At 56.5% G+C, this 112919-nt stretch overlaps 5 protein-coding genes, 1 long non-coding RNA gene, 1 other non-coding gene and 1 pseudogene across 18 annotated transcripts; 3 read left to right on the forward strand and 5 right to left on the reverse strand.

Moving 5' to 3' along the window:
- Nucleotides 1-817: 817 nt before the first annotated feature.
- Nucleotides 818-18130, reverse strand: LOC114670388 (uncharacterized). The gene is made up of 3 exons (XR_013399578.1): nt 18011-18130; nt 16597-16911; nt 818-4797 (listed from the first exon to the last, which is right to left on the reverse strand). It is a non-coding gene; the product is annotated as an uncharacterized LOC114670388 (long non-coding RNA).
- A 4827-nt stretch (nt 18131-22957) lies between these two features.
- CCDC188 (coiled-coil domain containing 188) lies at nt 22958-31526 on the forward strand. Of its 3 annotated transcripts, none has more exons than XM_077950911.1 (12): nt 22958-23096; nt 24711-25376; nt 26582-26681; nt 26795-27562; nt 27664-27771; nt 27855-27959; nt 28126-28182; nt 28265-28324; nt 28428-28492; nt 28660-28717; nt 28979-29028; nt 29103-31526. In XM_077950911.1, exons 4-12 carry the CDS (start codon nt 27071-27073, stop codon nt 29287-29289), a joined length of 1182 nt encoding a protein of 393 aa, XP_077807037.1. In that variant the 5' UTR covers nt 22958-23096; nt 24711-25376; nt 26582-26681; nt 26795-27070; the 3' UTR covers nt 29290-31526. The 3 variants fall into 3 exon arrangements, with proteins under 3 accessions (XP_077807037.1, XP_028683802.1, XP_028683801.2); XM_028827969.2 differs by having other exon boundaries at nt 28660-28705; XM_028827968.2 differs by lacking the exon at nt 28979-29028 and having other exon boundaries at nt 28660-28705.
- Nucleotides 29929-46783, reverse strand: ZDHHC8 (zinc finger DHHC-type palmitoyltransferase 8). Of its 4 annotated transcripts, none has more exon segments than NM_001261328.1 (11): nt 29929-30884; nt 34186-35186; nt 36435-36544; nt 36628-36748; nt 36953-37094; nt 37261-37352; nt 37751-37853; nt 38076-38248; nt 38333-38490; nt 38652-38773; nt 45929-46063. In NM_001261328.1, coding segments are annotated over 11 exon segments (2337 nt in total). In that variant the 5' UTR covers nt 46033-46063; the 3' UTR covers nt 29929-30673.
- A 2152-nt stretch (nt 46784-48935) lies between these two features.
- On the forward strand, nt 48936-49127 carry LOC114670717 (small nucleolar RNA U3; annotated as a pseudogene).
- Nucleotides 49128-50449: 1322 nt separating this feature from the next.
- Nucleotides 50450-60727, reverse strand: RANBP1 (RAN binding protein 1). Of its 5 annotated transcripts, none has more exons than XM_015149727.2 (6): nt 60579-60686; nt 59076-59212; nt 55732-55889; nt 52377-52505; nt 51438-51503; nt 50450-50855 (listed from the first exon to the last, which is right to left on the reverse strand). In XM_015149727.2, exons 1-6 carry the CDS (start codon nt 60591-60593, stop codon nt 50755-50757), a joined length of 606 nt encoding a protein of 201 aa, XP_015005213.1. In that variant the 5' UTR covers nt 60594-60686; the 3' UTR covers nt 50450-50754. The 5 variants fall into 5 exon arrangements, with proteins under 5 accessions (XP_015005213.1, XP_077805145.1, NP_001247793.1 ...); XM_077949019.1 differs by lacking the exon at nt 60579-60686 and adding an exon at nt 59922-60084 and having other exon boundaries at nt 50450-50852; NM_001260864.2 differs by having other exon boundaries at nt 50709-50852; nt 60579-60727.
- Nucleotides 51280-51404, reverse strand: LOC114670691 (small nucleolar RNA SNORA77). Its single transcript, XR_003720387.1, has one exon. It is a non-coding gene; the product is annotated as a small nucleolar RNA SNORA77 (small nucleolar RNA).
- Nucleotides 60728-61011: 284 nt separating the features above from the next.
- TRMT2A (tRNA methyltransferase 2 homolog A) lies at nt 61012-66325 on the forward strand. Of its 3 annotated transcripts, XM_077950841.1 has the most exons (13): nt 61012-61139; nt 61245-61334; nt 61609-62183; nt 62441-62549; nt 62767-62948; nt 63135-63249; nt 63338-63453; nt 63529-63640; nt 64410-64532; nt 64721-64796; nt 64993-65109; nt 65220-65316; nt 65433-66325. In XM_077950841.1, the coding sequence occupies exons 2-13, from the start codon at nt 61311-61313 to the stop codon at nt 65659-65661; spliced, it is 1875 nt and encodes a 624-aa protein (XP_077806967.1). In that variant the 5' UTR covers nt 61012-61139; nt 61245-61310; the 3' UTR covers nt 65662-66325. The 3 variants fall into 3 exon arrangements, with proteins under 3 accessions (XP_077806967.1, XP_077806966.1, XP_015005228.1); XM_077950840.1 differs by having other exon boundaries at nt 61012-61334; nt 64410-64544; nt 64685-64796; XM_015149742.3 differs by having other exon boundaries at nt 61012-61334.
- Nucleotides 66326-67557: 1232 nt separating this feature from the next.
- DGCR8 (DGCR8 microprocessor complex subunit) lies at nt 67558-99298 on the reverse strand. Its single transcript, NM_001194750.1, is given in 14 exon segments — nt 67558-68171; nt 69175-69288; nt 70662-70789; nt 71361-71467; nt 71781-71881; nt 84111-84193; nt 86645-86743; nt 87584-87685; nt 87922-88119; nt 89585-89867; nt 90032-90174; nt 92548-92707; nt 93173-94169; nt 99180-99298. Coding segments are annotated over 13 exon segments (2322 nt in total). The 5' UTR covers nt 93893-94169; nt 99180-99298; the 3' UTR covers nt 67558-68087.
- Between the last annotated feature and the right edge of the window lie 13621 nt (nt 99299-112919).

A 112919-nucleotide genomic window follows, 5' to 3' on the forward strand; every position in this document is an offset into this window, starting at 1 on the left:
GTGGAGGGCTGGCTTGGGGCCCCAATGCCTGGCCACAGACTGAACACCTCCTCTGACCGATGCGCAGCCCGCGTTAAGACTCAGTTCCTAAACAGCCGCTTTCCCGGCATTGGCACCGGTGGGCGGTTGCCTAACTCAATTGCCTCTTAGCTGTTTTGTGACTTGGTGATTGTGATTTTGTTTTCTTATTGTCATTGTTTTAAGCCTCCCCTGTGATGCTCTCTGGGTTCCTCAGACAGAGTGAGGCCTCAGGGTGCACAGCGGGGCTGGGGCTCCCAAAGGCATTCTCTAAAGAGGCGCATGGATCCCAGGAGAGATTGGCTCACCTAGACAGGCCACCCACCCACCGCACTTGCCCACTGCACTCGCCGAGGGGGTCCTGGAGGGCAGAGGTGCTCTGGGCAGGCAAGGCAGGGAGGGCTTAGCATGATGCTCAGGGGGTCTGGGAGGTGGGGCCCTCGGGGTCAGCGCTGTAGCTGGCAGCAGGGCATGACCTTGACCTTGGATGTGCCACAGATAATTTGAGGAGTGTCCAATGGTCCCAGCAGGAGGACTTCAGCCAAAGGGTGCCCGGGGGAATCTGGGGGGAACCTGACATGACCGGCGCATTCCTGACACAGCCCAGCCCACCACACAAAGCTGGAGGGCTGCCTTGGAGAAAGCAAACTTGGGGTGGCCACATGCAGCCCCCCAGGCTCCAGGCCCAGCTCCCTCTCCAGGTGCTCAGCGGGAGCCGCACCCACATTGGGAATTCGGGGCAGGTCCGGCCTGCATGCTGTGTCGAAGAAATGCAACACAATTAATTAGCCCCTAAAAAAAGCGTTTGAAGTGTTTATTGCGGGACGGCGCTCCTGGTTTTATAAGCAGATGGGGAAATAAAGTGGTGGGGATGACAAGCCGAGAACAGCTGCACAGGGACCCGGAACCTAATTCATAATTCAGCAGACTAATCAGAGAACATCTTCTGCGGGCGCCGTAATGAAGGGACGTGAGGCCGCAACTGATGAGCCAACCCCCATGCGCCCACCATGCCGGCCACACCCCTGCACTGCCTGACCCCAGGCAGCCCCTGCCTCCAGCCCTGGCCTGACAGAAACACCCCAGCCCCATCCCTGGTCACAATGACTTCCTGCCAAGCTTTCAGCAGCCATTTTCTCAGCAGCTCCCTGCAACATTTACAGTCGCAAGCCCACTTTTCAGGAGAGGAAACTGAGGCGCGGGGAGGCTGAGCCTGAGGGACCTGCCCTGGTGGGTGCATACCCCCAAAAGCCCTGCATCCTCGATCCACTGCCCAGGGTTTGGGTCCTCCTGGACCATCCTGGATCCTCTTGTGCAGGAGGGACTCCAAGTAGACCGAGGAGCTCTTCCCTTCCAGTAGTTGAGATGTGGAGGGAGAAGGAAGAAAGGGAGAGTATTTACCAGCCAAGAGGATGTGGGGTGGGTGTGGGGCTGGCCTTTGCTGAGCATGGGCTGGGCAGGGACCTAGGGGTGGGTTGCACATGGGAACCTGTATAGGTTGCCTGTAGCAGGGAACCTGGAATAATTGAACATAAAAATTCACATGCATTTGGCCAGGCGCGGTGACTAACGCCTGTAATCCCAACACTTTGGGAGGCCAAGGTAGGAGGATCACTTGAGGTCAGGAGTTTGAGACCCATCTGGCTAACATGGCGAAACCCCGTCTCTACTAAAAATACAAAAAAATTAGCCAGGTGTGGTGGCACACGTCTATAATCCCAGCTACTTGGGAGGCTGAGGCGGGAGAATTTCTTGAACCCAGGAGGTGGAGGTTACAGTGAGTGGAGATCACGCCACTGCACTCCAGCCTGGGTGACAGAGTGAGACTCCATCTCAAAACAATAAAATAAAATAAAATAATTCACATGCATTTTATGAATCTTCTAGCTCTGACAGGAGCCCAGCATTCACGGCAGTCGTGGACTGTAAAATGCACAAGATGAAATGCTTGTGACAGCCGTGAAGTCCTTGTTTTCTCCTAGGCTGCGGTGGAAACAGTGGGCAGCGGGGGCGTGGGTGCCAAGCCTCCCCATCCCCCGCTGGTCCCGGCCCCTGCCGCACATGCTCGTGTGTGCCCTATGCGTGCCCAGCAAGACATGGGGACCCAGGGAAGAACCCAGCTTACATCTGCCCTTAACAGCTCACGGCCTCCTCAGGCAGACATATGGGGTCAATTAAACTCAGCAACAAGCCTTTTACTTAAACACATCAAACCACAAATACCATCAGAGTGGCTGATGTCATAGCAGAGGAAGGCAAGGGGGCTGCGGTGCCCTAAAGGGATATTTCAGGGGCCTTGTGGAGTTGGGCTCTGAGGCCTAGGTAGGAGCTTGCTAGTGTGAGCAGCACCAGTCATCCTCCCCTGTGGCATTGGTGCTGGATGGGACTCAGACTTGGGTTAGACAGTCCCGAGTCAGACCCTCACTCCAACCTCCACTGAACCTCACTTGCTTTCTCCCTACAGGATTTGAGACGATGGCAGGGGAATGGGGAAACACGGGCCCGGTTACCTGCTGCTGCATGACAAAGCAGCCGGGTCTCTTGTGTGCTTGGTCTGTGGGTCTGGAGTCCAGGCAGGGCCCAGCAGGGCAGTGTGGGTGGCTCTTCTGCTGCGCATGGCATCGAGGGGGCACTCAGTGTACTCAGCCCCAGCTGTGTACCCAGGCCTGGCCTCGGCAGGCTGGTCACAGGGCGGAGCCCCACAGGTCCTTCCGCTCCATGGGCTCTCCCTGATGGTCAGATTCCTTCAAGGTAGCTCAGGGTCAAAAGCAGAAAGCGGAACAGCTGGGTTCTGAGGGCCTGGGGTGCAGCCCAGCACCATGTCCACCCAACACCAATGGTCAAAGCTGTCCAGCTCCTGCCTAGGTCCAGGGAGGGATGAAGACTGACAGACACACAGAGGGTCAAGGAATGTGTGGCCACCTTTAATGGCCCCCTGGAGTCTCTGTAGGATGGCTCAGTACACAGTGCTGGCAGGGCAGAGGAGCAGAGCCCACCTGCACCCCAGCCAGGAGCCCACAAATGCCAACAGCTCCCTGGGAAATAGGACCAGGGCCCCCAGCTCCTGGGTGGGCAAGGTGTGCAGTAACTGGACCCTCAGGGGGTGGAGCCAAACTTGGGGACCCCTGCCGAGGCAGGGTCTCAGTGCTGAAGCGGGATTTGGACCCACTTCTTCTGCACTCTGACCCCCTTCCCTAAGTCAACCTCTCTTGATGCCCTCTCCCCAAAACGCCTCCTGACCAGCACAGCCCTCCTCCGCATGCTCCAGGCAGACCCCTCCCTGTTCCTACACCACCTGCCCAAGGTCCCCCAGCTCTTGAATGGCAGAGTGAGGACATGAAGCCAGCATCCCTGACTCCAGGGCCGTGCGTGTTCTTGGCCCCAGCCCAGCCCCCTACATGCATCCACATCTGCTGTCTGCACTTGATACCTGCCACGCTTTCCCGGCCCCACTGTCTCAAAGCGAGACAGAACCCCACTCAGGCTCCCTGCACAGAGGGAAGGGGGCTGCCCCTCCAACCCTCCGCCCAGGTGGGGTGCTACCACAGGCTGCTCAGAGCCCCAGGAAGTTGACTGGAGGGCAGGACAGCACCTGGTGTGGTGGGGCCACCGTGCAGGTAGAAGCAACATGGGACCGGGGTGGACACAGCCCCACAGGCTGCAGGGCTTAAGCAGGGCAGCCAGGATCCTCCCTCAGCGCCCACCCCTGTTGTTTGTGTGGGCATGGTGTCCAGCTGGACTGCTCCAGCCCTCAGGCCTGCAGAGCCGTCACTTCCAGAGTGGTCCGGCTGTGGACAGAGCCACTCTCGGGGGGTGTTCAGTATGCACAGAGCCCCCACCCCTCTGTGCCTGGCCTGTCCCTTGGGCCAGGCCCCGGCAGAAGCAATCTTACTAAACAAACATGCCCCGGATTTGCTCTCTGTGCAAACAGCAGCAACGGCTGTTCTGCAGATGAGGGGCTCAGAGGCTCCACAGTGAGGGCTTCCAGGGCTGCATCCTTCTAAGCAGGAACATGGGAGGCAACACCTCGCTCCTGCTCCACAGACACTGAGCTGCGGGGAGTCCTTGGAGGATGCAACCAGGTGGTGCTGGGACCCGCTGTGATCTCCTGAGATACCCAGCCTCTCACAGGCACCAAGCTAATACCGCAGAGGTGCAGCACGGAGACAAGGTGCATGCAGCCCTGGCCCCAAAGAGGAGGACCCAGACAGCAAACAAGCTTGAGAGAGAGCCAGGCCCTGCAGCCCACGCAGCAGAGATCTACCCTCCGCTCCACAGCTCCAGGGCAGACTGGGTCTCTGCCACCTGAGCTGGCCTCCAGAGGGAGGCTGCTCCTGCCTCAGAACCACCGAGTCTAGCCTGGGAGCCCAGTGCAGAGGCCGCTCAGTACCATCAGGTAGGCAGACAGGGAGACCCGTCCAGGGTGGCCCCCTCGCTGCCCGCTTTGCCACCTCCTCGCCCCACTCAAGCCCTCTAGAAGATTGAACCGAGTCTGGGCTGGCCGGGCATGGTGGCCCAGGCCTGTGATCCCAGCACTTTGAGAAGCCAAGGTGGGAGGATCGCTTGAGGCCAGGAATTTGAGACCAGCCTAGGCAACATAGTGAAAGCCCCACTCTACAAAAAAATTTAAAAACTAGCCAGGTGTGGTGACCTGCACCTATAGTCCCAGCTACTTGGGAGGTTGATGCAGGAGGATCACTTGAGCCCAGGAGTTCAAGCTTGCAGTGAGCTGTGATCACACAATTGGACTCCAGCCCGGGTGACAGAGCAAGACCCCATCTAAAAACAAACAAACAAACAAATAAATAAATAAATAAGTTTTTAAATATTAGCCGGGTGTGGTGACACACACCTGCAGTCTCAGTTACTTTAAATATTAGCCAGGTGTGGTGGCGCACACCTGCAGTCCCAGTTACTTGGGAGGCTGAGGTGGGAGGATCACTTGAGCATGTGCGTTCAAGCCTGCAGTGAGCTGTGATGGTGCCACTGCTCTTCAGCCCAGGTGACAGATCGAGACCCTGTCTCTAAAATTAATTATAATTTAATTTAGTCTAATTTTAAAAGACTCTGGAGTGATGGACCAACCAAGCACAATGCCCTTGACCACTGGCAGAAGGCACCCTGAGGCTGTCCTGGACACAGGGCCATCAGGGTGAGAGGCTGGCACCAGAGATTGGTGGGTGCACCGTATCACCCCAGCATCCCCAGCCCGCCTCACCCCCATTGGCTCCCAGCCCTGCCCCCCCATCCTAGAACTTCCGGCTCCCGAGGAACCAATGGCACCTCACAACATGGCCTCCGCCCGACGACTTCCCAGAGCTCCTGCCCCGGCCCCTACTGCAGGCCCTGGAGAGCATCTTGTAGCCCCTATGGAGCCCGAAAGGCAGGCCCGTGGGAGGACGGCTCGTTTCTGGGGTGGGGGGTCCCTACTTTCCTTTCTCTGATTTTTCTGCATTTTCCAAATGTTGATACACCGGTTTGAGTTTCTCATGGAGTTGGAACAGCAAACTTCAGCAAGAAGCAACCAGGCTGCCCTCGGGCGTGCAGAGGAGATGGAGGCCAGGGGCCCACAAGGGGAGTCCTCCCCGAGGGGCCTGGAAAGGGCCTTGTGGAAGTACTGGGGCTGCTGAGGGCTGGCCAGTGCGGGCTCAGTGCAGCCCTGTGTGCAGCTGCCTGGTCGGGCCACACCGTCCTCCAAGATGCATTCTGCGTCCCTCCCTGGGGTCCGTGCCAGCCTCATTTCACGGCCACTGCGACAGTTGCATTAACTTGTATCTAATGGGACGCTCAGCTATTGGACATGCAGCAATTCCAGTTTAATTAAGCGTCAGGAAGCTGGGCATTAATTAAAGTAACAAAAGACTCAGCACAAAGCAAGCCGGGCCCTGCTCGGAGAGGCTGTGGTCTAGGCATGCAGGGTTGACGAAGCGCAGGACCCAGGCCCGGCACTGTGCACATGTCCACACCCCCTGGCTCATCGCCCACCTGAAGGTCACCAAGGCCTCGCACTCTGACCTCCCTGGCCACCATGGCCCAGGCCCCAGGCTGGGCTTTGCGTGCTGAGCCCCCAGGGGCAGGGGATGGGGACCCCTGGAACACCCAGGGCCCTTGTTAAGGCGAAAGGCATGTCCCAGGAATGGCCACAAGGTCCTGGCAACCATGGAGACCCATCACACCCCAGCACCTGGCTTTGGCCAAAGCCCCCTCCCCACTCCCCTCCAGCCCTCCCTCCACTAGAATTTGGACACCCCTCGATGGACACAGATCCTGGCCACCCTCAGCTTCCTCCTCCCACCCCACCGCAGCCAGGAGCCCACAGGAGGTACCTGGGGACACGCCAAAGGCAGAGGTCACAGGAGATGAAACAAGGACACCAAAGCCAGTATTGCCACCTGCAGTGGACTCAGACCACCATGTGGCCCCTCCCAGCCTCTACCCTTGGCCCTCACACCCCTCCCCTCCCTCCTCCTCTCACTCCTGTTGGGCCTTTGGCACCTCCAAGGCCATGAACAGAAATCACATGAGGTTTGCCTCTGTTGTATTTATGAAGACATTTTATGTGACTTTGGTTTGTTTGTTTGTTTTTTGCTTTGTTGTTGTTGTTGTTGTTGTTGTTTGAGACAGGGTTTCACACTGTCACCTGGGCTGGAGTGCAGTGGTGCAATCTCAGCTCACTGCAGCCTCCACCTCCAGAGCTCAAACGATCCTCCCATCTCAGGCCCCCAAGTAGCTGGGACTACAGGCATGCGCCACCACGCCCGGCTAATTTTTGTAGTATTTTGTAGGGAGGGGGTTTCCCTCCCTATGTTGCCCAGGCTGGTCTTCAACTTCTGGGCTCAATCAATCCACTTGCCTCAGCCTCCCAAACTGTGGGGATTCCAGGCATGAGCCAATGCACCCAGCCTGTCACTTTCTATTTTAAGGGCCGGTGAGTTGGGGGCTATGTCTCTCTTTTTCCAAGGAAAAACAGAAAACTAGATTACGATCCCCAGTCAACCCTCCCCGACATTAGCTGCCTCCGGGTCTCCTCTGCCTGGTCCTGCACTTGAGGCCTCACAGCTTGGATGCCTCTTGGCCCCAGACCAGGCTCCAGGCTGCCAGGCCAGAAGAGAACCTCAGGCGCTCTGGTCTAAGGCACTTCTCTCCAGCCCCCGAACAGCATCACCTCCTTCCGCCTTGCTATTCTACCTCTTGATGTTCTACCTGCTTTCCACCCTTGCTTCCCTGCTGAGGCTGGACGGAGAAGTCTGGCCTTAGCTGCCTCTTACAGAGGTGCTGACCTCTGCTGCCCAGTGGGCCTCGGGCTGGGTCCAGGCCTCAAAGCCCACGTAAAGCGAAGGGTGCAGCACTGACCAAAGGGCCCTTCCCTCTTGCACTGACTCACTGGGGCTGACTGGGCAGGAGCCCTGGATCCCCAGTTAGACTTAGTCCTGCCAGCCCAGGGCCCCTGGTGCAACACCGAGAGGACCCCAGCCACGTGACGAGAGTAGGTGGTCTCCATGGAGCACTGGCTGCTGCTGGCCCCAAGACATGCACCCTTGAGCCTCCCATCGGCCCAGCAGGATCCCGGTTCTGTGAGGCCCCTGGGTTCAGTCAGGGGTGAGAATTCAGGGACACCCAGGCAGCAAGTGGCAGACCCTTCTGGAAGGACCTGGACAAGGGTTCTGCATGAGAGCCCCGTGGCTGGGCCCAGAGCGGGGGCTCCGTTACTGTGTTGGGCCCAGACCGGCCCTGTGCCCAGGTACTTCCCATCGACGTTTCCCATGATGATGATCATATTTTCCCCATCAGTCAAGACCCAAATCAATGGCATCTGAGTCACTGGAGATTGATTTTAATTAAGTCTGAGAAGTTTTGTAACCATGCCTGATGGAGGACTCCTCCCTGGTCCACCAGATGAGGCATGGGTAGGGCTCCCCCGGGTGGCCTTGGGCTCTGGTCTGGGACTCCCCCGACCTGCCCCCAGGACAAACCATGTCCTCCACCCGGGCTAAGTCTGATGCTCTGCCCATGGGGCAGAAACCCACAGGCAGGGCTGACAGTGCGGGGCCCTGAGGAGTGGGCAGGGGCAAGGGAAAGACCCTGGCTGATGGGGGTGGGGGCAGTGCCTCTTCCAGGCCACAGTCCCCAGCTGGGTCTTCTGACCATGATTTCCAGGACGTTGCCACATTACTCCCTTCCGTCACCTCCAGGAGGGATCACCCCACACCTGCCTTCAAGCCTGTTTTTATGCAAACCTTGTTCTGTAACAATCCCTGGGCTGCTGCCCCCCAGGGCTGTGGGCCACTAGCACTGCCCTGCCCTTATTCCCATTCCCACAGCGCAACGACCATAGGACGAGGAGGGCAGCCCCCAGCCTGGCCCCTGTAGGCTGTTTTCTGCCCTGCCGCCCCCCAACCCCGCAAGCATCTCATGATGTCGCCCAGAGCTGGAGCCCCTCTACCTATTCCCAGGTGGTGCACCAGCCCTGTCCCCTCCTGCCCCCAGCCTCCCAGGGTCCCCTCTTTCCTGGGGGTCTGGGCCTCCCCAGCCACCACCAGCTGCTCCACTACCTACCAGCGAGAGGATGTGTTTAATGACACACAGTAGGGAAGGTTATTAGCAGAATGCATTATTAACGGGAGGCCCAGCGAGGCAGGCCACTGAATCACCCGAATCCTTGAGGACTCATGGTGGGTGCTGAGACCTGGGGAGGGATTGCCATGTGGCAGGTGCACTGGGGGAGCCTGGGTGCTGGGGCGGCACCAATCACAACTCATCCAAGCCCTGGACAGGAGCTCAGAGACTTCTGATGTTTTGTCCCTGAGGTCCCCGGTTCCACCCCAGCCACTGGCTGAGCCCAGTGCCTCTGAGAGCATAAACCACCCTCATCCCACAAAGCCTCTGCCACTGGCTTTGGGGCAGATGTAAGCAGTGCCCTCCGCAGTCCGCAGATCACTCATGGGGGAGGCACCTAGGGTCTGGGAACAGCTGCTCCCCAGGGCAAATGTCTCCAAGTAGAGAAGGCTCATGGCTTTGGCCTTCTGCCCTCATGGCCTTAGGGTGAGACTTGGTGTCCTCAGAATACATGAAATAGCAGCTGGGATCATCTCCTGAGACAGCCCAACCCCACCCAGGGGGTCACACGGGGACTTCACGCTGCACTGGCCCAGCTCCAAGGACCCTCAATAACAAATCTCGCCATGGCAGTGCATCACCTTTACCGCAAACCCACACTACACATGGGGAAACTGAGGCCAGCGTGGGGGGGGCAGCCCTCATGGCTGAGCAGGGACTGGGACCAGCCTCCCAGCCTCCCTGGAGGCCTGGACTTCCATCCCTGTCCCAGGCCCCGCAGTTGTGGCAGGATCCTCCCCCAAGATCATCAGCCCCTCCCAGGCTGATGCCAGGCACTAGGAGCGAGTTGGGGTATAGGGAGGTGATGGGCTCTGGGCAGCAGCTGAGCTGAGCTGGTGGGGAGCCATGACGGGGGAGGCAGGGCAGGGGGTCAGGGCCGTGGTGCTGGTGCTCTTATGGGAAGGACATTTGCAGGCACACAAGGTGGGTGGCAGGGCTCCTGGAGGAGCCTCAGTGAGCAGCCAGGCCCGGAGGACAACAGCCCCAGAGCTCTGACCCCAGAACACAGAGCTGGGACGCTGTTAATGAGGGAGTGCCAGTCGGGGCACACTCCCAGCACAGTGACCCCAGGCTGGAGGGCAAGAGGTTCTGGACCTGATGGCCTGGGCTGGGGGTAGCGGCGTGGGGGCCGCAGGGGCCAAGTACCTGGGGGCTCCCACACCGGCCTTCAGGACCTTGGACAAACCCAGCCACGGGGCCTCTGTTTGCCCATCCAGAAGTGACCTTGAAACAGAGGCCACAAGGGAGGCACAGCTCCCAGAAGTGGGAGACAAGAACCTGAGGCCGGGACCACACCTGCCGGGCCCATAGCCTATAGCACCCATCTGTGCCGAGCATCGGGAAGGCCCCCAACGGCCCTCCCCACGAGGCTGCCACCCGTGGCCTTCATGTCTCCAGGTGCCTCCTTTTTAAAATCTTGTGCCTTGAAGCATGTTACTCTCGAAGCAGCAAGAGTAGTTTAAGCACCCCATCTGCCGTGCCCTGGCCCTGCCAGGGATGGGAAGCTGAGGCTGGGCCTGCACCTGTCTGGCCCACAGCCCATTGGGCTCTCATCCACCCCGTGGTCACTGTCATCTTTGCCATCGCTGTGGGATGATGACCTCTGAACAAGGGAAGCAGTGCAGTGGCCGCGGACAGTGGTCTGCATTTCCTGGTGACTTGGGGAGCGGCAGCTGCAGCAGGGGCACCACGTGTCTCTCCTTCATGGGCTGAGCTCCGAGGGCTCTCCGCCGGGACGACACCTTCCCCTCTCTGGAATTAGGATCTTGTGGGGAAGCTGAGCTCAGCCACAGGCCCGTCTGCATCAGCCTTTCACCCAGTGATTTCTGGGCCATCGGTGGTCCTGCCCAAAGCCATCATTACCACTGTGGTTAGAATACAGTTGTGGCCTCTGGAGCCAGCCGATCCCCACGTGGCCCCAGGGTGATCCGGAAGCCCTTCTTCTTTTGTTTTGTTTTTTTTTCTTTTGAGACTGGCTCTCACTCTGTCACCTAGACTGGAGTGCAATGGCACGATTATGACTCACTGCAGCCTCCAACTCCTGGGCTCATCTCCTGAGTAGCTGGGATTACAGGCACTTGCCACCACACCCAGCTAATTACTTTATTTTTCGTACAGACAGGGTCTTCTATGTTGCCCAGGCTGGCTTTCAGCAGCCCTCCCATCTCAGCCTCCCAAACTGCTAGGATTACAGGTATGGCCACCTTGCCTGGCCCCACCAAGACCCCAAGGTGGTCACAAACCCTTCAGACGTTTTCTCCCTTTCTCCCCTCTGGGTCTTTGTGGGTGAGCACCCAGCATCCCTGAGATGCAAAGTGCCGAGGTCCCTCATCCTTGGTGTCCAGGCCAGCATGTCCACTCAGGGCTTCGTGGAAGGCCATGTCTGGACAGCATCAGCCTGATAGGGGACCCGGTGGCTTCGAGGGGTCTGGAAGCTGTGACAACTCAGGATGGTCCTGTTCAGAGGATGAGGTGAGGGAGCTGCACAGCGGTGTCAGTTGGGAGGCGTGCCAGACAGGGCAAGGAACCAGGATCAGAGAAACTGGCTTATGTGATGGGCAATAGGTCCCCAGGGCCTGCCCCGACCTGGGCTCCTGGCAGCTCCCAGCCACTGTCCAGGGCTGCAGAGTCAGCAGCCTAAGGGTAGAGGGAGCAGGCCTGCTTTGCCTGGGATCGCCCTCTTCATCCCCCTGCAGCTGAAACCTCCACACCAATAAACACATGAGGCTGCCAAGATTAGGGTAGCGCCAAGCAACCACTCACACTTTAGCGAGAATTGGCAGATGAAGTAGCCCTGGGCTAGATACCCGGAACATGGCAGGTCAAGTTGGATGGTGGAGAGGCTTCACCCAAGGCCTGGAGGGACTGGGGCAATCGAAGAACCAGAGACTGGCCCATGGGGCAGATGATGCCCCGCCCACTAGCCCAGATATCCAGGACACCTGCGGGCACAGGGCAGACTCCTGAGCCAACCCCATGGCCATCCACGATCCCAGTGAGGCAGGAAGAGAGACAGACTCTGCCCACCTGGCCCAGTACTAAGAGACACCCCTGCCTTTGCATGTGCGTGCAGGGTCCTCACCCCGTGTGTGATGCAGGGGGGTCCTCACACTCCAAGTATGGGTAACAACTCCCCATACGTGCCACCAGGATACAGCAGGCCGGGGGGGCCAGTCTCGGCCCAGTCGACGTGGCCACCCCCAGCACTAAGGTGCCCTCTGTACGGGGCCTCAGCAACTTTGATGAGTTTTCATTTAACGTTCTCTTTATCACAATTACTTTGAAAACTATTCAGTGCAGTTATTAATCATTGAGTAATTATTATCTGCTCTTATATTAATTATCTGGCCATCGGGAATGTCACCAAGATTTAACATTTTTAATTGTTAATAATATTTCCTGGACATGGGAGAGGTTTCCTGTACGTCCACACATTCCCTCCCTGCTCTGGGTGAGGCTGGCTGGGGCCCACCCTGTTGTGGGGAGCTCCCACTCTTGCTGGCATCGCCTGCAGGCTGCCCCCATCAGTTCATCCTGGGCCCTGAGCAGGGCTCTGGGCGGGCCTGGGTGACTGAACCCTCCCTCCAGCTGTTTCCACCGGGCCCTGGGGGGCCCTTGCTCGCAAGCCCTGTGGCCGATACAGGTCCCCAATGGCCCCCAGGATGGGCCTCACCTGGCCCCAAGTCCTGCCGGTTAGATTGCAGTGAGAGGCTGTGAAGCACCTGCCACATGAGAGGTGGCATCAGTGGCCTGCTGTGCTAGGTCAGCCCCAGCTGCAGATCCCAGGCTGCTGCAATCCCGCAGGCTCCTGGCCAGCCCCGCAGTGGCCTCCAGTGTCCTCATCAGCCCTGTGACCAGCAGCCTCGGGGAGCCATAGGAGAGAGGAGACACTCCACTGGGTGCACACAGACGGGCCCGGAGAGGACAGGATGGGCCACATGGACGGCTGGCTGGGGCTGCAGAGCCCAGGGGTGCTGCCGCAGGCACTGGGAGGTGGCATTATGTGACCATGGCAGCCTAAGACCACCACTGTGGGCCCAAGCTCGCAGCTCACTTCCCACTGTTCTCAGCGAAAGGACACAGGCTACCCCTCAAGGCCAGTCCACAGCTCTCTTACGAGGCAGCACCTTACGGCCCCTCACTCTGTCCTGTTGCTCTGCCCTTGTGGCCTGCTGTGCAGCAGGCACCACGTCACCCCTTTCACAGATAAGCAAGCCAAGGCTCGGGGCAAGAGATCTGTGCAGCAGGCTCTCACCACCTCATGGGAGCAGATCTGCACACGGCATGCTCTCGGGCCCCTTTGGCTGAGTGCCCAGCCCCAACCCCAAGCAGGCCTCCTTGGCTATCCAAGCACTGGGTGGGGTCTGGAGGCGAGAATGGCTAGGTGCTTCCTCTGGGTGGCCCCTCGCTTTATGGGAGACCGGGAAGCTGTTCTCCAGCCTAGGTAGAGGTGGCTGTGGCCGCCCCTGCCCCTTCTCCCACCTCTGCCTGCTTCTTCTGCTGCAGCTCAGTCAAGGAGAAGCGTGAGGTGCTGCTGAGACAGAAGGAGGCTGGGGAGATTGCCCACGACATGAAGTCCTCGAGGCCTGCCCTAGCCTCTCCCTTCCCACTCCACAATGCCCACCCCTTAAAGAGCCTTGTCAGGCATCCCCTCCATTGCAATCAGACCAGCATGGAGTCTCCTGTGCCTGAGAAATTAGTGCCAAGCAATGGCAGCCCTCAAATCCACTGTGGGCTTGACAGTGCCAATGACAGCAGTGATGATGGGCTCAGTCACAGTGACCATAGTGATGGTGGTGGTGGTGGTGGTAGTGATAGCCATGGTGATGGTGGTGGTGACAGAGGTAGTGATGGAGGTGGTGTTATTGCTGATGGTGGTGTGGAACCAGTGATGGTGGTAGTGGTGGTGATGGTTGTGGTGGTGATGATGGTGTTGGTCATGGTGGAGGTGATGGAGGTTGTGGTGGTGATGGTGGTGGTGGTGGTCATGGTAGATAGAGGTGATGGAGGTTCTGGTTGTGGTGGTGGTAGTGGTGGTGATGGTGGTGGTGGTGGTCATGGTGGAGGTGATGGAGTTTGTGGTGGTGATGGTGGTGGTGGTAGTGATGGTGATGGTGGTGGTGGTGGTGGTGGTCATGGTGGAGGTAATGTAGGTTCTGATTATGGTGGTGGTAGTGACGGTGATGGTGGTGGTGGTGGTCATGGTGGAGATAATGTAGGTTCTGGTGGTGGTGGTGGTGGTAGTGATGGTGGTGGTGGTAGTGCTGGTGATGGTGGTGGTAGTGATGGTGATGGTGGTGGTGGTGGTGGTCATGGTGGAGGTGATGGAGGTTCTGGTGGTGGTGGTGGTAGTGATGGTGGTGGTGGTGGTGGTCATGGTGGAGATGATGGAGGTTCTGGTGGTGGTGGTGGTAGTGACTGTGATAGTGGTGGTGGTGGTGGTGGTCATGGTGGAGGTGATGGAGGTTGTGGTGGTGGTGGTGGTGGTAGTGATGGTGATGGTGGTGGCGGTGGTCATGGTGGAGGTAATGGAGGTTGTGGTGGTGGTGGCGGTAGTGATGGTGATGGTGGTGGTGGTGGTGGTCATGGTGGAGGTGATGGAGGTTCTGGTGGTGGTGGTGGCAGTGATGGTGGTGGTGGTGGTGGTGGTGGTCATGGTGGAGGTGATGGATGTTGTGGTGGTGGTGGCGGTAGTGATGGTGATGGTGGTGGTAGTGGTCATGGTGGAGGTGATGGAGGTGGTGGTGGTAGTGATGGTGGTGGTGGTGGTGGTGGTGGTGGTCATGGTGGAGGTGATGGAGGTTGTAGTGGTGGTGGTAGTGATGGTGATGGTGGTGGTGGTGGTGGTCATGGTGGAGGTGACGGAGGTTGTGGTGGTGGTGGTAGTGATGGTGATGGTGGTGGTGGTGGTGGTCATGGTAGAGATGATGGAGGTTGTGGTGGTGGTGGTGGTGGTGGTAGTGATGGTGATGATGGTGGTGGTTGTGGTGGTGGTCATGGTGGAGGTAATGTAGGTTCTGATTGTGGTGGTGGTAGTGATGGTGATGGTGGTGGTGGTGGTGGTCATGGTGGAGGTGATGGAGGTTGTGGTGGTGGTGGTGGTGGTAGTGATGGTGATGGTGGTGGTGGTGGTGGTGGTCATGGTGGAGGTGATGGAGGTGGTGGTGGTGGTGGTAGTGATGGTGTTGGTGGTGGTGGTGGTGGTGGTCATGGTGGAGGTGATGGAGGTTGTGGTGGTGGTGGTAGTGATGGTGATGGTGGTGGTGGTGGTGGTGGTCATGGTGGAAGTGATGGAGGTTGTGGTAGTGGTGGTGGTGGTAGTGATGGTGATGGTGGTGGTGGTGGTCATGGTGGAGGTGATGGAGGTTGTGGTGGTGGTAGTGGTGGTAGTGATGGTGATGGTGGTGGTGGTGGTCATGGTGGAGGTGATGGAGGTTGTGGTGGTGGTAGTGGTGGTAGTGATGATGGTGGTGGTGGTGGTGGTAGTGGTCATGGTAGAGGTGATGGAGGTTGTGGTGGTGGTGGTGGTGGTGGTAGTGATGGTGGTGGTGGTGGTGGTGGTCATGGTGGAGGTGATGGAGGTTGTGATGGTGGTGGTGGTAGTGGTGGTGATGGTGGTGCTGGTGGTGGTGGTGGTGGTAGTAGTGATGGTGATGGTGGTGGTGGTGGTCATGGTGGAGGTGATGGAGGTTGTGGTGGTGGTAGTGGTGGTAGTGATGATGGTGGTGGTGGTGGTGGTAGTGGTCATGGGAGAGGTGATGGAGGTTGTGGTGGTGGTGGTGGTGGTAGTGATGGTGATGGTGGTGGTGGTGGTGGTCATGGTGGAGGTGATGGAGGTTTTGGTGGTGGTGGTGGTGGTAGTGATGGTGATGGAGGTTGTGGTGGTGGTCATGGTGGAGGTGATGGAGGTTGTCATGGAGGTGGTGGTGGTAGTGATGGTGATAGTGGTGGTGGTGGTGTTGGTAGTAGTGATGGTGATGGTGGTGGTCATGGTAGAGGTGATGGAGGTTATGGTGGTGGTGGTGGTGGTAGTGATGGTGATGGTGGTGGTGGTAGTGGTGGTGATGGAGGTTGTGGTGGTGGTGTTGGTAGTAGTGATGGTGATGGTGGTGGTGGTGGTGGTGGTCATGGTGGAGGTGATGGAGGTTGTGATGGTGGTGGTGGTGGTAGTGATGGTGATGGTGGTGGTGGTGGTGTTGGTAGTAGTGATGGTGATGGTGGTGGTGGTGGTGGTGGTGGTCATGGTAGAGGTGATGGAGGTTGTGGTGGTAGTGGTGGTGGTGGTAGTGATGGTGATGGTGGTGGTGGTAGTGGTGGTGATGCTGGTGGAGCTGGCCATGATGGTGGTTATGGCCATGCTCATGGTGACAGTGGTGATGATGTAAATGGATTCTCCACCTGGAGTTTCCTGGAGAAACAACTCTGCTCCCCCAGGGCTGCCTGGTCCCTCCCTGCCTGGGGGAGTCCCCGGAGGCAGGAAGAGTAGAGAGTGGACTGAGCCTGACAGGGCAGTCAGTATCTTGAGCTCACAGAGAACATTTAATCTTAGTTAAAAGTAAATAAGTTCAATTACTGGGAAGGGAAGAAGAGCCCAGTATTTACTGCGAGCATGTGGAGTGATTACTCCAGGAGGTTCCCTGGGGATGCCAGGCTCCATCCCCACTCCTGTCAGGTTCACCTGTGGCAGATTAGAGGGAACAGCATGGCCCACCTTGCCCATCGGGCCCCTGGGGATGCGTCTTCCCCCTATCCCCCAGGGCAGGGGCTACAGGGTTGGCAATGCTCCCTTCCCTCCCCCAGCCCCCAACTATTGGCAGGGCCCTGGCCCAAGGACCCCTGGATTCCTGCATGTGGGCACACCTCAGCCCCTGGCAGGACACCCCGAGGCCCTCACTGGCTCTGTTGCTCACCTGCTGTGTGACCTCAGAGGAACCCTGCCCCTCTTTGAGCCCCTGTCCTCACCTGGGAAATGTGTGATAAAGGCAGGTGTCCCCGGCAGGGAATGGAGGTTGGTGCTGGTGGTCAGTGTCCCCATGACAATGACCTATTGGCTGTGCAGAAGGTGGGCCTCATCTTCCAAACTCAAGGAGTCCTCCACGAGCACAACCCTCAGCCACCAAGGTCCCCCAAACTCCCATAGTTCCCGAATCTCTGGCCCGGTGCTGAGACAAGAGCCCTGGGGCTCGAGGCCTCTCAGGCAGGGTGCGGTGAGGGCCCCTCGGAGGAAGGGCTTCCTCCTGCCCATCCTGGCTGGGCGCTGTGCTGGGCTGCAGGAGCCTGAGTTGGGGTAAAAAGACTTGAGTCAGATCCAAGGTCAACTGCCCAGCTCAGCCCAGGACTCCAGCCCCTTGCGACAAGATGGGCCAGGCCCCTCCCCGGAGTCTGCTCATCGAGGCTCCTGTGGGTCCCTGGGCAGGCACTAGCTGGGTCCCACCTTCAGCCTGGGGCCTCCTTCCAGCCTCCTCCCCGGTGCAGCCCAGCTAGAGCTCGTTCATCCTCTGGGGGCTCCCGCCTCCCCCTTCCCTGGCCCCGCACTGGGTAAGGGCGCATCTCCTAGAAGCAGCCCCCCCAGGGTCTGCTGAGATTAGGGGGCCTGGAGGTGACTCCAGGGACATCCTGCCCCTGTGCCCCAGACCGGTGTCCCCCCCACTGCGGGTGATGAATGTCGAGGAGTTGCCATTATAATTAGCGTGGAATGTGCCGCCTCTGCCAGGGAGGAAAATCCCATCTTGGAAATACACCTCGGATGCAAGTTCAATTTTACCCACGGGGCCATAAAACCCTTTTTCCAATCACCTGGTGCTGTTGGCTGCCGGCACCATTAATCCTGCAAATGTTATTTAGAGCCAAGACATCACTTGGGGAAAAAATCAGGTCCCGCATTCCACGAGGAACCCCTCTGTATTCCCCGCAGAGGCCTCAGCAGATGGATGAGACTGCTCAGGCACCAGGCAGGGAGGCAAAGGGATGCAGCCACCCTCACAGCCACCCTCATGGCCCAGGAGTCACGCCTCACTTCATCAACCCTCATCCCAAAACACAGACCCTCCCTACCAGAGATGGGCCCATCAGCAGATGGGAAGACTGAGGCCAGAGGGCTGGAGGAGCTGGAGGGCTAGAGGAACTGGTGAGCCAGGCGGCTCAGCTCCACTTGCCCTGCCTGTCCCCAGCAGACACTGCCCTCCTTTTCATGCCCAAAGCCCCCACCCAACCCAGATCCTCTCCTGAGATCAGTGTCATCCCACGGTCTTTTATAAAAAATCGTTTCCTTGATTACCGAGGGTAACAATGAAAACACGTAATTGAATCTCCAAGAAATTACCATTTTTATAACTTACGTCCAGTTCCCGAGATAAATTAAACGTTTATCACTCACTGCACATCAGCGAGGGGTTGATACGGCCCTTTATCATTGATGCGGGACTTATTAAGAAGAATGCCTCACACCGCCTCCCGGAAGGCTCCTGGCACCTCCAGCTCACGGCCCTGAGTGGGCAGAGCTGTCTGGCTGGAGGTGCCGGGTGGGTGGCCGGGTGGGCCCCTCCTGATCACTCCTGGCCCGGTTGCTGGCTAGCTGGTTGGCGGTGTGGGTGGTGGGTGGGAGGGCTGGTCAGGGTCTTTTCTTTGGGAGCCCAGGCTCCCAAGAAAATCAGGCCTGCGAGCAGCCCGGCAGCGACAGCTTTCTGAACAGTGCAACCCTGGGAGCCAGAGTGGGGTAAAGACAGGGAAGCCGGGCAGGAGGAGGAAAGCGGAGACAGCATAGAGGGAGGAGGATTTACCCACCTGTCCCCAACCTGCTGGCCAAAGCTGATCCCACCCAACTGCGCCGGTGCCCAGAGGACCCATGACATTGCCAGGTCAGGCAGCAGAGCAGCTCTGAGAGAGGCAAGGCTCCGCTGAGTTGAAGCACCGCTTCGCACAGGGTCCGGGAGCAGGTGGGGGCAGCAGGGCGGCCACACCCACCCAAGGAGCTGCTGGGTTGGTCAGCAGAGGGGCGGGGAGGTGGGGTCAGCTGCTGGGATGGGCTGTCCATCTGTGAGCGGCTGGTAGTGGTTTTCCTGCTGGCAGGTGCTAGCGGCTGGGTTGTCGTGGCTCTCTGGCTGGCTGGGGGCCATTTGGGTTGGGGAGAAGCCCAAGCCTCCAGCTGTGGATTGAGTTTCCTGAAAATGTTTGCAGGCTGCACTCAGCAGAGCCAACTTCAAGCAAAGGACCCAAGTGTGACACTATTCACGTGCAAACCACCACCCAGAGTAGCCGGTTGCCTGAGGGCCCAGAGCCACCCCCTAGGGAACATCCACAGGTCAGAACCCTGGCAGTGGTGGTGGCACAGCGAGGAGGGGTGCTGTCAGGGGACAGAGGACCTGCTCCTTGAGGATGGGAGAACTGAGGCCCAAACAGCAGCCTCCCAATTGATCTAGGCGAGCTCAGGGTCAAGGGCAACAGGCTGAGGTCACCAGGAGCTTCAAAGACTGGCTCTGACGGTGAGACCTCTTTTTGGGGAGGGAGGTGGCCTCTGGCACCCGCTGGCAGCTGGCCCAGAGGACTGGAGTGGGGTGCACCGGGAGGAACAGTTCGGGAAGGGGCGGGTAACCACACCCACAACTGTGCTTCTGCCTTCTCTCCCTCCCCTGCCTGGTCCCTGATTTCCCAGGGTCCCCTCCTCCCGCCACAAGGTCCTGCTGCCCAAGGGCCCACCTGGAGGCCCCAGTGGGGCTTGAAACCCCTACAGTCGGGCAGCAGAGCATGACTTCTCAGCTGTGTGTCCTGGGCAGAGGCAAGGGAGGCCCCAGCACCTCTCACCGCAACTCCAACCAACATGGGAATCCAGAGCTGCAGGGGACGGCCTGCCTCGGGACAGGGCTGGGCTCAGACCCCAAAGCCCAGGATTGAGAGAGCCTCTCCTCCGCTCTCCAGCCATCCCAGGCCCGTTCCCCAGAGCCTGAGGCACCAACCTCGACCTGCTCCCAGCCTCACTCCCACCCCACGCCACCCCACCAGGATACAGCCCAGCCCTCAGCCTGGCTCCAAGAACCACGCTTGTTGGGCCTGAGGGCCTCCAAAAGGGCTCTGTCACCAGGCCCGGGGGAGGGCAGAGGCCCCAGTCCAGGTCAGAAAGGGGCAGAGCGGACACATGGCCCCAGAAGGCCAGTGCTGAGATCCCTCCCCAGCCCTGCCCCCAGTAAACCTCTGGTGTGTCCCCTTGAGGCCCTCATGAGAAGAATGAGGCAAGCAGGGTGGAAATGGTGTGGTCACTCCAGAGCAGTGGCCGTACCCAGCCTCCTGGCCAGCCCTCCGCCCCAGACCAAGGCCTGGCTGGCATCTCCCAGGCCAGAGCCAGGGCCAGCCTCCCGCCCTCGCCTGCTGTGGGGGCCGAGGCAGCAGTTGGAGGTGGGGGCTCCACCTCCCCCAGCCTCCATCATTCCCTCTCAGGTGACTCTCCATGTGGTTTGCCTCTTGCAGTCCCTGCCGGGGGGCCCCTACTGACCCTAAGCTGGCCTCCTGTGGGCTGGGAACCTCTGGTTCCTGGTTCTTCCTCCAGATGGGCTGTCTCTTAGCTGAGAGCAGCACCTACACCCGGGCCACTCTCTGGCCACAGCCTCACTGACCCAGGCCACAGCGGCTGCCACACCCTGGTCAGGGGCAGTCACGACCTTGGACAGGAGCTAGGACCCCTCCTCCAGACCCCGCTGCCCACTGACAAGTGGGACAACTTGGGGCCAGGCTGGGGCTGCCCGAAGGCTACTATGCTTGGGAAGGCCCCAGGACAGGAGCCCTGCCCCTTGGGAGGGGTAGCAAACAGCCCCGGGACAGTGCCCGCGTGTCTGGGATGATTCCTCACCGTGTGAAATGTGGGATAGACACCCTCGACCCAACAAGGGAACTTCTGACTTCCCGGCCAGCCCCTGTCCTAGGCCCCCATGGGAACTTCGGATCCAAGTGGGAAGGGGGCTCCCCCAGCACTGCCCCTGCCCTGCCAGAGCTTCGGCTGGGCGGATGCCTCCACTGCAGCTCCCGAGAACCGCCTGGCCTGCGCTGGGCACTGCTTCTGTAGGGCGTGGTGCCATCTGGTGGTGAGACTGGGAACTGCACCACAGCTCCAGCCTGTACGTGCACACAAGTCCTGGAGACCGAGGGGCGGGCATGGAGGGATTCCGGGAGCCCTGCCGCTCCTCACCTGCCCCTGGTCTCTCCCTCAACCCAGAAGCCTGGTCCTGGGGCACAGAGACAGGCCCCAGGGGCTCACAGCCCAGCACTGTGTTTCCTGCTCCAACAGGCAGCCTAGTCTCCAGGAGGTGCTGGGCGGGCACAGGGCAGCGACGGGGATGGGCAAGGAGTCCTGGCTCTTGGCCCCAACAAGGACCTGGGAAATGACCTTGGCACCAACCATCAGGCACTCTGCCACCCTGTCCCCCCCGAGCTCCACTGTTCGACTAGAAGGGGTAGGTGGGCAGGGAGTGCCAAGAAGGTGGACTGGCCACGCCGGGGGTCTCCTCAGGGGCAGAGTGTCCCTGGGCCTGGGCAGGGGTGGGTATGTTCAGTTCAGCCCGGGCAACTCTGGAGCCAGAGGCCTGGCAGCCCCAGCACAGCCACCTCCTGAGGCTTTGGAGCCCTGGTCATGCCGGCTAACAGTCATTTACTGGGGCTGCCTTGTCCATGAGAGGATTTTTCCTTGACATTCTTGTATCTCTCTGATTCTTAAATAAAAAATGTGAGAATCCGTGTCCAGAGACTCACTCAGGAGGGAGACAAATGACCTGCCATCGCCCGCACCCTGGGAGCGGCTTGGCCATACTGGGGACAGGGCAGACAAAGGGTGAGCCCTTACGTCTCTGAGCCTCGCCTCTGACATGGGGAAGCCCCAGGGACAGGGAGGTGTGGGCCCAGCATCCCCAGCACTCTGCCCTTCCCCCACACCCTGTTCCCAGGACCCAGCCCCCAACTGTTCTCTGTCCCCTCAGGGGTGCCCCACAGGGTGGGAAGGCAGAGGAGGCTGCCCGGCACTCAGGGCATGTGTCCAGTCGCCACCCTTGCCCTGGACAGGGCGGGGCACTCTGCAGGCCACCGCATCCCTCACACAGCCCCCCGCAGACCCATCCTCTTGGCTGTGAGTCTAGGGGAAGCTGGGAGGCCCAAGACCACTCTTGGAACCCCACGGGCCTGACTGAAGGCCACCACGCACCTCTTCCCCTCCTGAGGCAAAGGAGCGCTCACACCTCAGGCTACAGCCCAGGCCCTGGGAGGACATGAAGGATAGTGCCCACGCCAGGGCCCATGGCCATTTCTCCCAGGTTTTCTGGGACCCCCAACCCTCCACATAGGGCAGCTCCGAGGGCTGGAGAGGGAGCAGACCCTGCCAGGCAGCCTGGGTGGGTGTGGGCCAGGAGCCCATGTTAAGGGACACAGAGATGGGGTCCTCTAAGGGCTGGAGCTGGCCCAGTGACCCCAAGGTCCATCCACTCAGGGCCTATTTCTTGGCTTTTGAGATATACTTGGAAGCAGCCAAGCATGGGCGAGGTGGCTCACACCTGTAATCCTAGTATTTTGAGAGGCTGAGGCGGGCAGATCACTTGAGCCAGGAGTTCAAGACCAGTCTAGGCAACACAGCGAGACCCAGTCTCTACAAAAACAAAATAATAAAGAATTAGCGGCGGGGCGCGGTGGCTCAAGCCTGTAATCCCAGCACTTTGGGAGGCCGAGATGGGCGGATCATGAGGTCGGGAGATCGAGACCATCCTGGCTAACACGGTGAAACCCCGTCTCTACTAAAAAAATACAAAAAACTAGCCGGGCGAGGTGGCGAGCGCCTATAGTCCCAGCTACTCGGGAGGCTGAGGCAGGAGAATGGCATAAACCTGGGAAGCAGAGCTTGCAGTGAGCTGAGATCCGGCCACTGCACTCCAGCCTGGGCAACAGAGTGAGACCCTGTCTTAATAAAAATAGAAAATAAATAAAATGAGCTTGGGGTACGAACATCAAGTCCGCAGTGCGGACAGCAGAACAGCCACATCTGGCCCCTCCCCTGGGCCGCAGCCCAGCTCCAGCAGGAAGGACTTGGGTCTCCATGCTGGGCGTCGCAGCCTCTCCTCCTCTTTGCCCTCCCAGCCCATACCTGGGCATCGGAGGACGGGCAAGGGCACAGGGCGGCCCCTCTGAACCAGACTCCCCGAGGCCACCTGGACACCGTGGCAACATGGGCAGGAACCGGCTTCCATGGTAACTGGCGTCCAGGGAGGCGCTGCCTGGCAACGGGGCCATGGCCCCCCCAGCACGCCGTACTGGCCACACTTTCCGCCCTCAAGGCCGGGAGTTCCGGCTTCCAGCCAGTGCCCCTGCCACAGCCGCAGCCGCGCCCTGTCCTGCACGACATCCCGGAGCCTGGACCTGAGGCGAACCCCCATGCCCACCCCAATCCAGGACACCGCTTGGCAGGGTGCTTGGCCTTTGTTAGCGTATCTGACCCTGTGAGTAGGGGACCCCAGGGCTGGGGATCCAGGACCCCGTCTCTCCAAGAGTCCCCCACCTTTTCGGGCTCAGGGCGATTGGCAAGGACCACAGGGAGGGGTGAGAGGAGCTGGGGGAGGAGGGGCTCCAGGGCTGACAGAGAGCAGCAGCCTTCCCTGGCACAGGTAGGGAGAGGGGCGGGGGCGTCAGGGAGCTCAGGGTTTCCAGGCCAAGGAGGATGATGCCCAGGGGCAAGGGTGATGGGAGGACACTGGGCCACCCAGGGTGTCCCAGGCACCCCCTCGGGGCCACTGGGGAATCTCACCTGGGCCTGGGCACCTATGTTGGGACCTAAGGACCCTGCCCTGCTGTTCGCCCAGGAATCCAGTGTTGTCTTCCTTATTACAGGGGCCACCCGTCTCCATGAAGACCTTTCCCTCCTCAGCATCCTGGCCCCTGTGGGGCACCTAGCAGGCTGGGGACACACGGAGCAGGTGCAGCCCCCACCCCACTCAGGGATGCAGAGAGCAGGGGGCAGTCCCCACCCCACTCACTCAGGGACCTGGAGAGCAGGGGGCAGTCCCCGCCCCACTCACTCAGGGACACAGAGAGCAGGGGGCAGCCCCCGTCCCACTCACTCAGGGACACAGAGAGCAGGGGGCAGCCCCCGCCCCACTCACTCAGGGACACAGAGAGCAAGGGGCAGTCCCCGCCCCACTCACTCAGGGACACAGAGAGCAAGGGGCAGTCCCCGCCCCTGCTGCTCAGGACCTCCTCCACCCCACCCCAGGGCCACCTCGCCTCAGGGCTCCTCCAAGAGGCCTTCCTTAGCCCCCATCCCAAGTTGCCCCATGGGGTCTCTCAGCTCAGCACCTCCTGAGACCCATGACATTCCAGCAAAGAATGAAAAGGGCACAGGCTAGGAGAGGGTCCTAGAGGCTGCTGCCACCCTCTGGCAGCTAAACAGACAGCCTCTGGCAGCTAAGACCAGGTATCCAGCCGCCTCTGCTGGGGAGGCCCCGTGTGGCACCGAGAACAGGAGAGAGGTCATCTGCAGACAAGATATTTCGAGACACTTGAGGTGGAGAGTGGAGGCTGACGTAGCAGGACAGCCTGGCAGGAAGAAGGCAAGCGGCAGCCAAGCAGTGGCCTCGTCACTGGTGTGAGGAGACACATGCTGCGAACAAGCATGGCAGGACAGCAGTGGGAGCTGGTACTGTCCCCACTCCAGACGGCAGCCCTGCAGCCCGAGATGCCGCCTGGAGGCAGGAGGACTCCCTCCCAAGACCTGGGTGTCCGGCTTCCTCAAGTTAAAAAGGAGAGAGGAGTGCCCGGCAGCTCTGCCTGCCTCCCCTATAAACAGGGATCGAAGAGAAGGAAAAGCCAGACATTTGAGCACTGAGTCTCATGGGAAGTTCCAAGACTAAACAAAACAGAACCACAAGAGAGAAAATGCAGAAAGAAAAGATTTGCCTTCCCCCAAACCCACTTTATCCGTAAGAGCAGAACAGAATTTTCTGGAACAAGAAGAGGGGAGCTTGGGGAACGATGGAGATGTCTTGGAAATGAAAAACAGGACTGCTAAAATCCAAAACCAATTTTTAATTTTTATTTATTTATTTGTTTTGACACAGAGGCTGGCTCTGTTGCCCAGGCTGGAGTGCAGTGACACAATCTCGGCTCACTGCAACCTCCGCTTCCTGAGTTCAAGCCGTTCTCCTGCCTCAGCCTCCTGAGTAGCTGGGATTACAGCCGCCCACCACCACGTCCAGCTAATTTTTGTATTTGTAGTAGAGACTGGGTTTCATCATGTTGGCCAAGCTGGTCTGGAACTTCCGACCTCAAGTGATCTGCCTGCCTCGGCCTCCCAAAGTGCTGGGACTATAGGTGTGAGCCACTACGTCCGGCCCCAAAACCAATTTTTTAAAAAGCAGAGAAAGAGTGTGTGTGTGTTTGGATTCAGGGAAGTCTATCTACAAGCAAAGGTGGAAAGAAGAACTCACAGGATCAATTCAAAAGGCCCAACATCTGACTGACAGGAGTTCCAGAATGAGCAGGAAATGGGAAGAAGTGTTATCAAAGAAATGCCAGGTCTCGAGGCAGAATGTGTTCACCAAGCACCCAGCGCCGTGAGGAAGGAATCACCCACAGTTGGTGTGACCCCCAGAGGTGCAGGGATCGGAGGGGACCCTACAGGCTTCTCACTACCAAGGACCACGACCGGCCTTCCAGTCCTGTGGGAAAACGCCCTTGGCCCCGATTCTCTCCCCAGCCCGATGTCCAGCAGGCACGAGGTCAGGGTAAGATGCTTGTAGGCCTGTGAGGCCTCTCAGTGTCTCCTCCCACATCACAGCCCACTCCAAAACTCAGCAGCACAACCACCATGGCAGCCCGGGGCTCGGCGGTACATGGCCAGCAACTTGGCTGCCATATGGGCCGGTTCTCTGGGGCTTGTCCACCCATCTTCAGGCAGCTGGGGACCGGCTGGGCTGACAGAAGCCTCTCCTGCCCCATGGCCTCTCATCCTGCAGCCCAGCCCAGGCCTCCTGCAGAGAGGACAGTCCCCACAGCCAAGGAAGAGAGGTCCAGGCCCAGCGCACAAGTGTCGTGCCACCCTCTACCCACGGCAGCTTAGGAGCATCCCGTTGGCCAAGTGCATCCAAGGCCGGCCCAGAGCCCAGGGGTGGAGACCAGGACCCGCCTCTTGATGCAGGAGGCGAAGTCACCTTGCAGCAGGGCCAGGACACCGAGAGAGCAGGGAACGGGGCTGTTCCCACCACATGAGGACTTCTCCAAGCCAGCTTTCTGAGGGTTAACTGAGGGCTGAGGGGTTCAAGAAGGAAGACACAGGCACTAGGACTCAGGGGCAGTGAGGGGCAGCGGGGCCGATGGCGTGAGGAGCACCAGGGAGCAGGAGGGAACCGGCCTGGGGCGTGAATCCGGCCCCACTGTTGGATGAGTGCTCTTCAGCCGCCCAAATCCCGTCCCACCGGTAACAGCGTGGCCTTCGGCAGGTGACTAAAGGGCTTCCTGCTTCAGCTTCCACACCCGTAAACAGAGGGTAACAATGGCATGCACTGTATCTGGCATAAAGTAAGTGTTCAATACATAGCTAGAAAAGAATGTTTTAAAACCTCAGAGATACATTAGGTGAAAAGAAAAGCTGGGCTACAGGATGACCTCTTCAGTGGGAACGAGGGGCAGGCTACGGGATGACCTCTTCGGTGGGAACGAGGGGCAGGCTACACGATGACCTCTTCAGTGGGAACGAGGGGCAGGGGATGGCAGCCCACCTCCAGGAGCTTAAAGAGGAGGCTCCTGTCCAGTGGGAAAGTCTTGGACACCATTTTTATTGTTTGATATTTTTTGAATCCACACTGTGTGTGAGAGTGTGTGTGTGTGTGTGTGTGTGTGTGTGTGTGTGTGTGTATTATCTGTTTTACATCTTAAGAAAAATAACCAGGCTGGGTGCAGTGGCTCACGTCCGTAATTCCAACATTTTCAGACGCTGAGGCAAGAGGATTGCTTGAGGCCAGGAGTTTGAGACCAGCCTGGGCAACACAGTGAGGCCCCCATCTCTACAAAAAAATTTAAAAATTAGCCAGGTATGGTTGCACACACCTGTAGTCCTAGCTACTTGGGAGGCTGAGGTGGGAGGATTGCCTGAGCCCAGGAATTGGAGGCTGCAATGAGACATCATTGTGTCACTGTGTTCCAGCCTGGGTGACAGAGCAAGGCCCCTTCCCATAAAAAGAAAGAAAAAAACTCGCATCGTGGGTCGGTGGGTCAGAGGCAGTGAGGTCATCAGGCGGGACAACTTCAGAACCAGGTGGGAGGGGCCCATTGTGACCTCCCTGGCTGCACCCAGGCCTTTGTGACTGTTGCCTGGGGCAGCCTGGGAGCCAATGGGTCACCCAGAGCCCTCAGTAAGAGGGTGGCAGGTTGGGCCAGGCCAGAGCCTGGACCTGGGGTCAGGAAGGGGTCGCAGGGAGGGATGGAGGGGCTGAAAACCTTGGGCCCCTGTGGCCACCCCCACCCCCAGTGTCCCCCAGCCCCAGCCTCCGGCAGCCATGGAGAATGCCTGGACCAGCCCTGCCAGGGATTTGCAGGGTGGCCCTGCCTGGGCCCCATCTCCTCTGCTCACTCAGTGCAGTCCCAGAGACCTTTCCCAGTCCCAGGGGCAGGGGGCAGGGGGGCCAGAGTGGAGGGTGAGGCTCCTGGGCTCTTTCTGTCCAGCCAGGAGCAGAGAGCGAGAGACCCTGAGGGGCCGAGACAAGGAGACGTGGAGGCAGGGCTTGGGTGGGGCTGGCCCCTGCACCCAGGGTCGAACCAGGGGGCTCCCAGGCAGGGGGAATCCACTGGTTCAGAGCCCAGACCCTGCCCATGCCCACCCCTGTCACCAGAGGGAGGGGCCCTGGCCTCTGCAGAGCCGCTGGGCTCTGCAGACCAGTCCTTCCTGCAGCTAGAGCAGGAGAACCACAGCCTGGTGAGCACCCCACCCACCGCCTGGTACCCATGCCCCAGCCCCAGCCCCAGCCCCAGGAGCGGCCATAACAGGCAGTCCCCTCTCTCTGCCCCCAACCCCAGAAAAGGCAGAACCAGGACCTTCGAGAGCAGCTGGGGGCCCTCCTAGGGCCGGGGCAGCAGTTCCTGCCCCTGTGTCCCGAACACTCAAGCTGCACTGCTCTGGCCTGGGTAAGTACAGGGCTCAGGGACCCTATGCAGCCAACACCGCACTAGCCCACAGCTTTGGGGCTGATCTGGGGGCTCTCCCACAGCCCCCTGACCCAGCTGGCACGCAGCCCTTGGGGAACAGGGCACCTCTGCAGCTGCTGCGGCGGGAGCTGTGCCAGGGGCAAGAGGCTTTCGTGCAGCAGTCCCAGGTGGGCCTGGGGGTTTCAGTGGAGAGGAACCTTCGTGCAGCAGGCCGGTGGGCCTGGGGGAGGGCTGTGGGGGGGGAACCCTCGTGCAGCAGGCCGGTGGGCCCGGCAGGGAGGTACCGGCCACCCTGCTGATGCCGCCCAAGCCCACCCTTGGCCCCACCCTCAGAACGAGCTGCAGCAGATCCGCCTGTGCTTTGAGAGGAAGAAGATGGTCATCACAGAGGTGCCCGCCTGGCTGAGGGGGAGGGATGCTGGGGGCCCACCCAGTGGGTCTTGCTCCTCAGGCGTGACCCCACTCCCCGCAGGTGTGGGACAGCGTGGCTGAGATGCACATGGCCCTGAACAACCAGGCCACCGGCCTCCTGGTAGGTCCCCACAGGACAGCACCTGGAAGGACAGGGCCGGACAGGCGAGAGGCCGGGGAGGGTGGGGCCGGGGCCTGCTATGCTTACCTCCTCTGGCCCCCAGAACCTCAAGAAGGACATCCGGGGCGTGCTGGACCAGATGGAGGATATCCAGCTGGAGATACTCAGGTGACGTGGGGGCAGGGGCCAGGCCGGCTGAGCAAGGTCTCGGAAGGGGTCCTGGTCAGGACAGGGCAGACCCATCCTTGACCCCCGACCTCCATAGCACCAAGCCAGGGGGTGGGTGCCAGGCTGGGGGTGGAGGGCATGGGGTCCTGACCGTGAGGCCCCTGCAGGGAGCGGGCCCAGTGCCGCACTCGAGCCAGGAAGGAGCAGCAGATGGTGAGCATGGCAGTGAGCCCCCCACGCCCCACTCTGGGTCTGGACACCAGCCTCCCCACCCAGGGCCCTACTTGGGCGAGGGGGACAAATGGGCTCCAGGAGGGCAGCCCAGGGCGGGGGCATCCGAAAAGAGGCTGCAGGAGCCTGTCCAGAAGGAAGGGGCCGGGGTTGCGGTGGGGGGACCCCTGTCTGAGGAGGGTTTCCCAAAGCCAGGGATCCCTGCCCTCAGCCTGGACCCTCGGGGTGGGCTCTGATCCAGCCCCTCCCCGACAGAAAGGGAGGCCAAAGCTGGGAAGCTCCAAGAGCCTGGCAGGCCAGCTCTGGTAGGTGACTGCGCGGCAGAGACCAGCCCCCAGGCCCCCCGCGCGCCCCTGCCCCTGACCACCACCGCCCGCAGGCTGCTGACCCTGAGGCTGCTGTTGGGCACCTTGCTGGTCTGGACTGCTGCCTACGTGTACGTGGTGAACCCCACGCCCTTCGAGGGGCTGGTGCCGCCCCTGCTGAGCCGTGCCACCGTCTGGAAGCTCCGGGCCCTGCTGGACCCCTTCCTGCGCCTCGAGGTGGACGGCTTCCTGCCCTTCTAGGCCGGAAGCCCAACGGCCCCAGCGAGGAGGCCAGGCGACCAGCACTGCCCCGGATGCCCAGTGGCCGCACCGGCCCCCTGCACATAGCACCACTGTGCACCGTCCCTGCCAGGAGCTGCAGAGAAGGGTGGAGGCGGGGTCTGTCCTGAGGGCTGGGCCTGTGGCTGGACATAGAGTCATGACATATGTGGCCGGTGAGCATGTCTCTGTGGAAATTGGGGGAGGGACACCGGGTGACCCAGCAGCGAGGGTCCGTCAGGGTGGAGACCCCAGCCTCAGGGCTGGCTTCCCACCCCACATCCCACCTGCCATCCAGAAGGCAGCCCCTCTGCACAGGGCTCTGACTCCTAAGGCGTCTTAGGAAGGTCTCCGCTGAAAGGCAACAGCAGTGAGGACCGGGGGATCCTCAGGTCTTGCCCCCTGGACCAGGCCTTCCCGGGGACCTCAGAGGTCAGGTTTTCAGTGCTGACCCTGCTGATCCACTGACCTCATGCCCCTCATGCAACTCCCCTCCCTGCCTAGCCACCACCCGCCCTGCCCAGCTCCTGTCACCTCCCCAACCCAGGGCCCTGTCCGGTACAGGGGGCCACACTGGTAGACAGAGCTGTGGAGATCAACACCAAACATTTTATTTGGGGAATTAATTAGCAGGGGTGCCCTTAAGAACAACAGAGAAGAGTTTTGCGGCTTTCTCGTCCCCAAAGGGGAGAAATAGAGCCGCAGCCCAGGGTGCACCCAGGGACGGGGACCCTGTGCCGGAGAAGGGCTGGCCGGAGTGCCACCCTGCTGTAGGCCGTACCACTGCTGGAGGACACAGGGCTTGGGCCTCGGGCCCTCTGACCTCCCACCAGCATCGTCTCTGGGTGCAGGCAGCCCCAGTGGGGCCCAGGCAGAGCTGGCCATGACTACAGGACCTTGGTGGCAGGCAGGGGCCAGTGGCTCACCAGGCTGGCAGCTCCACGAAGTTAAGGCATCTGTTCATGTGTCAGGGGAAGGGCAGGAGGAGTGCAGAGACCTTCGGGGGCAACCTGAGACCCCCCCCAACCCAGCCCAACCCACGGAGGCCTGGGCTCCCCGAGGAGGAAGTGGCTTAGTCTAAAGTGCTTGGTTGGACAGGGAGGCTGGGCAAAGGTCGTGCTGGTCCCCACAGCTCTGGGGCTGCCCCCTGTCGGGTGCTGGACCCCCTGCAGCAGGTGAGGGACTTCCTGAGGTCATGTGGACCCAGGGTCTTGGGCCCTGGCAGGCTGGGAGTCTGTCAAGCTGTGGCTGGTGGAGCAGAGAGCCCAGCCCACCCCCAGCCCTGCCCGAGGGTCCATGGTAGTCTGACCTCCTGGGTCCCCAGCTGGGCTGTCCCGGGCCCCAGAGCTGCCTACTTGTCATCCTGCTAGGGCCCGGAGAGGCTGGGGAAAAGACTGGAGGCAGCCAAGTGCAGGCGGCACATAGCCCCGCGTGGGGCTGCCCCGGCGGCCGGGCTCCAGGGGGCCCGCAGTGGTGGGCGGTCCTCCGGGCGGCCAAGGTGGCACAGGTGCAGCCCAGGAGGCACCCAAGGCTGGCCACGCCGCCCCCATCCACGGGTGCAGGTGCCAATCCGCCCCCTGTGGGCCGCGGCGTCCATGAGAGAGAAGCAGAAAGGTGGAGGTCAGCTTCAGGGCCCTACAGCCTGCACGCCTCCCGCGCTGGACAGCCCCAGCCCAGGCTGTCTCAGCCCCGAACAGCTGCGCATCCCTCACACTCCCTCAACCCTGCCCCTGGGATTTGGCAGGCAGGAGAGTTCCAGCAGGTTCAGCAGCCCCCACAGGGCCCTGAGCCAGCAGGTGGCCCCTATGCACCCCCATTTCATCTCCCCAAGCACTTGGGTTCCTGGGATTCCCCTGTGGGTAGCGGCAGACCCAAATCTTTCCCGTAAACACCCTGTCACTGCCAGAACTGACACAGACCCAAGGCGAGAGACCCTCACACTTCCCAGCCACAGACCATTGGCCGCCCCCTCCTCGCAGGCCTCTGAGTTGGCCCAAGTCGGCAGAAATGCCCCCGAGGAACCCACCTACCCCTGCACACCAGACAGCAGCCACCCCCTCTTCTGGGGCCTGGCCCCTGCCTTCCCCTAACCTGGGTGTCCTGCAGCAACAGCCCTGGCCTTGCCCAAGGAAAGAATCAAAATAACTCTTTTTCTTTTTTTTAATAAAATTATAGATATATAGATGTAGATATAAAAACATAAAACAGACACAACGCAAGCGGACGCTGTCGTGTGCTTACTCTCAGGTCCCTGACACCAAGGGAAGCACGGACCCCCTCCCCAGTGTGCTTTCCCGCGGCGCAAGCACCGCAGCCAGGCCAGGGCTGGGGACGTGGCATGCCTTGGGGCGGGGATTCTCCAGTTTGGCAGGGAGGGCCTGAGGGCTGGGGAGGGGGCTCTGGGTGTCACTGGCCCCCTGTGGCAGCATCACCCCCGTGCCTGCTCCCGCCTGCCCCCCGTCGCCTCCCACAAGAGCATGAAGCAAAGGTTAAGGCTTTGATGAAAGGGACAGCGGCGGCCGGAGCACTGACACATCAGACACGGTGCGGCAGCACAGCACACAGACACGGGACACAAGCCCGCCCGCCGGGCAACACAGGACACATGGAGCCGGGCCCCCCACCACAGCTGGCTGGCTGGCCGTCTGTCCACCTATCCACCACCACCCAGAGCAGGCCAGGGCAGAAGCATTGGCCTTGCCAAGCTACAAGCTTCCAGCGGGGTCCGTGAAAGGCAACACGTTAGTTAGGAGTAGCCTGGCGGGGGACACTTGGTACCGGAGCCCACAGGCTGTGCTGGAAGGAAGGTGGGGGCTCTGGATGCCTCTGTCCATCTCTGGGACCCGTCCGTAAGGGGGCCGTTGGGGGCTGGCCTGGCGATGATCTGGGGTGCATGGGTGATGGGAGTGGGCCAAGCTTGGCTGAGAGAGGGTGCCCCAAAGAGGCTGACTGGGGCCCCTCACTGCCCCAGCCATGGGACGGGCCCAGACACAGAACAGCCCAGTGGCCCTTGGCCCAGTGAGCCGACTTCCCCATGGGCAGATGAGTGGACGGGCAGGCAGAGCGCTTGGGGCAAGCTGTGGAGGCGTGGCACTCTCTCCCGCTGATGGGTCCACACCAGGTTGGGGTGGTTCTCTGTCCCTGGGGCAGAGAAGTCGGTGGGGGGGAGCACGCTGCGGGGTCCTGGTCCCCGTGGCACCACAGCAGATGGGTGGCAGTCAGTCCTCACACCGAGATCTCGTACGTGGTCCCACCCACGCCGGATACCTTCTTAACCAGCGTGTGCCTCGTAGGGCTGGCAGAGGGCCCTGAGGGGCCGGTGGCAGGTCCCAGCCGGGCCAGGCCCGGGGACTGCCCATTAAGCTTACTTGGGGGAGTCTTCAGCTGAGGGTGGTCCCTGCATCAAAACAAGCACATACACGCATGCACACAGTGAACACAGGAACACATGGGGACAGAGGACAGAGGAGGCAGCAGGACAGAGACGACGCAGACGTGGACTAGTGTAACCATGTCGTGGGGCCCCAGGCAGTCCCTGCCCTCTGGGCTCGGAGGGTTCACCTGGAAAGCAGGCGGGAGATGCAGAGCCTGCCTGGGGAGTGGCTGTGCCGTCACAGGACAGACAGATGTCACCACAACTGCCACCACCCTCCCGGGCCCCTGGGTCCCTCCTAGGCAGCACTGGCCCCAGAGAGCATGGGGCAGCCAGGTGGGCAGTGACCGGAGCCCCTGCCCTGCCCTGCCCTGCCCTGGGAGCCTGGTCTCTCTGCCTGGCCTCATTCCTGCTCTCTCAGGAAAACGAGGGGCTGCCCTCCTGCCCACTAGCGCTGACCAACAGTAGCTCTACCCTTGCTGCTTAAACCTTCTTGAGGCGAGAGCCCTTTGTCCCAGGGCTGCGATCCCTGCTTGGCTGCAATGCTGCCCACTTCTAGTTCTCGGGCTCCCCATTCATCACTGCCAATGGCAGCCTCCTCCCCAACTCCACAAAAGCTGAACAGACTCCCACGCTGTGGGGTAGGGGAGGTCTGCTCAGGGCTGGATGGACTGCTGTGCCCTCAGCCCCTTTGTGGCCAAGTGGCCTGGGCTGGGCTGGGCTGGGCTCTCCCCCTGGGGCCGCATCTGCTGACGGGAAACAGCTGAGCCTGTGCTTGAGGTTTCCAGGCCTGGACCGGGAGACAGACGCCATGAGGACACCAAGCGCCGCAGCCTGGGTCCTGGCCCCAGCAGGTGTGCAGTTCTCCTACCTGGGCCTGGGCCTGCGCACCAGCTGACCCCGCTGTCTCAGTTACCAACCTGCTGGTTGCCTGGAGCCAGCCTGCTTTCTCCAATCCTCAGTTTCCCCACTTACGAGCAGGGAAACCCCTGCTTCCTAGAACTATGTCCCACAGGGAGGGCCAGGGACCGGTCACCCAGGGTGGCACATTCTGCGGCTAGGTTATGTTCTCAGCCCCAGCCTCCAAGAGATGCAGCAAAGCAGACCCAGGGAGAGCCCTGGGTGGACAGGGCCACTGTGACCCAGGAAGCCAGAGCCACAGCCTAAAGGAGGCCCAGGCTGCCGCATGACACCAGCCCCAAGGAGAAAGCCCCACGGCCTCCCACATGCTGGGTCTACGCCAGCTCTGGGGGAACGAGTTGTTGGGATGAGGACACAAATTCTCATACCCTGTCCCCAGAGCGTGCCCAGGACATCCTCAGAGCTGGGCCACACGGGCTAGCCAGGGCCTTCAAGGCAGGGTGAGGCGCATCCTCCCTGTCCCGACCCCAGAGAAAAACTCAGGCCCCTGGGATGACCTATGAGTGCCCAGCCAAGAGGGGCCCTGCAGATGGCTGGACAGCTGCCCTGTGCCAGGAAGCCCACCCGCACCTCCCGGCACCCACCTCTGCACGGCCAGCGAGGGCGGTGGCTCTGGGAGGTCCGTGTGGATGAAGGCGACAGCTTTGGGGCCTGCGTAGGACGGTGAGTGGGGAGTGCCGGGCGGGGAGGGCAGGCCCTGTCGTGCAGGCGACCTATGTGAGCCACTGCTGGGCCGGGGCCCCGGGGCGTTGCTGCTGGCCTGATCAGCCTGCAGGGAGGAGGACGACGTCCGCGGTGCACGGCTCACGGAGCTGGACAGCGAGGACAGTGATGTCTGCAGGGCAGGGTTGCGGGCGCCGCCAAAGCCGGGCCCGGCCACAAGGTCGTCTCTGGAGCCGTAGCGCAGCGTGGAACCTCGGGGGCCCTCGGACAGCACACTGGCCTGCTGCAGACTGTAGGAGCTGGGCGCGTCATAGACGCCTGAGTCGCCGAAGAGAGAGTCGGCCTGGGAGCGCAGCAGGCGCTCACGCTCCTCCCTGTCCTTGCGCTCCTGGATGGATGCCATGATGGTCCTGGACAGGTTGTCGTAGCGCACAGGCGAGGGCTCCCGGGGCCTGGGGCCCAGCACGGGGCTGAAGCTGCGAGGCAGGGGCCGTGGCGGGTCGCCCGTCGCCCCAGGGTGCAGGTAGGGTGAGTGGTATCCGGCCACGCCAACTGCTGGATGGGCGGGGCAGGCGTGGCCACCAGGTGAGCCAGGGTTGAGCAGGCTGTCGTAGGACAGGCTGCCGTTGCGGTTGGGCAGTGCATGGGGGGCAAAGATGCTACGGTGGGGCGTGGGGGGCCCACCCTCAGAGCGGAGGGGCTGCAGGGCCACGTGGTCCCCGCCCCGCCGGCTCGAGGCCTTGAGGCTCAGGGAACGCAAAGCGCCCGAGAAGGCATCAGAGGCGCTAAGCGGGGGGGATGGCGGGTAGGCTGCGTGCAGGCCCCCGGGTCCATAGTCAGGGAGGTCCAGGCTCGGCTCGGACACAAAGTCCAGGCTACGGATGCTGTCATCCCCCAGGGTCAGGGAATCAGGGCCTGGAACCTGTAGGGAGAAGGCATTCTCACCACTGCCCGCCTGCCACCCTACCTGCAGCCGCCAGTCAGCACCCACGGGGGCCACACCTGGCACCGTGGCCTCAGGAACTGGGCCTCAAGGAGCCGTAAGAGTCACACAGTGACCTATGGTCCTGTCCCTGAGCACCCAAGGCCCTGTCCCTGAGCATCGATGGCTGAGGGGCAGGGGCTCTGCAGTGGGAGGGAGGCCACAGCTGGCTGTTGCAGACACCTGGGGCTCTGCCCTTGGAGCCACACAGCCCCAGGGGCCCACCACTCAGGGCAGCCACAGGGAGGAGGGGCCTCGTCTAGCCTCTGTGACGGGCACATGGGCATGGGCTTGGGCTTGGGACAAGAGCCTCAGGAACCACAAAGCCAGAAGGGGATCAGGGCAAATGTGGGATCAATGCACTGGGCCAACCAGACCCAATCCCCCACTGGACTCAGGAGTCCCAGGAAGATGACGTATCCGGAGCCCTCATCTCCAAGCAGGGCTGCCTCCTCCTTCAAGGCACAGCCCCTACATGCCTGCAGACTCAGACCCTTGGCCAAGGAGGCCCAGACTCACTGCTCCACCCAGTGACTCTCTCCAGGAAGGACATCAATCCTGAGGGAAGAGGTCCCGGGGATGGGGCTCATCTAGGTGCACGGGGCCCAGCCACAGGGTGCCTTTTGGGGTGGCCCAGAAAGAACAGAAAGAAGGATGACACTGTGGGACTGTTGAGTGTTCTGGTTCACTGCACAGACCGCCCCACGCTGCCTACTACTCCAGCGACCACAGAGCACTCATGCAACTCAGGGAAGAGAAATGTGCTTTCTCAAGCACGTCTCAAATTCTTCCGAAGTCTTCCCGTGGGCCTTACAGAGTGACTAATGGTGGAATTCCAGGCATCCTGGTACACAGTGCTCCTGGGGGCAGCCGCCTACCTGGTCTAGGGCAATGCCAGCCAAGGGACAGACGTTAAGCCTGGACAGCCCACGCCAGTCCCTTCCAGGACACCCTGCTCCCCTCCGTGGGTCCCAGTTCTGGGTGCACACAGGCAGGGTCCTACCAGTCACACAAGGTCCTTGGTGACCCAGGCAGAGCCCTGAGGGGTATGGTCTCAGGGGATGTGGCCTCCACTGGAGAAGCTGGGCTCTGAAGGTGGGGCCTCCATGGGGTGAAGGCTGTGGGGAGAGCTCCTGGAGGCGGGCCTGGGGGACAAGGCCTGCCAGGGGACAGGCTAGGCCTCCTTACCTGCTCGCCTGGTCCACAGAAGGGCGCCTTGGGACCCGTGGGGAAGGCTGGCCTAAACTTGTACATGGCAGGCGTCGGGGGGCTGGTCCTCTGCACCGACAGGGCACTCTCTGGGGATGCAGACCACTGTCAGACTGAGGTCAGATGGGGGTCAACCCACGTCCCTCCCTAGGTGTGGCTGCCCCGACCTCACCAGCACTGCCTGGGCGCGGGGTCTGCAGGTCACTGCTGAACGTGCCAGCCTCTATCTTGGGGGGCAGTGGCGGCCCCAAGTCCAGCGGCTTCTCATCCAGCCGGTCCAGGCTGCCCTTGGACTGGGAGGGGGCAGGGTCAGTGGTGTGTGGGGCTTGGATGAGGGGCAGGGCTTCACTAGGGATTTAGCCTGGGACCTGGTCCCCTCCCCAGAATCCGTCTACAGCTCCACCTGCCCCATCCACCTCTTGTAGGCCCCCACCAACCTGCCTGTTTCCCCATCCACGGGCCTGACTGCCAGCCCATCCCCAAGCCCAGGCCCCCACCTTGCTACGGCCCAGGCCAGCCTTCAGCCCGTTGTCACTAAGCTTGACCTTGAGCGGTGCAGCTCGGTCCAGGAGTTCAGGTCTAAGGAAAGGCGGCTTCAAACTCACCGCGAGCGGCAGCCGGGGCGGCTCCACCACGTACCTGCACCAGGGCACAGGGGTCAGTAGCCAGCCCACCTGCCACAAACACACAAGGGCAGGGCTGGCCACACCTGGCAAGAGCCAAAACGGACCAAGCTGAGGGTCTAAGGCTGCCCGCCCCACACCCAGCAGAGGGCCCCCACCACCCTGCCCAGGCCGGGCCTCACCGGGGCGCCAGGGGGCTGCACAGCACGTGCTCCACATTCCCACAGCAGCCTCGGGTGAAAGGGTTCACACCCCCGCGGAACTTCCCAGTCACCTGTGGATGCAGGACCCTCAGCCAGCCTGGCCTCCCAAGGTCCAGGCCAGGGTGGGCAGGGGGCTGGGCAGGGGAGCTGGGGTTCCTTAGAAGCTGGTACTCATGGGAAGTGGCTTGGGCAGGGTAGCCCAGGGCTGCCCCTCATATAGGTTACCCAGCCTGTCCTTGCAGGGAGCTGTGGGATTTCTGGGTCACTGGTGGCTACACTGTCCACAGGTAGGATGTGCACAGGGGATGGGGCAGGCGTGGCCCCACATGGGGGTCTCAGAGTTGGAGCCTCGTCTCAACACAGCTGCACAAGCTACCTCAGACAAGGGTGCCCCAGGCCCCACCCTGTCCCCATGCAGGCCCAACTCTCTCTGCCCTTTGGGGCTGCCCATCGCCCGTGGGGTCTGCACCTGCTCGTTGGTGGTGCGCCCCCGAGTGACCAGCACCACATGGAAGCCAGTGAGGCCAATGACAGGGATGAAGAAGAGGCCGGCCACACACATGACAGCCATGCTAGCCCGTTAAGGCGAACGGCGCAGGCCAGGACACCACAGACCCCATCGCAGCAGCACGGAGCAGGTGCCTGTGGACAAACCCCCTCCCAACCTAGGGACGGCCACCTGCCCGCTGGGGATCCCTGGGCAGCAACCAAGCCTTCTGAGGCTCCATCTCCCCAGTGAACTTGTCCCCGGTCCACATCGCCTCTGCAATGAGGCCCACAGGAACCAAGGATACGTGATGGTGGTGTGTGCGGCTCCCAGCCCCTCAGCGTGGTTCAGCACGTAGACCAGGCCGAAGGCCACGACGCCCACCATGTGTGCGCTGAGTGACAGCAGGAACAGGAAGAAGTAGCGATAGTTTCGACGCCCGATGCAATTGTTGACCCAGGGGCAGTGGTGGTCAAAGTCCTGGGCGGGAGCAGTGCGTCAGGGCACGTGGCAGGCAGGGATGTGGCACAGGGCTGGGGGAGCGCAGGGCAGCAGGGCGGTCACCTCTACACAGTTGTCACAGACGCTGCAGTGGGAGCAGCGCGGCGGGCGGTAGAAGTGGCACGTGGCGCACCACTTCATGCGGACCTGGATACCTCGCACATCCACGTTCTTGTACAGTGGGGCCCGGAAGTCGTCCTCCTTGTCCTCATCCTCATCCGCTGCAGACCAGGAGCCAGGCAGGGAGCACGAAGTTGACTTTCCTGGCAGATGAATCCCTCCCCCAAGTCCAGCCCACCCACCAGGAACCCCTGAGGCTGTCTCGAGTTAGCCGCTCACACTCTAGTGAAAGTGAGATGAGCTGCCCAGCACAGGGCCCTACCTCGGGGGAAAACACCAGGGTCCATGAAGGTGGCCATGCTGAAGTTGGCGAGGACAAAGAGGAAGATGATGCCATTGTAGACGGGAACAGCTGGGGACACAGCTCGTGTCAACCATGGGCACCTGCAGTAGACAGTGGGGGCAGAGAGTGGAGTCTGGGGGTGCAGAGGGGATGCAGGGGCAGAGCTATGTGGTACAGCAGACTGGGCCTGCAAGGTCACCCTCAGAGCTCAAAGGCAGTGGGGAGGCTGCCACAGCCCTGCCAAGAAACCTCAGCCACATGGCTCCTTCGAGTAACCACCAGAGGCTGTGCGTATCAGTACAGCATGTGGGCTACCCGTGCCCTGACCTGGCAACCCCTCAGGGCAGCCATCTCAGACAGGCCCACAGGCCTAAGGTCACACCATTCCAGCGACGTCCCTGGGCTCCACTACCGGGGCGGGGGGCCAGGGGCTGGGGGGGACAGTGCACAGGCTGGAGGTGGGAGCCGCAGATGGAAAATGCGCCCACGACGCCTCATCCAGGCCCATCCCTGGCACAGTGGGACCTCTCACCGGGGAGACTCTGGGGTGTGGGGAGCCTCAATCCTTGGTCAGTAAATGCATGGGATGCCCCGACTCTTCCCAGACAGGCACAGCCCCATCTAGACAGCCCCTTCTTTTGAGTTTGTCACCTCCCTCCCCAGATGACAAAGTAGAACACTTAGGGACTCTAGAAATGCACAATGTCCCCCACCACTTCCCATCTTCCCAGCCCTCAGCACTTGGCTCCAAGGCCACCCCCTCTTCCGGGAAGCTTTCCAGGACTCCAAGCTGCCCTCCGCAGCTTCCCTGTAAGGTGTGCCCTCACACGTCTTCCTGAAAGGTGCCTTCCTCAGCCCGCAAGTGGCCTGGCCTGAGTCCCCTCTGAGGAGACCTGCCAGTCCTAGGGCCACACGGCCTGTAGCAGGTTCCTAAATCCACCCACTCAGCTTCCGAGAAGCCCCTCTGGCCTCAGGCTCCTCGTCTCTCCCCTGCACATCCTGAGACGGCTGCTGTGACAAGCAGCAGGGACAGGAACACAGGATTTTGCGTCCCTCCCTGTACCCAGGCCCTCTGCATAGTTGGGGGACTAGTGGGGATCCCCCACAGCAGCCCTGACCTCCGTGGCCACTAGCAGTGGACGGGGCCCACGCGCTGCTTACCACCCCAGCGCACGTGGCCACGCTGCTGCACCCACACCCGCCTGGCCAGCAGCCAGCCCCGCCGCCCCGGCAACCACCTCCACGGCAGCAGAGCTTCACTATTTTTAGTGGAAAGCAAGAGGCTATTTAAAGACTCTGCTTCCCACGACAGCCATCCTCGGCAGGGCCGGGAGCCCAAGTTACCCTTCCTCTTGTCCAGGGCCCAGCCCGTGGCGTAGACCCCAGGGTGAGGACACAGCTGTGGCCACAGCTCCCTCTGCTGGGAGGGCTCTCCCTGTCCCTGCCCAGTGGCCCAGCCCCCAGGCTTCCTTTCACCCTCCCCAGCCCTGCCTGGCACACAGGCAGCACTCAAACGTGCCTGGCCTCCAATGCAACGCCATTCAGCAAGGACCACAGGTCCCTAAGGCATGGTCAGCCCAGCAAGGTGGGCACAGGCAGGTGAGCGGCCCTCCAGGGAGAGGCAGGGCCTGTGCTCCCCACAAGCCTTCTGGGGAAGGCTGGCTACGTAATCTGTGCAAAATGAAACTATGGGCCCCTTATTTTAAAATTACAGAAAATTTTAAGATGTTGACAGCAGAGCATTAAATCAAACACAGGCTCTCATGGTGCCTGTGGGGCCGGTCTGCTCTGGGAAGGGATGGGGCAAGTGCCATTGGTCAACCCTTGGGCTGCGAGGAGGGAGCCAGCCTCTATCCTCCCATTGCTGACCTGAGGATGGAAGCCTCAGGGCCCCTCTGCACCTGCGCTGGCTGCCAGCCTGCCTCCTGGCCCTAACTGGGGCCTCAGGAGTGCGTTTGCCCATCAGGCAGGTGGGGCCTGAACCTCATGCTGACTTGAGCTCCCTGACAGCCCAAGCAGGCGGTACTGCTGTGTCCTCCCTGAGCCTGGACTCTCCCACGCCAGGCGGGCCAGACAGCAGCCTCACAGCCACAAGGCCACTCTGGGAAGTCTGCAGTGTGACCGGGTCCCCCCGCCCAGTGCGGGTACCACCAGCCTACGTGCCTGTGAGGGCCCTTATGGGCACTAAGCCAGGGGTTGGGGAGGCTTGTGGTGGGTTCTCTGACTGGGACCTGAGCTGCTGCCCACCTCTCCAGTCCTTCAGGGTGAGGCAACTGTCCTCTCTGTAATCCCCAAGGTGGGATCCTGCCTAACAGGGACCAGCTCACGGGCCAACCCACCAGGGCCCAGAGCTCTCAGGGCTCAGTGGGGAAGATGAGGAGCACGTGCAGGCATGCACAGACACATGTGTGAAGATACGGACATACGCACAAACATGCTCCAGGGCACATGTGCATGAGGCGTGTGCACACACACAAATATACAGGCATGTACACACATAAACACACAGACAACCTGCTCTGGTGCACAGAAGGCACACACGCATACATGAATCATATCTGCATGCAAGACACATACATCCATGAACACTTGCATGCAGACATGCACACATGCACACGCCGGCGCGTATGCAAGAATGCAGACATGCCTGCACATCACTCACCCAAGACCGATGTGTGTGCACACGTGAACACAGGCGTGCACAGACACACGCCTCCTCACACCGCATCCAGCCCTATCCAGCCTCGGCTCAGCTGCCCCTCACTCTGGCCTCAGACATGGCCCTCCCACTCTCTGGGCTTCCTTTTGCTCCTCTGTGGATAGGGCAAGTGTGGGGACACACAAGCATTCTCAGGGATGTGCAAGAACACGGGAGGACACAGGAGGACATGCAAGGATGCATGAGGACACATGGAGACAGGGGAGGCCATGTGTGGATGCTCAGGGACACTCGAAGACACACATTCTCTATGGGCAGGGCCCAGCAGCCAGTAGTCTGGGTCCTGGTTCGGGGAGGCTCCACTCCCACCCAGACCTGATGGTGCACACCAGGCTTGCCTGCCGGAGGGCCAGGCAGAGACAGGCTCTGGGCCTGGGCTGGGGGTGGAGTGTCTGGCCTGCCATGTCCCTCTGAGCCCCTCCTGGCTGGCTCCAGCCAAGCAATGGGCGGAGGGCAGGTCCGGGGGGCCCAGCCCCGAAGTTCCAATCCCTCATCCAGGGCCACAGGCTGGGACATGCACCACCACCATAGGCCCCACCCGGGCTGAGGCCCCAAGTCCCGCCTGGGCTGGCAGGGAGACACCGCCCAGCAAGGGGGGGTGGCTTAGGGGCAGAATGTCCGCCACAGCTAAATGTGGAATGGAAAATTTTAACTCAGACGTTTTCATTTAAATCAGGTTCTTCATTAGCACTGTTTGTGTATGAGTGGCACTCGCCCGTGGGGCGCCCGGGACCAGCGGGACAAAAGCCGCTGTGCCCTTGTCAGGCTGGGCCTTTGGACCTCAAAGTACCTGCACCTACCTGTCCAGTCCCTACAGACACCTGGACAGATGGGGAAACTGAGGCTTAGGGGCCAGGAATACCCCAGGCCACATTCGGTAGATCCCAGCAGGGGGGCTCACACTGAGTTTTCACCCCCAGGGTCCCCAGACTCATGAGGTCCCAGTCAGCAGTTCAGTCCCTCTTGGCCCCCCCAAGGCTAGTCTGGCCCAGGGCCTGTTCTGACTGCTGTCCTGAGTTGGGCCTCCAGGCAAGGAGAGGGCTCAGGACGATCTAGGGACCAGCCACACCATCCCAGATGCCCCAGAGAGAGATAAGCCAGCCTGGCTCAGCCCCAGGCATTGGCAGCCTGCCAGGCAGCCCCAGACCTTGGACATTCACAGGGTCTCTGTCATTCTGCAATGTGGCTCTGGAGTGAAGTCAGGGCAGGGTCGGGAGCCTGGCCTAAGAGTCTTCGAACCCTCTGCCAGCAGCTGACCCAGCCTAGCATTATGCCACGGTGTAAAGGGCTTCTGCAGCCCAGCGGGACACAAAACACCCAGAAACATAGGAAGGGGCCGGGAGCAGTGATCACACCTGTAGTCCCAGCACTTTGGGAGGCTAAGGCTGGCAGATCACCTGAGCTCAGGAGAACAGCCTGGGCAACATAGCGAGACCCCATCTCTATTTAAAAAAACACAAAAAATAAATAAATTAGCCGAGTGTGAGGGTGCCCACCTATCATCCCAGCTACTCAGGAGGCTGGGGTGGGAGGACCACTTGAGCCCAGGAGGTCGAGACTGCAGTGAGCTGAGGTAGCACCACTGTACTCCAGCCTGGGCGACAGAGTGAGACCCTGTCTCAAACAAACAAACAACAACAACAAAATCCTGGGAAGGTTTCCTGAAGGAAGAGGGCCTCTGACAAGCTGCCCTGCCATATGTGCCCCATCCTGAGAGGGTACCCCTCACAACCGGGCATGCTTCCATGCCCAGACCCTCCTAGAGAGATGTGTGAATGTCCTGCTGGTCCCAAGACCCTTGGCGATCTGGCTGACGGAGGGGTCCCTGGTTCTCAGGCCTCCAGCTCCCCACACCACATGACACCCAGAATTCCTGCCTACCTGGCGCATGGGTGAAGCCGCCCCACTGGCAGCAACTCATGTTTACTGAGTGCAGAGACGGGGCTGGGGCCACTCACTGTCTGGTAACGTCCGAGGAGGAAACAGTGAAGTCGGGAACCCTGTATAGGCCCTGAGGGCAGGGATAGGGGGCACAGGAGCAACCTGCTCTCCTTCCTGCGTACCTGGACCAGATACAGGGCAGGAGGTTGGGCAACGGGTGGACAAGTGGCCTGCCTCAAGAAAGGGGCCGCCTGGACCCCTGCCTACTCAGAATCAGCACAGCTGCCATGGGTGTCATCAATGGGCCAGCCGACCCAACAGAACCCTTTCTCAGGAACTGAGCGGTCTTGGAGGAGCTCAGCAGAGTTGGGGCGGGTCGGGGAAGAGGCCAGGATCACTGACAGCCATTCAGCCCAGGGGTGTGGCCTCAGGGCAGCCCTGTCCTGAAGGGGCAAGCAGGGCTTCTTAGCCTTGCTAGGTGGCCACTGCACATCAAACCCAGGTGAGCACCCAGGCCACCATCCTTCTACAGGGACACATGGCACCTTCTCCCATGTGCAGGGCCGTCAGAGGTCAGCACAGGCCAGGCATAGGGTTGGGTGCAGGCACGGCCCGCACTGCCCCAAGAAGGAACCCCATACCTCAAGACTGCTGGTGTCGCTGAAACAGAACCCCAGAACAGAGGAGGAGAAACTGGTGCTCAGCAGAGTGCGAGCCACCCAAGCACTCCATGCCTGGGGCTGGGTCAGGTTCACAGGCAGAGTCACAGAAAGGGCCCTCTGACATCCATCACACTCGAGGGAACCAGTAGCCGCAGCCACTACAGCCGGCTGCAGATGCGGTGCCAGGAACAGAGGAGCCGTCCAAGGAGGATGGGATTTGGGGGGTGTGCAGGGTTGATTTTAATTTCTTTAGCATATTTTTTTTCTGAATTTCACAAGTTCCCCAAAAAGAACATACATTACTTTTTTTTTTTTTTTTTCAAGACAGAGTCTTGCTCTGTCACCCAGACTGGAGTGCAGTGGTGCGATTTTGGCTCACTGCAACCTCCGCCTCCCGGGTTCAAGCAATTTTCCTGCCTCAGCCTCCTGTGTAGCTGGGATTACAGGCGCCCGCCACCACACCTGGCTAGTTTTTGTACTTTTAGTAGAGATGGGGTTTCGCCATGTTGGCCAGGCTGGTCTCAAACTCCTGACCTCAGGTGATCTGCCCGCCTCGGCCTCCCAAAGTGCTGGGATTACAGGCGTGAGCCACTGTGCCCGGCCCACACATTACTTTTAAAGTCATGAGAAAGGACACTGAATTGCATGGAGGGAGTAAGGAACCAAGCCAGACCCCCACACTGACAGAGGCCCTGGGGACCAGCACTGGGCTGGGCCCACCCCTCCAGAAGCCTTGGTGGGATGTGTTCACCCAGGCCAGGCTCCCCCGGCTGCCCACCACCCACCTCTCTCTGCCCCACACCAGCACTGTCTGAGTGACAAGAACACACTGGCTTGCCCGAGCCAGAAATAAGCCCGTCCACACAGGCCTTTTTTAAACATGCTCTTGGCAGCCTGCGGTGCCCACCCAGCCCCAGCCTGCAGGTAACTCTCTCGCCTCCACGGGCACCCGATTCAGCTTGGCCATGCATGCGGCGACTCCCCAAATTCTTGCAAAGGTGACGAGTGTCAGGCAGCCCCTACCTGCCCCTCTCCAGGCTCACATGCTCAGGGGTGGCCCCACCTTGGAATAGGTCGCCATCGTTCATGTCACCTGGGCTATGTCTCAACCCCAGATTGGTGGAAGGGGGGTGGGTGGTTGAAGATCTGTGCAACCGAAGCCTGGAGCCCCCAACCCTCCTTGTGCCTAAAGAAGCCCTGTGGTGACCCCACAGCCACAGAGAGAGGCTGTGCTGTCCACATGCCTCTCTGGTCCTAAGCCAGCCTGTATCTTGGGTGAAGAAGTTGAGGCTGGAGGGGCCCAGTGTCCAGCAGGCGCGGGCTCTCACTCCCAGAAACAGGACCTCAAGGGTCCTGGTATGCACCATGGCTAACCACAGAGGTGCTGTGCTAACATCGAGCCCTGGGTGTGGCCTGACCTGGGTCCTCCAACTGTGATGACCACTGGGTCTTCCTGAGAGGGAGGCCAAGGGCCAGGCCCAGGTCACCAGTGGCTGTGGGGCAGGCATGTGGCAACCAGGCCAGGCCACACCTACGTGCGGACAACTTGACTCTGGCCTGGGGCGGGCAGCCAGGAGGAGACCCGAGAGGCACCCACAGCCACCTGCAGGGAGGGCTCATGGCTCTGGGTTGCCCACGTCCCCTCGGGAGCCCCATGGGGAGGGAAGGGCTGCAGCCACACCCAGAGCAGCCCGGCCTCCTCCCCTGCCCGGGCCCAGCACTCCCGGACAGGGCCTGCCTGGACACTCCCGAGGTGCCCAGCCCGCACTGGTGTCCCCACACAACGGACTCATCCCGGTGCCCGGGATGCCCGCACACGGCTTCAGCTCCCCCGGCCCCAGCGCGGGGAGAGGGACTGCCGTCGCCTGCAGCCGGCGCCCCGCCCGCCCACTGTCCCGGGCCCCGCCAGCCCCCGCGACCGCCGCCCCCGTGCCCGGGCTGTGCGGGCCCTGCCCATCGCTGCCCCGGTGCTCCCAGACGCGGCGCCGACTCACGTGAACACGAAGAAGAGGGTGCTGGAGCCGACCAGCAGCGCAGCGGCCGTGGCCACCGGGATGTACTTGGCGGGTTTGAGGCGCGTCCCGGGGCTGCGGGGCATCCTGGGCGCCGCGCCGCCGCATCCCTCCCCGGGGCCGGGCGGGCGGGGCCGGCCGGGGTCGGGCCGGGGTCGGGCGGGCGGGCTGGACGCGGCGCAGGACCCGCGGCGGCGGCGGCGGCGGCGGAGGAAATCCCACCCCACTGGCGGCGGCGGCGGCGGCGCGCTGATGTCAGCGCGCCCCTTAAGGTGGACCGGGCGCCGGGGGCCGCGGCGAGGAGGGACGGGGCGGGGCGAATCGACGGGTCCCGGGGGCCGCCCACCGGTTCCCGGGACCCTCGGAGGGGGCGGGGCCTCGCGGCCTCGGGGACTCCAACTCGGCGAGCGCCCGCGGCTCTCGGGGGCCGGGCACCCACGCACCCCTGCGGCCCGGCCGGCCGGTGGTCACCACGGCGAAGGCCAGGGCTCCCTGGTTCCGGGCCGCGGAGGCGTGCAGGTGGCCTCGGGGGCGTCTGTGGGCGCAGCCCTCTCCCTAACGACCCCTCTGGTCTGGAACCCCCTGGCATTCACGAGGGGGCGCGGGTGTGACACCGCAGCGGCGTCGTGGCTGTTTTGCCTCCTGACCGCCTCGCAGCCCTCCCTCGGGCGACTGGGCTGGAGGAGCCCGGCCAGCGGGCGCCAGGCCCTCCGCGTTCTGGCCCGAACTGCAGGCTTGAAAGAGGGTAGGCTGAAGCCCCCATCCTCCCCGAGGCGGGCCCCTTGGGAAGCCCGGCGCCCCGGCCCTGCCCGATAGGCCCTGAGCGTCTCCTCCCGCAGGAAATCCCACCCGCCCCGCCGCCGCTTAAGGTGGACCGAACCGGGGCCTTCGGCGCTGTGGGCGGGGCCTCGTGTGGGTTCCTCTTGGCAGAGCAGGTGGCGCCAGCGGGAGACCCTCAGTCAAGCTCCGGAGCCTCCCCAGTGAGGGTCATTGTCCTCGGCGACGCCAACATGTCCCAATCACCCCCAGTTCTGAAACCCAGACCCATTAGACTCCTCCCTAGGTGGAGATCTGTGGGGGGGACCTCACCCATCACCCCCAGCCCTGAGTGTCTGCTCACCTGCAACCAGAACCCCATGCGGCCCTACCATGCTGTGCAGGCATGAGGCTCCTTGGCCTGGAGGCCCCTGCTCGCCTGGGGAAGCACCCGGCCCCAGCTCCTCAGGGTGGGCAGGCCAGGGTTGTGGCTGTTGAAATGGTGATGGGCTTTCTCCCAGGCAGCTCTAGTGGTAAGCACTGCTCTCAGGGTGCCCTGATCCAGGAGGTGCTCGCAAGCACTAAGGCAGTGGAGGGGTCTCAGGGCACAATGGTGAGCCTAGAGCAGACACCACTGGAGCAGATGCCTCCTTACCTGGGCTCTGCAGTGGCCACGAGTGAGCCTCGCGGTTGGCAACACACCTGCCACTTGGCGCCCATCTCTAGCCTCCCCCTTGCTCCTACCTTCCCCAAGGAAGTGCCTCCTCTAGTGGCACACACCACAGAACCCCTCAGGGTCCAGGTCTGACTCCAAGTCCATGCTTTGTGCAGGGTGCCAGGACAGTCACCTTCCTCCACCAGCTGAACCCTGGAGTAAACTATCAAATGCTGACTGTGGGAAGAAGCGGAATCAGGCCTACTTGGTGAGATGCCTTTTCCCTTGAGTTTTTAACACAGGGTTTCACTCTGCCACCCAGGCTGGAGTGCAGTGGTGCAATCATGGCTCACTGAAGCCTCAACCTTCAGGGTTCAAGTGATCCTCCCACCTCAGCTTCCCAAGTAGCTGAGACCACAGACGTGCACCACCACGCCAGGTTATTTTTTAAATTTTTTTGTAGAGATAGGGTCTTTCACTATGTTGCCCAATCTGGTCTTGAACTCCTGGCCTGAAGTGATCCTCCCGCTTTTGCCTCCCAAAGTGCTGAGGTTACTGGTGTCAACCATTGCATCTGGCCTTGGGATCCCTTTTCCTTAACACAGAGGCCTGGGCAGAGGGATCCCCAGTAGTACAGACCCACTACTGGAGACAGAGAACTGAGTGAGGTCAGCACCGGCCTCCCCCACCAGCATGGCTGCCGAGCCCATGGCCTAGTTTCCTCCCCAAGAAGAGCTAAGATCCCAGGGAAGAGGAAAATGAAGCAGAAAGCAGGAGGCTCCCCAGCCTGCAACCTGGCAGACAGACCTGGGATGGAAGGCTGAACCACACTGCATTTCTCACATAGTCCCTAGCACCGGCAGGACCCCATTCCGCTCACCATTGTCTGCCAAAGGGGACCCACTGGAAACACACTGGGCTGGACAGCTGGCGTGAGTGCCCACATGGGTGTCCTTGTAGAGCCTACCCTGTGTTCCCGTGGGGCCAGCACAGCTCCCTTCCTGCAGCACATCACATCCTGCAGTGTCAACAAGCTGCATCCTCAAATGCGCCCTGCAACACAGCCCCACCACAGGATGGCACTGTATCCCAGCCATTCCGAGGGGCCTTCCCACTGTTGAGGACTCTCCTTGGAGACATTTCTCCCATCCGCAGATGAAGGAAGTCAGCCTGGAATTTTACTAGAACCCCAAATCAAATACAGAATGCTAAACATCCTTTCTGTGCTGGGGGCGTGGGGTGCCTGTCCTAGCCAAGGGCTTCCCTCCTGGAAGCTCCAGCCAGTGCATGGAGCCCTCCCTTTCACAGACATCAAAGCCTCCAATTGACACCTGTACCCAGCCTGTGGCCCCAAGGGTGACACGGCACAGCAAGGCACTGTCTGCAGTGGACAGCGTCACCCTCCCAACACGAGGACCTCACTCGGCACGGGGCACAGGCTTCTTGGGTGCAAAGTGCACCACTGTCCCCCTGCCAACCTGCTAAAAAGCCGTCCACGAGCATGAGGGCCACAGCTCACAGAACACAGGCAAGATGCCAGTGAGGAGTCTTCAGTTGGGCTGTTTAAAACCAGGAGCAAAGACCATACTTTCAGGGATCATTTCCATAGTTCATTACCAAAGAACTTTCTCTGAACATGTAGGGCACTGGAAACCACGAGGAGTCAGCACAGCCTTCTTTCCTGAGCTGGCCTTTCCCTCTGCAGGGGCCACTCTGCCACAGGGGCCAACCAAAGTCAGCCTTGGCTGATGCTAGAGACCATAAAGTGGTTCCCATTTATGTAAAAATAAACAAACCTGAGTAGTTGCCTTTGGAAGTACATCCCCCAGAGCGGTGGTCCCCAACCGTTTTGGCACCAGGGATCAGTTTGGTGCACAATTTTTCCATGGACCAAGGGTAGGGGAGTGGTTTCAGGATGAAACTGTCCACCTCAGATCATCAGGCATTAGGTTCTCATAAGGAGTGCACAACCCAGATTCCTCACATGTGCAGTTCACAATAGGGTTCGCACTCCTATGGGAATCTAATGCCCTGCTTATCTGAGAGGAGGAGCTCAGGTGGTAAAGTTCGCTCGCCCACCACTTACCTCCTGCTGTGTGGCCCAGCTCTTAACAGGCCACAGACTTGTACGGGTCAGTAGGCCAGGGGTTGGGGACCCCAGCCCCAGAGGGACAAAGGACTGGTGTTTAAACCAGACAGGACACAGCACATGGAGACCAGAGAGAACTGGGCCGGGGCCCAGGCCCAGGTGGAGGACACAAAAGAGCAAGTGATGGCAGCAGGCAGCCAGCCTCACAGTGAAGCACGTCTGGTTCATGATAAACGGTGACAGGGCACGTTATGGCAGTTGAGACCACACACTTAAGATGGTGTTTGCAGAGACAATCCATTACACGTGACAACCCCCAATGGCACACTGGAAAACATCTCCTTCTTTAAAGTTACTGCAGATGCCCCTAACTCCAACACTGCCAAGTGTGGACTTCAAGTTCAGGAGGCCAAGACCCCAGAAGTTTTCTCCAAGGTCAAGGTATGACAGGCTTTCTAACAGAAGGGCTACAGGGCTGAGCCCCACCCAGCACACCGGACTGGCCTTTCCCTCCACAGGGGCCACTCTACCACAGGGGCCAGTCAGCCTTGGCCGATTCCAGAGACCCACTCAATTGGCTACTGCCTCCTGCTCCAAAGCCAAGGTACTCTGGTGGTCTTCCTTTCTCTCCTCAAAACACAGAAAGCCCACCCTTCCTCACCACAGAAAAAAGCAGTGGCTGTTCAGGCCATAAGGCGCAGTGGAGCCTGCCTTGGCAGAGCCCACGCTGCCCAGCCCACAGCCGTGCATGAATACAACACTTAGCACCAGACACCCCTGGCCAGGCTCCCTCACCAGCACCAGCTCAGACACCTCAGCTTCAAGACCCACAGCAAAACACACACACGACCTCAGACACCAGGGTGTCTCCCGGGAACCCAGGCTATAGTGAGGTGCAGCACCCACCTGCGCTGCAGACAGGCCTGGACATACACCTGGGGGGCTTTTACGCAAGCAGTGCTCACAGCACAGGGGCCCGTACACACACAGTCCTGCCATCTGGTCCAGGTTCCAAATGTGTTTTTTATTCACTATTTTTGATGACTATAAATAAGTGTTTCCACTATGGAAAAGAAAGTTAGCACAGTACATTTTCATGACTGGGGAATGGATTTTCTGAAGTCATCTTCAATAGGGCAAAAAATTAAAAACAAACAAAAAAAAAACAACCTGAATGTTGAATTCAGTTCTTTATATAACGTCCCTTGTAAAAATGAAAGAATAAAAACAAACCAAAAAAGAGGGGCAGGGTAAAATTTTTTAAAAAAAGGAAAGGAAAGAGAGGAAAAGGAAATAAAATAAGACGATTTATTGCTTCTCCTCAGCATCCTCCTTGGTCTCCTCCTTCACCGAGAGAGCTTCTAGCTTTTCCGCCACTTTTTCGGCATGATCATTTTTGCCTGATCCTGCTAAAACACAGGCAGTACAGTGAGAAAACAGAAGCACAGTGCATTCAAGCACATGGCCCTCGCCAGGACGGTCCCAAGCGCCGTCACCCACCCACAGTGGCTTGCCCGCCCTCAGGACAGACTCCTGCCTGGCCAAGCCACCCCTGGAGTCTGTCTTCTTGAAATTCAATGACCAAAGGAAGCCAAGTGGATGCATTCAAGCACTGCCTAGACCATGGTCAGGCTGCTCAGTGACATCTGGTCACTTGCCACCACAGCTGCAGTCCAGCCTCACGGCAGAGGTGACCAAGCCCTCTGAGAGACAAACCGAGGGCCATCATAAAGCACCTTCTGGTGAGCTCCAGGCAATGCCTGGACTCCAATGCCTGCCCAGTTGGATGTGAGGCCAGCAACACTGACAAGTGCTCAGGGCTCCCCAGGAAGCACCTGTGTCCCCAGGGAGCTGCATCGCCCTGGATAGGTGAGGCAGCCACAGCACTCTGGAATGTTTATCTGGCAGACAGAAAAAGCACCCGCCTGGAAGTACAGTCAGGTGCAGAGTGAGTCTGCAAAGAAGCACCCCCACCCATGGCACCACGTCACCTTTCTTTTCTCTCTCTTCGATCTCTTTCCTGCATTCTTCAAACTTTGTTTTGAATTTCTGTGCATCTGTGGAAGAGAGAGAGATTTCCTAAGAGCTGTGAGCAGTGGAAGGGACATGCTCTGCCGGGTCTGAAGAGTTGGGATTCACAGAAGACCCATTTCATGGTAATTTCTGACCTAAAAGGACTGGACCACCTGACATCGGCCCTGGCCTTTTGTCTCCTTCATCTAACTGTAACCATTTGGGCAGAGCGGTAAAGAGCACGGACCCTTGGGCAACCAAGGGGCATGGGCCTCTTTGCCACAGTCTTGGCTCCCAACCGTGTTGGAAGGGCTGCTGGGGCAGCCACTCCCAGAGCAAGGACAAGGTCACTCGGCACCAGACGGTCAGCTACCAGGCGCCAGGCCACAGTACCCACTGACTACTCTAGGAGCCACTGGACACAGCTTGGACGATCTGGACTGTAAAGACCTCTGAGCAGGGGAGAGATCAGCCTGGGCCTGTGGATCTCTCCACAGGAGAGATGCCAGCCCCTGCTGGCACCCAGGCAACCATGAGGGGCCCCTGGCCCCAGTAAGCCAAAGCCTGGCACAAGGATCAGCACTGGGAGGAAGCCCTGGGTTGGGCCTCAGGCTCTGCAACAACTGATGGGAACCGGAGCTTGGAGAGCAAACCAAAGTGCCAGCCACAAGGCGGCTGAGGGGGCACTGCTGTTTAGCAGCTACTTGGCACAGCTTTGAGTTTTAGGGGGAAGGCGCTGCTCGTGGCTTCAGTCTGGGCATGGCCCCCAAATGGCGGGGCAGGGCAACCCACACGACACACTTCCCAGTTACTGCCCCCTCTCCCCAAAAGGCAACAGCATTTGTTGCACATAAGCCGCCACACTGCCACGCAGGTGAGCCCTAAGTCGGGCAGGTCCCCAGGGCCCCTTGGCTCACTCTCAGCATTCAGGAAGCGGATGGCCAGCAGCTCTGGCTTGGGGCACTCGTCGGCGAAGTCAGCATGGGTGTTCCAGACCCAGGCACGGTCACTACCTGCATTGGGCTTCAGCTCCATCATCGGCGTGACTGAGGAGAGAGAAGCTCGTGAGGATGGTGGGATGACTGCAAAGGCCAGCCCACCCAGCCCTGGGCCACAGAGCACCCTGCTCACCAACCTGAGGGGTCTGCTTCAGACAACACGGGGATGGTCAGTCTGGGGTCGGAGAACCAGGCTTAGACAAAGTACCACAGGGCCTGAGTTTTATTCAAACCTCTTTGAAAATGCCCCATATTTACTTAAAACCAGGACCATCCTAACCAGGAATGGGCAGCCTGCTCCCTGACCGTAAAGCTATCTCTGCAAGGAGATCCTGAGCAGTGTTCAACACCACTTGGCACACAGAGAAGCAGAGCTGGCAAAGCAGGCCCCAGCTGTATCCCAGGGCTGCACTCAAGCCCAACCCTGATCATCCTGACCCCGTCCGTGAAGTCAGAAGCCCTGGGTTAGACATCAGAGCACAAGCCAGGGGGTCCAGACTCTCCTGAGGGAACTCAACACATGGAGCCAGCCTGTCTGAAAGTGGGGGCAGCAGAAGGCTAGAAAGTGGGGCAATTGCCAGAAGGGAGCCCACTGGGGGCCACGGCCATGCATCCCCATGACTGATGCCTGGAGGACACAGGAGACAGAGCCACGGCCTGCAATGGACGCCTCCACCCCAACTGCCCAGGCACAGGCAGACCCAAGGGGAGATGGCCCTGCAGGCGACCACTCTTCAGAACAGCTCCCTGAGAACCCGGACCATCCCAGGTGCCCAGGCCCAGCCCAGGCCACATGCACCCCCAGGATACCCCACATGTCACCATCTGAACTGGGAGCTGGGGGGTCTCACCTACTGCAGCCCGCCACAGCAGATGCAGGCCCCCTGCATGCCCCCTTCACACCCCGCCCCCGAGCCAGCCCACAGCCTCCCCAACACCCTACCCAGAGGGCATCCTCTACCCACTGCCACTTTCCCTCTCTACTAAGGGCCCATGATGGGCACAAGACACTACTGGCTACGCAGATGGCTCTGCCCAGATGCCTAGGGGCCCAGGACCAACTTATGATGCACACACAATAACCCACAACCTGACCAGGCTCTGGGAGCAGCACAGGGCATAAGGGAAGACCCCCCCAAAGAAATTATTCATATTGGGCTCAAGGAGGAGGACCAACCAGAGTACAAGCTTCCCCAGGACTAGATATGCTGGGCAGGGAGGGCGGGGAACCCAGGAGCCAGTTCCCAAGGAAGTCTGGCAGGTCAGGCCATGCAGCGAGGTACCATGGCACAGGCAGACCACTGTCTACCCCTCTGCATCGCCCTCAAGGGCTGAGCCACTCAGGCTCCTGCCAGCAGTCATCCTGCACCTGGGATGAGGGGCCCTGCCCCGCCGGACACACATCACACTCGGCAAATGACACTAGGGAGCTTACCAAGGGACACCCCAGGACAAGTGTATTTCCAACATGCCACCAAGCCGGGCAGCACAGGTTCAATCTAAGGACAGCTGGCAGCCAGGCACACTTGGGACAACCTATTGTCACTTCTTTGCAGGCCAGGCTGGACCCTTCACAGGGTGGCTGGAGCTCTTGGCTGAACCTGCCCAAGGGCCTCTACTTATGTAGCTTCACAGGCGCCCAGGACCTGGTCACCTTCTCAACCCCGTCCCCTCCCGTTTCCTCCCCAGGGAAGATCCTGGTGAGGGTAGAACGCACCATAATTGGGGAGGCTGGCGCCTGGGCACCTCACACATCTACCCTCACACCCCTAATCTCACGCGCGCACGCACACACACACCCCCCCAAACACCACATACCTTCAGATGCCACCCCCACCCCAGACACCACACAACCCCCCATACCACAACCCCCCGACACCACACACCTCCCGCCCCAGACACCACAAACCCCCCCAGATGCCCCCTACACACACCCGCGGATACCACACACACCCCTCCAGACACCACATACACACACATACACAACCAACCAGACACCACACCTTCAGACACCACACAAGTCCCCCAGACCACACATCTTCAGATACTACACATACCCCCAGACAACACACACCCCCCAAACACCCAACTACACACCCCCAACACCACACACATACCCCAGACCCCCAACCACACACCCCCAACCACCACAACCCCCCCCAGACACCCAACACTGCCCCCCAGATGCCCCTACACACACCCGCGGATACCACACACACCCTCCCCCAGACACCACACACTTTGCACTGCCCCCCCAGACACCACACATGCCGCGACACCACACCTTCAGACACCACATAGCCCCTCCAGACACCATATACACACCCCGAACACCCAACCACACCTGACACCACACACACACACCCACAAAACACTACACCCAACCACACCCCCAAACACACCCCCCAGACCCCCAACTATACACCCCCAAACACCACACCCAACCACACCCCCAGACCCCCAACTACACACCCCCAAACACCACACACCTCCCCGCCCCAGACACCACAAACCCCCCGACACCAAACACTGCCCTCCAGATGCCCCCTACATACCCCCCCAGATATCACACACACACCCCTCCAGACACCACACTTTGCATGCCCCCAGACACCACACACTGCCCCGTCCCAGACACCATAAACCCCCCAGACACCAAACACCGCCCCCAGATGCCCTCCAGACACCACACACACACCCCAAGACACCACAACCCCCCCAGACACCACACATGCCATGACACCACACTTTCAGACACCACATAGCCCCCCCGGACACCACATACACACCCCAACGCCACACACACACACCCACAAAACACCCCCAAACACCAAACCCCAACACACCCCCCCAGAACCCCAACTATACACCCCCAAACACCACACCCAACCACACCCCCAGACAACACACCCCCCAGATACCACATACACACACACACACACACACACACACACACAGCGCCCCCTTGCCCTGCAGCACTCACTCCTCGTCCCGAGCCCAGCCTGGGCGCCGCGTCCTCCCATCAGGGCCCGTCTGGCTGACTCCACACCCCCGTGTGCTCTAAGCTTCGCTGCGGGCCTGCTCTGAGTTCAGAGGCACGTCTGAAAAACGTATTTCTGGTTTTAAATTCAACAAACACACCACAAACTTGCACTCCATGTAATAACACGCTCCCCAGTTCCCAGTCAGCCCTGAAAGAATCTTCCCGAAGGTCCCAGGCTGAGCTGCTGAGGACTGTTGGGCCCAGCATGAACGCCCGCCCAAGGCCACCTACTGTAGTGGTTGGCACAGATCTTCAGGGTCTTGTCCCTCCGCATGAGAAGGCGGATGGCCCCTTTCTCCTTGTGCTTCAGGAGCTTGACGTCACCAGTGCCTCGCTCCTTCCATTCTGGGAGATCGTTCTCTGAGGCAAATCGGAACAGTTTTGCCCGCCTGCAAGAAAAGCCATGAGGTAAGAGTGCAGACCTGCGGCCCACATGCAGGGCCTGCTCAGGAGGACACAGAACAACTCTGCACTGCAGAACCCGATGCCTCCACAAACGCCCCAGCCCCTCTTCAGGCTCCAAGAACTGCCTGTCACGACACCACCAGAAAGTGCAGCAGCCCAACAAACTCCAGGTCATCTTGAATTCCAGTTCCACAACCAAAAGAATTAAGATGACCAGGCGAGGTGGCTCACTTGTAATCCCAACATTTTGGGAGGCCGGGGCAGGTGGGTCATCTGAGGTCAGGAGTTCAAAACTAGCCTGGCCAACATGGTGAAACCCTGTCTCTACTAAAAATACAAAAATCAGCTGGGCGTGGTACCTGTAATCCCAGCTACTCAGGAGGCTGAGGCATGACAATCACTTGAGCCCAGGAAGCAGAGGGTGCGGTGAGCGGAGATCGCCCCACTGTACCTAGTCACAATATTTCCCCCAGTGGAGACCAGCTCGGGCAAAACAGCAAGAAACCATCTCTACAAAAAGATAAAAAATTAGCTGGATATGATGGCTAACACCCATAGTCTCAGCTACTCAAGAGGCAGAGGCAGGAGGATCCCTTGAGCCCAGGAGTTCAAGGCTGCAGTGAGCCATGATCCCACTGCTGCTCTCTAGCCTGGGTGAGAGTGAGACCCTATTTAAAAAAAAAAAAAAAAAAAAAAAAAAAAGGCCGGGCATGGTGGCTCACTCCTGTAATCCCAGCACTTTGGGAGGCCGAAGTGGGGGGATCACCTGAGGTTAGCAGTTTGAAACCAGCCTGACCAACATGGAGAAACCCCATCTCTACCAAAAATACAAAATTAGCCAGGCATGGTGGGACGTGCCAATAATCCCAGCTACTGAAGAGGCTGAGAGAGGAGAATCCCTTGAACTGGGAGGCCAAGGTTGCAGTGAGCTGAGATCACACCATTGCACTCCAGCCTGGGCAACAAGAGCGAAACTCCATCTCAAAAAAAAAAAAAAAAGAAAAAAAGAGGCCAGGCTTGGTGGCTCATGCCTGTAATCCCATCACTTTGGGAGGCCGAGGCAGGCCAATCATGAAGTCAGGAGATTGAGACCATCCTGACTAACTCGGTGAAACCCCATCTCTACTAAAAATACAAAAAATTAGCTGGGCGGGGTGGCGGGCACCTGTAGCCCCAAATATTCAGGAGGCTGAGGCAGGAGAATTGCTTGAACCTGGGAGGCGGAGGTTGCAGTGAGCTAAGATCATATCACCATACTCCAGCCTGGGCAACAGAGCAAGAATCCGTTTCAAAAAAAAAAAGAGAGAAAAATGGCCCAATGTAGGGAAAGAAGCCCCCTGGGTGGGCTGGGCATCCCATGGTCACTGTGCAAGAGCACCCCAGCCCCAGAGATCTGCAGGGACAGCATGGATCAGGTGCGGGCCAAGGACCTCCGTCACACCACCAGAAAGCGCAGCAGCCCAACAAACTCCAGGTCATCTTGAATTCCAGTTCCAGAACCAAGAGAATTAGACGACCGGATGCGGTGGCTCACGCCTGTAATCCCAGCATTTTGGGAGGCCGAGGCAGGCAGGTCACCTGAGGTCAGATGACCCACAGAAGAGGCCCAGGCCTCTAATCAGGCAACAGGTCCTGGCCAACACCCGGCCCTCCTGCCCAGGAACAGCCCCTCCCGCTGGGGACCAGGGCACCCAGAACCTAGCAATGCACTCAGGGCTCAGGCTGGCGCCCTCCTTCTGGGCACAGCTCCACCTGCCTCTCTCAGACAACTCCACTCTCTGCCCCAACATGATTCTGGCAAGAGACTGTCTCACAAGGTTCCCCAACAGGACGCCCCTGAGGCTTTACCGCAAAGACCCGGGCCCACCCTGCTGGCCTCACCTCCCTCAGGGAGAGCCTGGGCCCAGGCCACCAGGAGCACCTCCCACCCGACGTGGGCAGTGAGAGGATAGAGGCAAGCACTTCACCCCAGCAAGGAGCTACTCCCAAACGGGCTGCAGCAATGCATCAGTAGAGTGGAGACACGGCCACCCAGTGGCTTCAGGGAGATGTCCATCACGCTCTGTGACCAAAGGGTGACACACAGCTCTCCTTTCCCAGGTATCCCTCCTGGCCCCTTTCCTTAGAGAAGAAACTCACAGTAGGAATGACTCTCTGGTTCCCTCTCCCACCCCAGAGCAACCAAACCTTAACCTGTACTCTTAAAGCTACTTCAAGGGTGGGGGGTTCCGTGAACTTGAACAGGGAAAAACTACAATCTCATTTCACTACGGTGTGTAACTAAACATGATGTTTGTTGCAATCCTGAGTGTAGGCGACAGGCCAGTCTCTGCAGTGCTGTGACGCTGTCACAAGACACAAGGCTGGTATCCACCACTGCAAATAGCTCTTAACTGAAAGTGTCAAGAAGCACACGTACAGAATCTTTTCAGGTGTTTTTGATAACTAAACCATCACCTATTTTCACGTGTAATTGCAGTATTACGTTGTGTATTAAGGGTGGGCCAGGCGAGGTGGCTCACGCCTGTAATCCCAGCACTTTGGGAGGCTGGGGCGGGCAGATCAAAAGGTCAGGAGATCGAGACCATCCTGGCTCACAAGATGAAACCCCGTCTCTAATAAAAACACAAAAAATTAGCCGGGCGTGGAGTCCCAGCTACTTGGGAGGCTGAGGCAGGAGAATGGCGTGAACCCGGGAGGCGGAGCTTGCAATGAGCTGAGATCACGCCACTGCACTCCAGCCTAGGCGATAGAGCGAGGCTCCATCTCAAACAACAACAACAACAAAAACACCGGGTGGGGGATTTATAAGCTTCACAATGCCAAAGAACTCTGCTGCAAAAAGTTAAAATCCCCTGCTCAACCAAAGGGACTCCCTGGATCCTCAGAAGCCAGTGGCAAGAAACAGCAGTGGGGCCGCCATGTCAGTGAACAGAGCAGCAATAATGGGATGCCCTTCATGCAACTGGCTGCAGGGCAGCAAGGGCACCTGGTGAAGATTCATAAAAGCAATGGGTTAAATTTCCACATGGGATTAGTCATCAAGCAACTTTAGGCCCTTTCTTTAAAGAACCTCAGTCTGATTAAAAGTCAGGCCAAGACCTTAACACCCAAAAAAGCTGTAACTTCAACCTTAAAGGGTCCTATTTCTGGGACATCAGATTACTTACATTTTAAAAAGTTCCTCTTCATCTTCTTCCAGCGTTTTAATTTCTTGCTCAGGAAGAGAAACTATTGGCTCAAACTGAGGGTCATGGTTGGATTCGTCTGTATTCTCAGTGGAAGTATCATGGTCCTCATGAGTGTCCTGAGGAAATACAAAGAGGTTACACTGCTGGCCTATGGATCCGGCTCACAGCCAGAGCCCAACCAGTGCCTGCAGTGGTCTGCCCCCCGACAGTGAAGGGACTTCAGCTACAAGGATGGGCTCCACCCCAAAGCAAGAAATTAGGCCCTCTCTTCCACGCTAGGAAAGGTTTGCATTTACGCCCAGCTCCATACACTCAGTGCATGAGCCTACAGCGAGACACCCGAGTTTGGGGCCCCTCCCCCAGATTGACAGACATCAGTCAGATCTGTGCACAGACTGATGGTGGGCCCTACAACTCCGCCAGCACTTGCAGAGTGGCCTGGGAGTAACTGCCTCATCTCTTTGAGCATCAGTTTCTTCCTCATCCATAAAATGCAGACGATACCTGCTGTGTGAAGATCAAAGGACACAATGATGGGTCGAAATAGATTTTGAAATGTTACTTTAAAGCAAAATGTAACTATTTCAGCTTTTACTAATTAGGAAATAGTTGTGCTCTTGCTTACTAGAATGAAAAAAGTCGCTACAGGACTGGTAGTATTTACATTGGATTCATAGCTCTGCCAGCAATTTTTTCACAGTTCAAGAAATTAAGTTAGTAACTAGATAAATTGTACCGGTGAAAGTCATGAAATCCTGACCCAATTTAGAGGATAAGAGAGCACCAATAATCATATTTTAGGTTCGAGTCTTCCAGAACACGTGCCTTGGTCACCCAGAAGTCCATAAGAGACCTAAGACTTCACCACTAGACTCAAACTGGAAAAGAAAACATAAGCTTTTCGCTGCTCTTCTGTGTTTCCCACAGCACTGCGGCTCTGCAGCGGCCCGCACTCAACCATACACCTCAGCCAACAAAGCCGCCGCCCGGGTCGGCGCGTCCAGGACCTGTGCCCCACGCTGGAACGCGAGCTTCTGCCACAGAGGCCAGAGCCGGTTCCACACGTGAGAACCGAATGAATGAAGTGCTGCGTGGGCGACGGAAGGAATAAATGCACCGTACTAGTGGGAAGCCCCAAGTGGGCCGAGCCGGAGGAAACCCGCCGCCCGCACCAGTTCCCGGAGGCTGGGGCCGCCCCGCGTGGCGACGGCCGCCCCCAACCCACCCCAAGGTCACGCGGGCGCCCTGCAGCCCCCAGGCCTCTGCAGAGCCTGCACCCCCAGAAGCCCCAACTCCGCAGGCCTCGAGCCCCCAAACCCCACGCGTCCCGACCCCGCGCCACCGAGGCCCAGCAGACGGCCGAACCTGCAGGCCGGCGGGGGTTGGTGGCTGCTGCGCGGGCCGCCCACGTGGCCGCTGATAACGGCCCCGGTCCCACCGGCCCCGCCCGCCCACCCTGTCCCCGCTTGGGCCAGGCCGCACCTTGGCGGCCGCCATGGGGGCGCGGCGGCGGCGGCGGCTCGGCTGGGTCGGTCGTCGCTGGCTCCGCGGCCTCTGGGCGGCTACTCGTAGCTCCTTCCCTCCGCGTCTGGCGCCGGCGCCTCCCGCCCGCCCGCTCTTCCCTCCGCCCCGCGACCCGAACCTCGACCCCTGACCCCAGCGGCGGGAAACGCGCCGCGATTCAAAACCAGTACAGCTTTATTGGCTCAGGCGGCGGACACTCTCATTGTCCGGCCCGCCCCGCGCTTCCCGCCAAAACGCCCGTGGCGCATGCCCGGCCCGCCCGTCAGCCAGAGGAGCGCGCATTCCCGGCGACCCCTGCGCGCACTTCCGTCCCGGCCACGCGCGCCCCAAGAGCTGGCTAAAGTGGTTGGAGCCGGCGCGTGGCTATGATGTTGCAGGAAGTCAGGATCATAGAGACGCTCGGCCTCCGCGGCACGCGCTGGCGGACTAAGAGTGGCTGGCGAAGCGTGCGGCCGGCGCGGGCCCCTGGCGGGCGGGCGGTGCAGCCCGAAGCCTGAGACCAGGACCTGAGCACCGCAGGTTCGAGTACCGCCCCATCTGGGTCGAAGCCGGGGCTGGCGGCGACCTCGCGGCGTTGCACTGGCTCTCTGAGCACTTCCCCTCTGAGCACTTCCCTTGTGACAGGCCCAGGACGAGGTGACCAGGCGGCCCCCGTGGCACCCCTGGTCTAGGCGGAGAACCGCCTGAACGATGAGTGAGAACCTCGACAACGAGGTAGAGTGCGGGGAGACGCTGGGTAGAGACGGGGATGGGGTGGGAGGAGGCGGGGTGGGGCAGGAAACCTGCCAGAGAATAGGTGGGGACGAGGAGGATGCGATGGGGGAGGAAAGGAGACGGGAATGGGGTCGGGAGGGTAGAATGGGGGAGGGGAGGGGCAGGGTTGAGTGCAGAGTGCACCGACGGAGGTTTGGGTGTGCCATAGGGGAACCTGGGGGGCCAGGCCCCAGGGTCTAGTCCTCACCGTAGCACCCCATCTGTCCCCACACAGGGCCCAAAGCCCATGGAGAGCTGTGGCCAGGAGAGCAGCAGTGCCCCGAGCTGCCCTACAGCCTCGGTGCTCCCTGCAGACCCGGCAGCCCTGGAGGAGGTGGAGAAAGAGGGCGCTGGAGCAGCTACAGGGCCGGGGCCTCAACCTGGGCTCTACAGCTACATCAGGGATGACTTGTTTACCTCTGAGATCTTCAAACTGGAGCTGCAGAACGTGCCTCGCCACGCCAGCTTCAGCGACGTCCGGCGCTTCCTGGGCCGCTTTGGCCTGCAGCCCCACAAAACCAAACTCTTTGGGCAACCACCCTGCGCCTTTGTGACATTCCGCAGCGCTGCAGAGAGGGACAAGGCCCTGCGAGTTTTGCATGGTGCCCTCTGGAAAGGCCGCCCACTCAGTGTGCGCCTGGCCCGACCCAAGGCCGACCCCATGGCCAGGAGGAGGCGACAGGAGGGTGAGAGTGAGCCACCAGCAACACGAGTGGCCGACGTGGTGACCCCTCTATGGACAGTGCCCTATGCTGAGCAGCTTGAGCGGAAGCAGCTGGAGTGCGAGCAGGTGCTGCAGAAACTCGCCAAGTGAGTGAGGGCGCAAGACACCCCTCCTGGCTGGGGCTCTGCCCGGCCCTGTGCTTCCTCAGCCTGCCTGTGCACCAGTCGGGAGGCCCAGCACAGGATCTGGCGGCCCCTTTGGGAGCTAGCGAGTGGGACACCCATGTTACAGGGGGCACAATGAGGTCCGAAAGGAGGGATTGGGAGCCTGGACATTGGGGAGTGGCCTAGCATGGGTGGGGGACAGTAGGTGGAGTCCAACCACAGATCTGCTCCTCTTACAGGGAAATCGGGAGCACCAACCGTGCCTTGCTGCCCTGGCTGCTCGAGCAGAGGCACAAGCACAACAAGGCCTGCTGCCCACTGGAGGGGGTCAGGCCATCACCCCAGCAGGTCAGGCTAGACTTCGGTGGCCACAAACCCCTATCCCGGGATTTGAAAACTTTGCTTTTGCTCACCCTTCCTGTTGATCTTTTTGTTTTCTCTGGTAACTTATCACATAGCTATCAGCTATTCCTCTTGTTTGACTGCCAGCCCCTGTGGGGAAATCAGGGTTTCCAGGCACAAGTGCTGGGCAACCAGGGTAAGGTGCAGCTGTCTCTCCCTGCAGACTGAGTATCGTAATAAGTGTGAGTTTCTGGTTGGCGTCGGGGTGGATGGGGAGGATAACACCGTGGGCTGTCGGCTCGGCAAGTACAAGGGCGGGACGTGTGCTGTGGCGGCCCCGTTTGACACCGTGCACATCCCCGAAGCCACCAAGCAGGTGGTGAAGGCCTTCCAGGAGTTCATCCGGTGAGGACCTGTGACGGGGCTCCTGGGAAGTCCTGTGTGGTGTGGGAGCAGAGGGTGGGGATCCCACCCAGGGAATTCTGGAGTGCCTGCCATTTCAGCCAGTTGAAGGAAGGTGTGGCCAGAGGAGAGAGCAGGGGAGCTGCTTCCCCAGTCCCGGGCACTCAGGCCAGCTCGTGATCCCCACAGGTCAACTCCATACTCGGCATACGACCCAGAAACATACACCGGCCACTGGAAGCAGCTGACTGTGCGCACCAGCCGCCGCCGTCAGGCCATGGCCATTGCCTACTTCCACCCCCAGGTCTCAACGGGGGCCCTGCTGGGGGAGGATGCCTGGCCTGGGTGGGCCTCGGCACAGCCTGATGGGACCTTTTCACCACTTATTCCAGAAACTGAGCCCGGAGGAGCTGGCAGAGCTGAAAGCCTCCCTAGCACAGCACTTCACAGCAGGGCCAGGCAGGGCCAGTGGAGTGACCTGCCTCTACTTCGTGGAGGAGGGACAGCGGTGAGGAGCCCGAGTGGGGCGGGGTGGGTCCCTGCAGGGACTGTGACACTGAAGGACCTGCACCTCCGCCCACAGAAAGACTCCCAGCCAGGAGGGCCTGCCCCTGGAGCACATGGCTGGGGACCGGTGCATCCATGAGGACCTGCTAGGGCTGACCTTCCGGATCTCTCCGCACGCCTTCTTCCAGGTAGCCCTGAGTCCCTGGTGGGCATGGGGACATGTTGAGGAAGGCCTGGCGCACCATCAGGACGTGATGGGAACAGTGGGCTCAGGTGGGAAGATTTGGGGGAGCATCCAGGCAGGGAAGCCACAGGGGAGGTGAAGTAGCAAAGAGGTTGGTCATCACTGATTTGACTTGTGACAGTCTAGAGGTACACATGGTAGTGGCCCTTGTCACAGGGAGGATGAGGAGTGGCCCTCAGTGCACTACCACGGGGTGCTGCTCTGGGCTTGGCAGGAGGGAGGCCATGGTGGCTTCTGGACTGGGAAACACTGTTTCACTGTCCGCTCACTGCTGCAGGAAGGCTGTGGGGACCTGGAGCAGCCCTGTTTTTGGAGACAGGCCCAGCAGGACCTCCTGGAGGGCCAGGTGTAGGGGTGGGAGCTGCAGTTGGGTGAATCCAGGGACCCTGGTGTGAGTTATGGGAGGCAAAGCCCCCTTGCTGGGGCAGGGAAGGTGCACTCTACTGGCCTGTGGGGCCTCGTGAGCCCTCAACCAAGCGGGGCAAGGAGGAGGCTGTGCTCAGCACAGGCTTGGCTTTTAAAGCTGGGGGCTGGGTGAGGGCATCAGCAAGGCTGATCCAAGATGGGGTCAGGGATGGGGTTGGGCACCAAGGTAGGGGAGTGGGCGCCAGAGGTCCCAGCAGGATTGAGGGACCAGGAATGTGGGCCTCAGAGGGCGCCAGTGGCACCACAGGAGAGGAGCCACTGACATGCTGGGCACTGCCTGCCCCCAGGTGAACACACCCGCAGCTGAGGTGCTCTACACGGTCATTCAAGACTGGGCCCAGCTGGATGCAGGGAGCACGGTGCTGGACGTGTGTTGTGGCACCGGCACCATTGGCCTGGCCCTGGCCCGGGTGAGCCCTCCCGCCCTGCTGAGGGCACCCTCTTCCCACCCCCAAGACCCGCACTGACCCCAGCTCGAAGGCACTGCAACTGACTCCATCATGCCCCAGGCCCAGCTCCTCTTTGCTGCCCTCGGCCCCATGCACTCCCCTCCCTGAGGTAGCCCTGGGTGGGGCGACACCACACTTTCCTGTTTCAGAAGGTGAAGAGAGTCATTGGGGTCGAGCTATGCCCAGAGGCCGTGGAGGACGCCCGGGTAAACGCCCAGGACAATGGTGAGTGGCAAGGCCGAGGGTGGGGGTGGGACAGGGGCAGCCGCCACCCCTGCTGCAAGCGTCAGCCACAGCCAGGGCTTGAGGGCTACCCAACAGGTAGAGCAAGCGAACAAGCTCTTTGGCTAGGGGTTCCCCAGGGCTGGCCCTGCTGGGAGGGCATGCGGCCCTCTGACAGGCCGCCGTGCCATCTCTTCAGAGTTGAGTAATGTGGAGTTCCACTGCGGGAGGGCCGAGGACCTGGTGCCCGCCCTGGTGAGCAGACTGGCCTCCCAGCACCTTGTGGCCATACTGGACCCACCCCGTGCCGGCTTGCGTGAGTGGCTTTTGCTTGAGGTGGTGGCATGGGAACGAGGACACATGGGGTGACTCACCAGGTTGTGGACTCTCTGGCTGTGGGGACCCAGCTGGTATTTGCCTCCTCAGATTCCAAGGTGATCCTGGCCATCCGCAGAGCCGAGAACATCAGGCGACTGCTGTACGTCTCATGCAACCCCCGGGCAGCCATGGGCAACTTTGTGGAGTGAGTGTCAGCAGGGGCCTGGACGGGGGCCAGGCCTGGCACCAAGCCCCCAGCTCCCACAGGAGCCCGTGACTAGCCCATCGGCTGACCTTGGCGCCTGCCTTTTCCCCCCACAGCCTCTGCAGAGCCCCATCTAACCGGGTGAAGGGCACCCCCTTCCGGCCAGTCAAGGCCGTGGCAGTGGACCTGTTCCCACAGACCCCGCACTGTGAGATGCTCATCTTGTTCGAGAGGGTGGAGCACCCCAATGGCACAGGGGTCTTGGGGCCCCACAGCCCTCCAGCTCAACCCACACCAGGACCCCCAGATGATACCCAAGAAACTGGGGCCTTCCCCTTATCCTAGGCCCAGGACCCATCATGGGGACAGGAGCTGAAGGGCTCCCAGGGCCCCAGGGGCGGCAAAGGCATGGCTTGCTGGCCAGGATATTCAGAGGTAGGCAGCCAAAGGGCACAGAACCCTGCGCCCCACCAGGATTGGCCTGCTGCTGGGGGCCGGGGGCCTGACCAGGAAGGCAGATGGGCTCCTGCAGCCTGTTCCCCACCCGCGGGGTCTTTGTGGACTAGCCAAGGCTATGAGGGCCAGAATAAAAAACTGCTCAATGAGGGGTATTTCTGTGATGAGAGCCAGGGGTTGAACACAGGGCCTGGGTGCCAGGGAAAGGGTCAGACAGCCTGGGCAGCTCTGCAAGCCCCTCTGCACAGCTAGGGGAGTCAGGGCATAGAGCTTACTTTTAAACAGAATGTTGGATTTGATACTTAAACTTGAGGAGGCAAAGATAAGTCTGGGAATTGCACCAGCTGGGCGCGGGGGTGGAGAACACTGGGCAGAGTTGGCCCCTCCGTGGCCAGCCTTGCCCTCACAACCAAGGAAGGGGCCATCCTGTGGTGCTGTTCAGCTGTTACAAAGGCAGGGTGCAGCCTGCAGAGGCTCCAGGAGGGGATCTGCCCGGTCAAGGGTCCACAGGGTGCCAGCCTCTCACACTCAGAATAAAGACATTAGCCATTCCCTTCTGGACAGTTTGCTTTATGCGTTCAGACAATTGAGGCTCGCCTTCCAGGCACAGCCCAGTGCCCTGGATGGCATCAGCATAGGCTCCCCTGCCCTAGCCTTGAAGCATGGCTGTGTGCACGATTCACACCCACACTTGGCATACGGGTGGGGGTGGGGGCATGGGGGCACGGAGACCACGAGAGTATGGCAGCACCTGCTGTGGTGGTGGTGCCTGGGAACAGCAAGACACAGCGAGGCTCCCCAACCTTTAGGGGAACACATGTGCACGAAGCTTTGGTTCACAGGCGCATCTGGCTGGCTAAGGGCAACAGTCACAGTCAAATGACTATTCACAGCTGCAGACAGGAGGCAAGACAGAAGCAAGTATCTAATTACAGCAACTTGAGTTGAGGGTTTCCTTTTTAAAGGTCAACAGAAGCCAACCTTGGTCACACAGGTGGTGAGGGAGGGATATGTTGTGGGCGGCCCATGGGCCAACATTGTTCTCCTGACAAAAACAAAACAAAACAAAAAAAAAACCCATCAGTACCACCTGTGGGGGGTGTGGTGGAGGACAGACACGGCAGAATGCTGGACTCTTGCTTCAGATGGTGCACCACAAGCACACGGCACCCTGCATAGGTGCCTTTGAGGACACCCTGGTGCCTCAGACTCAGGCAGGAACACATTTCCATCCCACACCCACACACAGGGGCCACCAGTCGAAAAGCAAGCTGGGCACCGGGCAGCTGCCTTGGACATCCAGAGAAGCCGCTGTCAGTCAACATCTCTGGATGAAGAATGGGCTACACTGAAGGCCCTTGCTTCCTGTTTAAACAGGTCCACTTGCTAAAATGCATGATTCCAAATCTACCTTCTACTCTCACTGTAAAAGTCTCTTTCAAAATGCTAAGATATCACAAAAGCTTTAAAAATCAATGGGTGGACATACGGACTCGACTGCAAAAAATCTTTGTAAAAAACTGTTGCCGGAGGCCAGGAAAGGCAGGGAGGTGCCTCAGTGTCCAGAGAGGCGCTTTTAGGGTGTTAAGACTTCATCAGAAAAAGGGGCCCTAGGAGGCCAGGGCAACTCCAGGAGGTGGCGGGACATCATCCTTGCTGGCATCATGTCCAGACTGAAGAGGGACCACCTTGATGGTTTGCCTCCAATCCCAGAAAGGTAGTTCTGATACTAAAATTCTGCTTATTTTAAGCCAAAAAGGTTTAAAATACTCTTTTCTGTTCTACCTTTTCAAAGAAGGGGAAACACAGAAGGCAGGTGAGGGCAGGGCACCATGTGCACCTCCTAACCAGGTCCCTGCAGCAGCCCTGCAGGCATCCTGGGCACATGGGCCACCTGGCATCACGGGCCAGCCGCAGGACTCAGCCATCCCCTCTCATCTGTCATCCAAGTATCATGTGTCATCAGTGCATATTACATACTAAAATTCATGAAAGCCTTCATAAAAAGAGCCTGCAGCAGGTGCACAGAAGCAAGGTCCGCCACGGTCCACAGTCACCAGCTGCCACTGGTGCAGTCGCTGAGTCCATCCATTCAGGCCTGGAGCTTCCCAGGGGGAGCCGCTGCTCCACATGTGTGCTGTGTGGCCGTGACTGTCCCTGTACACCAGAGCCTCCACCCTCAGGCCAGGCCCACAGGTTGGCCACAGGGAAGGAGCTTGGGTTGGAGGCCTGACACTGTGGTGCACGATGCATGACTGCCGGTCTCCTCAGAAGTGCTGCTGGCGGCCCCCGCGCCCTGGCCTGTGCCACCTCCCTCACACGTCCACGGTGCACAGGGGCTCACCGCCAGGCTGGGCGGACGCCACAATGGACATCTTGGGCTTCTTTCGAGTCTCCTCCTGAAAGAACAACAAAGGTCAGGGGTGCCAATGAGGGGGGCTCGGCAGAGGCTCAGGAGGGCACAAGGTGGAGGGAGAGCCCAGCAGACCATGCCAGGAGGCCCTGGAGCCCAAGGGCAGGGAAGGCTAGAAGAAGCAGGGAAGGCCTGAGGCAGGCCAGCCTGAGACTGCAGAGGCCCCCTGGACTGCCATCAGAGCACAACATGCGCAGCCTACCTGGCAATCAGGACATGTACCAAGAAGTGAAGAATTTTGGGTGTAGTTACAGTGGCAGGCCAGGCTTCCCCACTGGGTGTTTCTCCCCTGCCCAGCTTTTGCTTGCCCCAGGCCCAGCCAGGAGCACTGTGTCCTGTACCTGCTGCCCTTGAGCCCCACAGCCCCTCTTCCGACTAGGGGCAAACCAGGAAGTCCCACTGGCTCCAGGAGGCCAAGCCCCACCCCAGGGAGCAGCGAGGGACCTGCTGGCCTGGGCGGTGGCAGATACCTCCTGGGGCTCTCACCCAGGCCAGGGAACTGCCACACTTAATCCCACCCAGAAAGCCCAGGCGGGTGCGTCACGCCCTGGCCATGCAGACGATGCCTGAGGACAGACGACACCACTGCCAGCCTGACAGACCCCTCTTTGAGTGGGGTTCCCAAGGTGGCTTTAGGGGCTTCATCAGGACCAAGCCCTACAGATTCAACCCTGGCAGGCGCACTGACCTACCTCCAAACACCCAGGGTGGACATGGGACCCAGGTGGCCCACCAAGGCTGTGACCTTCATGGTCCACCACCAGGCTGCCCTGCCAGCTCTCTAACAACAGAACCAAAACTGAAGTGATTTATAAAAGTATCACACATGTTGAAGCTCAAAGAAAAGCCTGTATCTGATTTTGGAAGGAGGATCCAAGCATTTCCAAGGTGTCAGCTCAGACACGGGTCCTGGGGGCGCCTGCTGTCCCTCCACAGCTGCCACAGGAATGGCCGTGGCCCAGCAGCTCTCCCGCTAGGGTGGCACTCACCCTCTCCTCAGCCAGCCTCTTCATCTCCTCCTGGAGCTTGCTGAGGATGTGCAGGTTGGGCTTGTTCTTCTTGGCATACTGCTGCAGCTCAATCACACTCTTGTCCGACGTCTCCTGGGAAGTACAGCACCTCACGCTCAGGACTGCAGGCTGTAGCTCCATGGCCTGCCCACTGCCCAGCAGCTGTGTGCCTGCAACCCTGAAGGCAGGCGCATCCAGGGCCTGGCAGACACCAAACAGCCAGGAGCTGTGGCCACATAACTGCATGCTGACTACCCGCCTCAGTGATGCCAGGCCCACTGACAGCAGCGAGAGTGAGGGGCAGTCCACGGCTGCCAGGCCTTTCTGCCCACACGAGGCCACTTATGCGGCCTCCTGCCATGGGCAGAGCAGGGAAGTGAGGTGCTCGTGGTGCCCAGAGCCCTCATCAAGGACAGAAACCAGAGTGCGGCCGCAGCCAGTTAAGAACAGCATGCTGCAGCCCAGCCCATCAACCCCAGGCACTGAGCTCTCTGCAAATATCATGACTGCAGAGGAGCATCAGACTGGCCTCAGCCCCAAGTCTTAGGCCAGCCCCAAGGCTGCTGTGGTTCCTCGGGATGCCAGAGCTCCTCCCAGCTGTGGCTGTGCCAGGCTGGGACTTTTCCCCCTCCTGGTTAGGGAAGTTTCCCACCCCCGGGCCAGAGTGGGTCTTGCCTTCTCTCCCTCCGTCGGAGCCAAGGACCATGCACAGCAAAGGCAGAAGCAAGCGCTACCTACATTTCAATTTGCTTCCCAACAATGTCTCTCCTCAAGTTCCTCAACACGCCCTGGTGGCCCGTGTGGGCCCCCTCACCCTCCCTTATCATGTCCAGAGTAAGGGCCTCTTCAGGGACAGTGCCGAGGCCATGGTCTCAGGGACCTAAAGGCAGGCCCTGCTCTTGGCAGCTGGCTCTGGCATAGGGCCCACCCACCACACAGTCCTGGGGCCGCCCCACCTGCAGCCCCAACCCCTCCACACCTACTTCCCCTTCCACTGACCAGAACCCAGAGAGTTTCTGTAATCATTTGGGGAAAATGAGGAACGTGAACACTCACCTCCCCATGTTACCCTCCACCCCTCAGGAGTGGGCACTGGTACCAGGGAGAGCTACCCTGACACTCTCTTTCAAGCAGGGAGGGCTGGCCCTGGCTCCTGAGCCTTTGCATACCCCAGAGCCAGGCGCACCTTCAGCATCTCCTGCCCGGCCCTGCCTTGCACTTCAGCCATCTCCCTACAAGCCACATAGCTGGGCCCAGGCTGCATTCTCAATCACCCACATTTCACTGACCATTCCCAGCAGGCCGGGATGGGAGATGTGGCTAGGACGACCCACCCACTGCCCACAAAGCCACACAAGTGGCCCAGGAGAGAGGCAGCTGTGAGCAACCCTCTGAGCACAGAGCCTCAGGAACACGCTCCAGGGTGGCAGCACAGGCTGCCCTGGGACCTGCTGAGGGCCAGTTACCTGCTTGACCATCTTGCTGCTCTCACGGCCGTACATGCGCAGTAAAGAACCCCAGTTCTTGACATGTGGGTGCAGCAGCTGAAGGATCTTCTGTGAGGCTAACTGCTTTCCAACTCTCTTATTCTTACCTACACAGAGAAAGAGCAAGCACGGAGAAAGGGTGTCACAAACACCCAGTGCTCACGGGGGCCCCTGCTGCCCCCAGCCCTCCTGACCCACACCCCGAACGCCAGCAAGGGCACATTCTATAGGAACAGGCAGCACTCTGCCACTGCTCTGGGCACCTGAGTCTCACAGTACACAGCTGCCACCTTGAGAGTAGCCCTCAGAGTCCAGGAGCTAAGGGCACCACCACTCAAAGCCACACAGCTGAGAGCCTCCCTCCCGCCAAGACCCACACCTCCAGAAACAGGGAGCAGCAGGATTCTGCCAGCTATCTGAGAAGGAGAGCCTTTCCTCCTGCCACAGGGACAAGGGCTGGACAGAGACAGGGATGGCAGCGGGGGAAAGGGAGAAGACAGAGAAAGTACAGGCAGGACGGCCGCAAGTCTGCCTTAGGCTGAATGTGTGGTGGCCAGCACACACAGCTGGGCTCAGGGACAATGCCAGGGCAGCAGCTGAGACCAAGCCACAGAGGCACAGGGCCACACAGGGGCCGCCTGCCCGGCAGCCACCAGGCAGCAGGGAAGGAGTCCTTACACCACCCGCGCACTGTGTGCTTGCCACACGCCATGATGTATTCACTCTTCTGGTTTTTCCCAGGAACCACTTCAAACTTGATAGACGTGTCACCCATCCCATGGTTTCTTTAAGAGAAAACAGACAACAGGTGGTGTCCCCTGAGCAGAGCAGCCAGCTGCCTCTGAGGAGGCCTGCTCTGGGAAGCCCTTGGGAAATGACCAAGCCTCTCCCCCGACTGCGTCTTAGCCAGAGGGGGGAATTCTCCACACGCCCTATTCAGGCCTGCGGGACTGACTGGTGGCCAGGGCCAAGGAGTTGCTGTGTACCAGGGAAACCTGGCCATGCCTCTGCCTTAGGACAAACAGCCACGAGAATATGAGACGCCAGAGAGGAGCTCCCCTGACCTGACTCAGGAGGGGAGGCACCCCCCTACCCTACCTTTTAAGGCACTCGTGGAGGATCTGATATGGAGACAACAGCCCAGCCTTGCTGGTCAGCTCGTAGACCCGCGAGTCCTCGATGCTGATGTGGTTAAAATACTACAACACAAAGCAGAGGCTCATGAGTCCCCACCAGGCCCGCCTGCCTCTTCACGGCTGGGCCTGGGGTTGGCTTTCCCCAGATGCTTAGTATCTGTTCTTGTGAGCTCGCCTAGCACATCATACCCTGAACTCTGCAAGGAACCCACCGGATATGGGACACGCTCCATACCTCACCATCCACTTGCCCATCTCCAGAGCCCACAGCACCCTTCCGCCCTGAGCACTGTGGGACGGAGTCTGGCATCCCAAGAGAGCCCCAGGCACATGGCTGGCTGGCCAGGCCCACCTCATCTGGATCTGATTCTGATCTACAAGGCACCTTTCTCAGAACTCTATAAAGATAAAGCACTTTTGGAGAGAGGCTTTACTATTGTCACAACTGAGACTACAGGAGAGGGAAAGTCAGCCAGACCCAAAAGCTGGCCTTAAAAGGCCCAGCTCCCCAAAGGCCAAAGCCCCACACAGCCACACAGAGCCCAGCCCCAGGTGGCCCAGCCCAGCGCAGCTTCCAACAGTGTCATCACCCTGGCTCTGCAGCCAACCCAAGAAGACACACAGGAAGGGCAAGAGAGGCATACAGGTAAACAAGTTCCCTAAGTTACACTCGAGGGGATGGGGAGATTCTGCACAGTTGAGGCATAGGGAAGCTGCACTGAGCTGAGGTGCAGAGGCAGCGCCTGCTGTGCCTTCCCCAACTAGGCCTTTGGCTGAAGCTGAGAGCCCCTCCTGGGTGAAAGGAAGACGCCATCCAGCCCACTCTGGAGCATGGACAACCTCCCTGGTGGAGCTGCTGTGACAACATACCACAAACTCAGTGGCTTAGAACAAGAGGTTTATTCTCTCACCATTCTGAAGTCTGAAATCAAGGCCTCAGCAGGGCCATCCTCTTTCAGAAGCCTCCAGGGAGCCTCTGCCAGCTCCTGATGGCCCCGACACCCCTCGGCTATGGCAGCATTGCTCCGATTTTCATGTGGTCTACTAGCCCTGCCCCTCCTCCCTCTTCTTAGAGAAACCAGACACACCTGATCACACTACCACTCTGCTTCAGTGTGATCTCATGTTAACCCAACTAATTCTATCAGTAATCATCCTCTTTCCAAAAAAGACCACATGCTGAAGTATGGAGATTACCCATCAGCCACACCCTCACAGAGCTTCCCCCACCGGCCCTGTTCTGGAGAGGTCTGCAGGGACCTGGAGCCTGCCTGGCCCATGGGCAGGGAGGAAGCCTAGACTCAAATGATTCACACACCTCGCCGTGCAGGCCCCACAGTGTGGCAAGCCCACTCCACAGGGACGCTGGCCCTACAGACAGGGCAGCGGGCAGCTCCTCTGCCCTTACCACTCCAGTAAGCAGCAAGAAGGCCAACTCGCTGCAACTGCATGGAAGAGGAAGGCACTAGCACTGAGGTTGGCAAGCGAAAAATCCTCACAGTATGGCTTGGCTACGGTCTTCAAATAGGTCTCCAGAAGACACTGCTCCTCTCAAGTGCACAAATCAACGTGGGTCTTTTTCCAGGGAAGGTCACTCACCAAGACATCAGGCCCTGGAACCTCAAGGGCTTGTCAACCAGCCAACCAATTAGCAACGTCTAGTGCTCTCGGCCCACAAGGACCCACATACCCCGCGGCTTCGGGACTGGCCCTAGAGAAGCCATGGCCGTGGAAGCTAGAGAGCATGCTCAGAAGTTTCTGGCAAAAGACCTAAGCCAGGATGCCCGGCACCAAGCTGCCTGAAGCCATATGTGCTACTGAGGGTTAACCCGCCAGGGACAGGTGGAGGCTCCAGCTCGTGAGAGCAGATGGATGGCAGAAGCGACCTGCAGACAAATCCCTGTTGCTTCTGACAAACAGCACAGGAGAAACCTAAGCAATCAGTGCCTGGGAGATGCCAAAGGACCATGCGGGAGCACCACAGACACCTGACACCTCTCCATTCCACTATCTAGATGAAATGGACCAATGCCTGGCAAGACACAAACTATCTCAGTAGCCTCAACAGCCCTACACCTGTTCAAGAAACTCAACAGTAGTTTAGAGTAGTCGTAGTTATAGTTAGTAGTTCATACAGTAGTAGTTTAAAACTTTCCCACTAGGAAAACTACAGGCCCAAATTTTAAGGAAGAAATGATACCAATTCTACATCTCTCTTGCCCTTCTGAAAAACTCAGGAGGAGGGCTATTTCCCCTTCACGACACTAACCGTACCATGACATTAACATCCAGAACACAGATGCAGTGGGGAACTAGCAAATTAAAGCCATTAACACACGAAAAGGAATATAAACCATGCCCAAGTAGGACTTATTCCAGGAACACATTTTTAAAAAATCAACATAATTAACTATATTGACAAATAAAAGAAGAAAATTGGATACGGAATCTACAGAAAAACTACTAGAATAAGTCAGTACAAATAAAACAAATTCTAGCTCTGTATGCTAGCAATAAACAATCAATCAGAACTAAGGTACTATTCACCACAGTGCCACGCATAAAATATTTAACTATAAATCTAGTAGAATATACACAGATGTGATGAAATCTATGTGATCAAAACTGCCGACCACCCATGAAAGATATCAAAGAAGACCTAAATAAATGGACAGATGAACTATGTTTATGATTTGGAAAATTCAATATTGTTAGGATGTCCATTCTCCCCAGATTGATCTACAGGATCAATTCCAATCAAAATGCAGGCTTTTTTTTTTTTTTAAGATGGAGTTTCGCTCTTGTTGCCCAGGCTGGAGTGCAATGGCACAATTTTGGCTCACTGCAACTTCACCTTCCGCCTCCTGGGTTCAAGTGATTCTCCTGCCTCAGCCTCCTGAGTAGCTGGGATTACAGGTGCCCGCCACCACACCCGGCTAATTTTTGTATTTAAGTAGAGATGGGGTTTCACCATGTTAGCCAGGCTGGTCTCGAACTCCTAACCTCAGGTAATCCACCCACCTCAGCCTCCCAAAGTGCTGGGATTACAGGTGTGAGCCACCGCACCCAGCCCAGAACTTTTTATGGAAACTGACATACTGTTTCTGAAGTCTACATGGAACAGCAAAGGACCTAGAATAGCCAAAACAATTTTTTGAGAAAGAATAACAAACTCGGCCGGGCGCAGTGGCTCAAGCCTGTAATCCCAGCACTTTGGGAGGCCGAGACGGGTGGATCACGAGGTCAGGAGATCGAGACCATCCTGGCTAACACAGTGAAACCCCGTCTCTACTAAAAATACAAAAAAAACTTAGCCGGGCGAGGTGGCAGGCGCCTGTAGTCCCAGCTACTCGGGAGGCTGAGGCAGGAGAATGGCGTGAACCCGGGAGGCGGAGCTTGCAGTGAGCTGAGATCCGGCCACTGCACTCCAGCCTGGGTGACAGAGCGAGACTCCGTCTCAAAAAAAAAAAAAAAAAAAACAAAAAAAAACAAAAAAAAACAAACTCGGAGGATTCCCACTATCTGATTCCAAGACTTCAAGTCATCAGCAAAGTGTGGCATCAGTGAAAGGACACACAGCTCAAGAGACAGTAGAGAACCCCGAAACAGACACACTTCCACGGTCACCTAGTGACTGAGAAAGGTGTGAGGGCAATGCTAACGTAAGCGTGCACCTGCCGCATGGCCCAGCAACCCCAACCCAGGGGTTTACCTGAAGGAAACGAATCTGTCCATCATACACAGACCTGGACAGCCTTACAGCAGCCTTACTGCCCATCACCAAAACCTAGAAACCTGCCAGTGTCCCTCAAGGGAGAATGGAGAGATGCACTGAGGGGCACAGCCACCTGGTGGCCAGCACTCAGGAGTACAAATGACCACACGACGGATGCATCATACCACACCAAGCCACAGGCCAGGTTCAAAGGCTACCTACCATGTGATTCCACTGAGAGGACATTCAGGATCTGGCAAAACTACAGGGGAAGTTCAGTGCCCACCAGAGGATACAGGTGGCAGAGTTTGGCCAACAAAGGAGCATGTGGGAGTGTACAGAAATGTTCCGCATCTTGATTGCAGTGTTGGTTACATGACTGCATTTGTCAAAACTCATAGTACTGCACGAAAAAGTGAATTTAACTCTATGTAAATTTTAAAATAAGTTGAAAAAAAAAAAACACTTGGTCACTAATACCTAAATTTAATAGCCACGAAACACCAACCCACAGCTAGCAACAAAATACCAAGAAGAGATCACCACAAGCTTTATGAAAAGGAAATGATGCCAGTTCTGTTCCTCTTTTTCCCTTTTTAATCAAGTAGCACACATACGTGGCCACCACACCTCACAGGCATCAACCCACCCTCCTGCCACGTCTGCCCCACCTCCGGAGTCCACACGAGGAGGGGATGCCACCCCACGCCCCAGGCTGTCCAGGGGACAGTCCAAGGACAGGTGTTGGCACCTCTGCACAGGCAGCTGGGAGGGGCAGGGGGCAGGAGCACAACCTGAGAGCCTCGCTCAGGAGGACCAGCAAATAGGAACTTCCAGGAACAGGAGACAGCCAACCCTGTCTAAACCCGCGCCCTACCACTGAGGGAAAAGCTACTTTCCCCTCTGACAGATTTTAAAATGGGGACATGACAGATGACATATATACAAATCAGAGGGTCAAAGAGCTTCTCAGGAGGGACACATACAAAAGGCACCCTAAACCAAGGCATGGCATCATAAAAATACATCGTCTTCTCTCAGGTTCCCAGAACAGAGCTCTTAAAACCCTGAGGATTTCCTGAGGCTAAGTTTGTCTGTGATTCAAAACGACCCCACCACAGTGCTTATGCTGAGATGGCTCAGGGTGGGCTCCCTAGAGAGATCAAATGTGTCATTAGAGGGGAGGAACTCTCAGCCCTTCATGAAAAATAAGTTTCGCAGCACACCAACATGGCACAAGTATACATATGTAACAAACCTGCACGTTATGCACATGTACCCTACAACTTAAAGTATAATAATAATAAATAAATTAAAAAAAAAAAAAAAAGAAAAAGAAAAATAAGTTTCGTAAGTAAAATGTTCTTCCTGAGTTCCCTGAGTCCTAGCAAATTTCCAAGCATGAGGAGGGGTCCTGTGCTGGGTGGCGGGGTTCCCATTTGCAGCTGGCACAGGAAGTGGTGGCAGTCCCACAGAACTGAACTCCTTACCTGGGGAGATCTGACGCTAGCTCCAGACAGACTGTAGTGTGGGAGGCCCGGAGGAGGGTGTGGAAAAAGCCCCAGGCAGGCGAGTCTACAGCGGAAGCCACCACATGCCCCACCCCCATGTCCTTCTCCACCTGGGGAAACCTATTCTTTCTCAGACTACTTTGCAATATAGTTTCTGAAAAGCTTCTCCACTTCACAGAAGAGCCCCAGAACCGAGGCTGAGAACCTGACTCCCAGCTGGGCCCTCTTCAGGCGCCAGAACCCATAGTGGTTCACGGACATTTCCACCACCCCATAGCAAAGAAAAGGCAGGGCTTTTACTCAAACAGGAAGGTGGCGTGAGACCCATACAACTCAGGCACCATCATCTGCAACAACCCACGCTAAGAGTCTTGGTGGGCAGGGGTCTACGCAAGCACTTCCCCAGAGGGCCTTGGAAGCCTCCCTGGGAGCCATCTTTCCCACAGTTGGATCACTCAGAAATAAAAGTCAAATGTGGCCGGGCGCAGTGGCTCACACCTGTGATCCCAGCACTTTGGGAGGCCAAGGTGGATGGATCACGAGGTCAAGAGATACAGACTATCTTGGCCAACATGGTGAAATCCTGTCTCTACTAAAAATACAAAAATTAGCTGGGCATGGTGGCATGCGCCTGTAGTCCCAGCTACTCAGGAGGCCGAGGCAGGAGAATTGCTTGAACCTGGGAGGTGGAGGTTACAGTGAGCGGAGATCGAACCACTGCACTCCAGCCTGGCGACAGAGCGAGACTCCATCTCAAAAAAAAGGTACAAATGTGACTCTTCCTGGAGCAGCTAGTACTTGGAGACTGTGCTTGATCCAAGTGCGGCCTGCGATCTGTCTGCCTGTCCATGATGAAGCAGTTACATAAAGCACAGAAAAAATGTAGAAACTTGAGAGCAAGAGGCTGGGTGTGGTGGCTCACGCCTGTAATCCCATCACCCTGGGAGGCTGAAGCAGGAGGACTGCTTGAAGCCAGGAGTTCGAGAAACTTAAGAGCAAGTTAGTACTACCATGGACACTTAACCATATTTTACAATAGCCCCAGTACACAAAGATGACAAAACTTTACAAAACCATAAAGTAGTTCTAGAATGGCTGAATAAAGATCTTCAAAATCTGCTCTCCTCCATCAAAGCAACAAGAACACTAGCAAAAATAGTCAGAATCAATTCTTTCAGAACTCTGGAAAGTAAAGAAAGGCTTTCAACAATCCGAGGAGTGTTGATTCAAGAAAGACAATGAGTCTTGCTAAGAACAAGAAGTTGCTGGCATCTTAACTCACCCCATTCCCAGCCTTTCTCTCCAGCTCTGTGGTAGCCACTCAATGCAGAATGGGTCCTCAAGGCCGCAGGCCCAGAGAACTGTCACTGTTGGGTCCACCTGGCCACTCTCTGGAAAAGCCTCATGGCAGGACTTGTCTTTATTTGACCTCACTCAGTGAAAACAGCCCAGTTCCTCAGAGCATTTGTCAAAAGGAGTCAGCAGCAACTGTTTCACCCTGCAGCTGCCAGAGGCTGGGGCACTAGTTGGGCAAACAAGAGGCTGGCCAAGAACCCGAGAAGGAAAAGTTGGATATGTCCTTGGGCCTCTGAAAGGCTCTAGCGTATGTCTGGAGATGGCTGCATGCGGGCCCAGGAAAACCTCCCAGCTGATTGACCTGGAGGCTCTGTGCAGGTGGCAGACAAAGGCTAAGACAGTTAGCAGCCACCGGAGCACACCAGGTGAGCCCCACAGACCCACAGACCTCAGCACAGGCCGGGAGACTTACTGGCTCAGGGAATTTAAGAAAATCCCTGTCCAGGCCGGGCGCGGTGGCTCACGCCTGTAATCCCAGCACTTTGGGAGGCCGAGACGGGTGGATCACGAGGTCAGGAGATCGAGACCATCCTGGCTAACACGGTGAAACCCCGTCTCTACTAAAAAAATACAAAAATTAGCCAGGCGCAGTGGCGGACGCCTGTAGTCCCAGCTACTCGGGAGGCTGAGGCAGGAGAATGGCGTGAACCTGGGAGGCGGAGCTTGCAGTGAGTGGAGATCACGCCACTGCACTCCAGCCTGGGCGACGGAGCGAGACTCTGTCTCAAAAAAAAACAAAAAAAAACAAAAAAAAACAAAAGAAAATCCCTGTCCAAGCATCAGGAGACCACTCAGCTAAAGGGCCAGTGTATTCAGTGGCCACAAATCACAAAGAATACACACTTCACAAAATCAATCTAGGAAAGTCACTATTATGTGGCAAACTGTCACCCCCAAATTTACATGTTGAAGTTCCTCAGAATGCAACAGTATTTGGAGACAAGGTCTTTACAGAGGTCATCACGTTACAATGAGGTCATTAGGGTGGGGCCTAATCCAGTGAGACAGGTGTCTCTCTAACAAATGGAGAATGTGGAGACCAACATGCACACAGAGAGAAAGGCATAGACATGAAGATCGCTATCCTTCACCCACGGAGAAAGGCCTTCTCTTAGCCTTCTGACACTTTCATTTTGGACTTCTGGCTTCCAGAACTTTGAGACTATACATCTCTGTCATTTAAGCCTCCCAGTATGTGATACTTTGTTACAGCATCCCTAGCAGACTGATACAGTCACAAATAGAGAGCAAGGACATATGACAAAAACTATAAACTTAAGGGAGGTGGGGTAATCTGATTTCCAGAGTTGCCATATATTTTAAATGTCCAATTCTCAACAACAACAAAAAATTCTGAGACAAGCAAAGAAATAGGAAAATAGAGACAGCCTATACATGAAGGGAAAGGCAGTTTAATATACACGTTCTCTGAGGACTGGACTTACCAGAAACAGATTTTACATCACCTACAGAAAACATGCTCAAAGGACTAAGAAACCATGTCTAAAGAACTGAAGTATAATGCCAGCACAGTGACTCACGCCTGTCATCTCAACACTTTGGGAGGCTGAGGTGGGCAGATTGCTTGAGCCTAGGAGTTTGAGACCAGCCTGAGCAATATGGCGAAACCCCATCTCTATCCCCAGCAAAAAATACAAATATATATTTTTTATATATAAAAATATATAAAAATTATATATATATATATATAAATTATATATATATGGTTTTTTTTTTTTTTGAGACAGAAGTCTCACCCTGTCACCAGGCTGGAGTGCAGTGGCGCAGTCTCAGCTCACTGCAACCTCCACTTCCTGGGTTCAAGAGATTCTTCTGCCTCAGCCTCCCGGGTAGCTGGGATTACAGGCACCTGCCACCACGCCGAGCTAATTTTTGTATTTTTAGTAGAGATGGGGTTTCACCATGTTGGCCAGGATGGTCTCGATCTCCCGACCTCATGATCCGCCCGCCTCAGCCTCCCAAAGTGCTGGGATTACAGGCGTGAGCCACCACGCCCGACCCTATATATATAACTTTTTAAAAAAAGAATTAAAGTATAAAAACAATACATTACCCAATAGAGAATTTAAAAAAAAAAAGGATAGAAATCATGAAACACAGGCCGGGCGCGGTGGCTCAAGCCTGTAATCCCAGCACTTTGGGAGGCCGAGACGGGTGGATCACGAGGTCAGGAGATCGAGACCATCCTGGCTAACACGGTGAAACCCCGTCTCTATTAAGAAATACAAAAAACTAGCCGGGCGAGGTGGCGGGCGCCTGTAGTCCCAGCTACTCGGGAGGCTGAGGCCGGAGAATGGCGTAAACCCGGGAGGCGGAGCTTGCAGTGAGCTGAGATCCGGCCACTGCACTCCAGCCTGGGTGACAGAGCGAGACTCCGTCTCAAAAAAAAAAAAAAAAAAAAAAAAAAAGAAATCATGAAACAGTCACTAGAGGGGTTCACCAGCAGAACCTGAGCCGACAGAAGATAGAGGAGCAAACGTGAAGACAGGGCAACTGAAATAATCCACTCTGAGAGACAGAAAGAAAAAAGAACAGAGAAGAAACAATAGAGCCTCAGAGACCTGTGAGATATCAAGTGTAACAATTTACTGACCAAGAAAAAGAAGAAAACCTCAAACTACTGAAATCAGGAATGATAGCAACGGACCATCACAACCATATAGAAATAAAAAAGGGTCATATGGGGATACTAGGAACAAATATGTGCTAATCAATTAGATAATCTATATCGAATGGGAAAAAAATTCCAAAACAGACACAAACTATCAACACTGGCTCAAGAAGAAATAGATAATCACAACAGCCCTATAACAAGTAAGATTGAATTAGCAATTAAGTAGCTCTGGACAAAGAAAAGCCTGGGACCAGAAGGTTTCACTGAGCACAGTCTATCAAACATTTAAAAAATGAACACTAATCCTTCACAAACTATCCCACACAACAGAAGAAAGAGGAACATGTTCCAACCATTTTTATGAGGCCAGTATTATCCTGATACCTGCACCTGTTGTTACACTGGACAAAGATATCACAAGAAAACTACAGATCAATATTGCTTATAACTACAAATGCAAAAATCCTTAACAAAATACCAGCAAAATGAATCCAGCAACATATTAAAAAATTCATTATATGTCATGACCAAGTGGGATATATCCCAGGAATGCAAGGTTGGCTCACCATTCAAAAACCAATATAATACACTATATTACTAAAATAAAAGACAAAAAAAAAATACATGATCATCTGAATAGAAGCAAAAAAACATTGACAAAATCTAACATCCCCACAAAAACTCTCAGCAAACCAGGAAGAAAAGGAAATTTCCTTATTCTGATAAAAACCTACAGCTGACAATAGCACACTAAATGAAGGAAGCCAGTCACAAAAGACCACATATCGTATGATTCCACTGATATGAAATGTCCAGAGTTGGCAGATATATAGAGACAGAAGACAGATTAGTGGCTTTTGGTGGTTGGAAAGAACTAAGAGTGAATGCTAATGGGTATGGAGTTTCTTTTGGGGGTGACGAGATATTCTAAAATTAGGTAGTTATGATGGTTATACAACTCTGAATATACAAAAATCCACATAGTTATAAAATTTAAAAGGTCAAACTTAATACTATGTAAACTATCTCAATAAAGCTATTATATAAATAAGAATGCAGCCTTCAAAATTTCAGAAGCCCTTGCTACAAATAACCATTTACCCAAAAAGGTGTACAGCTAGTTTTATTGTTTTTGTTTTGTTTTTTTGAGACGGAGTCTCGCTCTGTCCCCTGGGCTGGAGTGCAGTGGCCGGATCTCAGCTCACTGCAAGCTCCGCCTCCCAGGTTTACGCCATTCTCCTGCCTCAGCCTCCCGAGTAACTGGGATTACAGGCGCCCACCAACTCACCCGGCTAGTTTTTTGTATTTTTTAGTAGAGACGGGGTTTCACCGTGTTAGCCAGGATGGTCTCGATCTCCTGACCTCGTGATCCACCCGTCTCACAGCTAGTTTTAAATGGTTCTTCATATGGCTGACCCTTGAACAACATGGATTTGAACTGCATGGATTTGAACTGCATGAACAACATGGATTTGAACTGCATGTTCACTTATACAAAAATTTTCTTCTGCCTCTGCCACCCCTGAGACACCAAGGTAAACTCCTCCTCTTCCCGCTCCTCCTCAGCTATTCAACATGAAGATGTGGAGGATGAAGACCTTTATGATGTTTCCATTTCAAGAATAGTAAATAAATTTTTTCTTATGATTTTCTTAATAACATTCTTTTCTGTAACTTACTTTAATGTAACAATACAGTATATATCAGGGGTCCCCAACCCCCAGGCCACGGACAGGTACCAATCCATGGCCTGTTAGGAGCCGGGCTGCATAGCAGGACATGAGTGAAGGGGGCGGGGGTGCGGAGTGAATGAGCAAGTGAAGCTTCATCTGTATTTACAGCTGCTCCCCATCACTCATTTTATGCCTGAACTCTGTCTCCTGTCAGATCAGCAGTAGCATTAGATTCTCACAGGAGTATGAACCCTATTGTGATCGGTGCATTCAAGGGATCTAGGTTGTGCACTCCTTATGCAAATCTAATGCCTGATGATCTGTCACTGTCTCCCATCATCATCAGAGGGAACCATCTAGTTGCAAGAAAACAAGCTCAGGGCTCCCACTGGTTCTACATTATGGCGAGCTGTATAGTTATTTCAATACATATTATAATGTAGCAATAACAGAAATTAAGAGTACACAATAAATGTGACGTGCTTGAGTCATCCTGAAACCATCCCCGCCCCCCAACACCGTCTGTAGAAAAATTGTCTTCCCTGAAACTGATCCCTGGTGCCAAAAAGGTTGGGGACCACTGTAGTAATATGTACATAACAAAATATGTGTTAACCAATTATTTATGTTATTGGTATGGCTTCTGGTCAAGAGTAGGTTACCAGTAGTTAAGGTTTGGGAGGACTGAAAGTGATGCGTGAATTTTTGACCTCATGAGAGGCTGGTGCCCCTAACCTCCACATTGCTCAAGGGTCAAGTGTATAAAGAACAATCTAGGGCCGGGCACAGTGGCTCATGTCTGTAATCCCAGAACTTTGGGAGGCTGAAGCAAGTGAATCACCAGAGGTCAGGAGTTCGAGACCAGCCTGGCCAACATGGTGAAACCCTATCTCTACTAAAAATACAAAAATTAGCCAGAAATGGTGGCACACACCTGTAATCCCAGCTACTCAGGAAGCTGAGATAAGAGAATCACTTGAACCCGGGAGGCGAAAGTTGCAATAGGATCAGGATCAAAGTCTGTCACCGCCTAGGTGATAGAGCAAGGCTTCATCTCAAAAAAAAAAAAAAAAAAAAAAAATCTAAATCTTGTAGACTCTGCCTCAAAGATTCATTCCCATCACAAACCTACATGTACCCGACATTTACGGTGCACACTCAATGCTGCAAAACAGAGGACAAAAATCTCTAAGAAAAAGGACATTTTTTCTCTGCCTATACAAAGACAGGCAAGTTTCCTCTTTTATGAAAATACAAACAGAAGAACCTGGAGGCTGGATGACTAACCTGCAGGGCATGGAAGGCATGGGCACAGCCCATGGACACCCCCAACTCACACTAATAGGGCAGGGTAGCCACACTGCACCCGCAGCTCCCAGTAGGGCAGGACCACAACACTCACCTCAAGTTCTTCACTGTCTTTGGGCTTCTCTTCCGAGGTCTGTTTAACAAAGTCAGGGATGAGGATTTCCAGTGTAGCTCGGGCTATGAAAAAAAAGAGCCTGAGGGTAAGGCTTGGGCGCTGCCCTCTTCTCACCATCCTGCAGAGTGAACTGTGCACTGCTGCCTCCCATCCCCACAGCTCAGGGGCTGAGCGAGGGCCCTGAGGAGTGGCAGCACTTCAGAGACAGGGTCAGGACAGGACAGACGAAAAGCCCGTTCTAAAGAAAAGAGACGTGGGGCAGGCTGCCGGAAAGCCTCACAGGCCATACTGGGTATGTGCGCTCTCACCCTGGGGTCCTGGGAGCAGGCAGGGAAGAGCTCAGAGCTGTGTGTTAGGGAACCACTTTGGTGGTACGCGAGAAAACAGCTTCGTGGGCCCTGGACCACACAGGGAGGCCTGAGAGCAGGCTGCTGCAGGCACCTAGACCAGGTGGCAAAGGCAGTGGCTGGCGTGGGTGGAGAGATGCAGCCAGGTCTGAGAGACGTTAGAGGGGGCTGCCGGAGGGCAGAGCACAGGCATGGCCACTGGGGTCAGAGGTGCCGTAGCCAACGGCTGATGGCTCCATAGACCCCACAGAGCTATGAGTGCTGGCAAGACATGGAGCCAAGATGTCTATAAGGCAGCCAGAGTCTGGGCAGGGGAAGTAGGTTCCAGCACATGGGGAGGAAAGCGGGTGACCCCGCAACGGGAGGAGCACACAGCCATGCCCAAGGCATCTCCACCCCCACACAAGACCCCACTGCAAGTTATCTGTCAAAACCTCCACCACACCCACTTTGTTGAGCTGCAAAAGTCTCTTAGGCAGAATCTCTCTAAGATGGGCAGTAGGTATTCTGGAAAACGCATGCCAATGACAGATACCTCAAGAATTGACCTGTGGGTGCCAAGGCCTGGTGTACACCCAACACCACCCTACAAGAGGCCAACTAACCCTGACGCTGAGGCAAATGGCTTTTCGTGAAAGAACGTCAACTACCACGAATGCACGGCATGAATGCAAATGGCAAGGGCATGGTACAAAAGGGCAGTGGGTCTTCACCAGGACACACGGCCTTCCCAGAGCTGTGCTGTGCCAGGTGTTCTGTGTGGCTGGGCACAAACATGGAGTGGGAGGACTCAGGAAATAGTGCTGGTAAGAGCCAGCACCACTGGGGGAGGATGCCGACAGCACGCTGGCCCGCTTCTCCTCCCTCCTGGCATGCCCACATGCTGCTCAGTTTAATAACAAACAAGCACTACAGTGTGTGCCCAGTACAGCCCAGTTGGCTCTAGGCACACCCCTGAATATGTGCAGGGCCAGGACTAGGGAGGGGTATACTGGCCCAGCTGTCACTCAGTAGAGACACCTTCTACTTTTTTTTTTTTTTTTTTTTTTTTTTGAGACGGAGTCTCGCTCTGTCGCCCAGGCTGGAGTGCAGTGGCCGGATCTCAGCTCACTGCAAGCTCCGCCTCCCGGGTTCATGCCATTCTCCTGCCTCAGCCTCCCGAGTAGCTGGGACTACAGGCGCCCGCCACCTCGCCCGGCTAGTTTTTTTGTATTTTTTAATAGAGACGGGGTTTCACCGGGTTCGCCAGGATGGTCTCGATCTCCTGACCTTGTGATCCGCCCGTCTCAGCCTCCCAAAGTGCTGGGATTACAGGCTTGAGCCACCGCGCCCGGCCGACACCTTCTACTTTTTTTCTTTTTTTTTTTTTTTTTGAGACGGAGTCTCGCTCTGTCGCCCAGGCTGGAGTGCAGCGGCGTGATCTCAGCTCACTGCAAGCTCCGCCTCCTGGGTTCACGCCATTCTCCTGCCTCAGCCTCCCGAGTAGCCGGGACTACAGGTGCCCGCCACGTCGCCCGGCTAGTTTTTTGTATTTTTTTTAGTAGAGACGGGGTTTCACCGTGTTAGCCAGGATGGTCTCAATCTCCTGACCTCATGATCTGCCAGTCTCGGCCTCCCAAAGTGCTGGGATTACAGGTTTGAGCCACCGTGCCCGGCCTCCTTTTTTTTTTTAGACAGAGTCTCGCACTGTCGCCCAGGCTGGAGTGCAGTGGTGCAATCTCGGCTTACCACAGCTCTGCCTCGCTGGTTCATGCCATGCTTCTGCCTCAGCTTCCTGAGTAGCTGGGACTACAGGTGCCCGCCACCACGCTCAGCTAATTTTTTATATTTTTAGTAGAGATAGGATTTCACCATGTTAGCTAGGATGGTCTCGATCTCCTGACCTCGTGATCCACCCGCCTTGGCCTCTCAAAGTGCTGGGATTACAGGTGTGAGCCACCGCATCTGGCTGAGGCCTTCTACTTTTAAATCTCACACTTTACTCTATTTGAGTCTTTTCCAATGAGCATGTAATTTTAAAAATCAAAGTAGATGATTACATAAATAAAATAAACATGCCCCACCCACACCTGCCACTTGTCACCACTGCTCAGCCCCTCCCTAACCAAGCAGCAAGGCAGACACAGCAGGCAGCACGTATCTTTGACACCCAAGCAAGCATATTACCAGCTTTATTCTTCGCAAGTTTTTTGCTGCTTGCAGTTCCAGATCCGTAAGTCACACCATCAATGGTCACCGAGGCACCAAAAGGCTCACTTGGGTTCTCTTAAAATTAAAATTACTTGTTTTAAAACATACTAGTCAAGACATTAAAAGCGTGTAGACAGTCTGCCCACAGCGACAGACAAGGCACAGTCAGGGGCTGTCCCTGAAGAGAGTCAGCCTGTGTTTGACTGCAGAAACCTGGGGCTCCCTGGGACTGGAGATGGGCAGCGGACAGGCAGCAGCAAAGGGCATAGCTGGGAAAGTGGAGGGAAATGGGGCACATGGGAGATGGTGAGCCAGAGGGGCGGCAGAAGGCTGAGGGGCAGAGCCTCCTATGACAGGGACTGAGGTCTATGAAAGACGGACACAGGACTGTCGGAATGGGAAAGCACAAGATGTTGCTTGCCAAAGAAACACCACCCCAAAGGATGAGTGACCCCCAGGCTCCAGCTTCCAAGGGGAAGACAGAGTGGTCTTCACAAAGGTGTGTGATGAGGGCGCCCAAGGAAAACAGAGCTGGTGGGAAATGCATGCCCAAGGACCCTTCAGACACCCAGGGGCACCAGGAGACCAGGGAAAGGACCCAGTGCACAGTGGGGAGGACTTGCTTGCAATAAGGCTGTCCATGACAACACAGGATCAGAAACCAGCAAAGCAGATGGGGCAGGACAAAAGGAAGGTGGGGAGAGGGGACAGACTGGAAGGGGAAAGCAGAGCCACCCACTCGGACGGGGCGCGGCTCCAGGAAACCAGCCACCCATCTGCAGCACCTTGCTCTCTACCTTCCCTTCCCTCCCATCCCAGTAGAGGAGGGCTAGTGGTCAGCGCCTGCCTCCCCAGCCCTGACTGAAGTGACACCTTGTGATTCTTTAGGACTGACATGGGGGAGGTTAGACTTACCACATTCAAAGAAATTATAGACAGGGCGGACCTTGAGGACACGCTGCATGTACTCGTGCAGGATGCAGACCTCGGACTTCCCATTGGGGTTAATGACAAACTCTGTGACAAAAAGGATCATCTCAGCAAGTGTGAAGCAGTGCCACAAGCCAGCACACAGCTTCCTGTTACCATGTCAGTAACTAGGGGCTCACCACCATGAATGTGGCAGACCCCTGCATTCATGGGATAAACATAAGCTTTGAACGAAATGCAACTCATAAAACATGCCCTCAACACATCGTATTAGAAATAAAAACAGAATCAGTCTGCTGATGTTAAAACGCAGAGGCTTATACCTTTCTTTGTGGGTGCATCTTGCACTGATAAAGTAATGAGCTTCTGATTGGCCGGCAAAATGGGCCTCTCAGACTCCGCCTGCTTCCGCTTCATTTCCCGATTGAATTGCCGCCGCTCAGCCCAAGTCCTGAATTTCTTCACAGTAACTTGCTCAAAATCAAAACGCTTCTCCAGGTAGCTTCGAAATTCCTCGAGATCTGTCCCAGATTTACCAGAGAACCAAATTACTTAACTTCGAACACAGGAGTCAGGTTATCACAGCCCAGTGCGTGCGGCAGGCCCAGGTCACGTTACACTATTTCCCTTCCCCGTCCCTTTCAAAGGGGAGGGAAGCAAAGAATGAAGCCCTCCCTACAGCAGCTCAGATTATTCTGGCAGGTCCCTTCCGGATGAATTTCTGAGACGTTCTTTTACTTCATTTGGAGCAAGAAGAATATAAAAATAAAAAGGAAAAAGAAAGCTTAAAAAAGTCAGATGGCCGGGCGCGGTGGCTCACGCCTGTAATCCCAGCACTTTGGGAGGCCGAGGCGGGCGGATCACAAGGTCAGGAGATCGAGACCACGGTGAAACCCTGTCTCTACTAAAAATACAAAAAATTAGCCGGGCGCGGTTGTGGGCGCCTGTAGTCCCAGCTACTCGGGAGGCTGAGGCAGGAGAATGGCGTGAACCCGGGAGGCAGAGCTTGCAGTGAGCCGAGATCGCGCCACTGCACTCCAGCCTGGGCTGGGCGACAGAGCGAGACTCCGTCTCAAAAAAAAAAAAAAAAAAAAAAAGTCAGATGGCCTTCGGGACCTCCTCCCTGCATCAAAACAGGTGCCAGAATGCCAGCAGCACCCGGGCTCCATGCGCCCGCCACCTCTGACCACCTCTTTTCCTTCTGGCCATCCTGGCCACCTCTGTAGTCAGCAACACACCCAGGCAGCTCCCTGCACAGGGTCTCGCATTTGTCACATTTCCTCCCAGGCCACTTTCCCATCCTTGGCAAGAGCCCCCATCACAGGCTCTTCTAGGGCACCCCACACTCCACGGAGTTATGAGACAGGCTGGGTAGTGATGTACAGACAAACAGAAACCTAGAAAATGGAAAGTGCTCTTTGAAAGTAATCCAGCAGGTGGGTTCACAGAGACCTGCCGCACCTGAAGAGAGAACTAAGACTTAAATGGTGGGACTAGGCTAAAAGACATGGAAGAGAGAATGGGAAACACCAGTATACATCCAACAAGCAATTGCAGGATTGAAGAGGGAACTGTCCACAAAATGGTGACAGTTTCCCAACACTGAGTCATGGATTAAAGAGGCTCATTGAGCTCATCAAGATAAATCAAAACAATGCCACATGAGCACATCCTACTGAAAAAGCAAGACTTAGGGAAAGATCATACAAACAACCAAAGAGAAAAGGGCCCACTGCCAGTGCCAGCAGCCATCTCCCCAGCAGCCTCAGCCATGCAGGCCCTGCAGAGCCCAGGGACAGGAGCCTAGGGTGCTGCGCCCAGGCAGGTTCTTGCAAGGACAGAAAGACAAGCCTTTCAGCCACATCAACAGTGGAGGTGCGCAGCCCCTTGCTGACAAGTACAACTAGGAACAATGATGACCTTCATTAGAAAAACAAAGCTCATGGGTCCCAGGAGGCAAGAAGGGAAGAGTCCTTCAAAACTCACCAACAGATTCGTCTTTGCACACCTCGACTTTGGCCTTCACCTGCCCCAGGGCCCCAGGGGCTGCCTCAGCCCCTAGTGGGTCTTTCTCATCTGGGGGCCCCGGGTCAGCACCCATAGAGTCAGGCTCATCCAGGGGAAACTCCAGCTCTGCAGATCGGCTCAGAGGCTTGACAGGGGACACATCCCCACTAGGGGTGAGGTCACTGCTTTGCTCCCGTTCCTCGTTGTCCTTCATTTTCTTATAATGCAGACAAGGGATGCTACTCAGAGGAGGGTCGTGTTTCTGTGGATAGCGAAATTGCAATATGGATTACAAGGACAACCCGAGAGTCTGAAACTCTGATGCCTTTCACCGGCCTCTGCTTGGCTGCGGTGCCGTGTGTGGGGATGTGCACATTTTGGTCTGAGAACTTACAAGCCTAAAGTCACGACTGATGCCTCCCCTACCCGTATGCTTCCCGTTCCCAAGAAGTATGGCCTGGACCAGGTGACCACCCGAGACTCTCTGTGTAGGTACACTGGGACTCCAGAGTTATGGAATGTCATGATCCACCCGTCGGGCAGCGGTTCTGTAGGTGGGCGGCCACGACCTGCACAGGAAGACAAGAACATCCTATAATCACTGTAAAAACATTTGGAATTGTTGTCACAGCACCTCCTGCACAAGAAATTGTTGGGTACTATGCATGTGTTTATCTGGATCTTCACAAAGAATCGAAGTTCCTCTCTCCTTCCTCACTGCTATGCCTCTAGGCCTAGGACAGATAGCATGCGGCCTGAGGTGGGAATTTACACGTGTCAAACCAGTAAATGAAGGAGCACAGAACAGGTCCATGCAAGATACAAGTCCCAGCCTCAGCTCCTGCCTCCACATCTGGTAAGCACTGTAGACACTGGACTCCTCTCCTGTCTGCCTGGCTGTGGCCAGAGGCGCCTTGGGGCTGGGTGAGCTTTGCTAATAAACTGCATGGCTGTCAGCCACTGCTCCCAGGGACCAGGTGACAAGTCTTCATTGTAACTGAGCTGCACTCTCAGCAGCATACAAAACACTGCTTCAAATGATTCCGTTTCTAAGTCAGTTAAATGCACTACTCCCAACCCCTTCTTTGCTTTATAGGCAGTTGTGAGGAAGAGGTTTACGACTTATCAACTTGACACCTGCCACCAGGCCTGACTGCTGGGAAGAGCATAAGGCAAAGATGTAACTAAAACTTAACTTTCTCACAGGTATTGGGAACAAATTAAAAACTTAGAAAGACCAGCCTAGGCAACACAACAAGACCCCGACTCTACAAAAACCTTCTAAAAATTATCCAGACATGGCCACACACACCTACAGTCCCAGCTACTTGGGAGGCTGAGGGGGTAGGATCACTTGAGCCTGGGAGGCTAAGGCTGCAATGAGCTATGATCATGCCACTGCACTCCAACCTGGGTAACAGCAAGACCCCACCTCAAAAAAAAAAAAATTAGAAAACAGAAGAAAGCAAATTAAATCTTTAAAAATATACATAAGGAGAAAAAGGTCCAGGGACTCTCAGGGCCAGGTTCCCACCAAGTGGCCCTGACCCTGGACCTGACACCTACACCCAGGTCACCATCAGGTGATGATCCAGGAAGGGAGTGTTAAAGGTCGGAGTGCACGCACACTGCGGGGGTGCTCTCCCCACGGAGTCAGGCCCAGATGGAGCTGCCTCCTGCCAGCTTTGGGCTAAGTCAGGAAAAGAAGCAAAGTGAATAAGGAGCCAGGCAAGAGACGGGCCACAGGTCCGCTGGGGCTGCTCCTCTGTGACTGTGAGTGGACACAAAGCTGGCCCAGCCACCTGAGGGAGGGATCACATGCAGCTGTCCATCTGTGAGCGTCCAGGCATCCAGGCCAGAATGGCTGCTGACCTGTGAGCTGTGCAGGACAAACATGGGTTTACCTTCTGAATGAGCCTGCTGAAACTGCAGCACCAAACCAGCCTCCTAGAGGCCCGGAGGTCAAGCCTCCTGTCCCCAGCCCCAGAAGCTGAAGCCCCAGGTTTACCCTGCCTGCAACCTTTTGGCCCAAAAGCCCTCCTGCTTAACTGCTACCAACACGACATAGGCAGCAACATGTGGCACCTGGCATGGCTAACTTGTCCCCTCAATGGCCCAAGGAGGATGGCCATGTGCCACCCGCCCCTTGCTTTGCTCCCAGTTGCACCCTGCCACGTTCTGCACCCCAGCCCTCAGCCTGGGGTCTCACCTGTGAGCATGAGTCCCCGTGCATCTCTTTAGTCCCTCTACCGAGTCCCACATCTCCACCAAGACCCTCACAGGTGCCTCCAAGCCACCGACTCCAACTCCCCCAACACCTGCACCACATCGATGACAGAGCCTCACAGTGCAACTCTGGGTGCCTCCCAAGTGCTCTCCCCACTGCCCTCAACTCAAAGTTGAGTAAGTGCCACATCTACCAGGGCACTTCCACCCTGCCCACCTGAAGTACATGCACCATGTGTGGCCCAGAAGCCATGTTGTTAAACAAAAATCAGGTAACACCACTTGCTTCTGGTGGCTTCCTGTGACACTTGGTACAGAACCAGAACCTGGACCACAACTATCACCTGCCATCTCACTGTGCACCCACCTCTGCCCTTGGCCTCCACACCCTCCAGCTGACGGTCATGCTGGCTCCTGGCATGCACCAACATCTCCTCCTGACCCCCTCAGAAGTCCCCTCCTATTCCTCTGCACAGTGCCTGCTGCTCTGTGGTTTCCATAGCACACACCAGGATCTGAATCTGGGTCATGCACCAGGACGTCCTTGCATCCTTACAGCCTGTGTTTCCCTCCTCAGACATGACTGTCCTGTCCTCAAACATGCCTCCACCCAGCCCACTACCTGGCACCAGAGCTCTCTCAAAGCATTTCTGCTAAGGAAGCAACCACCCTTCCACTGCCCTGGAACACCCACCACTTCTGACCCACCCACGTACTTTTGAGCACTGTTTTAATCTTGGTCATCATCGGCTGCACACTCGTCTCTCCATCGGAGGGATGGTCGCTGTCTCCGCCATATTTTTCCTCTGTTCGCCTCTTTTTGGGGGCACAAAGGCCTTCTTCCAGCAGAGCATCCACATCGTTGTCAAAGTCATCCTGCAAAACACGCTGTTCAGACACCAGAGCCCCTGGCGCTCATGCTCCTGCACCAGGAGAGCTCAACAGCATTCCTGAGAACAGACACAGAAAGGAGGTGCTCTCACGGGGCCTAGATGTGCCCTTAGGGTGCATGATCATCTGAAAAACAAACGGGATGAAGCTACCAGCTGACACCAACACACCTGGTCCAGGGGCACACACTGCCAAGGAGTGTCTCAGCAGCACCTGTTGCCTCAGGTGCTGGATCAGGGGTGCAAGGCCTATCCATGGGCCAAACTTTTCATTAGGAAACTTTAAAAATGTGGACTCCTTACATCTTTCTCTTCTCCACATTAACATTATTCCACCTCAGAGACGATTTTGGTTTTTTTTCAATTTCCCTGCTTTCAAAAGATGCTGCAATTTCCAAATCTCTCTTTGGGTTTTGCTAAGAGCCCTCTAAAGGAGGGGCTGCCAACATACCTCGTAGGGGAAATTCAAGGCCTCTTCATCCACTCTGTCTCTCTGAACGATTGCTTTAGCCGTGAACCCGCCTGCTCCTTCTTCATCTAGCTCCAAATTGTCAGTAAAATCTTCTAACTCATCGAGCACTGCATACTCCACTCTCTTTTCCTGATCCAGCTCATTCTCCTCATCCTTCTTATCAGCACTCTCACCCCCTATGCCTACCCCGTCACCAACACTCCCGCCAAAGGGACAAGCATGCACGTCCCCAATGACAGGGCTAAGGAGCAGACCGCACTCCGCCCGCACGTCGCGCTCTGCTCCTGTGTACAGCACCTTCCTGTCCTTACTCCTGCAGCTCTCGGTAAAGCTCACGCTAATCTTTACATCCTTAAGCAACTTAAGGTCAGGGGAGAACTTCCGGACCGCAGGTGCGTGCCGGGCGGTGCGCGGGCTGTGGCCACTACAGTTCGGGTCTATGAGGAGGCGGCCCTTAGAGAAGGATCCTTTGGAGAGAAGAGAAGCTCCGTAGAAGTTGAAGGGGTCCTCGGCAGGGAGTTCGGACTGTCCATCACCACCAGAGCCAACGTCCATTACCTCTGCACCACTGGACGTTTGCAGGGGAGGTGGTGGAGACTGCTCACGGGGCAGCGCTTGGAAGGGGCGAGCTCGGCTCTCCATCACCGCTTCTCCTGCGGGCCCACACGGGAGCGGAGAGGGGCTCTCATCTGTCTCCATATTAAAAGCGCTTAAGACTAGTTTACAAGACCAGAGTTTTACAAGCCCTCACATAAATCTACACAGCTAACATGCAAAAGTCCGCTGAGACCCAGGCGCGTCCTGCCGCGCTGTGCGCTGGCGGCTTAGTCAAGCTGGCCACATTGCTCTTTTCATTAATGTAGACAGCTTTTAGAACCACTGCCTCAATTATTGGAAATCACAATGCACTCAGCTTAAGTGATTGGCGACTAAGCGAGTCTGTCTTCATGCCGGAGTGGCACCTTTCTTCTTCTACCTGCAAAGAAATTTAAAAATATCATCACAAAATGACAGAAACCTTCCACTTCCCTGGTACCAAGTTAAAAGTCAAGCACTATTAACAGCACAGTAAAGGGCTTCAAATAATATTCCCTAAGAGGACCTTTTAGGCATCAGAACAAATTAACCTTACTTTTTTTCTTCAGAACCTGAATTATAACTTAAGTCCAAAGTTAAATATTTTGTTAACTGCCCACTTTAATTCCTACTTCAGAAACACAAAAACTATATAATCATAAGGCTCAAAAAATATTTTAAAAATTTACACTAAACCCCACCACAGCATTCTTCTAACTCAGATAAGCAAGCATGCGGTGGGAGGCACCCTTTCTGGAACACACAGAAGGCACGTGGCCTCCCTCAGGCCACTAGAGCACAGCAATCCACTCACCTGAAAGGGCTGGGTCAGTCAGAGGGCGAGCGCGAGACCCTCAGCTCAACTCTGCGGCACTAGGGGCCTCAGAGGCATGGCCAGGCGCTCTGCTACTCAGGGACCCCAGGGCTCTCCTGGGCCCACAGGGTAGCACGTGGACGGGGACAGTGATGCAGCGTGCTGAGGTCACCAGAGGTGGCAGCATAGTTCTGTTCCCGATGGAGGAGAGGGGTGGGTGGCTGTGGGGAAGGGACCTGCCAGGATTTGGGGTGGGGAGCCACAAGAGACAGCTGGAGCCGAGGCACAGAGAGGCCTGGGTGCCATCTGCAGCCTGTTCCGCCCTAGGGACAATAAGGAGCCACTGAAGGTGAAGCGACTCTCATGCCACAAGTAGGTTTCTGCTTGAGAGGGGAGACCCACAGCTGTGCCAGGCAGAAGCAACTGCACCCGAGGCACAGGGACAGTCCTCCAGGCCAGAGGACAAAGGTGTAAAAGAGGCCCAGGCAATGGGCCAAGAACAGTGTCACAGAACTGACCGCACTTGTTGACCCAGTGGAGGTGGAGAGCAGAGAAAAGAGGGAACTAAAGACAAGGAAGGACACCCAAATTCCAGCATGCAGACAGGAGCCTGGCGAGGAGAACGGAGAGGACCTCCAGGCAGGCTCTGAAGGTGCCAAGGCCACAACTCTGGAGCCATGACTGGCCCAGATACGGAAGGCCAAGATGCACTGAGGAGGTAGTCGCCAAACCCACAGGAGGAAGGCCGCCCCGAGGGTTAAGGACGAAACTGTAGGAAGCCTTACTACAGAGGAAGCATGAAAAAAGGGACAACATGAAGCAGGGAAGATGGGTCTGAGGGGGCAGCCAGAAAACCTTGCATCGGAGCAGGAGGAGCACATGCAGACACACGCACATGCACACTCCCAGAACGTGCACAGGAACACGCATGCATGCACATGCGTGCACACCAGTAAAGATGCACACATGCAAACCGCACTGCATGACATAACATCCTCCCAAGATTCCCAGAAAGAACAGGAGATGCAGACATCACACATTTAACAAGGGATAGGGCATGGTGGCTGTACTTCGAAGGGGACACGACATGAAAACCAGAGACTAGTTTAGGTTTACTCAATACATTGAACAACTATCTACTGGCAATCTACTCTGAGGAACGCACTACATGGACAAGAGACAAGGTTACAGGGCCTGGACACACTGGCAGGGCAATGACCACTGTGCTGTCACCCCATTTCCTGGATTCTAGGATGTCCTAACATTTCTGAATCCAATGGGAATTTCACACAGTACATCTCGAAAGATGTGTCCATCAAAGATGCTAAGGATCCAAGAAACACAGCACATAACTGACTATAATCCAGGAAACACAGCACATAACTGACTATAAAGTGCCGAAGACGTTCAGGAGGCTGTGGGCGGCAACCAGGTAGGCATGAGGAACACTAAGTGGGGTGAGGTCAGTCTCCTGACAACCAAGAAAGACCATTTCAGAGAACAGACCGAGGGGTCAATGCGCCCAGTGCCACAGATTACCAGACACCTCAGAACCTGGCAGTCCCATGGAGACCCTGGTGAGTCAATCCGTGATTCTGGGACACAAAAAGCTACATGAAGAAGCTACAAGGAGCAGGGGATTAGAGACCAACAGTGTGGCGGAATGGGGAAGCCTGCTACCACAGAAGGCAAAGCAGCAGCTAGAGTAGACATTCCAAGCAAAGGTGCTAATAGGGGCTGAGCAGCGGCCCTGAAGAAATGCACAGCAGGGAAGCCTGGCGCCGTGCAAGTGAGTGAGCTCCTTGGGAAAGCAGGAAACCTGCCCGGTCCCAGAGCTCAGTGGTGGGCAGTCCTGGTCAAGTTCCTTCCTCCCCTCTACAAGCTTTCTCCATTCTTCACACACACACACCATCCTAGATGCTGCAGACACAAAGTGGACAAAACCCTGCTCTACAGAGCTCACATTTTAGTGGGGGTGATGGACCGCTAACAACTAAGAAGAGTATGTACACTGTCACATGCCAAGAAGTATTCAAGCAAAAACAAAACAAGGAAAGCGCCTGAAGAAGGGGAAGCAGTTTTAGGAAGGAGGATCCAAGAAGGCCTCATGACCTGCGTCCACGTGAAGGCAGAGGAGTAAGCCAGGTGGGTAACAGGGCTGGGAGGAGGGGAAGTTCCAGGTGACACTAAGAGGAAAACCAGAGGGCCGGGGTCAGGAATGTGGTGTGGCCAGCTGGGGCAGTGTGCTGAGGGAATGTGAGTGGGCCAGGTCCATGAGGGCAGATGGATCAGGGCTGGTCCTCCGAGGCTGCTGCCAGGACTTTGGCTTTTAGTGAGAGAGATGGGCCACCGGAAAGGAAAGCCCACGCAGTGGCATCAGCTGATTCCAGGATAGCGGTGGCAACCAACCCTCAGCCAGGCCCTGTTCTAAGCACTTTTAAGCATTTTAACTCACCCAGTTCTCACATAGCACTATGAAAGAAAGGTTCACTCATGTGCTCAAGGTCGCACAGCTAGGAAGTGATGGAACTGCTTTACAAGCAGGCAAGCTGGCTTGCATCTACACCACCTCTGTTTTATACCATCTTATGGTTTAAAAGAATCACTCTGGGCCGGGTGCGGTGGCTCACGCCTGTAATCCCAGCACTTTGGGAGGCCGAGGCAGGTGGATCACAAGGTCAGGAGATCAAGACCATCCTGGCTAACATGTTGAACCCCATCTCTACTAAAAAAACAAAAAATTAGCCGGGCATGGTGGTGGGTGCCTATAGTCCCAGCTACTCAGGAGGCTGAGGCAGGAGAATGGCATGAACCCAGGAGGTGGAGATTGCAGTGAGCGGAGATTGCGCCACTGCACTCCAGCCTGGGCAACAAAGTGAGATTCCATCTCAAAAAAAAAAAAAAAAGGTCACTCTGTGTCCAGGCATAGTGGCTGACGCCTGTAATCCCAGGGCTTTGGGAGGCTGAGGCAGGCAGATCATTTGAGGTCAGGAGTTTGAGACCAGCCCGGCCAACATGGTGAAACCCCGTCTCTACTAAAAATACAAAAATCAGCTGGGCGCGGTGGTTGTGGAAGCCTGCAGTCCCAGCTACTTGGGAGGCTGAGGCAGGAGAATCACTTGAACCCGGGAGGCAGAAGTTGCGTGAGCTGAGATCGCACCACTGCACTCCAGTCTGGGCGACAGGGCAAGATTCTGTCTTAAAAAAAAAAAAAAAAAAAAAAAAGAAGAGGAAGAAGAATCACTCTGTGTCCAGAAAAACTATAGGTGGTGGATGGGGAGTGAGGACCAAAGGTGACAGTAAAGAGAATTAGAGGTTCACTAGGTAGGCTGGGCCAGGATGTTAACCTGGAGGTGGTGGAAAACGGTCTGTGCTTAGAAATAGAAGGTGAGTTGACAGGGCCTCCTGTCAACTGCATGAAGTTATAAGAAAAAGAGGAATCAAAGGGACTTTAGACAGGCCAAGGAATGTTTTGGCATGGGTGAAGATTTGAGTTTGGTTTGGATATGGCTATTTGGCACCAGAGTAACACATGGAGATATAGAAGAGGTGGCCAGAAACACCAGGCTGGAGCCTAGAAGGGAGGCCAGGGCTGGAGCTGTTAAGATGTCAAGGAAAGTTGGCATTAAAGCCAGGAGGCTGGATGACATCACAAAGGAGGGGGCTACAACAACAGAGTCTAAGACTGGGCAAGCCAGCCAGAAAGCACATTTCCTACCCCAAGGTCGTGGTGAGACTACAAAACAACCCCTGGGAAGTGCTCCACACAGTGCCTGGCCGCAAAGGGCTCAAAGGGGAGCTCTCCGCCCATAGGCCTCCCCACTGCTCCAGCTGACCAAACACCGGATGCAAACCCTGCCTTGCCAACAGGACCATCAGACAGGAATGGGCTCAAGGCAAGCTCCCCTGGACCCCTGGCACGGGGAGAAAACCCATACACTTGGACAGCACCCTTCTTCCTAGTCCACTTGCTGTGCTAGCTAACCGAGGCACTGGCCGCGACCGGCCAGCACCAGTGCCAGCGCCATGGATGCTGCTTTTTGGTCAAGTCTCTCCCGCTGCAGCCTCCCGCCCAACCCAGCGGCAGTATGACCTCATCCGTTCCTTTTGTCATCCTCCAACAGGCCTCACATCCCGCACTTAGAGGCAACACTGGGTACCCCGCGCTGGCCATTCACTCCCTTTTGTGAGTGAAGGCCTGCAGCAGGGTTTGGGCCACACCCACAGCCAGGAGTCTAGTCTGGCCAGGAAATAGTGGATCCTCGCCTGGTGGTTGGCCTCGAACAGTCGACAGCCATAGACGGGACTGCCGTACAGGAACAAGGTACATGCAAGCATGCAAAAAGGCAAATCAGACTCCTGCCACAAGAAAGCCAAGTCCATCGGTTGACACCAGACAGGCATCACTGTCAACAGGTTGCCACCTTCCATTTATTTCCGCCATGCTCATTGTTACAATAAAACCGTATCCCAATTATCTACGTGACACTCAACCAGTGAGCATTTGGTGGACAAAAAGACTTAGGCGACTTCTTGGATTTCCCAAACTGTGTTAACGCCAGCAGGGTCCCAGGCGAGCACTGTCCCTGCCCACACCTTTCCCGCCTGAAGGCGATGCTAGGGCTTCGGGCCCGCAGGGAGAGGAGCCTCTTTACCCCTGCGGACAGCGACCAGAGTCGGCAACGCCTGGGCCCGGGGCCAGCCCCCCCAGCCCCGGAGGGGTCCCCACCCCGCGCTCTCCACCGCCCGCGGCCATGTTGCCTCACAAAGGCCGGGCTCCGCGCCCCGGCCCCGCCCCACCCGCGGCCTCGGTCCCGGAGGGAGGCGGGAGGGAAGGGCGCGCCCTCGCGCAGGCCGCAGCGCCCGCCCGCCCGCCCGCGGGGCGCCCCTCGCGCCCCGCACCTACCTGAGGCGCCCGCGGGCTACCCGAGCCGCCCGCAGCCAGACCACAGCCGGGAAAGCCTCACCGACCGACCGCCGCAGCCATCTGGAAAGCCTGTCCAGACCCTCCGGTCGCCGGGACCAGCCTGCCGCGCCGGGCGAGCGGAGGGCGGACCTTCGCAGCGCGCGGCCAATCCCCGCACGCGGCCGCCCCGCATTGGGGGAGCCGCGGAGCGGGCTGCGGAGGCCGCCAATCGGTGGCGCGTAGCGCGCGCGTCCGCGGCGCGCGGCCCAATAGCGCGGCCGCGCGGGCGGGACCAGACCCCCAGGCCGCTGTCGCGCTAACAGTCGCTGCCCGGGCGGGGCTCGCCGGCCGGAGGGCGGCGGCCGCGAGGAGCGACGGGAACGGGAAATGCCGGGAATGCCGGGAGCGGGGGAGCGCGGGAAGCGCGGGGAGCGCCGGGAATGCCGGGAACAGGGAGCGCGGGGTAAGCCGGGAGCGGACGCGCAGACGGGCCACCTTCAGTGGAGACTGCAGAAGAGACCGTGCACACACAGGCGTTACACAACCCGGTTGAAAGCATCACTGTATCAGACGTCATCATTTACAAAGAACGCGTGTGCTCAACTGTCTGGAGCTTTTCCATTTTCTAATACTATAACAGGAGATCCCAAACAGGGAGGGTTAGGCCGGACGCGGTGGCTTGCGCCTGTAATCCCTAGAGCTTTGGGAGGTCGAGGCAGGAGGATTACTTGAGCCCAGGAGTTCGAGACCAGCCAGGCCAACATAGTGAGACCCCAGTATCTACATTTTTTTTTTTTGAGATGGAGTCTCGCTTTGTCACCCAGGCTGGGGTGCAACTTCTACCTCCCGGGTTCAAGTGGTTCTCCTGGCTCACCCATCCGAGTAACTGGGATTACAGGCGCCACCAGCACGCCCGGCTAATTTTTATGTTTTTGGTAGAGACGGGGTTTCACCATGTTGGCCAGGCTGGTATCAAACTCCTGGGCTCAATTGATCTGCCTGCCTCGGCCTCCGAAAGTGCTGGGATTACAGGCGTTAGGCACTGCGCTTGGCTCAAAAAATTTTTTTAATTAGCTGCTTGGTGGCGGGTGCCTGTGGTCCGAGCTGCTCGGGAGGCTGAGGTGGAAGGATCGCCTGAATCCAGGAGTTCCAGGCTGCAGTGCTCCGAGATGGCACCACTTTCACTCCAGCCTGGGCGATAGAGTGAGAGTCCGTCTCAAAAAAAAAAAAAAAAAAAAAAAGGAAAAGGAGGATATGAGTAAGTGAGGGTACAGCTCTTCCTTAGACTAACTTTCCTGTCAATAAATGTGGAAGGAATAGTGGAAATAGAAAAATTTCCCATTAGGTAGCCACCCCAATAATAGCTGCTGCAGACGAAAATCTTGAGTGATAAAAATAGTGGGCCGGGCCCTGTGGCTCAGGCCTGTAATCCCAGCACTTTGAGAGGCCCAGGCAGGCGGATCACTTGAGCCCAGGAGTTCGACACTAGCCTGGGCAACGTGGCGAAACCTTGTCCCTTGTCTCTACTAAAAATACAAAAAGTAGCCAGGCGTGGTGGCGGGTGCTTGTAATCCCAGCTACTCGGGAGGCTGAGGCAGGAGAATCGCTTGAACCTGGGAGGTGAAGGTTGCAATGAGCTGAGATTGCACTCCAGCCTGGGCGACAGAACGAGACTGTCTCCAAAAAAATAGTGGGCAAGGCCGGGTATGGTGACTCATGCCTGTAATCCCAGCACTTTGGGAGGCCGAGGCGGGCAGATCACTTGAGGTCAGGAGTTCTAGACCAGCCTGACCAACATGGTGAAACCTTGTCTCTACTACAAATACAAAAAATTAGCTGGGCGTGGTGTCACGCACCTGTAGTCCCAGCTACTTAGGAAGCTGAGGCAGGAGAATTGCTTGAACCTAGGATGTGGAGATTGCAGAGAGCCAAGATCGCGCCACTGCACTTTAGCCTGGGAGACAGCGCGAGTCTCTGTCTCAAAAAAAAAAAAAGTGAAAAGTATTGTATTGTTGTATTGACAAAAGATTATTTGCTTGGCCAAACTTTATCAGGCTCCTAAACCTAGGTCCATCTGTGTGAATTCCAGTTTAGCAAGAACCACCCTGCTTTGATTTCTGATTGCCCTCAATACTTGAAGGGGTGGCTTGCCCCTCCACACCTGTGGGCGTTTCTTGTTTTGTGGAACGAGAGACTTGAGAAAAGAAATGAGACACAGAGACAAAGTATAGAGAAAGAAAAAGTGGTCCAGGGGACCAGCGCTCAGCATACAGAGGACCCGGGCCGGCCCCGGTCTCTGAGTTCCCTCAGTATTTATTAATCATTGTCTTTACTATCTTAGAAAAAGGGAAGTGACAGGATAATAGGATCATCGTAGGGAGAAGGTGAGCAGTAAGACATATGAATAAAGATCTCTGTGACTTAAGTTTAAGGAAAAGTGCTGTGCCTTGATATGCATATGTAAACATCTCCATAAACCTTTTTAGTGCATTAAGAGCAAGCATTGAGCTAGCAAGTCCCATCTTTCGCCCTAAGGCGGTTTTCTCCTTTCTCAGTAAACAGAACATACAATCGGGTTTTACACCGAGATGTTCTATTGCCCAGGGACGGTCAGGAGACAGATGCTGTTCTCTATCTCAACTGCCAAGAGGCCTTCTCAGCACAGACCCTTCACGGGTGTCAGGCTCCCGGTCGATCAGGTCTTTCTCTTCCCACGAGGCCATATTTCAGACTATCACATGGGGAGAAACCTTGGACAATACCTAGCTTTCCTAGGCAGAGGTCCCTGCGACCTTTGGCAGTGTACGTGTCCCTGGGTACTTGAGATTAAGAGAATGGTGATGACTTTTAACCAGCAAGCTGCCTTCAGGCACTTGTTTAACAAAGCACACCCTGCACAGCCCAAAATCCTTTAAAGGTTGAGTCACGACAGCACATGTCTCTTGCAAGGACAAGGTTGGGGGTAGGGTCACAGATTAACAGCATCTCAAATACAGAACAAGGTGGAGTCTTGTTCTGTCTACTTCTTTCTATATATATAGACACAGTAACAGGCTGATCTCTCTTTCGTTTCCCCATAATACTGATGAAATTCCTCATCCCTCCACCATCCTCTAGGTGATGTCTGATCACCCCAGCCTGTTTTCAGCAAGAATCCTCTTAGGTCAGCTTAGCCAGAATCCCCCTTATCACTCATGTTTCCTCTTAGTAATTTTCCATCCACTCACCCTCCACCCTGCTTCTTAGCTATCAGTTCACGCTTGTCCCTGCTGTATTCAGAGTTGAGCTGAATCTCTCCCCTGCAGCAAAACCCCATTGCCTGTGGTCCATATGCCAGTGGCAATACTCCTTAATAAGGCCTTCCCTACCATGCTTTGACAAAGGCTGAATAATTTTCTTCTTTAATGATTGTGGTGCCACAGGACTCTCACCCAGGACTCTTTTTTTTTTTTTTTTTTTGAGACGGAGTCTCGCTCTGTTGCCCAGGCTGGAGTGCAGTGGTGCAATCTCGGCTCACTGCAAGCTCTGCCTCCTGGGTTCACGCCATTCTCCTGCCTCAGCCTCCTGAGTAGCTGGGACTACAGGCGCCTGCCACCACGCCCGGCTAATTTTTTGTATTTTTTAGTAGAGACGGGGTTTCACCGTGTTAGCCAGGATGGTCTTGATCTCATGACCTCGTGATCCGCCCACCTCGGCCTCCCAAAGTGCTGGGATTACAGGCTTGAGCCACCGTGCCCGGCCTAACCCAGGACTCTCAGTGTGCAACTTTGCAGCCTTTGTCTTCTCTCCTGACTGGCTGATTGGGGATGTACTCCTGAGCCATGGCTATAGACAAACTTTTATTCTAACTGGTAAGGACAGATTTTGATTTTTAAGGTCCCAGGCTGCTTTTGTGAGGTATAATACTTCCTGGGTTGGAAGGTCTTCCTCCTGGCTCCTTGTTCTGAATGGGGATTCGCTCCCTGACTCCTGGGCTGGAAGTCTCTTCTTCCCAATTCACTATGAGGCCTCTCTGTTCTCTCTACTGGATCCTACTTCTCCCATCAGAACTTCTCAGTCACCTGAATCCCCTCTCCTCAAACCCCTCCAGACTGTATACTCTGCCAAATTTATTTATTAATTTGAGACAGACTCACTGGGTCACCCAGGCTGGAGTACAGTGGCGCAATCTCAGCTCACTGCAGCCTCCACCTCCTGGGTTCAAGCTATTCTCCTGCCTCAACCTCCCAGGTAGCTGGGACTATAAGCACACACTACCACGCCCAGCTAGTTTTTTTGTATTTTTGTAGAGACTGGGTTTCACCATGTTGGCAAGACTGGTCTCAAACTCCTGGCCTCAAGTGATCTGCCTGCCTTGGCCTCCCAAAGTGCTGGGATTACAGGCATGAGCCACCGCGTCTGGCCTCTGCCAACTTTAGTTGCAGAGCAACTACATATGTATGTTTGTATGTTATGTATACATGATATTTTTCTACCTCCAGATAGTAGCACCAAATTAATTTATAAAATCCCTTAAAGAAATAACTGACGCTGTGCTAATATATATAGTAACTGGTTGTTTCAGAATGAGAAAGAATGGCCGGGCGCGGTGGCTCACGCCTGTAATCCCAGCACTTTGGGAGGCCGAGGCGGGCGGATCACAAGGTCAGGAGATCGAGACCATGGTGAAACCCCGTCTCTACTAAAAAAAAATACAAAAAATGAGCCGGGCGCGGTGGCAGGCGCCTGTAGTTCCAGCTACTCGGGAGGCTGAGGCAGGAGAATGGCGTGAACCCAGGAGACGGAGCTTGCAGTGAGCCAGGATCGCGCCACTGCACTCCAGCTTGGGCGACAGAGCGAGACTCCGTCTCAAAAAAAAAAAAAAGAATGAGAAAGAAAATGTAGGGAAAAAAAGTACTGATAGATTTTTTTTTTTTTTTTTTTGAGACAGAGTCTCACTCTGTTGCCCAGGCTGGAGTACAGTGGCACGATCTCAGCTCACTGCAACCTCCACATCCCAGATTCACGCCATGCTCCTACCTTAGCCTCCTGAGTAGCTGGAACTACAGGTGCCCGCCACCATGCCCAGCTAATTTTTTGTATTTTTAGTAGAGACAGGGTTTCACCATGTTAGCCAGGATGGTCTCAATCTCCTGACCTCATGATCCACCCGCCTCGGCCTCCCAAAGTGCTGGGATTATAGGCATGAGCCACCGTGCCTGGCCGTAATTTTTTTAAGTTGTAAAAGATCTATAGAAAAGAAAGCTTGGAAAATAAATATTATCTTGTGTGAGATTAGATGGATTCATTTATAAGGTTTCGTTAAAATTAGCTTTATTAGTAGTACAGTGATGCAGAACTTTTAATTTGGTCTTCTCTGTTAAAATGACAAAGTTTTCTTAGAGTATTTGAGATTGTGAAGATTTCTGTTTACCTTTTAAATAATTGACCTTGGAAACAGATGTTTGTGTTATATCAAGATAGTTCCTTATTCTTCATATTGTTTTTTATTAGGTTTTTGATTACTTAAAATTGTGGCTGGAGCCAGGCACTGGGGCTCACACCTGTAATCCCAGCACTTTGGGAGGCCAAGGCGGGCGGATCACGAGGTCAAGAGATGGAGACCATCCTGGCCAACATGGTGAAACCCTGTCTCTACTAAAAATACAAAAAATTAGCTGGGCATGCTGGCACGTGCCTTTAGTCCCAGCTACTCAGGAGGCTGAGGCAGGAGAATTGCTTGAACAAAATTTCAAGAACTCTGGAAAAAAATTTCAAGAACTTTTTTTTTTTTTTTTTTTTTTTTTTTGAGACAGAGTCTTACTCTGTCATCCAGGCTGGTGTGCAGTGGTGCAATCTCGGCTCACTGCAACCTGAGTAACTGGGATTACAGGCGCCCACCACCACGCCCGACTAATTTTTATATTTTTAGTAGAGACAGGGTTTCACCATATTGGCCAGGCTGGTCTCAAATTCCTGGCCTCAATTGATCTGCCTGACTTGGCCTCCTAAAGTGCTGGGATTACAGGCGTGAGCCACCACGCCTGGCCAGAATTTTCAGAACTCGAATGACGACACTGATGGGTTCCTGAAACTGCTGATCAAGATCAAACAGAACAAGAATAAATTACATGGCGATGAATAAACCAATGACATTTATTTATTTAATTTTATTGTAGAGATAGGGTCTCGCTATGTTGACCAGGCTGGTATCAAACTCTTGGCCTCAAGTGATCCTCCCATCTCAGCCTCCCTAAGTGTTACAGGTGTGAGCCACTGCACCCAGCCAGGATAATTTTTTTATGTTTTGTTTGAAACATTGCTGGTTCTTTAATGTTTTGTTTTCCAGATTTAAGGAAGCTTTTTTTTCTCCTTTCTTTTAAGCTATCCATAGCTTACAGCAGTTTGGTAAAGTGTGCCTTTGTAAACAAAAGTGAAACAATTACTTTTTCTCTCTGCCTTATCCTTCCATAATTCAGAAACTATTCATGAGTATTTTGATTTTCATGTCAATATGTTTATTTACATAAGTTCAGTAAGAACCTCTTCTCTTTGTAACAGGACACAATTGGAAATGCTGTTTATATTACCAAGGCTTTGACTGAAATGCCATATTTTCAGATATGGCCAGACAACTCTAAGTAACTAAGGATGACTTTATAGAACAAATAAAGCCCTTGGGGAAAAATGGGTTTGATACGTTGAATACATGGGTCACATGGTTGCCTTGTAGGTGAGTAAGGAAAGTCACTTCCTGACAGGGCCAAGAATGTCAGGATATTTTGGCGGACCTCAAAAAGAGAGGAATTCACCCAAACCTGTAACGACTGCAAATGAAGTATGATGGTGAGGCTTTGGCTTGGCTTCCTAGCCTGGCAAGGCTTTTAAAAGCCCAATCTGAGATGCCCATTAAAAGTCCTAGCAAAGCAAACTTAAAGAAAGCCTATGTGTTCACTCACTATTGTTGTGGCACTTATGTAAGTAATTAGGCCAAGTTTAATCAACCTAAACTTATGCTACGAATTAGTCTTACTTCAACATCTTTGATAGAAATAGGGTGACTATATAGAGAAAAATTAGTTTCAGAAGAAAATTACAGTGCACCCATTATTAGATTCTAGCCCTGTTCATTGTTTTTGAGGTTTTGATCTTTACCTACAAACTGGATTGGATCCTGAATTCTTCTAGTTTCCTCTAATATCTGATTTTCTCTAAACTGATGTTTCCAGTTTTTTTCCCACCCTTCTGGCCTGGAACCACTAAAAAATAAAACTTCCCATTTCCGGAAGCCCTGTAAGCTGAAGCTGGACAACTTGATTGAAACTTTAGGCCGGGCACAGTGGCTTACACCTGTAATCCCAGCACTTTGGGAGGCCAACGTGGGCCGATCACCAGGTCAAGAGATTGAGACCATCCTGGCCAACATGGTGAAACCCCGTCTCTACTGAAAACACAAAAATTAGCTGGGTGTGCTGGCGTGCGCCTGTAGTCCCAGCTACTCAGGAGGCTGAGGCAAGAGAATCTTATCCAGGTCCTTATCCAGGAACCTTATCCAGGTCCAGCCCCAGGGTTGCAAAGATTGAACCTATGAGGCAGAGGTTGCAGTGAGCCGAGATTGCGCCACTGCACTCAAGCCTGGGCAACAACAGCGAGACTCCATCTGAAGAAAAAAAAAAAAAAAAAAAGAAACTTTAGAGATGGCACCATAACAGAAGATAATTTGTGGGCAGCCTTCGTGACATGCAAACTGCCATCCAGGAAAATCTGTTAGCCCCTACTCCATCTGAAGATGCTTCAAGCACAGCACCCGGAAATCTTCTTGAGTAGCTGCCCTCTGAACTCAGAAACTGAGTTTATAGTTGGTTCCAACTAATACCTTTGTTTTGCTTTTATCTTCAACATGCAAGGCCTGATGGCTCAGACCATGTAGGAGATCTCCTCTACTGCCGGTCCCAGCAGATGATTCAGCTGGCCCTTAATGAACAAAAGGCAGCCCAGCAAGGAAATGGACTTGTACTATTTGAGGAAAGATAATCTCTTCTTCCCTTGAACAAGAGGAGGGACCGACATAGATTCTTTGCTTGGCCAAACCAGGCTTCTGAACCTTCTTCTAGGCCCATCTGTGCACTTTCTTGTAAATTTCACTTAGAGCAAGAACCCTGCAGAGTCACTTTAGCAAGAAGCACCCCCGACCCTCGACATCTGATCACCCTCCTTATCTAATCCGTTCCTACACTGTCCCCCAGGTGAAGATGTCTGGTCACCATGGCCTGTCTTCAGCAAAAATCCTGTTAGTTGGTGTAGCCAGAATCTCCCTTACCAGGATGTTTCTTCTTAGTCATTTTCCATGTGCTGACCCAGCTCCCACCCCCTTGCTCCTTGGCTGTCAATTTCCGCTTGCCCATTCGGAGTTGAGCCTAATCTCCCTCCCCCACTGCAGAATCTCATTCGCATGGTCCCTATACCTAGCAAGACGGTCCTGAATAAAGTCTTCCCTACAGTGCTTTGGCAAGTGTCATTCAATAATTCCTTCTTTAACATTATCAGTGTTAATTTCCTAGTTGTAATCATTTTTCTGTGATTGGGTGTGGTGTTAACATTTGAGGTAACTGGGTGAAAGATATTGGAATTTTTTGCTCTACTTTTATATCTTTTTTTTTTTTTTCTTTTTTTTTTTGAGATGGAGTCTTGCTCTGTTGACAGGCTGGAGTGCAGTGGTGCCATGTCAGCTCACCGCAACCTCTGCCTCTCGGGTTCAAGCAAGTCTCCTGCCTTAGCCTCCCGAGTAGCTGGGATTACAGGCACCTGCCACCATGCCCAGCTAATTTTTGTATATTTTGTAGAGATGAGGTTTCTTTTGTTGTTGTTGTTTTTGAGACAGAGTTTCACTCTTGTTGCCCAGCTGGAGTGCAATGGCACGATCTTGGCTCACTGCAACCTCTGCCTCGCAGGTTCAAGGGATTCTCCTGCCTCAGCCTCCCAAATAGCCGGGATTACAGGCATGTGCCACTACGCCTGGCTAATTTGGTATTTTTAGTTGAGACAAGGTTTCTCTATTTTGGTCAGGCTGGTCGCGAACTCCCAACCTCAGATTATCCACCCACCTCGGCCTCCCAAAGTGCTGGGATTACAGGCGTGAGCCACCGTGCCCGGCCATTAAAATCATTTCTAAATGAAAAAGTTTAAAGGAAGTGGGGAGAGGAATGTCGCAGATGACAAAGCTGTAGGCCTGCACAGGCCTCCCCAGCCACCTCAGCACCAGATCCCTCACAATGGCCTCCATGCCCTGGAGGGTCTGGGTCCAGGACTCAGCTAGGGGATGCCAGCCTTCCTGTGGCTGGGCCAGTCGGAGTCCAGCACATGGCCATTCAACCACAGCAACCTCTCACACTTGGTTGGTGAGCTGGAGGCTCCACTGGCCCCTGTCAAGACTTGAGACCTCAGACCTGTCCACCCCAGCCAGTTTCCCACACAGCCTGGGACTGACTGGGTGATGGAGAAGGATCCTTACCATGGAACCTTATCCAGGTCCAGCCCCAGGGTTGCAAAGATTGATGACTGGAAGCTGGGACTCCACCCCAAGCTGGAGGAGGATCCTTTCCCCTCTGGGCTCCTGTTTCCACCTAAGCCCAGCTCACCCATGAGCCAGGCATCTGCTGGCACGTGAGAACAAGACATGGTCTCAGGAAGTCTGCAGGCAGATCAGGAACCCAGGTCTTCCAGGATGAGACCTGAGGCCATGCCGCATTCCTGGCCTGGCCATGTCTGTTCATAGAATTGCCTCCACATTGGCCAGCCCCATGCCTCCAGACTCTATGTCTACACAGCTCAACTTGGCCATCTTGGGGCCAGAGGGCAGAAGCAGCTTATGTTGGGAAGTGGCATCTGAGAAGGAGGTGAGTTCCCCATCTGCCTGGGAGAAAGGGATCCATGCTGGGGACTCAGGGATCAGGTGCATCTGGCGACAAGCACAGAGGACTGGCTGGGCAGTGCCAGGAAGGCCATTGTCCAGGCCCAGCCGTTGCTGGTGTCACGTCCAAAGCTCTTCTAGAAGGTATTGGCCTTGGGCCCCTATACCCTCTACTAGCACAAGGGCCTTGCATCAAGAGGTTGGCCCAAATAGATGGGGGCTTGGGAAGCACCAGCACTGTCATTCTTGGCTCAAATGTCTACCTGGCCTGGGCATCAGAGTACGGTGGTGGGGCAAGAGAAGAAAGGTCCCTGCCTTTCTGAAGCTCCCATTCTGATGGAGAGACAAGCAAGAAACAATCCTAGCACAAAGCACGCCAGATGGTGCGTGCTCATTGCCATAGAGAAAAAGAGAGTTCCTTCCTTCCTTCCTCCTCCCTCCTTCCCTTCCTCTTTCCTTCCTTTTTTTTTTTTTTTTGAGATGCAGTTTACCTGTGTCACCCAGGCTGGAGTGCAGTGGTGCAATCTCAGCTCACTGCAACCTCCCCATCCCACGTTCAAGCGATTCTCCTGCCTTAGCCTCCCGAATAGTTGGAATTACAGGCCCCCGCTACCATGTCCAGCTAATTTTTGTATATTTGGTAGAGACGGGGTTTCATCATGTTGGTCAGGCTGGTTTCGAACTCAAGTGATCCACCCGCCTTGGCCTCTCAAAGTGCTGAGATTACAGGTGTGAGTCACTGCGCCCAGCCTCCTTTTTTATTTCTTTTTTCTTTCTTTCAAGATGGGGCTCGCTGTGTCGCCCAGGCTGGAGTGCAGTCGTGCAATCATGGCTTACTACAGCCTCAAACTCCTGGGCTCAAGCAATTCTCCCACCTCAGCCTCCCAAGTAGCTGGGATTACAGGCCTGTGCCACCGTGCTGGGCTAGACTGAAACTTTAAATGAGTTGCCTGCCCGAGACTTCAGTAAAGACCTGCAGGAATTGGGGGAGCAGTGTGGTTTGGATATCTGCAGGGGAATTGTGAGCACAAAGACCCTGGGGCAGGAGCTGTGCAGAGTGTGTAGCTGTGAGTTGAGGGTATGGGGTAGGCCTGGGCAAGTAAGGTGAAGTGGAGAACAGTGCCAGACATTGTGGGGACACCAGCATGGGAGGACCATGGATCTGTGGGGCAGGCACCCTCAGAGGTGCCACCTTGTGCTCATCCTATTCTGTCCTGGCCCATGGGTCTGCCTCTCCACTTGGCTGGGAACTGGGGGGCCATTATGGTGTCTCCCCAAGCTGCAGTTTCTTCATCTGCAAAGTGAAGATCACAACTGTGTTAGTCTGTTAAGGCTGCCTTAAAAAAGCAACACAGTCGGCTGGGTGCGGTGGCTCATGCCTGTAATTCCAGCACTTTGGGAGGCTGAGGCGGGCGGATCACAAGGTCAGGAGATCGAGACCATCCTGGCTAACATGGTGAAACCCCGTTTCTACTAAAAATACAAAAAATTAGCTGGATGTGGTGGCGGGGGCACGTGTAGTCCCAGCTACTCGGAGCCTGTGGCAGGAGAATCGCTCGAACCTGGGAGGTGGAGGTTGCAGTAAGCCCAGATTGCGCCACCATACTCCAGACTGGGTGACAGAGTGAGACTCTGTCTCAAAAAAAAAAAAAAAAACCACCACAGTCTGGGCTCGGTAGCTCACACCTGTAATCCCAGCACTATGGGAGGCCAAGGTGGGAGGATCATGTGAGCCCAGGATTTTGGGACCAGTTTGGGCAACATGGTAAAACTCCTTCTCTACAAAAAGTACAAAAAATTAGCTGGATGTGGTTGTATGCACCTGTAGTCCTATCTACTCAGGAGACTAGGTGGGAAGATTGCCTGAGCCCAGGAGGTGGAGGCTGCAGTGAGCTGTGATCTTGCCACTGCACTCCAGTCTGGGCAATGGAGTGAGACCCTGTCTCAAAAAAAAAAAAAAAAAGGCATCACAAATTGAGCCGCTTAAAATAACAGACATTTATTATAGTCACACAGCTCTGGAGGCTGGAAGTCCATGATCAGAGTGACGGCAGGCCTCCTCCCTCTGAAGGCTCCAGGAAAGGCTCTGAAGCAGGCCCCTCTCCCAGCTTCTGGTGATGCCTTGGCTTGTGGAGCAGAATTCCAGTCTTTACACGGTGTTCTCCCTGTGTGCGTATCTGTCTATGTCCAAATCTTTCTTTTTCCTTTTTTTAAGAGACAGGGTTTTTCTCCATCATCCAGGCTGAAGCGCAGTGGTGCAATCACGGCTCACTGCAGCCTCCACCTCCTGAGCTCAAGTGATCCTCCTACCTCAGCCTCCCAAGTAGCTGGGACTACAGGTGTGCACCACCATGCCACGCTAATTTTAATTTTTCTGTAGAGATGGGGTCTTGCTATGTTGCCCAGGCTAATCTGGGCTCAACAGTCCTCCAGCTTTGGCCTCCCAAAGGGCTGGGATTACAATGTGAGCCACTGCGCCCAGCCCAAATCTTCGTTTTTTTTGAGACAGAGTGTCTCTCTGTTGCCCAGGCAGAGTGCAGTAGTGCAATCTTGGTTCACTGCAACCTCTGCCTCCTGGGTTCAAGCGATTCTCCCATCTCAGCCTCGCACTACAGGTATGAGTCACCATGGCCAGCTAATTTTTGTATTTTTTTTTTTGGTAGAGACAGCGTTTCGACATGTTGCCCCAGGCTGGTCTCAAACTCTTGAGCTCAAGCAATCCTCCTGCCTCAGCCTCCCAAAGTGCTGGGATTATAGGCATAAGCCACTGTACCCAGCCTAAGTCTTCCCCTTTTTATAAGGATAGCCGTCGTGTTGGATCAGGGCCTACACTAACGACCTCATTCCACCTTGGTTATCCCCAGAAAAACCCTATCTCCAAATGCAGTCACATTCTGAGGTACTGTGGGTCAGGACACTGATATATCTTTTTGGGGGACACCACTCATAACACCAATAGAATCACCATTGAGGGTTGTGCTTCCTTAGGGGCTCAGGCTACTGGGGAGCCCTGGGCAGGGTGGGGGCAGAGGGACCCATGCAAGAGCAGAGACTGCTCTTCCTGGTGAACTGGGCAGAGGTGAACATCCGGGGGGTTCTTCATGAGGGCAGGACGCCATCCAGGTTGGGTGCTGGCGTTGGTCGCCAGCACAGGACATGGTGACCACTGGGGCAGGTGAATGTGTTGGCAGCAAGGGCAGTGCCCCCAGCCAGGAGCCTGTTGTCCTGACTCAGAGGACACGTATGGGACTTGGGGCCTCAGTTTCTCCTCAGGCCTGGGGGTGTAGCCTGGGTCGCAGCTGGGAAACTCAGAAATTCTGAGTTCAAAGTGAGCCATGGAGGGCTCCAAGCCCAGCAGAGTGGTCTGGGCAGGAAGGGGAAGGGACGGGGAGGTCCCTGCTCCTCCCTAGGTGAACTTGCATCATGTCACAATCAGGCCAGGAAGCCCAGAGGCTTTAAAAAGTCTGCGTCTCAGCATTGGCTATCCGGGACCCCCTTATAGTCGGCCAGGTCCAGGTACATAAACTCCTTAGAGCTGGCC

Source organism: Macaca mulatta, chromosome 10 (assembly GCF_049350105.2).
Source record: "Macaca mulatta isolate MMU2019108-1 chromosome 10, T2T-MMU8v2.0, whole genome shotgun sequence".
Classification (NCBI taxonomy): Eukaryota; Metazoa; Chordata; class Mammalia; order Primates; family Cercopithecidae; genus Macaca; species Macaca mulatta.

Excerpts from the sequence above, each read along its gene's own strand:
- CCDC188 (XM_028827968.2), top strand. The coding sequence starts at position 27,071 with ATGGAGGGGCTGAAAACCTTGGGCCCCTGTGGCCACCCCCACCCCCAG. Across the intron at positions 27,772-27,854 it reads GCTGCACTGCTCTGGCCTGG|CCCCCTGACCCAGCTGGCAC; the intron begins GTAAGTACAGGG and ends GCTCTCCCACAG. Across the intron at positions 27,960-28,125 it reads CTTTCGTGCAGCAGTCCCAG|AACGAGCTGCAGCAGATCCG; the intron begins GTGGGCCTGGGG and ends CCCCACCCTCAG.
- TRMT2A (XM_077950840.1), top strand. The coding sequence starts at position 61,311 with ATGAGTGAGAACCTCGACAACGAG. Across the intron at positions 61,335-61,608 it reads GTGAGAACCTCGACAACGAG|GGCCCAAAGCCCATGGAGAG; the intron begins GTAGAGTGCGGG and ends GTCCCCACACAG. Across the intron at positions 62,184-62,440 it reads GTGCTGCAGAAACTCGCCAA|GGAAATCGGGAGCACCAACC; the intron begins GTGAGTGAGGGC and ends CTCCTCTTACAG.
- ZDHHC8 (XM_077948692.1), bottom strand. The coding sequence starts at position 46,535 with ATGCCAGGGGGTTCCAGACCAGAGGGGTCGTTAGGGAGAGGGCTGCGC. Across the intron at positions 38,249-38,332 it reads TCTGTGACAACTGTGTAGAG|GACTTTGACCACCACTGCCC; the intron begins GTGACCGCCCTG and ends GCTCCCGCCCAG. Across the intron at positions 37,095-37,260 it reads TGCAGCCCCCTGGCGCCCCG|GTACGTGGTGGAGCCGCCCC; the intron begins GTGAGGCCCGGC and ends GCCCTGGTGCAG.
- RANBP1 (XM_028827452.2), bottom strand. Across the intron at positions 55,890-59,075 it reads GAAGAGGAACTTTTTAAAAT|GCGGGCAAAACTGTTCCGAT; the intron begins GTAAGTAATCTG and ends CTTTTCTTGCAG. Across the intron at positions 52,506-55,731 it reads GATCTGTGCCAACCACTACA|TCACGCCGATGATGGAGCTG; the intron begins GTAGGTGGCCTT and ends CTCTCTCCTCAG.